This window comes from Vipera ursinii, assembly GCF_947247035.1.
Source record: "Vipera ursinii genome assembly, chromosome: 3".
NCBI lineage: Eukaryota > Metazoa > Chordata > Lepidosauria > Squamata > Viperidae > Vipera > Vipera ursinii.
The window spans coordinates 184288827-184423361 of NC_139516.1; the positions used below are offsets into that span (position 1 = coordinate 184288827).

General features: G+C 37.9%; 1 protein-coding gene across 1 annotated transcript; it reads left to right on the top strand.

Annotated features, from left to right (window-relative positions):
- Positions 1 to 21787: 21787 nt before the first annotated feature.
- RALYL (RALY RNA binding protein like) lies at positions 21788 to 114144 on the top strand (the record flags this gene model as incomplete). The annotated part of the gene is made up of 9 exons (XM_083360327.1): positions 21788 to 22079; positions 85075 to 85088; positions 95071 to 95162; positions 98613 to 98645; positions 105473 to 105520; positions 106754 to 106917; positions 107111 to 107224; positions 109906 to 110083; positions 114060 to 114144. Exons 1-9 carry the CDS (start codon positions 21824 to 21826, stop codon positions 114142 to 114144), a joined length of 984 nt encoding a protein of 327 aa, XP_083216453.1. The 5' UTR covers positions 21788 to 21823.
- Between the last annotated feature and the right edge of the window lie 20391 nt (positions 114145 to 134535).

The following is a 134535-nucleotide window of genomic DNA, read 5'->3' on the forward strand; positions in this document are numbered from 1 at the left end:
ATGATGACACAACGGGTGCCATCTGGTCAAGCACAATTCACTTCAAACAACATAATGAAATAAAATTCAGATGCTATTAAGAAACATGCATATGCTACTTCTCAATATTAATTTGAAATATAGTTCACAAACCAAAAATATCAAAATAATACCATATCATTTCACTGAAGAACAAACTGAAAACATGTTCATGCATGCTTAGAAAAGTGAAGTAATGTGGAAATCCAATCTTTATGCAAGAAAGTATGTAGTTTATTTTCAGAAAGTTAGCAAGAGGGACAGAGTAACATGCTCAAATAATAACAATCAGAATTGCTGCATTCCTGTTCATGTCTGCTTGTTGGGTGAAATAAATAATATGGTGTTATCATAAGAAAAGACTAAAGTTCAGGTTTGTGTGAGAAAAGATGTTAGCTAAGTGTATTAAGAATTGACAAATATAGCCAGCTATTCTTTGGGCACATACGCAAGTCACTTCTCTTCTCTGAGGGTGGGATTGCTGGGGTTTTTATTATCATTTTATTGGGGGTTTTATTAATGTATTTATCGTTTTTATGGGCATGTATTTAATTACTTTTTAATTTTTGTAACTTATGTTTTATTCTTGCCCTGTACACCGCCCTGAGTCCTTCGGGAGAAGGGCGGTATAGAAATATTAATAAATTAAATTAAATTAAATTAAATTTATATAAAGAGTGATTTTGTTCCTGGAGCCTAAGAGATAATTGTACCTCGAACCATCCTCTGTTTAAATAGTGAAGGTACTGAATGTAATGACACTTTTTTTCAGCATACTAGCATAGCATTTATGATACAAAGAGGTTCTCTTTGATTGTCTTTAAGAATGTATATGTGACCAAAAACTAACTATTGTCCAGAATTATAGGGTTATGCAGTGGTTTATTAGAAGGCCTCAAAATGCAAGAGAAGATAAATAAAATATATGGGCACAAACTCTACACTTCTTTTCCCCCCTGCTTCCAAATAAACCTAAAAAAAGACATGGTTGATTTAATGAGTCACATTAAAAGCACATATCTTTTAATGAATTGACTCATTTAAAGCAGCTGCATCTTTTATAAGGCTTGATTAGAAGCCTAGTAAATTGTAAACATAATTTGTGTGATAGGTATGAAAACAAATTGCCTTGATTAAAAACACATTACAATATACATGTGTGACTCAGGTCTTCCAACTATGATTAATTAAATGAAAGGATTCCAGTATTACTACTGAAAGATGAACAGCAGTTCATGCTAAATGAAATAAGTAGCTCTTGCCTTTCTGTGTAACCCTCCTAAATAAAAGCAGCCTTTTGTATGTTAAATGCATCAGCATGAAGCCTTTGGAAAAAGGTATGAGGAAATATACAGTACTTCACTATAATCTGTAATTTTGCACATTAGGAAAAGAGAAATATATATGGATGGATTGCTGCATCTAAAGATGAATTTTATACACACAAACACAGAGAGACACACACAGACACACACACACCATTGTTGTTTGGAAATAATTTGAGTTCTGATCCTAGAATTGTCAGAGTGTGGTCCACAGCCTAGTTCTGAGATTTCTATACTTTTCACGTATACCATTTTTTTTAATTTAGCCTTTGTTTGCTTAGGAAGGCTGTCATGCTAAGTATTTTTAATTTGTGCTGACCTTTTTCATCCCTTGTGGATAGGTGGCCAATTTCATTAATACCAAATATAAGGCTTGTACCCATAAGGCCATGAGTGGAATTCTTCTTACAGGTATAAAACTTTCATTTTGTCATTAGGCAGCAGCAAAACATTCCTTTTACACTAATTTTTGCATTTATCCCAAGCTGGAACAGAGACAGATCTGGTAATTATAGTTGTAAAATAAAAACATCTACCGGTATTCTAACATTGATCCAGTTTTTAAAGTATAATCTCTTTTTTTTATTGAAAAGTTTTACAGTACATTTTATTTATAACAAAACAAAACAAAACCCCTCCCAACCCCCTCCCGCCTTCCCAACCCTCCCCAACACCTCCCTCCCTCCCCCTCCCCCCTCCCCGACTTCCCAGAGCTAAATACAAGGTATAAAAGTAGAAACAATCATAATCTACCATATGCAAACAACAATAAACTATTAAATCTATCGCACTTTAACTCTTATAAAATGACTACAAGCAATGTAAATATCACATCAGTACTTATTCAAATGCTAAATGAAACTTTTTAGTCCCATATTTATTCTGGATGTAATCAATCCACTTTTTCCACTCCACAATATATCTCTGTTGCGAATGGTCTTTCAAATACGCTGAGATCTTTGCCATTTCCGCCAGGTTGGAAACTTTTAAAGTCCATTCTTCTATAGTCGGCAGTTCTTCCTTCTTCCAATATTGCCCTACTAAAAGTCTTGCTGCCGTAATTAAATTCAACATCAACTTAGTGTCCACAACAGTAGTGTCAGTAATAATGCCCAGTAAAAACAATTGCGGACAAAACTTTATCCTTTTCTTAAATATCTTCTGCATATTCTACCAAATTTTAATCCAAAATGCTTTAACCTTCTTACAGGTCCACCATATATGAAAATACGTTGCATCTTTACCACCACACCTCCAACATTTAGGCTGGCAGTTCGGATACATACTTGCTAATTTTTTAGGATCTAAATGCCACCTATAAAACATTTTATAACAGTTCTCTCTTAAATTTTGAGCTTGCGTAAATTTTACATTTCTCACCCAAATCTTTTCCCAAGTAGCCATTGTAATGACTTCTTGAAAATTCTGAGCCCACTTTATCATACAAGTTCTGTCTCTGAATCAATTTCTATCAGTGCAAGATATATCCGTTTGATATGTGCTTGACCTTGATTTCTAATTTGCTTTACCAAATTTTCATCAGTCATTGAAAAACCAATTTTCTGATCTTCTTTCCACCTGGCCTGTAATTGCCCATACTGAAACCAAGTTTGAACAATCTTTCCTTCTCGTAAGATATTATACGGCTTCAAATACCATGCATTCCTTTCCAAACTTAAAATTTCCTTATATGTAGTCACATCATGTTTAAACCCAACACTTATGTTTTCTATTGCATGTTTCGGTATTGCCCATAAAGGTATCTTATAATTTAGCTTATGTCTATACTTTTTCCAAACTCGCAACAGGGCATGTCTTAAAATATGCACCTTGAACACATTATCCACCTTCTTATCATACAATAGGTATGCATGCCAACCAAATAGCAAATCATGACCTTCAAGATTTAATAATCTCACTTGTGTTAAATTAATCCAATCACTTATCGCTGACAAAGCAGCAGCTTCATAGTATAGTTTAAGATTGGGCATTTTAAGACCACCTCTCTCACGCGTGTCCTGCATAATCTTAAATTTAACTCATGGCCTTTTCCCTGCCCAGACAAATTTATACCCTTTTGCCATTCCTCCAAGTTTGAATCCTTTTTAAGAATAGGTATCATTTGAAATAAAAATAGAAATTTCGGCAAAACATTCATTTTCACTGCTGCAATTCTTCCCAATAAAGACAATTGTAGTTTTTTCCAACTATCCAATTCTTTTTGAACTTTTCCCCATAGCTTTTCATAATTATTTTTATATAGCTTTGCATTTGAGGGTGACAAATATACCCCCAAATATTTAACCCTTTTGACAATTTCAAATCCCGTTAACCCTTCTAAAGCAGCCTTTTGTGATACTGTCATATTCTTAGACAACATTTTAGTTTTTTGTATGTTAACCTTGAATCCAGATACTTTCCCATATTGCATTATTATCTCCATCATTTCTACAACAGAATTTTCTGGCTGGGTCACCGTAACAACCAGATTGTCTGCAAACGCCCTCAGTCTATAATCCTGATCTCTTATTTGAATTCCCTTAATTTTTTCCGAATTCCGTATTTTAATCAGTAATATCTCCAATGTTAAAACAAATAGTAAAGGTGACAACGGGCACCCCTGCCTTGTGCCCTTTTCAATGTTACATACTTCAGTCAGACTATTATTTACTATTATACGGGCTGTTTGTAAGTATAATCTCCAAGTAGGTGTCATTCACAAGTAAAAAAAAATCAGGACTTGCACTAGTTTTGTAATACCAAAGGCTTAATGTAATGAAATGATCACCATTAATATGTTATAAAAGTTATAAAGGGGAAAAGTTATGAAAAGTTATAAAGGGGAAACGTAATATTTCAGATCCTAGATAGTGTGCTCTATTCTGCCCAGAATGGAAGATAATTCATGGCTTTTGTTTCTTTTAAAGAAGACATAGATATGGGGTTATTTCTAAAGATCTAATTGAACAGTATGGATATAACTAGATAACAAGAAGGGGAAGGATAAATTTGAATAATTCTCTCTCCCCACCCTACCCATTTTACCCTCTCCAAAATCATTAGGAGACTAGATCGATTTTCTAAACAGTGTGGAAAAAATAGCAAAGGAGGCTATAGATTGGAGGTTGACTCCATGAAAAAGAAAATGAATTTCAGATGTACGTAGGTTACAGCCATACTCAGTTTTAAAGCGAACAATGAATCATATTAAACATAATAATTTCTCTTATGAGATTTCAGTGGATCTTCTCTAAGCATCATGAAATCTAGACTCTAGTTCTTCTTTAAATGAAATAGTTCTTTGATAATAATTTTAAATTACTAATAAAATAAACAGCACTAAAATAGGTTAATTTTTCTAGTGACTTTTATAGTTTTTAATGTTTTAAATTATAATTAATGTTTTTAAGTATTGATTGTTTTAGCTTTATTATACACTGTCAAGAATCACTTGTTTGGTAAGATGGGTAGCTATATAAAATTGACAAACACCTAAATAAAAAAAGTAAAATGCTTTGAACTGTAGCATATGAAAGGATGTGTGATTTCAAATGCAGATTAGATTAGTTTACTTCTTTCTTATAATTGGTCTTTTTTGAATTAATTTCCATACCTCACATGTTTGCTTTCTGTTAAATTGATTTATTCATGATATTCTTTTCTCTTGTGTTTAAGATATTCTGTTTATTCAAGTATTTTCAGTGAGATAAAACTAAGTTTTAATGAAGCTTCTGCTTCATTATTTTTTTAATGATTTGTTATTAAACAGAAGGGTGTGAAATCCCTAGGGTATTTTAGAATTTTAGGGAAATATATCTCTACCAAAATGTCATTAGTTGAAAGGCCCAGAAGATTCTGAACATATCATTTCAATATACAAAGTTTACAGCAAGTGCTTTGTTTACTACCAATGCTGGTTTGTCTATTTTGATATTTATTATAAATTTCAAATTATCCAGATAATCTTTACATTAGCCCTCCCACCTAAATTTCTATTTTAATAGTTTTTATTTGTATTAAGCTAAAAAATTAATGCCAGGGCAGAGTACCAATAACATTAAACAAAATTGAATTTTATCTTAAAGAATTCTTATGTCTTGTCATTACATGTGAGGCACATCAACAAGAATATAGTTTATTGTGAGTTACTTGGAACAGAATAAAGAATACCTCTGTTTTCCAAGTTTTTTTTTTCATTATTTAATACAGCAAAAGAAAAAAAATAACAAAAAATGCAGTTATAACAAAATATACTATATATACAGTTCTCACACACAAATATATGTGTATGTGTTTTGTGTGTTTATATGAATTTTTAACAGCAATTTCAATAAAATATAATATCTAACTGTAATTGTCCTTGAATGAACTATGTCTGTTCACAGATGTATTCATAGGGTACAAATAACATTGGGTCTTTACTGGTAATTAAACCTATACATTTGTCTTTCCAGTTATTCTGTTAGTAATAATAAGGACATGGGGAATTCATTTATGTTTTTTGACTATCACTTTACATGATAGTTAGACCAACTATCATTTTAAAGTAGTTCAAAAGAATGTGTGCTTCTAAAAATACTAATCATTGCTTCAAAGTCAGACTAATGTATACAATTACTTATTCCAAGAACATTAGGACACTGCAAAACCATATGTTTTGATGAAAAATTATTCTAGTTGAATCTGCAACCAGAATGATATATTCATTCCTTTTCTTTACAAATGTCACGGAGTCCAATAAGTCTGAAATATTATTTCTTGTTTTTAAGTTTTAATAGTAGTTTTGGTATATAGGATAAAGCGTTTTTCCATTCTTTAGAAAAAATAGGAGTCTCTGCTTCCTTATTCCATTCAGCCTTTAAAGACTGCATATCACATTCATGTATTGATAACAGGCATTTATAGAAATTAATTACGATCTATTTGATCCCAAGGATTTAATGATCCCATTTGTAACTCAGGCATCTATGAGGCTGAAAATGCTGTTGATCCAAATACCATTAAATACTATAATGGCAAATGGGTGACAATTGATACGTTTTATTTATTAACATATGAAATAATTTAAAAATGTATTGTTACCATCCTCTAGTTAATCTGATGTGACATTCTAACATCCATCCAGTTGTTCCATATTTTTTTTATCAAGTATGACATCTGAATTTCCAATATTAGCAATTTAGCATAGGAAAATTTATGGGAGCACATTTTCTCAGAAATAATACAATATAATAGGGTAAAGAGTAGATTAAAACGATAACAGTAGGTTAACCCCCCCCCCCAAATCCTTCACTTTGGATGCAGAGGCTTCATAAAGAATCCAATTCATTTTTTAAAATCAGTGGAAATCCACTTTTGGCTAAAATTATACATATATTGCTTGCACATTTTATTGAAGGTTTTTTTCTGCAACTGGCAATATAAATATAGCTTTATTATCTTTATTCATACTATCAAATGTAGCACCATCCATGTGCAGTTGTGATAAAGCCCACTCAATCATTCTTAATCACTGAAAGAATTACTTGTTGATGAAGCCTGTTAGCTAAAACAGCAGATAAAATATACATTATTAAATGAACCAGTGATTTTGCTGTTAATTATTTAATTACATTATTCCTCACAATGAAACTGCAAAATTTAGAAATACTAAACTGGTTAAAATGCTAATTTTTTGTAAAATAACATTGTAACATATTATTGTATTTCAGGGTGAAAGGTTAAGTTATCTGGGAACAGAAAATACAGCTTCAGTAATTTTGCCCCTATTTAGTACCTTTAAAGAATAATTAAAAATTTAAAATTTGGGGTAGAAGTAGCCACAAAATAATATTAACTGGTGATAAAAAATTGCAAGGTTACATGTGTTTTGGGGGATACTCATACTGTATAGGAGTATAGGAAGAATGTTTGGATTAAATTTTATATTTTGAAGTATTTTCTTTGCTTTCATTTTTATACTTATAATGTAATTGTACCTCTTGCTTTTTACATCTAGATATCTGCATGCTCCTTTTTAAGTGCAACCCAAGTACAATCAGGAAGTTAATAGAACAGATTAAATTATATTTGTAAATTAATATTATTTAAACTATGAAATCAGAAATTTGTAGAAGTTCAAACATTACATACCAATACAGAATGTCCTAAACCTGTTGTCAACGCTGCTAACATAGGAAGTTCTTGCTGTGACAACAGATGGAACTGCAGCCATTTTCTTTATTGCTTTTAGAATTAGTTGCTGCTGGGAGGGGGAATAGGGATGAGAGTCCAGCTAGTCATAACAATAATAACTTATTCGTGGAAACCAAGGACATTGGGCCCAGAGCTGATAGTGTTTTGGCGGGCTGGAGAGCTGGGGAGAAAGCCCACACTTCAAGCTAATTGGGGAAAGTGATTTATGACTGTTTATTGGAGGAAGGAATTGTACTTTGTTACTTTGCATCCAGGGGAGAGAAATTTAGTTTCTGGTTTCAACTATGTAGTGCCAATACTATGTTTCTCGAATAAAAGATTCTTTAAGATAAACAATTGCTTGAAGTTCTTTTGAAGACTTTCATCTGTCGGAACCATGACACCTGCATTGTACTTTATGTGATCTAATCTACTTGTAAAAGCAGCTCTGTAAGAACTGTATTTTGGCCACTTTTCTACATTGTTTTTGTAAAAGTTCTCCGAGTGCACATGGAATGACCTTTCATGTCACTTGCAAACTGGAGATCAGTGAAATTAAGCTAAAGATCTTTTCCATGCTAACAAATTCAGAGCACATATTTTATCTTAAATATTAAAACATGGGAATAAATCTCTGTACTGCTAAAATTATTGTGTCTGTAACATTTATCTGAAAAAAGAGTGCGTCATATAACAAACAATTTTTAGCTAATGTACTTCAAATGAACTGACTTACAGAATGCGCCAGTATCCATGGCTCCCATGGGATTGAAATTTGGTAAATTTGTGGCTGCTGCTGTGCTACCATGCAGCCAGCCACCCAATTCTTAGACTGGTTCTATCCTAATCCTCTGGAGATTGGGCAGACTGACCTCTCCTTAAGTTGCTGGAGATCAGGTAAACTAGTCCCATTCTATGCCTGTGGGAGCCAGATAGACCAGTCCCACCATTGGGTTCCAGAGGGTCGTCAGCTGCAGTCAAACCATCAGGATGTTGGAAGTAGCTCCCACTCCTATTGCTTCTTTGCCCCTGGTCTTTCTGTTTCTCTGTTTAGGTATGCAAATATCTCTTCAACAATGACCCAACAGGTCACAGGAGTTCTGGTAGTAGTAATATATTCCTATGATGGTATTTTCCCATCTAGTGCTGTCTTATATAGCACTATTAGTAACTATTTGCTATTTCTTCCTCTTTCTTTTAATTGGAAATACGAAGAATTGAATCTGTGTCTTGCTGCATGAAAACATCTGCTTTGACAGTAATAATATATCATAAATGATTGTGACTTTGGAACAGCAGTCTATTACATGAAATTCAGTAAAAAGACAAAATAGAATGTAGCAAATTATTAGAAAGCAGAAGTAAAACAATATATCATATTGCCACTAATTAAACCAATGAAGCATCCATATTTTGAGTAATGATGGCCAAGCACCTGTCAGCTTAGTTTAGTAATTATGTGCTGTGTTGGCAACTATTCAGGAAAAAAGACTTTTTAAAGTTCTATTCTTGTTCGTAATGCTAAGCAAAATCATTTTAATGATACTGGGGTTTTTTTTTAACAATCACCTCTTGGTAATTGTAATTCCCAACACAAGTAGATTTTATACCAAATGAGAGGTAACTTTATATCTGTATGTAAGATTGCAATCATAAAATACTTGACTAATAAACTATGTACAGTATGAAAATATGTTTTAAAATGATTTCAGTTGTATATATACAGTATTGATATCATTCACAACATTCAGTGAAAGCTCAAAAGCAAAAAGTAGAAGTTGAGAAGTAGAAAGAAGTGGAGTCAATGTGTGGTTTGCCTAGACAACACTGGAATGTGAACAAAAATCTAATTTATACATCTAGGCAGAGAATCTGTGGGAGATAATACAGTTAAGTTCTGAAAGCTGCAGAAATTCATATTCTCAATGAGAATCTCCAATTTTGGCAACAGTATTAGCATTGCTAAAACTATTATATTTTTTTATCAAACCCAAATATTTTCTGCTGTTTATGAATCCAATAAATACACTTAAACAAGACATCCATTTTTAATTGTAGATCCAATGATTACCAAACAATTACTTCAGAATAACAGAATTGGAAGGGACCTTGGAGATCTTCTACTCCAATCTCCTGCTCAAGCAGGAAACCCTAGAACATTCAGACAAATGGTCTTTTCCTAAACCTCCAGTGTTGGAGCACCCACACGTTCTGGAAGCAAGTCATTCCACTGATTAATTGTTCTAACTGTCAGGAAAATTATCCTTCGTTCTACATTGGTTCTCTCCTTTATTAATTTCTTATTCTGAGTTTTTTATGGAATATATTCATTGGATTGGTTTTCAAAGTAACAGTCCAGTATTCGGCTGGGATCGCCATATTTTAGATGTAATGATTGGTAGGAGGATTTAGTTTTCACTTTGTTCAGTATGGTGGATATTACATTAGACTACCCTCAGATGGCATTTGTGTGATTCATTAGTCTGGCCTTGATCATTTTGGATTGCTTTTTGTTTACTTTTCTAATGCTGTGTAACTTAATGAAATTTCTGCAGGCTTATATGTATTTTTCTGACAGACTTTGTTAATCAACTGAAAATGATTTCAACTTGAAGAAAATTATTTTAGCTTACAGAATTGTTTTGTCTTTCAACTGACTTTTTTGGTAGAAGCAAGGCTTAGTGCAGTGGTGGTGAATCTATGGCACATGTGCCAGAGGCGGCACTCAGAGCCCTTTCTGTGGGTACGTGTGCCATGGCCCAGAGATGGAAACTATCCCTCTTCAACCAGCCACCTGCTAACTCGCCAAGGCCCCATGTGGCCGGATGCATCCCGGCACAGCTGATTTCCCTCCCCCTGTCCCTCCTGGCCTTGCATGCTCTCCTTTTCCCGGGCACAACCCACTGCATCGCTTCCTCAGCTGTCGACTGGCCATCCAGCTTAGATGTGGCTTCTTTGAACTTCTGGCGGTGGGCTGTGGAGCCCCAGAGTGCGCCGGTTGAGGGGCCAGCAGGCTGTGGCTGCTGATGGACACCATCGGCCCCCATGTACTTGCTGGCCTCTGTGTGCGGGGCCGATGGTGTCAGGCAGCCGCCACCCCGGCCCTTGCCTTCCCCCATGGCAATGGCACCCCCACCCTGCCTCGCTTCACCCTGCAGAAGGAGCCTCCTGCCTACCACGCTACCTGCCAGAGACCCCCTGGATCTCCCCCAACCCTGCCCACCCCCACAAGCGTTCCTCCTCTTGAACAACATTGAGGTGAGCACACCCACCCAATTTGCCATGACCACCACAACCACGCCCACCCAGTGGGCCATGCCCATCTGGCACCCGGCAATAAATAAGGGGTTTTGGGGTTGCACTTTGGGCACTCGGTCTCTAAAATGTTTGCCATCACTGGCTTAGTGTGTATTTCGATTATAGTTGTACTTCTGCTTGTGCTATAATTAACTTGATACTTGTAGTTCTTGCTACTAGCAATTATGACGAGCAAACTTATTAATCATTGTGTTGTTTTCTAAAGGGAGAGAGAGATACTGTGTGTGATCAGTCGATGATCAGCAATATATACATATGCCTGTACACACACAAACACACACACACACACACACACACACACACACACACACACACACACACACACACACACACACATATATATATATATATATATATATATATATATATATATATATATATATATATATATATATATATATATGCATGCATGCCAAAAAATTTACACAAATATGAGCTGCCACTGCTGTGGCTACTGCCTGTAGATGGCCTTCGGCTAGGCTGAAAGAGAAAATAAGATTTGTCCCGTGTCTGGGACCAAGCAAGTGTATTCTGAATGCTTAACAAACATTTAACATACGTATATGTGTGTTTGTGTGTATGTGTATGTATATGTATATACACACACATACATACATATACGTATGTATATGTATATATATGTATATATGTATGTATATATGTATGCATATATGTATGTATATGTATATGTATGTATATATGTACGTATATGTATATATATCTATATGTGTGTGTGTATATATATCTGTGTGTATATGTCTGTGTGTGTGAGTGTGTGTGTGTGTGTGTATTCCCGTGTAGGATTGAGGGTGTCTTGGCGATGTTTTGACGAGGTCCCACTCATCATCTTTAGGCTGGTGTCTTCGGTTTCGTGCTTGTGCGAGCAAAACGTGATCGGAGCTGCCGTGTCTCTATAAATACTGGTTGGGATGTGTGGGGTGCTGGCTTTGTTGCTGTAAGCGGATTGATTGGCTGTGATGTTACATCATGATTGGTTGATGGGGTCATTGTTAGGGGATTAGTTGGCTGATTTGTAACATCCTGTGTGGCTGAGGTGCTGGATGTGTGCTCGTTAGTCCTTTGTGTTGTAACAACCTGGGTAATGGGCTGTGTGATGACATCCTGAGCTCTATTGTAGTGATTTCCCGAGTTCTGTGTTGAAATATCATGGGTGGATTGCTGTGTTGTGATATCCCGGGTTTTAGCATTGTAACCTCCTGAATTCTGTGATGTAATGTCCCGAGCAGAAAGCTGTGGTGTAACATCCCAGGCTTTGGTTTGGCTTCGAGTTTGCAGTCTGGCCCTGTGTTCATGGCGTATGTCAGTTTGTTCTGTGTGGGGGTCGGGGGGTGCAACAGCTGGAGATGCCGCCGAGGTTTGGCTTCTGGATGGTGGTTGCATTTCGTCTATGGGGTGGGTTTGGGTTTGAGTCTGGTGAGGGTGATTGGTAGTGGTGTCCTGTGTTGTTGTGGGTCCGGTGTCGGTTTTCGTGGCTGAGACTCATTTGTTGACTAGGGCTAGTTTCCAGATGTCTGGTAGGCGGGAGGTATCATCACGTTTATTCATGTTGTGGGGGTGTTTCTCTATTTTGATGGCTTCCATAATTATTCTCTTGTTGTAGTGTTCAGTTTTGGAGATTAATTTCATTCCTTCAAAGTCAATTTCATGTCCTGTTGCTTTAAGGTGCTGGAAAAGGGAGGAAGTTTTTTCTTCTTTTCTGACTGTGTTCTTGTGTTCTGTGATGCGTGCATTTATTCTCCTATTAGTTTGTCCAATGTATGTGGCTGGGCAGCTTTTGCATGGTATTTCATAGACTCCTTGGTTTTCTAGCTGGATCTTGTCTTTGGGGTTTCTTAAGATGTTGGCTATTTTTTTGTCAGGGCCGAAGGCTGTCTTGATATTGTGTTTGTGGAGAATTTTGCTGATTTTATCTGTGGTGCCTTTGATGTAGGGGAGGAGGGCGATGCCGTTGTCCTGTTCTGTGTCTCGGTTCTTGGGGGGTCTCTCTCTTTGGATTAGTTTGGTAATTGTGTTTCTTTGGAATCCGTTGGAAATTAATACGTTAGAGTGTATAATTCGGTTTTCAGGTGGCCTTTGTCGGCTAGGCGTTTGGTTCTGGAGATGAGGGTCTTGGCTACAGAGTTGATCTGTGCCGGGTGGTGATGGGATTGTGCATTTAAGTAGCGGTTGGTGTGTGTTTTTTTCTGGTAGATGGTGTGTCCTAGGGAACCATTGGGTTTTTTGTAGATTAGGATGTCCAGAAAGGGGAGTTGGTTATTAGCTTCTATTTCCATAGTAAATTGTATTTTGGGGTGTAGGCTGTTGAGATGTGTGAGGAAGTTGTCCAGTTTTTCTTTCCCGTGTGGCCATATTACGAAAGTGTCATCTACATATCTGAGCCAGAGTTTGGGTTTGTGTTCAGATTTGTCTAAGGCGTTGGTTTCGAAGTGTTCCATGTATAGGTTTGCGATGACAGGTGAGAGAGGTGATCCCATAGGTGCTCCTTCTATCTGTTTGTGTCTTTGTCCATTGTGGCTGAAGTATATGTTGGTTAGGCAGTGGTTGGTCAGATCTAGGATGTACTTAGGGGGGTTGTATTTGTTTTGGATAGCTGTCAAGGCTTCTTTAATAGGCACTTAGGTGAAGAGGGATATAACAGATATGTAGATGACACTTTCGTAATATGGCCACATGGGAAAGAAAAACTGGCATTAAAACAAAATTTGAACAGTGTATGAAAAATAAAGGTTCTCTAAATGTCTGCAGGCTATATCTATACATTTTATATCTATATCTATACATTTTCCTTGATAGCACTTTATTGCCTTTTTAGCATTTTTTTCAACTTCCCGCCTTAAAAAAAGCAAGGCGTCCCGCACCAGGAGCTGAAAGTTTGTTTAAGCAGGTTGCTAACCTGCTTAAACTTTTGAATTAGCCTGTACGGATCACATTTCCTTCAATTTGAGCCATCTGAAGGTCCGTTACTGTGATGCATTCTGGTGCTCTGCAACCTGGCTGCCTGAGGAGAATGGGGGAAAAAGCCCTGTATATGTGTGTGTTTGTGTGTGTGTGTGTATATATATCCGTCATCATCAGGCTGGTGGCTTCTGCTTCCTTCTTCTGGGAGAAGCATGTGGCTGTTTGTTCCTCTTTTTTAAACTGCCAGAGGGGGTGTATTCTGTAGGTGGAGGTGAGACCAGCCCATCCACTCAAAACACACCCCCACCCAATCAGAACACACCCACCATTCAAAACACACTCCCACCCAATCAGAACATACTTACTCCCCCACCCAATCAGAGCACACCCCCTCTGGCAGTTTAAAAAAGAGGAACAAACAGCCACATGCTTCTCCCAGAAGAAGGAAGCAGAAGCCACTAGCCTGATGATGACGGATGGGATTCCGTCGAAACGTCGCCCCTACATCTTTAGTTCTACGCGGGGAAAAAACCCGAATAACCAAAGATATATATATATATATATATATATATATATATATATATATATATATATATATATATATATATATATATATATATATATATATATATATATATAAATTAAGTGCTGTCCACAGTACACACTACACACAAGTAAAAACTACAAGTAAAAACATACATTATAGACACACATCCTTCAAATTCTATTCACCATTGCTTTGTCTCTAATATTGCATTTCAGTGTTGCACTATACAGTAGTATTTAAGATTGTTACAGCTCTGGAATAAAAGCTATTTTTCAGCCTATTTGTCTTTGTTTTTATTACCCTGTACTGTCTGCCAGATGGTAATAGTTCAAAAAAAGAAGGTCCAGGATGAGTTGAGTCTTTAAGAATGTTTTGAGCTTTCCTTAAAGAACGGGAACTGTACAGTTTGTACAGTGGGGAGTTTAGGGCAGCCAATAATCCTCTGGGCGATGTAATGACCCTCTGGAGCACTTCCTATCTGCTACTGTGCAGTTGGCAAACCACACACAAATGCAATAGATTAGTGGAACAGATAATTCAGTGAAATATAATTAGTGCTCTTTCTTTTAAGCTAGAACAAAGTGTAAAATGTGGTATGGTCATATGCACTGAACATAATATTAGATAATGAAAATAAAAACTTTAAACTCTTTTGTTTTAAACCAAATTAAGTACAAGAATCTTAGCCCATTCTATTACTATATTGCATCTTCATCAGTAAATACATATAGAACAATAAAGCAAATTAAAGAGTAAAGAGAAAGCAAAATACATTAAATGAAGCACAGCATACTAGTCAATGTTACCCAAATATAGTTAGGATATGAGGCTAAATTTAACATTGCTAGATTTGGAATAAGGATATATTATGTATTTAGCTGCTGTTCACAGGAATAATATGAAAATTTAATTTTATTTGCAAATTCAGTAAAACTTGTATGTATTGGTACAGTTGCTAGATATAAAACACATTAAATATTTTTTTAAAAATGCAATTTAACCCATTGGTCCTCTTGGTATAGATGTACATTGTATTTATTGGCACTGTACTGATGTAATATGGGTTCACTGCTATGCACTCATTCTTACAAACTCAAAAACAGGAATTCCTATAGGGAAAAAAACACCCAGGAAATTTAACAATATGGGAAGGATAGAACATCCATTCCTATCATTATACCCTCAGTGTTGTATTTGTCACCATGGCTACTGGCCTTATCAGAAATGCTGTGGTTGCAAGCAGCTATATGGCCAGCATACTTGGGGCATAGTTACTGTCATTCAATACATCGAATATCAGTAGTAGTCCTTTTGGAAGAGTGCTTGCTTATGATTGGATATTATTTTTAAGAAATAAAGAAGGATGCCTGTTCCACATTCTATCATATTTATTTATATTTCATACTTCTTAACTACCCATCTCTCTCCCTTGCTAAATGTTCACCTTCCACTGCTTACTACTGTTGTGGCCATGATAACTAACAGAATAACAGAGTTGGAAGGGAACTTTATTGGCTGTCCAGTCATCCTTAAAAGCCTCCAGTGATAGACCACCCACAACTTCTGAAGGAATTTCTGAAGCTTCACTGGTTAAATTCTCATTTTTAGGAAATTTCTCCTTAGTTCTAGGTTGCTTCTCTTCTTGATTAGTTTGTATCTATAGTTTCTTCTCTTGCCTTCTGGTGCTTTGGAAAATAATTGACCCTCCTCTTCTTTGTGGCAGCCCCTCTAAAATTGGAATGTTTCTATCATATCTCCCCTAGTCCCTTTCACTAGACTAGGTAAATCGAATTCCTGCAGCCATTCTTCATATGTTTTAGCCTCCAGTCCCCTAATCATCTACTAATCATCTAACCAACTATCAAGGAGGTAAGTACATTTTGGAAGATAAATATGTCAGCAATTGACAACCCCATATTATAATAATACTTCAACCTAATTCCAACAATAGCATGATGTTAATAAATAATTAGGATATAAGGTAAAGGTAAAGGTTCCCCCGCACATCTGTGCTAGTCGTTTCCAACTCTAGGGGCCGGTGTTCATCTCCGTTTCAAAGCCAAAGAGCCAGCGCTTGTCCGAGGACATCTCCATGGTCATGTGGCCGGTATGACTAGACACCAAAGGCGCACGGAAGGCTGTTACCTTCCCACCATAGTGGCCCCTATTTTTCTACTTGCATTTTTACATTCTTTCGAACTGCTAGGTTGGCAGAAGCTGGGACGAGTAACAGGCGCTCACTCTGTTACGTGGCACTCGGGATTCAACCCGCCAAAGTGCCGACCTTCTGATTGACAAGCTCAGCATCTTAACCCACTGAGCCACCACATCCCTTAATTAGGATATACTTATTTGCAAATTATATGGATTTATGAGAGATCTCTTGTCCTGTTAATATATGCCCAGTTTCTTGCTTTGACTCTGATTTTGCCACGTGCTTGCAGGCAAATGGAATAATGAAATCTGCAGTATTGTAACATCTTTATACAGTATTTCAGTTGTTTTCCTTATTGATGTCGTTAATGTTGATAGCTTATTAATATTTGAGAGTTCCCCTTAATAAAAATATAAAGTTCAGAAATAATATGTTATTCTATGCTGGGTAATGAAAAAATAAGGCCAGGGTTGTTGCCTTCTGAAGTTACTAGAACTTACTAGAAGCACCTTTTGCTCAGTAGAAATTAAGATTCTGAATTAGATCAACATCTAGCTTTATGTTAGAGATAGTGAAGGCAGAAAACTTACAAGTTCCCAATTTAAAAACAGTAACATGACGACATTGATATGCTGACTTCATCCAGGCCTAACAGCATTGGTACTTTCCCTTAGCTCTCACCCTGAAACCTTACTTGAATTGCATTATGTGCAAGTGACTATGTTTTCACTGAATTGATTATGTGCTGATTGCAGATGTTCAGAGAAGCGTACTTTTGATTATAACTAACATTTGCCAGATGTTGTAAAGTTAGAAAAAAAGATTGTTGGAACCAAGTGTCGATACCACGCATTTCAAACAAATTGAAATGCACCCACTTACTAATTTCAGAAATTAAGTCTTTTATGTTGCTAAGCATTCCATTAATACTAGAGGATTATTCTACTCATCTTTGCTGCTCTTGTTTTGCAGCTTACAAAATACTAGGCTCTTTTCTACCTCTGTGCACTTATTAAATCAAACACATGCTTCCTTAATTTAATTCTTTGTCATTAGTCCATGAACAAAGACAAGTTGACTTGTTTCTTTTAAAATCAGCAAGTATAACCTCATTTGATATTTTAAAATAATGAATAATGTAATGATCTTATTCATTGTTAATTAGGATGTTATTTATGAAAATTAAGAAAGTTTCCTTAAAAAAATCACTGGAGACTGACATTTGTGACTCAGTGAACAGAAAATTCAGGAATATTTCATTTGAACTAAGTGATCAGACCTTTCAGTTAGTTATGACGAATAAACATAAGTAAAACCAACTGTAGAGTTATTTGTTTTAAACCAGACATGTCAAACTCAAGGCTTGCAGGCCCGTGATGTTTTTAGATCTGGCAACATAGGGCTGCCCTGGAGACAGCAAGGGCCGGCTGCCACTGCCACAGCCCATCCCAGCTGGCTGGGCGCTCTGCCTGTGTGCATGCAAAGGAGGTGGCGAGCACACGGGGGCTGGCGGTGCCCAGCTAAAGCTCAGTAGTCCTTCGGCTTCTCATTGGCCGGCAGCGACAACCAGCTGGATGTGAGCCTAGGGCATCCAATAAGCCACGCTTGGCCCCGGCCCACCTGTACCGCACTTGCATCCCTCAGGGCCCCACAGCCAGACTACACCCACTCCTGCCTCACCTCACCCCCCCCAGCAGCAGCAGCAGCCCTATCCAGCAGGAGCAATGCTGCCCCTTCACTCTCCTCCAGCTCAGAAGCTCGCAGGCACGGAGAGGAAGCCGCTGTTGCAGCCCGCTGGGCAAAGCAGCCACCTTGGAGCAGCACCCATGAGCCTCACCTCCCCTGCTGCCCTTCCACACCCACATGAACAACCTGGCCAAGAAGAGCGAACACAGCAGCAGCAGCCTTGAGGAGGAGGTAAGTGAGGTTGGGCATCTCAGGGAAATGGGGCTGAGCTGGTTGCACCTACCCAGCCATGCCCACCTCACAGTGACCTGGCCATGTCCTCCCAGATACACCTACCCAGCCATGCCTATCTGGCTCTTTGAGAGCAACCATAAAGCTGATGTGGCCCTCAGTGAAATTGAGTTTAACATCCCTGTTTTAAACAATACTCTCCTATCTCCTAAAAATATTGAGTCTCTTTTCAAAAAATTGGTACTATACTGTACCCTATTAAAAGGACTCAAGGACCTGCCTTATATTTTTACCTTATCTGATTTTTTAAAAAATACATACAGTTGTAGTTATCAGGTCAGTATAATTCTGTCTCCTTGAACTTAGCTATTTTTTATAATGTCTACAATTAAGAAAAGTTTGATTGCCACTCATGAACCTACCACTAACTAATATTTTTGTTTTGTTCCGGTGTTACATTACTTTTATTTTTAATGTTTTTTCCTTTGCAATTCCAGTCAGAAACAGTAATAAAAATATTCATTCTTTCATTCTTTGGACTTGAATTTTCCTTTGTAAAGCAAAAGTATAAACATAAACAATTAAATTTTTCTATCCTTATGTGCCTACTTCAGATTTACCCTTTTTAAAGGTTTGTCCCTTATCGTCCAAATAAAAATGATTACCACACTTGTAATTTATGTCGTAGAGAGGATGAGCATAGAAGATGAGCCATTATCTGTAAAAGTAAATCATCACAGCCACATTAACCATCAGTTTGACACTTAATACACGTTTGAGATCACTCTTTCCCATAGTTTCTGAACTTGATTGAACTAACAATACTTTTTCCTGTCCTTTAAATTATGAATGAAAGTTTAAACTAATTTCCTCTGAATTAATAGAGCAAAGAATTCTCTTGCAAGGAAAAAAAAATCTATGCAAGTCCATTGCCTAAGTAGACACTTCATTTTGGGTGGAAATGACACATGTATACAAATTTGCATAAACCTAGAAATGTCTGACAACAGAATATCCACCAATTTCCATTGCTCCCAAACCCAATAGAAGACTGGGGAATACCGTTGAGCATTTTTGTACTTAAGTCTCTTAAAAGTTTTTTTAAAATGCTCTTATCTTTTGGCCCTGTTCATGATCCTATCTACAGAAATTAGGCTTCCTGATCTTTCAAATGAGCTTTGAAACCATGTTTTTGGTGTCTCCTCTGCGATTGTAATGCGGTACATTGGTTCCAGGATTTGACAACAGGCAAGACCACACAGTTTTTTCATTTTAGTCCCTTCTCTTGGGTGACAGTGTTTAAATGAGACAAAAGCTGTTTGGGTATCTTATCAGAGCAGATGAACACTTTCACTTTTTCAGTATTGGCATTGCCATTTGCATTCTCTGGTGGGATCAATTTCTTCCTGATCATTTCTAACCGAACACAAACTAGCTTGTGCTTCTCTGTTTTCTTCTGTATGCTAGCTTTGGACGCCAGTTAGGAAATGCATGCCGTACCCCAGATGCCTGGGGAAGAAATGATTGAAAAAGCAGAAGGAAAATAGTTGAAGGCTAAAAAAGGAAAACATCTTGCAAAATTCCATGAATACAGTAGGGTAATTGGCTACAGAAAAAAGCTTCATTGGAAAGCATTCTAAAAGAGAGTGATCAGAAGCAATTGCCACAGATGTTTATTGAGAGAACTGTTACATTCAAGGGCATTTCACTATCAGTTTTCATTTCTTGCTGTTCCTTTGAACTGCATATATGTGGTTTAAGCAAATTTAGATTTCTGCACTTGTGTTTGAATTCACATTTGGTTTTGTATTTTGCGTATTTTAAAGTTGTTTCGAAGAAGTGCCTGTTTTGGCCAATGGTAAATCAGTAAAATAAACTGACTTGGATAATTTTTGCTTTCGATATTCATACTTAGAGAAAATCAATTTGAAACAGTAACTCTATGTAACCTTTCTAAGGTTACATGTAATAAAATACATTTCTTTTTCAAAGCTGAATGTGGTTGCCTTTATTTCAGCCGTTTTTACTAGGTCATATCTTGTTCTCATTTTAGCTGAGGTGAAATTATATCAAATGCTTAATTGTTAAGTGACTTAATGTGCATATTGAAATTATGCATTGAAACCATAAATCTGTCTTTGGCAAGGGCCAAAAGGCACAGCCAGATAACTGAAAATCTATCATAGTATCTTTTCCATATGTACTACCAAAGTTCTTAAATAGATAAATTTGATATTTTTGGAACATAATTCAACACCACCATGGCATCTTTAAGTCGTAGTTAGACAAATAGCTAGGGAAAGACATAGAAGCCATCAGCCAGGACTAGCCATTTTCAAAGCCTTTGCCAGAGTTACTTACTCACATGCGTACATCAGCCCAGCCATTTAACATTCTGTGTCAAGGGAAGGTCAATGATCCAAGAAGAAATTACAATAAAAAGCAAGCGTAAGATCTTTAATAGATAGGCTGGTGCCAAATGATAGTATGTTCAGGATCTGGAAGTCTTATCCCAGCTCCATGCACATTTCTCAGCTCTCAGGAAAGCAATTTGCTTCTTTGTCCATAAAAGTAAAAGTAAAAAACTGAAAAAAGCTCTGTCTTAGCAAGTTGAGCCAAACTCATTTCTGCAGTAAAAGCAATCTAATCGCTGAGATTTATGTAACTTTAATCCATTTGTTGTCAAGTCTTGTTGAAGGAAATTGGGAAAACCTTGTTTTCAGTTGAAATTTACTCCATGGAACTCAGCATACTGAAATTGGCATGGGGTATAGCTTTGTTTGAATTATTTTTTAAAAAAAGATGTTTTATTGATTTTTAATATAGTCACCTTAATATTTGGCAAGCAGTGTGTTGTCTGGGTTTACATTTAAAAAACATTCACTAACAGTTGGCTTCTATAATCCACATAATAGCTTTACTTGATTTCCTCTTTTTCCCATAATGTTCTCTTTTACAAACCTTAAGTTAATACAATTCTTGTTGTTTTAGTAAATAACAATTGAGTATATTTTTTTCTAATATTTCTACAGATAATCACATCAATATAATATTTCTTTTCTATCTAATCCAGTGATGGTGAACCTTTTAGAGATTGAGTGCCCCAAAACTGGCCCCTGTCTGCCACCCCTGCCCGTGCCTGTTCCGCCCCCCACCCCTGCCCACTCCACCCCTGCTCCGCCCCCACCTGCAGGGCCTTTGTAATAATGCCGCTTGGTGTGTGTGTGTGAAAGCCCTAATAAGCAGGCATATACATAGAATGAAGGCTACTGCTAAGCTTGTAAGCCGCGCCCTGAGTCTTCGAAGAAAGGCGGGATATAAATGGAATTTTTTAAAAAATAAATAAATAAATAAATAAATAATTCTTACATTAATTTATACATGTTTTTAGGCAACTAAATCAAATCCTTTGTCATCTTTTTTCTAGGGCTGAAATCAAGTGAGCCAACCATGACCGGCAAAACACAGACCAGTAATGTCACCAATAAGAATGATCCCAAATCCATCAACTCCAGAGTCTTCATTGGTAATCTTAATACAGCCATTGTCAAAAAAGGAGATATAGAAGCAATCTTTGCAAAGTATGGAAAAATAGTCGGCTGTTCAGTGCACAAAGGTTATGCATTTGTACAATACATGAGTGAGAGGCACGCGAGAGCTGCTGTGGCAGGGGAAAATGCCAGGATCATTGCAGGACAACCACTGGGTGAGTGTCTCCATGGCCCCTCATTTATTCATTTTATTACAGTTTTTTTAACATTCTTCATTTGTAGATTCATTTTTTACAGTATATCCAGCCTGAATTCACATGAATTAAATTAACTGTATTTTGTATGCATTCTAGTAGTAAGCAAAAATTACAGTGCGCTTAGAATTCTTACACGATCAAGGAAATTTAGGACTGCATAAATAGACATGTGCATATAACTCTTGTGGAGGAACACAACATGTGCATTTTCAACTGTGGGTATTTCTTAGACCCACAAATCCAAAGGTCAGCCCTTCGGCATGAATTATAACCTTGTTTAAATGTACCATACTTAACATGAACCAGTGTTTATGATTTAGACAGCAAGTGTAACTGCTTTAATTGGAATGAAAACGTCCACATTCCTTATGTCTCTAAAAAAGAAGAGTGTGAGTCCAATGTTCATTGTGTTTGATTCATGAAATTCTAAATAATGGCATCATGAAAATACAGATAGGAACTTCTCATTAATTATAACGAAATTTGGCTTTTGAGAGTTGTACCAGTAGACTGGAGGTCATACTCATTATAGACTTTCCTAACTTATAAGTTGCTGATACAACTTTCATCTTAATATTTAAGGGGGTATTCAGTAGCTAGCAAATAATATATAAGATATGGTATAATTATGGAAAATGAAATAAGGGCAGCAATAGGTTGATTCAGGAAAAGCTTTATCCAGTCTGCTGCCCTGCAGAAGTTATTGAAGAATTTTCAGGTACTACAGTCATTAGTGAGTTGGTATACTACTCAGAAGCCGTCATTTTTATGGAATGTCTGTATTGTATAGAAGCCAATAAGATATGTTTTGTTATTTGTATTTAGATGTATAGAAACCTGTTTGGAGTAATCTTTAAAATAAATGGGAGAAAACCACAAGCCAACATAGTTCAATTAGATTTTCTGGAGAAAGATTATGAACATGCACTAAACATTCTTCTCCTTTAAAAATGTACTGCCACGTTACTTAAGCCATTTGTTCTCTGATGCTGTGCTATACATTCATAAATAAACATTTGTATATCTCTATTCTGCTTCAAAAGACTCAGAGTGGTTTATTAAAAAATATAAACATAAATAACAAGCATCATTTTCAGGAAGAAAACATTTTAACTGTAGCCCGAGTCCACCATCTGCACTGATAGTTTATTAAAACAGAAAAAGGTTTCACCGTCTTACAAAATTTCTGGCAATAATTCTGAAGATAAAATTTGCAGGATAATTGTATCATACACAATAAAGAGTTAAAATATTCTGTACGATTTATTCCAGAGATTTCGTCAAATCAAGTTTAAGTTTATAATTTTATAATTAATTGTTCTTATTAAAATGCTCATTTTTACTCTGTTCTTCTGAAATTTCCCTTTATTCTCTTTTTCTTTCCTTTCCCTGACATGAGCTGTTTTTTTTTTCAGAATATGCATTTATTTCCATGATATGTCTATATTGGCTTTTTTCTATTGAAATTATTGGGAGGTTGCTCTTTGGATACATTAATACATAGTTTTTAATAAGAGCTTAGGTTATTACACCCATTCAAACAAAACAGCCATTCAAACAAAATTTGATCTACCTCTTGAGCTGAACAACTATTAGATTTTTGTTAGCAAAAAAATTCCTTCCTCCCTTCCTTTGTGGGGAACTAATGCGGCATAATGGTTGGATTGGGTATCGAAAAACTCATGTTCTAATCCACCTAGGGCCATTGACTGAAAACAGTGACACAAGGTTCTACTTCTAATTTATCCTTGGCCATGGAAGTTGACTAGGTAACTTGAGGCTAGTCATACTTTCACCCCCAATCTACCTCACAGGGATACTGTTGTGCAGAAAAATAGGAGGGAGGAATATCTATGCTGCCTTCAGCTCCTGAATGAAAGGCAGGCTATAACTCTAATTAAAAATAAAATTAACATGTGTATTTATAATAATTGCTAGAAGAATCAAATGATTAAACAAAGATTAGGAAATATCACACAAAGGGTATATGTTTAGTGGGTTTAACAAAAGGTTAAGTACAGCTTCTTTGATAAGTAAATTTCGTTCTATGTAGTCCCTTTAAATATTATTAAAAAGTTGTCTCTCTTCAGATATAAATTAGACACTGTCTCCACCAAGAAAATGCACAGATTTCCTGGCACAGAGCGACATATAGCTTGAAGTAAAGTGGACACAGATTATTATTTTGGACAACATGTTCTCTTACTTGTCTTTGAAAGTATAGTTGCCCTCCAGGAGGTTTTTAAATCACAACAACCTTAAAAACAATACAACGTATGATATAGGTAATAAATAATGTCTTTATCAAAACAGATTGTTTATATATATATCTGTTCTATATTAGATTGATGTGGCAATTGGCAATAGAGTCATTTTTATTCTTTTCATCACATATGCCCTGGCCATCAAATCTCTTTTGAGTCTCACTGCTTGTCATGACTTATAGATATGTAACATTCCAACTTTCAGAGCTTGTAAACTTCAGGGCGAATGAATTAATCACAACAAATGGAGTCTTCTAGACTATGAGTGATGTTACCTTTTATGACTACTCTTTCTCATTTCTAAAAGATAACCCTTTAATGTAAAACAGTTTCCATTCTATCAAGAGGGCCGAGTATTTGTATTTTATTTTTTAGATAATGCAGAACATGGTTACAGAATTTGAGAAAACAATCCTAGATGCTTTATATAAAGACATTGTAGCTAATGATTATTATTATATTATATTATAATATTATATTATATTATATTATATTATATTATATTATATTATATTATATTATATTATATTATATTATATTATATTATATTATATTATATTATATTATATTATATTATTATTATTTATTATTATTATTATTATTCAGTAGTTTGTTGGTCTGTTTCCCAGCATCAAAATTCCACCTATCTCTAGAAATTCTGCTCCTGTAACATCCAAATAAAACTGATTAAAAAGCCACACCATCGTAGCATAAATATAAAGAAAGAATAACTCTATAAATAATTCATTGTAATTCTTCAAATGGTCTCTTAAAGATCCAGAATTTCATTGTTCTATGGAAAGGTACAACTGAGAAACACATTCTATAGTGATGGGGTAGCCTTGAAAAGGCCTCCTTTTGAGTTCAACCCCTCCTCAGTTTGTTAAGTGGAAGTATATATGATTAATTGAATGGGGTGGCAAGATTCCCTATGGAAGAGATGGTTTTATATGTATCCTGAACCTAAGCCATGTTGATTGAATTTCACTGAAAATAAAAGTATAGTTCCAATAATATTTTTACAGCATTCCTCACCCTTTGAGTCACTACATTTTTCATCAGGTAGTCTTCAAGGGTAGCTCCAAGTATAACATGTTACAGTAGTCCAACTTCAAAGTAATAGCAGTGAGTGTCAATAAAGCCTTCCATTAAAAAAAGTTGCTATTGGTGCATCACTTAAAACTGGGCAGAATCTTCATAGCCATGGTTCCTATCTGCTGCTCTAGCAGGAAACATTAAGCTAGGAGACCCAAGTCATGGACCTCTCTTTAGAAGTACAACCCTGTCCAGAGTACATAGAGTACACAAAGACTGCTGATTTGAGGACAAAGGGCATGTTGTCTTACTGGGGCTCAGTTCAGCCATTTCATCTAGATACTTACAACATCCAGGTAACAGATCAGATTAGAGATGGTGGCCATATTTTGTTGCTTTATTGTGTTCTCCTTGCGCTCCTTAATTTAAATGCTTACTTTCCTAGGTCATGCCAGTATATCAGTATACATAGAATAAAGGCTATTGCTAAGCTTGTAAGCCGCCCTGAGTCTTCGGAGAAGGGCGGGATATAAATGGAATTAAAATAAAAAATAAAAAAATATCACTATATCTCAGAAAAAGTGTAAGTCTTACAAGGCTAACAATGAGAACAAGATTGCCTCTTTTCAATCCAAATCCCATTTGCCTATTTTGGATCTGAACGCAGCCTTCATCTACTCTTGAGATCTACTCCATTTATAGTAATTAATCATAATGTTGCCTATATAGTTGCTAATATCACCACATTTCCAGTATGACATCATATCCCACTTTTTATCTAATACCTGTTTTCAGCTCTGCTTTGGAGCTACTAGAGTTGTGTTTTTTTACCTTTCTTACCTTGAGCTTTATTTCTTTGTTTATTTCACAATGCATCTTAGCCAGCACTTAGGATAGCGTAAAAATTATCTATGATCTGAAACTGAGAGCCAGTATAATCCCACAGTCTGTATGGAAAGAATTACGTGAAGTGTAATTTACAATGCCTTGGTAATACTGCATCCATTTTTGTCACCATGATGTAAAAAAGATGTTGAGACTCTAGAACAGGGGTGTCAAACTCGCAACGTCACATGATGTGTCATGATGTATCATGACTTTTTCCATTGCCGGCAATGGGGTGGGTGCATTTTTGCCATGACGCATCCGGCCGTGGGCCAGCAGTTTGACACCTCTGCTCTAGAAAGAGTACAGAGAAGAGCAACAAAGATGATTAAGGGACTGGAGGCTAAAACATATAAAGAAAGGCTGCTGAAATTGGGTATGTCTAGTTTAATGAAGAGAAGGACAAGGGGTGACGTGATAGCAGTGTTGTAATATCTCAGGGGCTGCCACATAGAAGAGGGAGTCAAGCTATTCTCCAAAGCACCTGAAGGCAGGAAAAGAAGCAACAAATGGAAACTAACCAAAGAGAGAAGCAACCTAGAATTAAGGAGAAATTTCCTGACAGAACAATTAATCAGTGGAACAGCCTGCCTCCAGAAGCTGTGAATACTCCCAACACTGAAGGTTTTTAAGAAGAGACTGGACAGCCATTTGTCTGAAATGGTACAGGGTTTCCTGCCTGTGTGGGGGGGTTGGACTAGATGACTTCCAAGGTCCCTTACAACAAAAACCATCATCATCATCATCATCATCATCATCATCATCATCATCATTATTATTATTATTATTATTATTATTATTACATTAGGTAAATCCCCTACATATGAGCTAACCATGCAAACATTGCTGTGTAAAATATTTTAGAATAGTTTGCCCTAAATAAAAATAAATTTAGTTTCCATTATAAAGTGGTTTACTCTTTATCCTCTGACAAACATTTCTGATTCTAGCAAAGAGAGGTGTGTAGATTTAAGCTTACTTTGAAGTTTACCATCTGCTCTACTTTCCTCCAAGCCTCATTAGTTGGCCTTGGTCTCATCACAGAAAAATACTACTGCTCTAGCTGCATCACAGGAATATGGTGTAGATTTCATCTGCTTATGTTTTGGTCTTCAGAATGCTATTTAAGCTTCCTGCTATTTACAGAAAAGGGATATCCAAGATAACATAATACTGTCATAGCTTCAGTAAAGAGTTGCAGAAAGGAACTTTATGGTTAGGTAATCTTTTTAAATCACTATATTGATTAATGGTTGCTTACATATTATTATGTTAATAAAACATTTGATAGTTAATCAAATATTAAAAAACAGCAAAAGTTCAGCAAAACAAAATGGCAAAAATAAACCTGAAATATTGAATGATGAACTAAATAGCTGTGCAATAGCTCAGGGGTCTCCAAAACCCGGGCCATGGCCCACTACTGGGCTGTGGCTTATTTGCAACTGGGCCACGTGAGCAGTGGACCGGTCTGCACATGCAGCTTGATTCACATGAGCAATGGGCTGATGCATGCACAGCTGGATTCAAGTAACCAGCGAACTGGTGCACGCACATACTGCTCGACTTGCACAAGTCAAGGGCTGGTGTGGACCCACATGCAGTGCAGCTCAACTAGTCAAACTCTGTGTGCATGCAAGTGCATGCTGGCTTGCTGCTTGTGCACCAGCCCACCACTCATGCAGCCCAGTTCCCCTCCTCCCTGCTAGCCAGGCCGCCAAGCTGCAAAGGATGGTTGACTGCTGCAGTAGCTCTAAAAACATCTCTTTCTATCCCTGTCCTTTTAGCCCAATTCTCCATCTCTAAAAATGGGCCTTGAGAACGTAAGACTATATAACTAAGTGGGGCAGACTACGTTGCGGGAAGTGCAAAAGGAATTTGTGGAAAGTCTAATAGACCATTTATTTCCTTAATTTCTCCTTCATTTGATTGTTATACCACCAACCTTGAGCAGATCTGTTTCCTATTGAAAATAAATATTGCATAAATTATAGCAGTAATTCTGATGAATATTTATTTCCAGAGTTTATATGCTACAGTTGTTACTGCTCTGTGCAGGGGTGTCTGCAGAAGCCAAGATGGTAGGCATAAAGGTGCAATCACAACTTTAATGTGGCTTGCACTTCAAAAACAGGCCAGTGTTTGATCACAAAGTCATAGTCACCACGTTGACTTTTTGATCAACTACTGCAGACAACCCGAATTCAGTATATATCTCGTGCTCAACATTATCCCAAAATCTTCTCTGGTGTGCAGTGTTTTCAGGGTAAACAGTTGGTGTGGAACATGTTTCCTGAGATTAGGAGGTTTAAAAGTCACAGCTCTTCTTTTTAAAAAACAAAAACAATCCTAGCCTATAATATAAAAGATAAGTCAGTCCAGTTGTGACTGACTCAAGGGGATGGTGCACATCTCTGATTCTCAGTTGAGGGAGCTTGCATTGCCTGAGAGACATTTCTATTATGCAGGTGGCCAGCATGAAAATATGGAATGCAAGTAACCTTTCCTGCTGAGGCGGTGCCTATTCATCTACTAGCAGTTGCATGCTTTCGAACTGCTGGGTTGGGATATAAACATTCAAATAAATAATGTGGAAAAGGAAAGGTTAAATAGTATTCAAATATTGAACAATAAATGGTGACATATGGATCAATTTATTACTGCTACATAGTACTGAAAGAAAAACAAGCAGGGTAAAAACGCCTTTTATTTAACTTCAAATTTTGAAGTTTCCTTTTTAAGATCAAAAGGCTTATTTGAATTTACTTGAGCATATTCTGTCATAACTGGGTGAAGTGCAAGCTATTTTGAGAACATTTTACTGATAGACAGGACTTAAAAAAACGTAACTCCTACATAATTTTATTCAGGTAAACATCCCATTGACGTCAGTAAGACTTTCACAGAAATTAAAGTGCTGGCTTCAACTGACTGTTTAGCTCTTGATCTGGCATTTTATATTTGTATTCCTTACCACACTGTGCAATTTCAGAGGGAACAAGCATGAAATTACAATAAAAAATGATGCTGCATTTTCCTAAACTTCGGCACTGCTCCAATTAATTGAATGTGAGTTATAACAGAAATAGACTCTTCAATTTAAGCTCTGTGCTAAGTATAGCTTCTCCATGAATGTGATTTCCAAGTCTTCTTCCAACACAATCATTAATTTAGTTAACCCTCTGGCATTATGAAGTCATTCCTCTTCTAATATGCTTTTGGTACTGAGTTTCATTACGGTCTTTCATTTGGTGTTGCAAGGATGGCAGAGAACATGGAGGCATCTGGAAAAACATTTAATTAACTTTCATCCCCACCTGTCAAAAATAAAACCCAAAAACTCTTTAAGTTAACATTATACATGTATATTATACCATATTGGATGGTTGTCAAATACTTTAGAAATTTTAAAGTACCCAATCTGGATCATTCTAAAAACTGGCTATGAATTATTGTTGTGCTCACTGAAGAAGTATTACACTTGCTCATAGGTCTATAATCTTGAATTAAATGGCAGTATAACCCTATATCGCTTGTTATATCTATGAGCAAGAGCAGAGTAGAAGTAAAAATGGTAGAACAGAACCAACAAAGATACTATAGACTGAATGTTGTTTCGGGTAACTACTCTAATATTCACAAAAATAGTAATAAACTGAAAGAGAAAAACTAGTCCAAGCAAGATTCATAATCAATAAATGTGCCAGCTGTACCCAATCCAGGATTGAGAGGCACTGGTCCTGATCATTGATGCCCTGCTTGGACTATTGCAGTCTTTCTAGATGGGGCTGTCCTTGAAAAGTATTGAGAAATTTCAGGTGCTCCAGAAAGTAATGATTCATGTAGCTTGAGACATACCATAGTATGCCCATATCACAGCACTACCATGTGATATACACTGGTTCCCAGTAGGCATCTTGGTTTTATCTGTCATCTTTAAAACCTACATGGCATGAGATCAAACTAAATGTGAGACCTCTCAAAACAGTGAACATGCTTTGGGTCTCCTCCATGATGCAGTGCCACCTAGTGGGCACTAGGAAGTATGCCTTCTCTGTTATGGTACTTGACCGTTGGATTAGCCTCTCCCAGAGATATACCGTAGTTTCCAGCGTATAAGACTACTTTTTAACCCATGAAAATCTTCTCAAAAGTCAGGGGTCGTCTTATACGCCGGTGCTGAAAATTTAGGGACAGGGCTGGCTGGAAAACCTGGAGCGGATCTCCCATTTAGTCTGCGCAGGGAAAGCGGGACCAATTGGAGAAGAAGCTGCAGTCTGATTTTTTACAGGCTGGGGTCTGGGCGTCTTCTAAAGTTGAAGAACAGCTGTAGTATATCCCAACTTGAAAGGCAGGTGGGGAAGGCAGCAGCCAGAGCAGCGGCTTAGCTCTAAGGACACATTTGACTCAGGAACTAGGCGGGCTGGCTGGAAAACCTGGAGCGGATCTCCCATTTGGTCTTTTTTTTTTAATCCCATTTATATCCTGCCCTTCTCCGAAGACTCAGGGTGGCTTACAATTTAAAGCACAAATCAATGTGCTTAGCAATAGCCTTCATTCTGTGTATATGCCTGTTTATTAGGGCTTTCACCCCCCCCCCCCAAGCAGCATTATTACAAAGTCAGCTTATTGCCCCCAACAATCTGGGTCCTCATTTTACCTACCTTGGAAGGATGGAAAGCTGAGTCAACCTTGAGCCTGGTGGGATGCGAACCTGCACTAATTGCAGGCAGCTGGTGTTACTTAAGGCTCTGCGCAGGGAAAGCTTTAGAGTGAATTAGGAAAAGTGAAAAAGTGAATTAGGAAAATAGGGAACGGTTGCTGGAATTGGGTATGTGTAGCTTAACGAAGAGAAGGGTGAGGGGTGACATGATAGCAGTGATCCAATATCTCAGGGCTGCCACAAAGCAGTGGGAGCCAAGCTATTCTCCAAAGCACCTGAAAGCAGGACAAGAAGCAACGGATGGAAACTAGTCAAGGAGAGAAGCAACCTAGAACTAAGGAGAAACTTCCTGACAGTTAGAACAATTAACCAGTGGAACAACCTGCCTCCAGAAGTGGTGAATGCTCCAACACTGAAAGTTTTTAAGAAGAGACTGGACAGCCATTTGTCTGAAATGGTATAGGGTTTCCTGCCTTAGCAGGGGGTTGGACTAGATGACCTCCAAGGTCCCCTCCAACAACTACTACTACTTCTTCTTCTTCTTCTTCTTCTTCTTATTATTATTATTATTATTATTATTATTATTGTTGTTGTTGTTGTTGTTGTTGTTGTTTAATCCACTTGCACTGTTTTATGTTTACATGTTTGATGACAAACAGCCTTATGTTTATAAGTGACAGTTTTCCTACTAAGCACCTGCATGTCATAAGAATTTGAATTAAAATTACCATATTAAAATCAAATCTGATGTTTTTTAATTTTTATTTGGTGTGCGTTGGAAGAGGGGTAGTCTTATACGGCAAGTATAGCCCAAACCCTATAATTTAACAGGAAATGTAGGGGGTCGTCTTTTACGCCCAGTCGTCTTATACACCGGAAAATACGGTAGATGGCCCACATTATGTTTGTTTTTTAGAAGGCTGTGACTCTTCCCCCAGGTATTGGAGCAGGATATTAATTTATTGGAGCACTTATGTGTATATAGGCTATATGGGAAGACTGATATCCAAGTTACTCTTGGAATGTACACCTTATCTCACTTCCATGGGAAAGCTATCTTCAAGGCCTCTAAAAAGTAAGAAGGCCAGCTAAATCTTAGAAAATAGAATAAATTATGATATAATATAAATACTATAATAAAATATCGTGATACTATATTCTCAAAAAAATTATAATGATTCATTGGAAGGATAATTATGAGATCAAAATATTAAATTCCAATCTTCTATGTAATTTTTATGATCAAAATCACTGAAATCTGTTTCCAAAATGCTACAGTATATTACATCTGGAAGGATTCAGCTTATTTCATGTTAAATTTCTGTCTGAATTATAGTCAGCTTTTAGTTGAAGTTAATATTTGTGTATATGACTAAACAAATAAACAAATAAATTTATCTTCCAAAATTTAGCCTGATTTACAATTTGGACTGATGTTCCTGACTAATCAAGTTAGTTGAAATCTACTATTGTTGTCTTAGTGACTTGTATGGATTAGACATTTATACCACCAAAGCTAGTATAATATTATAAAAAATGAATTTGTTGTAAAGCCATAATCTGTTTCAAAGAATAATAATTCAGAGTTACCTTTTCTTATAGAATAATAAATAAGGTAAAACCTGTTGTTTGCAAAGGTGCTTTTTCAAGACACAACTGGACTTTCTTGTTTTTCTTTGACGATGTTTCACTTGTCATCCAAGAAGCTTCTTCAGCTCTGACTGGATGGTAGGGAATTGAAGGGCTGAAGATAGAAGTCAGAGCTGAAGAAGCTTCTTGGATCAACAGCAAAACGTCTTCAAAGAAAAACAAGAAAGTCCAGTTGCCACTTGAAAAAGCATCTTTGAAACAAACATGATCTGAACGACTGAGAATCTGTATAGATCATTGATGGCGAACCTTTTAGAGACCGAGTGCCCAAAAACTGGCCCCTCCCCGCCACCCCTGCCCGCGCCTGCTCCGCCTGTGCCAACTCCACCCCTGCTCCGCCCCCGCCCACACGGCCACCCACTCCCTTTACGGCCTGCCGCAGATCACCCAGGTGGCCCAGCAGTCCTATGGCAGCCACGCCTTCCACCTACACCCCACAGCATCAACTGCGCGCGACAGGGTGGGAGGGCAGAGTCATGTCCCTGCTGCCTGGCTGCCATGTTCTTGGCTGCACTCCTCCACGTGGGCCATGCTCGGGGTGACAATCTTCCATGGGGACTGCTAGTGAGGAGGGGGCTGTGGGGGGAGGCGGGGCTGGGGCAATGGTGCGCATGCCCACAGAGAGGGCTCTGAGCACCGCCTCTGGCACGCCTGCCATAGGTTCACCACCATTGGCATAGATTGTTATTTGCAAAATTTGCACTGAGTCATGCTGTCTAATGCCATGTTTCCCTGAAAATAAGACCGGACCTTATATTAATTTTTGCTCCAAAAGACGCATTAGGGCTTATTTTCTGGTTAAGTCTTATTTGGGGGGAAAATATGGTAATAATTGCGTCTGTCTAGCTGATGGTCTTAACTGTGACTTATTTTGGGGGTGGGGCTTATATTACAGACATCCTGAAAAATCATGGTAGGGCTTATTTTCTGGTTGGGTCTTATTTATGGGGAAACACGGTATAGACATCCCTCAGTTTGTCCTGCCTGTGTTGAAGCAACTATGGAATTTACTATTCTCTTATTGAATAACACCAGGAACTTCATAAACTTTGTGGGTCAGGAGAGACCTGATTTTACAAGAAAATAATGATAATCTTTAGAGTTCCAGGAGATAATATTCTAGCATGATTCTTCCAGAAAATCCTTTATCCAAACGGAATAACCATACAACATGTCCCTTGATTGTGGTTGATTCAGATTTTTATTTATTTAAATACAGCAGCTTTACTATTTTCCCATTTCTCATGACCTTTCTGTCTCATTTAGTCTGGAAATTGATTGCTGTTCAGCATTTCCCTTCCATGCTAAAAGCTGTTACTCTGCAGGGCTTACATTTAAAGCATGCCAAGCAGCTATTTGCCAGGCGAGATGGAGAAAAATGCTTCCTGAAATGCCACTTATGGGCTTTATTTATTTCTTGTATTTGCTTTGGAAACAGTAATTGTTTGATTTCAATACTGTGAGCAAGGGAAAATGGCTTCACGCACACACGAGCAAACTGCCCCCAGTCAAGACTTAAGGTTTTACATTTAAAGTATTGGTTATACTTTGCAACTTCTACATTGTAGTTCCAACTCAGAGACGTCCCAGAGGGCTAGGCAGTAAAGATGAACCCAGATAACTGTTGAATCAGAAGCAGAGGGGATGAAAGTGCTGTGTAGGATCTTCCCTTGCAACCAATTCTGCAGAATTTTCTCAATAAACTCATCTAAGTTAATGACAAGGGATTCAAAACTTCAGTCCTCATTACTGTATATAAACTTAAATCAAATTGGCTTCTCAGGGCTTGCTTCAGAATAGACACCAGTATAATTGCATAGTTACTCTGTAATTTTAAGAAGTAATTTTGTTACTTTTACAAGGACATATACTTCCATAAACGGTTTTACATGGTGGTACTTGGTATATTTTGTGCTGAGAAAAACATTTTATATGGGCATATTATTCATACTTTATGCATGGGCAGAAGCACTCGGTACATGGACACTTATGTCTTTTGTCCCAAAGCCTGCAAGTCTAAGGTCTATTAAATTGAGATTTACAGTACTGTACTTGAATAGTTCTGAAAACTTTTCAAAGACAGACTTTTATAAAATGTATTATAATATTCAAAGTAGAATGGAATGAAATTTTGTATCAGCCTGGACAGATACGTTATATCTAGAAGAGACATGCTATTTTTCACAGTACAAACAGCCACTGCCAAAACCTAGACATCTTGTTTTGTGGATAAATCTGATAATTTCAATCCACGAATCTGATTTTTCAATTGGTATATAACTAACTTTTTAAAAACCTGTCACTTACCTTTGTCAGAAGAGCATAAGATGAGCACTACTAGATTTAATGTCTATCAAGTCCAGAATACTGAGCTATACATTGGGCAATTAACAACTAGGTGCCTTTTTTGTATTACATTTTTCAGTTTTGTGCAACCTTGGTACAGACTAATATGTCTTTTTTTTATTTTTTTATTTTAATAATATTTCTATACCGCCCTTCTCCCGAAGGACTCAGGGCGGTGAACAGGGCAAAAATAAAAATACAAATTACAAAAGTTAAAACAAGATTAAATAAATGCCCACATACTAAAATACATCTTTAAAACCTGATAAAATAACAATAACAACCCCCCCCCCAATCCCCTCATCAGGCCAGGCCAGCTTGTTCAAAAAAGTATGTTTTTAGCTCGCAGCCATCCGGAGCTCAACCGGTAGCTGATTCCATAGCTCCGGGGCGCCCACAGAGAAGGATCTCCCCCTGGGGGCCACCAGTCGACATTCTCTGACCGGTGGCACCCTGAGGAGGCCCTCTCTATGGGAACGCACAAGGCGGAGGGAAGTCGATGCCGGCAGCAGGTGTTCCCTCAGGTACTCCGGACCCCTGCCATGTAGGGCTTTGAATACCATTACTAGTACCTTGAATCTCACCCGGAAGACAACTGGTAACCAATGCAGCTCACGGAGCAGAGGTGTAACGTGGGAGTATCGGGAGACTCCCAACACAACTCTCGCAGCTGCATTCTGCACCAGTTGGAGCTTCCAGGTGGTCCTCAAGGGCAGCCCCATGTAGAGAGCGTTGCAGTAGTCTAGTCGAGAGGTCACGAGCACATGAGTGACCGTGCATAGATCATCCCGGCTTAGATAGGGCCGCAACTGGCGCACCAGGCGAACCTGGGCGAAAGCCCCCCTGGTCACAGCTCCTATGTGGTCTTCTAAGGTGAGCCGTGAATCTAGGAGGACTCCCAAGTTGCGAGCCCTATCTACGGGAGGTAATAGTTCACCCCCCATAGCAAGAGGTGGAATGTCCGAATAAATCCGGGATGAAGGTATGCAAAGCCACTCAGTCTTGTCGGGGTTGAGTTGAAGTCTGTTCCTCCCCATCCAGACCCGAACTGCCTCCAGGCAACGGGACATCACGTTGAGGGCATCACTGGGGTGGTTTGGGGTTGAAAGGAAAAGCTGGGTATCATCAGCATACTGATGATACCCAACTCCAAAACCTCGAATGATCTCACCCAGCGGTTTCATATAGATGTTGAACAGGAGAGGCGAGAGGACCGACCCCTGAGGAACTCCACAAACGAGAGACCTCGCGGTCGACCTCTGCCCTCCTGCCAACACCGACTGCGAACGTCCCTGGAGATAGGAGGAGAACCACTGTAAAACCGTGCCTCCCACTCCCAATCCCCTGAGACGCCGCAGCAAGATACCATGGTCGATGGTATCGAAAGCCGCTGAGAGGTCTAATAGGACCAGAACAGAGGAATGCCCCCTGTCCCGAGCCCTCCAGAGATCATTCACTAGCGCGACCAATGCCGTCTCCGTGCTGTGCCCGGGCCTGAAACCCGATTGGTACGGGTCTAGATAATCCGCTTCATCCAGGACCAGAGGGAGCTGATGTGCCACCACACTCTCAACAACCTTCGCAAGAAAGCGAAGGTTGGAGACAGGACGAAAGTTGTTCAATACAGCTGGGTCCAAGGCAGGCTTCTTGAGGAGAGGCCTCACCACCGCCTCTTTCAAGACGGCGGGGAAGCTACCCTCGCTCAGAGAAGCCGATATAACTGCCTGTAACCAGCTGCGTGTCCTCTCCCGGGCTGCATAGACCAGCCAGGAAGGGCACGGGTCCAATAAACATGTGGTGGTGCTCAGCCTCCCCATGATCCTGTCCACTTCCTCCGGAGTCACAGAATCAAACTCCTCCCAGGTGATATTGACAAGACCGCCCGCATCCTGCTCGACAGACTCTGCCCAGTCAGAGTCCAGACCGGTCCGAATCCGAGCGATTTTGTCCGACAGATGCTGGTTAAACTCCTCGGCACGACCCTGCAAGGGTTCCTCCCTCACTTCCTGATTCAGGAGGGAGCGAGTCACCCTAAACAGGGTGGCCGGGCGATTATCTGCGGACGCGATAAGGGTGGCGAAGTGGTTAGACCTCGCCTCCCTTATCGCAGCGAGATAAGACCTAGTATAGGTTCTTAGTCGCAATCGGTCGGATTCGGATCGGCTGGATCTCCAACCGCTCTCTAGGCCCCGTCTCTGACGCTTCATCTCCCGGAGCTCCGCGGAGAACCATGGAGCTCGACGGGATCTGCACCGGGTCAGGGGCCGCAGGGGTACAACTCGGTCAAGAGCCTCAGTGGCTGCCCTTTCCCAGGCTTCCACTAAGGCATCTGCCGAGCTGTGAGCAAGGGAGGCAGGTGGGGACCCCAGCGCCGCCTGGAACCTCTGGGGATCCATTAAGCGTCTGGGGCGGTACCATTTAATTGGTTCCACACACCCATGGCGGGGGGTGGCAAAATGGAAGACCAGCCGCAGGAGATGATGATCGGTCCATGACAGGGGCATAATAATTGGGGAGCCCCCACCAAGATCATCTAACCACCGTCCAGATAAGAAAACTAAGTCAAGAGTGTGGCCTCCCTCATGAGTCGGTCCCGAAATTACTTGCGTCAGGTCCATGGCCATCATGGAAGCCATGAACTCCCGAGCCAACTCAGATGATCCTCCCAGCGATGGTAGATTGAAGTCCCCCAAAACTATAAGTTTCGGGAACTCAATCACCAACCCAGAGAGGACATCAAGCAGCTCAGGCAGGACTGCTGCTATGTGACTAGGCGAAAGGTACACCAGCAGCAAGCCCAACTGTGCACCAGGGCCGCATCTCAAAAAGAGAGACTCACACCCGACTATCTGGGGAACGGTGGCCTCCCGCGGACACAAGGTCTCCCTCATGACAACAGCCACACCCCCACCCCTACCCTGAGCCCGAGGCCGGTGTAGCACCCGGAAACCTGGTGGGCAAAGGTCAACCAGAGGAATCCCTCCCTCTGGGCCCAACCAAGTCTCTGTGATGCAAGCCAGGTCCGCCTGCTCACCCTCGACCAAGTCACGGACGAGAGGAGCTTTATTAGCGACAGACCTGGCATTCAAGTACACCAGCTGGAGCTCAGGAGGCTGCACATCCTCACTCCCAGAGCCTTGGGGCGGTGCCAGAGGGTCGGAGTGCCCCACCGCTTTTAAGCAGCGGAGAGGCCTTCCCTGAGGACGATACGGCCCTCTGCTCCTGCACCTGCTGCCATTCCCTAACGTCGTGGGAATAGGTATTCCCACGACCAGCCCTGGAGCCCCGGAGGCAACCGACCCCCGCGAACTACCTTGGCCCTGGCCTGAACAGAGGCTGTTGCACTGCCCCCCTTGTCCAAACAACCAAAAAGAGTACCCTCCCCCCTCCCTAGCCCCCTAAAAAATTTAGAAAGAAAACTAATCAGGGGCCTCCTATTGGGTTTCCGTCGAAGGCCCCTACCCGTGCCCAGCCATCTCTCGGGGTCCCAATAGATGGGCCCTTCCTCGAGATCGTAAGCGGCTAGAAAGGCGGGTCGCACCCAGGAAGGGGAAGCACCCCTGAGGGCGAGCAAGTCCGTGCAAGAATATTTAAGGGAAGGCATAAGGAGTAGTCCAAGTAGAAGGCAGTCCATAGTTGATAATCAGTCAGTAAGGAGGATCTAACAGAGGGTAAATAGGTGTCCCAGATCTCCGCCCAGCTGCTGCCACTCAGCTGGGTAAACCCCCCGAGCAGGCCGACCACCGTCCTCTCACGACGGCTGCCGAGCCAATTCCCAGGGGGGAGGTGGTGGTCTGAAACAGCCACTCCAGATATGGCATGCCTCCTAGAGCTCTCACCTCTAGGGGCAGCAGATGTAAGTTCAAGCCACCCTCTCACGGCGGCTAATACCCAGGATCCTCTGAGTCCTTTGGGGATGATGTGTAAAAGGCAAGCCATCATAGTTATCATAGTCTGGTCCGCTAACGGCGAGGTCCCCCGCTCCTCCGCCATTCCAGAAGGCTGTACCTGACCACAACTCCATGGGCCCTCAGTTCTATAGTCATTGGGGCCTTCCAGAGTGTGATCAATAGAGTCTGATTCCCCCACGTCTACTGATTTCCCTGGAGCCCCCTCAAAATCCAGCAGCACCAACCAGATCCCAACAGGTGCGATGGTGAGCATAGATCTTCCAGGATCCTCCAGACTAACCAGGATCCACTGGGCTCCACTGGGCTCCACCGGGGTTAACCGGCTAACCCGGAGCTTTCGGGGCCACCAGGGACGATGGGGATGCCAGGCCATCTGGAGCATGAGGAACAGACAGAGGAGAAGGCAGGTCGACCAGCACCCCCGCCGAGCCATCGGGGCCGCTGCCGTTGCCAGAGCGCCATTACAGACGCCACCGCCGCCATCACCGCTACCACCAGGGCGCCGCCAAGCCACAAACGATCCAGAAGAGGCCATCGCCGCCGCGGATGGAAAACGGGACGAAAAGGCCCAGGCGGCCGCTGGACAAACGGCCCGAGCAAAGCCGGCCAGACCGCAACAGTCGATGACGAAGTGGCCCAGAACGGCCCAGGAGCAATGCTGCCGCCGCCGGCATCGCCGTCGCCATTGAAATGGGCCAAAGCGCCGTCGTCGACAAAGTCAGGAGCAGAGCCAGGCCGGTCCAAGGAACGGCCCAAAGCCACCCGCAGATGCCTCCATCGAAGCCAGCAACAGTCGGGAGCCATCCAAAGACGACAGGTCCGTCGCCGCCGAAAAACACCGCCGCCGGCTGCCGAAAGCGCCAAACGCCGCTGAAAGAAGCTCGGAGGCCGCCGACACAGCGGAGAAACGCCGCGAGTATCCAGCCCGGCTAGTAGCAGGCCAGCAGCCCAGCGGAACGCCGACCAGGTTAGTAGGCAGCAAAAAGCTTTTGTCCAGCTGCCCGAATCGCTGCCGAAGCACTTCACCCCAACCCAGAGGGTATAAAACACCCCTGAGGGGCTCCTAGGACGCCTCTCTCTTTAGACTTACAGAGCTCAGCCTAACACGACCGCCTGTACGTCCGCCATTTTAAGAACATTGATTTATATCCAACCTATAGGAATGTGTAAACAGTTTCCATGTGTTCCATTATATATATTCTGGCAGTGTAACTTGCAAATATTAAGTATCGGAAGAAAAAATGCCAGTAATTTTATCTAATGTTCCATAAAATATGGATTTTTGTTAGCCCTTTCTTTTGTATAGCAGCAGCCCCCAACCATTTTGGCACCAAGGGATAGTTCCATGCAGATCGCAGTGGCTGTTTCATGCACTGCCTGGATCCCACGCATACACAGATGGGGCTTTGCTCACTTCTGTCGCCCAGTTCCTGGCAGGCAGCAGACTGGTGGTGGTCTGCAGCCTGGGTGTTGGGGACCCCTGATGTAGAGTGTAGATGATGTGGCTCACTGGGTTTCTCTATGCTCCCCTCCCCCACCTGCTTTTCCTGCTTTTCCTTTCCCAATGAATCTAAATCTAACAAAACCAAATAAATGCTATGTAGAATACTGCTGAAATTTTAAGAGACAATGACTGTGATGGAAGTCACCAACAGAGTGAGGGAAGTGGAAATTTTGTTAGGTGACAAGGTAATTCTGTTTTGCTCACTTTTAATATTAGTTTAGCGCACTACAGTTTGTCATCCAAAAGTAGAAGTATTGGCTGAAGGTTTTAGAGCATGAACAAAAGAAACAGTTCTGTAAGTGAAGTACACTCTTGTTTGTGCTAAAATTGAAACCATGGAACAAAAAGAACTGTATCTTGGCAGAATCCAGCTTGCTACTGTTATCTTCATTACCCACTGTGGATTGTTGCAAAACTTGGACGGACTGTGTCCTTATAATGTAACCGCCAGTGCAAGGCTCATTACTCTCACTCATGTAATTTTACAAGACCACATCTACTTTTGAGAAACAGTTTGGGTGATTATACAAAGTAGAATGTCACCCACCTAGAGGACATTGTCTCCTAAATAATCTCTTTTTCCCTGCAGTCTTTGTAATGTTGGTGATCAAACACTGATTGCTTCCTTTTGAATTTGACTTTTGAGCTTCTCCATATGGAGTCTTTCTATTTCTTATATGATACTTGAATAGATTGCCTTTGGGATTTCAATAAGTCATACACAATGTAAAACCAATGAAGATAAAATTGTGAAACTAAAATGTTTGAAGATAGACAGCTCCAGCTTTTACAATATATTCAGTTTATGTAACATTTGGACAAATTATACAAGGCTTTTTATTTCTGTTGTAGAATTTCTAGAACATCAGAAATGTTGCCGTACTTTATTCAGCTTTGCTGAAATGATATAAAATCTACCTCTTCCGAATCTTTTGTCTTTACAACTGTTAGTTACGTATATGCAGTTGAAATAAGAAGTAGTTTGTTTCAGATGTCAGCAGCCTAATTATTCATCTTTAAGGTTTTCATACTTACATATATTCATAGCCTAGAAAATCTGATACAAATTGTACTGATATAACATTGTTGCTTATGACGGCAAGCTATGTACAGAACAAAACAGATTTCCAATTGTGTGGCATTAGTGAACAATTCATGTTTTCACAATGAGCAACAGCTCTTTAGAGATCTCTTTGACATTCTGTGTGGGAGAACTTTGCTTCATTGAAAAGATCTTGATCACAATCTCAAGTTTCTTTCAACAGATTTATTCTTAAGGTTGTGCTTTGCAGTTCACTCTTTATTTCATTGTTATTTTATCAGACCAAATGTTTTACAATAATTACTCACAGATTGCCTGATATTGTAGAAAAATTATTTGCATTCATGCAGTAGCTGACAAATAAGTGCCTTATGGTAAAAAAGAACAATATGTACTCTAGCTTTGGAAATAGGTCTTAGTCTACCCCCTTGACAAGATATGCACAGAGATATGGGAGTTTACATTACTTGAATCAGCCTCTTTGTTTAGTCCAATTTTGTCAATTCTAACTAACATGGCTTCAGGCAAGACCTTTTCCAGCTGAAAGTTGAAATGCCAGGGACTTATCTCTATATTTTGCATGCAGACATGTGCTTTACTAATGTAACAACTTTAATGTTCATAAAATTTTACATACAAAATAAAACGTGTGACACAATAGGACCATATTTTAATAGGAGAACACAAATTTTGAATATAAAAGATTCCCGGTTCATTTACTGGGATTCAGATAGCAGGAGTTATGACAAACATCTCCAGAAAAATTGCTATCAAACACAATGGAAAGTAAATAAATTCCTATATTCCTTGAGAGTTAGAGCTGGCCCTAAGACATTTGCATCTTGGTGCAGCCTTTAATATGGAAACTCATTCATTCATTTCAATAGTAAATTTATACAATCTATAGAGTTTACCTTTTCTAGTGAAGATAATTTTATATAGTATCCTATCCAACAAAAGCCAGTCATATACACTGAGAATGAAGAATGTGAAAACATTAAATAATTCATTCTGAAGGGAGTCCAAATCTGCCATTAGACTTCCCATTCCAACCAAAAATTTAGATTGCTGTTCTTACTGCTTACTACAATACTGATACAAGTTGGTTTGAATTTTTTATATAATATGTAGTTTCCTAGAAACTAATTAACATTTATTTATACTTCTACTTACATAGTGTTTTTGAGCTAAGAAAGTTGCAAATCTCTATAATTTATGCTAAAATGACATGTAATGGAAAGTAGAGAGATGGTTAGGATAATTTTAAGATAATTGTATTTTAATTGCTAAATTAGAAAGTAATTCCCATAAATTGCACATCATACCCACTAACTATAATGTGGATTAATTCATTACAATTAATGTTAACTGTAAAAATCACATGAGTATATTATGATTGTCCACTTATTTCATAGGATTTCTAGATGAGATTGCAATTCTTTTATTTTATCAATGAATTATCAGAATATTTTATTAACTGATGAAAATCTGTAAAACAAATTCTCATAAATGGAACCTGCCTGCAGTTCATGTTTATTTATTTTTATTTTATTTATTTTATTTTATTTTAATTCCATTTATATCCCGCCCTTCTCCGAAGACTCAGGGCGGCTTACAAGCTTAGCAGTAGCCTTCATGTTGTTTCAAACTTTTTATAAATGGGTAAAGATTATTGGGGGGTTATCATGGCAGATAAAATTTTGGCAAAGAGCTGGCAGAGCGGGGAGGGGAGTTAAATGTGTCATCAGTTTAGAGTCCTTGCATTGCCACAAGAGATCCACATCCAGCTCCCTGTGAATACGTTTAACCTGTTGACTATAAGTTGACTAGATTCTTGTGTATAGGTTTCAATAAATTGTCTGTCCTGCAATCTTACAAATAGTCCTGACTCATTGTGCCAAACATAAATGCAAATATCTGTGTTCTCCTACATTACTGTCATGGTTGCTTCTTTAGATTAGAGTTCACTATTTCAGTTTACAGAACACCTCACATAGCAAAAGGGAGGAAGAGAAAGTGTGCTTGTGTGTGTGTGTGTGTGTGTGTGAGTGTGTGTGTGTGAGAGAGAGAGACAGACAGACAGAGAGCATGAGAGAGACATTTGAAAACAATAGAAAAGAGAACATGATTAAATACAGGGAATAAGCTATTAACAATATTTAGTATATGTAAATATAGTCTTTTAAAACACTCCTGCAGCTGCTATTTTTAAAACTATAGCCCTGGCTTGCCACTCAAAGACCAAATGCAATTCTTGGCCTAGGAAAAGGTAATTGGGCAGAAAATGTGCCATTGCTAAAACAAATTATAGGTTCTGCCTTGTAGCACAGATATATTACATGTCCTACAATTCTAATTCTGTGGCTTCTTTGGCCAGGCTAATAATCAACCCATCACTAATGGAAGCTCCATATTTCCAATTGGGGATTGAAATAAGTAAAATGGAAAGTCAGTGGCATCCTTTACCAGTTAAATGGCTATGTATTTACAAATTTCTGAAAAATATGTCTTGAACCAGAGAAGATCTTGATTGGCATAGATGAGTCAGGTACTATTTAGAACATTTGTACTCTCATTTTCCGCTGCCTGTGAAATGACCATAGCTATAGGAAACTGAGCGTGAAAAAAGAATGTTTCACAACTATAGTGATAATTTTATGATGAAAATGTATCAGTATTTGAACCAGAATAATAGTTGGATATTTAAATATGCATTACAGTTTTTGTAAGCTTCTTTCAACATACTTTCAAAATGGCAAGCTCTAACTAAACAAGAAACAATTGCATTAGCCCTGCATATTTAATGGTTTTACTTATCTGGAGACATCTGTTGCTGTTGCTGTTAGTAAAACAAGAGAAAACATTTCAGAGAAAAGCTACTTAACCTTTCTACCCAATAGGAGAATGTTTTGTTTAACAACTTAATTCCTTTTCTTCTATCCCTAGTTAGTATTTTTGCATTCTACATGAAGGTCAAACTCATGTGAGAAAGTAAAGCATGTGTTGCTGTGATGTAGATCAGGGTTATTATTTCCAATCTTGGCTGTCTAACACAAGAAGGCCTGCTTATAACATGCAGGTAAATTACAATGGGACTACTCTGCCATGGCAAATGTGGTAAGTATCCATCCCAAGGATCAATGGGACTATCCATTATTGTTGTTACTATTATTCACAGGACCATTAGTTAATATTAAATTGTTTTAATATAATGTTTGGGCATCAATGAATAAATCTGAAACTTAGTGCAAATAATATGAGCTGAAGAGATTGGAGACCCCTCTCTTAGATAGTTGGCTTACTATTAAATTCACCTGAATTGTGTTGTTCAATTCATCTCTTCATTTATTTTCCATCTCTCTGTGCTACTCCTTTTACTTTGTAAATGCAAATATAGCCCCTCCCGACATTCAGCATTCACCATCTTTTCATATTTATAGACATCTGATCTTAATGAATTTTCCAACTGCTTACATTTTCAGACCAGTATCAATATATCAGTAGATTCTAAATCACATCTGTTATTCTGATGCTGCACTGCCTGGACACAGATGTTGATGGGCAGGTTTAATCAATAAAGAGCCATTATTTCCAATCTTGGCTGCCCATAGCATGCAGGTAAACTACAATGGGAATACTCTGACATGGCAAATATGGCAGAGATCTTCAAACTTGCAGGTTTAGGGAAGGGGGGGGGGAAATCTGTAGTTGTTACGTTTTAGATAAGGAAAAGTTAAATGACCTCTGCATATTATTTTAAAAGCCTTGGTTCTCTCTGAGATGGATTGTTTGCTTGAATATGTTTCATTACCTCTCTAGGTATCAGTTTGGAAGCATGCAAATGCAAGTAGATTAATAGCTACCGCTTCAGTGGGAAGGTAACAGCATTCTGTGAGCCTTTGGCATATAGCCATGCTAGCCACATGACCACAGATTTTATGTTCGGACAACACTGGCTTCCTCAGCCAAGAAACGGAGATGAGCATTGTGCCCTAGAATCAGACACAACTGGACAGTGGAACCTTTAGCTTTTAGTCTCTGTTCTTCTATTTCACTCTAAAATGAGTCTTTATAATTCTTTGATTTTTTTAAAAAAGGGTTATTTGGTTATTCATCTTCCTTAAGAACAGTATTTGGTGTATTATAAGGTACTGGGTAGGTTATATTATTCTATCATAACAGTTTCTAAAAGTTACAGAGTCTGACTAGAGTTTAGTTTTTCAGATAGACTAGGATGACAAAGATACATATTTACACTAGTTTTACATAATGATTAATTCTCATTTGGAAAATTCAAGGTGCTACTCATTGCAAAATAACACTGAAACTAAGGCTAGGAGATGTGTTTGCTTGTTGGTTCAATCTGTTCTTCTTCATTGCTAGTGGGCAACTGAAAACAAAGCTCTATTCTTACACAGGAAATTATCACAAAGTGACAGGAAAAATGCTTGGGTGAGAATACATCTAAAGATAACAATATCTACTTCCAGGTACCAACTCACTTCTCTCTGTCTCTGTCTTTCTCTCTCACACACACACACACACACGCACAGACGCACACACTCACACTCACATACAAGGATTGCAGGAAGTTGCGGGGACAGTTTTAGGAACTTATATCAACAAGAAGACTTCAAATTGGTAAAAAAAAACAGTTTCAAAAAGCCAATACTGCCTCCTTCCCCCAGTTTGGAACAGGATGAATATCAAGGACTCAGGTGCAAGATTTTGATGTGCTTTCATTTTAAACTATAACTCTGCTTCAGACATTTATTGATATTTATCAGAGCTTTACAGGGGAAGAAGTGGAAGTGGTTTACAGGTTCAATTTTCAAAGCTAGTCAGTTCAGTATTGCTTCTTGTCCAATTTTCTGACGTTCATACTGCCAGTTTTTCTTGCTTGTGATTCTACTGCCTCAGTTTTCATTGTGAAATCTTTAGAAAATGTTGTTATGGAAAATTTGTTCCCCAATAAAAATATAACATTTTGGAGATAGAGCATTAATACACTTATTTTATTTTGTTATGTTTTACATTGCAAAAATGCATTTTTTAGGTCAGGTAACCGCATCTGATTCTTAAGGACAAATTCACTAAATTTACTTTTTAGAGTTGTTCAACAGCAGTTTTCTGAATGCGTTTCTGACTACAATTATATTCTGCAATTGGTTTGATGCTTCAATGCCAAACTGTTCATTTAAGAGAGGTCCTCGAAAAAGCAAGGTGGGTGTAAATACCGTAATGTGTACTTCTGTTTTCTTATGTGTTTGCCCATTCCAAAATGTAGATTAGAACAAATGGTCTCTGATTTTCTTACCCAGAAGAACAATCATTTCCTTTGCCCTAAAATTGTTGTACATCCATTAGAAAAATAGGAGCGCTATATAGGATGTATGTTTTAAATTGACTCTGGAGTCTTTGGTTTCTTAATGGCGTTTGTACAAAATAGCCTTTGTAGATAAACATTTTTCTTTAAATTTGCATTGTTTACAGATGAAATTCAATATTCTAACATAGGTCTACATGCTATCTTCTATTTTGGAAAAAAAATAACGCCATATTTAAAATATGCCTGTTCTCATATGAAGACCACCTTATACATGTCTTTTGCTTTTTTTGCTTTATTAACTTAAAAAGGTAAAGGTAAAGATTCCCCCGCACATGTGTGCTAGTCGTTTCCAACTCTAGGGGCCGGTGCTCATCTCCGTTTCAAAGCCAAAGAGCCAGCGCTTGTCTGAGGACGTCTCCGTGGTCATGTGGCTGGCATGACTAGACGCCAAAGGCGCATGGAACACTGTTACCTTCCCACCGTAGTGGTCCCTATTTTTCTACTTGCATTTTTACGTGCTTTCAAACTGCTAGGTTGGCAGAAGCTGGGATGAGTAACAGGCGCTCACTCTGCTACGCGGCACTCGGGATTCGACCCGCCAAACTGCCGACCTTCTGATCAACAAGCTCAGCGTCCTAACCCACTGAGCCACCGCGTCCCTTTTTATTAACTTACTTTGCAATATTCTCTCATGCACTCTTTTAAATAATGATTGTTTTTTTCTAATATGCTAGAAAAAATATTATCCTGATATTTTTAGGATAATTTCTGTTAAGAAGGGAAATCTGCCAGGTTGTCATCTATGTGATTCTTTAATATTCATTACTGCATATCTGCCTGCTATTCTCCATAGAGCAGACCAAAAAATCAGATCAAGGCACTAGGCTAAAAGTGGAAGATCTTGAGTTTAAGCCAGCTAGGTGACTTTGGGCCAGTCACTCTCTATCAGCCCAACTCATTTCACTGGAATGTTGTTGTGGGGAAAATAGAAGGAGGAAGGTATGTTGCACATGTTCACTGCTTTGAGTTATATGTAAAAATAAAGGAATGAATGAATGAATAAAATCATTCATTCATTCATTCATTCATTCATTCATTCATTCATGTACACAGGACTGCTAAGACTACTTTAACACAACTCAGGTGGCTAGAAAGACCCAACAGAGGCTTCACTTTCTTAGGGTCTTGCGGAAGAACAGGGTAGAACAACAGCTAATGACCCTCTTTTACCGGTCTACTATAGAGAGCATCCTCTCGTATGGTATTGTGGTTTGGTATGCTGGTCTGACAGCCGCGGATAGGAAAGTATTACAGAGGGTAGTGAGCACAGCACAAGACATTGTGGGCTGTCCCCTGACACCACTGGATGACATCGCCAGGGCTCGTTGCCTTGGAAGAGTGAGGAAGATTCTCAGGGATGACTCACACCCTGGACGGTATCTCTTTACTCTCCTACCATCTGGTAGGAGATATAGGAATATAGCCAGCCGTACCAACAGGCTGAAAAATAGCTTTTATCTGTGGGCTGTTAGGCTTTTAAATGGGACATAATCTTATGCAGAATTGACTTGGAAGGCCGGTGTGTCGTGTAGTTGGTGTGGTGGGATGGAGGGTTTGTTGTCACTGTGTGTTGGGGGGAGAGAGCACGGGGGGAGGCTCAGCTAATCTCAATGTACACATGTTGTACTTTGACAATAAAGGTTTATTTATTTATTTTATTGAGATTGGCTATAATAATAGCATCTTGTAGCTCCTCCCTTTTCTTATATTCTTGTGAATTAGGGATGTGTCTGTCTAAGGCCTTTACAAATACTATCTCCCTGTTGTGAACCTATGTTTTAACCCCTTTTTGTTTTGGGAACAAAACTTGCATATCTCTGTCTAGGTAATCTTTCTTACTGTCTACAGCAGGGGTGTCAAACTCGCAACATCATGTGACGTGTCGCGACGTATCGTGACTTTTTTGCCATTGCCAGCAATGGGGTGGGTGCGGTTTCTCTATGATGCATCTGGCCCATGGGCCAGCAGTTTGACACCCCTGGTTTACAATATCCATCAGAATCAAGAAGCATCCATGCATTGACATAGAGACTAAATATGAATCCTGGATAACTAGTGATAGCTGAAGGATTTGGCTCTAGTCAGTCCAAACATAGGTGTTTAAAGTTAGTACTCCTTGGTGTTGCATTGTTTAATTTCACAGGATTCTTATAAACACATAATTTCCAAATGCTTATTTTAAAATGTATTTATTTATTTAATTGATTCCTATAGCCATCCATCTTAACAAAGTGATAAAATGTTACTAATGGTAAATTATGGTATGCTAAGAAAGCAATATTCCCTTACTTGATTTACATGTTTTAATGACATCCATGCCATGATTGGTTAGATGAATTAACTGCTTATCATATAAGTTAATATGGCACATCACTCTTAATCATAAAGGATGAACCACTCTGAAAACATCTAGAATTGAGTCTTAATTTAGTAATATTTAGAATCATCAAATCATTCAGTACTAGATAAAGTAAAACTAGACTGGTCATTGGAAGCCACAATGAATTTGAAACTTAAATATATGAAAGTGTGAGTCATTGAAAAAGACCCTGATGGGTGGAAAAAAATGAAGGCAAACAAAAAACCTCCCCAATAATTAATCTCCCTAGGATTTTATAACACATGGTGCATAGCCATGTTGCATAATAGAGAGCACTCACAACTTCATTTCAAATGAAGTTGCAGGCTTTTTTTCCTAATCAGCAAGATAGCAAAGCATCACCAAGCCGTAGGCAGGCCTTTATGTAACTAAATCAGGGGTTCCCAACTTGGGATGCTCGCATCCCCTGAGGTGTGAGATATTCCAGGGAGTGTGAAAACATGGGTTTAGAAGTTTCACTTTCATCATCTTCAAACCAGGTATTACTTTTGTAAGGGATGCGAGAATATATCAGAAGTGTTCTACGGGTACGGGGTACAGAAAAAGTTGAGAACCCCTGAACTAAATGGTCCTGCGGAGAATGTGTCCCTGACCTGTTTTGGGATCTTAAACAAATCATTAGCAACATTTTGAAAATGGCTCAATTTTCATAAGTTAGAATAATGCATATATTGACCAAAGACATGCCATTCTATAAAAACTTACCAGAGCATGTCAAGATTTATTTGAACAATGCAGAATCAATGTTGCCAATCAACTAAGATACTGATAGACACAAAGTGAATATACTTTACCAGTCATCTTCAAAATAGTCAAAATGCAGTTATCTTCTTTGAATTCTTTCCCTTTAGTTATACTTTTTACATTTTTATTTTGGGGTTGTTCCTGGTAGTGACAAGTATTTTTCTTGAAGGAGGTACAAACTCCATCACACATAACTATTATCTGATAGTGTTAAGGTTCCCCCCCTACAGAGCTTATGATGGAAAGGCTGTCAGACAAGCCAGCAAAACAACTTGCCACATTACTTCATTTCCTAGAGAGAAAAGGGAAAAGGAGCAATTTTTAAACAGGATTCTGACTGACACTATCCAACTATTTTGCAAAATGTACTCAAAAGTTCAGACAGGAAACTGTTGATTGACTACAGCTAAGGAAAGGCTAAATGTCAGCCTTTCAGATCTAAACTTGTGTCCTCTGCCATAGGCTGACAGATGAAGTAGCGTCTGGAATGAAGACTGACATAAGAACTAAAGGTGGAGAAAATGAATGGTTGCTTTACATATTTAACAGGGTTATTTTTTGTATCCATAATATTTATAATTATGGTGTCTCCTGGTGACTAATCTCTGAAATTTTCTTGGCAAGATTTCAGAAGTGGTTTGCCATTGTCTCCTCCCTAGGGCTATGAACTGGCTTCATGCCTAAGGTAGGACTAGAACTCACTGTCTTGCAGTTTCTAATCTGGTGCCTTAGCCACTGCAAGTAGACTTCACTTAACAACTGCCCCATTTAGTGACTGTTTGAAGTTACCATAGTAACTTTACAACCAGTCCCCACATTCTTTAATATTCATTACTGCATAGCTGTCAGCTCCTCTACATAGAGAAGACGAAGAAATAAGACCAAGACACCAGGCTAGAAAGTGGAAGATGTTGAGTTCGAGTCCAGCCTTTGCCATTAAAGCCAGATGTGTAACCTTGGAGCAGTTACAATTGTAGTCACTAAGTGAGGACTAACTGTACACCAAACTAGAGCATAATTAGATTATGCATAGATTGTGTACAGTATTCCACTTGCTGCTTAACTAGGCATATCTGAATAACCATTCCAGTTTCATTTATTTTTGTGCTTTTGAAAGGTGTAAACATGAAACTTATAACTACTGTATGTAGAATTCAGAGCACCAGATTATGTTCATTATGCAGTAGAATGGACTCTGGTGAAAAACATGTGATATTTCTACCATGTATTAGATAAACACCTATAGGCTTTGTACTCTTTCAGAGTCCAAAGACGGTGAATAGTTTTGATGTGTTTCCAGAATGAGGGTTAACAATAAGTTTATTGTTCTTACAAGCATTTACTTGCTTAAAAAATGAGAATATTTGACAAAAAATGCCCTCTAAATTAATGCATTTGAACAAAGAGATTTTTTTTCAATATGTATTACACCAAATCTTTTCCCTCCTATTGTGCTAAGCATAATGTAATTGTGCATTGTGACTGGTTTTTATAAAGTCATGCTAAGTTTGTAAAATAAGACATGATAAAATCTAAGGAAGCCTCCCGGCTACTTAGAGCAGGCCTCTGTGGATTGGGGAAGGTCATTATCAAGAACAGCACCTGCTGGCTTTTCTTCTGGTTGTATGGTCTCAAATTGTGGGGTCTTAATTTATTCACACTAACAGTCCCTGGGAACAAAAACATAGTAACGTTTTCATTCCATCAGACTTTTCTTATTTGTAAAATATGGTGTTGTTGCATAGAACAAGGCAAGGCCCATCATATTAGCTGTACCTTTTCTCATTCCATAATTCCTCTAAACACTTTCTATTGGAAGAGGATAACAGTCTGTAGAGGAGTGCCCAATCTATCTCTGGTGTTTCTCCAAACTGGACTTCTAAATTGGTCATCCCCACTCCCATCCCCTGTATATACTTTCCCAAAGCCTGAAAAAGGCTTCAGATGCTTTCAGTTTTCAGTGTTTCACTTATAAATGAAGGCAAGATTTCTATTCAGATAGCTTTAGAAAGCCAAATGATTTCCTTGGTGCATAAATTTAATATGGAAATGCTAGCTCAGCTTAATAGCTATTAAATCATATTTTTTGTTGTGTAAGGGGTAGGTCAAAAGGAGTTCAAGTCCTGTAATATCCTATTCCATAAGAAATTTAACGTATTGATTTTTAAGGGGATTTAAAAACGAAAGAATAATGTTCTGCTAAAGAAAAAGAAGGCTATATTTGCATATTATACAGTTGGATGCAAAGCCATCAATCATCATATTATCTGTACATTGAGAATGATAAATGGCCTTCATTGTAATGAGAGAATTTAATCACACAGAGAATTGAAGAGGGCAAATAATACAAATGCTTCATCTGCAGAAGCAACTTAGTCATTATAAATACATCTAACCACCTTTCTAGAACAACACCATTCATTTGCATGTACACAGGTATCTTAAGCAAAGGTCAAAACCAAGACAATTTTTCTGAAAGCCATCAAGTTTAATAAAGGGGCTACATTTTAGGAATGTATTTTAAAAAGGCAATCCATAATAAAACTCTGAACTGCTTATCTTCCCCTGTATAAAAACTCCTCCCAATTGACTGAAATCACCATTCAATTTTGTGCCACATATTAGACATATCCCAGCAGCATGTCTTTGAAAGTGTGGAAGATTATTTTACAGGAAGACTATTGCTTCCTAACTTATTCTTGCCTATTTAGGTAAATTCTAAATTTACTTAGGTAAATTCTACTAATATTTACCCAGTTTGTGGTTCTGCCTATCAGTGAAGTCACCACAAACAAACATCCAAATAATCCTAATTATTTCTGATATTAGTCCTGGTGTTCCTTACTTACTTATTCAAAATGCATTTATCACAGTAAAACCAAAATACAATGTGCTATTGAAAAAACTTGAGTAAATCTATTGAGCTAGAATAGCTTGTTTCAATCCATAGATATAGCTGTGTTAATCCTTTATTGTGCAGCCTACTTCTCTGTCCCGTTAAAGAATTTTGTTCGCTAAATCTTTACTATAATTGGACTGGCAGACTAATACGGATTTTTCTGCACCATTAAGTGTTCCTCCCACATGCAAAGTCATTCAGATACACAAGGTTTATCTAGTAAGCCTAAGGTATAATGTTTTTTTAGTATGATCAAGAAGGTATAGATTAAATTACCAGCCTTAATTGTGCATGTGATACACGTAGCATTCCCTGCTAATGACAAGGACAACAAAGGTCACTTTTGGCACTTTTCATACAACCAAAGCCCAGTTTTATCCCAGTCATACTTACATTATTCTATGCAGTTTAGGGTCTTTCATCTGGAGACTCTTATGCAAGCCAACATACAGTTCCACATCCCACCAACTAGGAGATGTAAGCATCTGCACATAAATTCTAAAAAAACTACATGAAGCAGAGGAATTTATATACCTTGACAGTGTTTACTAAGGGTGAGGAAATGAAATAATTTAACATGCAAATGTTCATAAAAATATAGTGGCTACTATGTTGTTTATTGCAATGAATGTATGTTTACTCAAGAAAGCAAAAATTGCTGAATATAAGAGCATGTTTCTGTCCGCTTCATTTTATGGTAATAAAAATTGAGTAATCATGTACTGGAAATGTGTAAAATTAAGAATGAAGTGCTGGAAAAATATCGATTGTATACAAAATAAATATGTTGAGGGGGATTAGTATATGAAGAAAAGTATATAAAGGAAAAATAAATGGGTTATGGAATGGGAAGGTATGGAAGAACTGAGAATATTTTACTTGGATAGTTAATCAAATCCTCAAAAAAGATAAACATTAGATGTTATGAAAAGAAATTTGTGAAGCAGTTTTAGCCGTGGAAGGAAGATCTCTTGTTAATCATCATATACAATATGTTCTAACACTGCCATATTTTATCAGCATATACTGGAAGTAATAATCTATTTTACAATTACTATTTCTATAAACAAAAAGGTATATTATTTAGTAAAATAATAATAAATAAACATTTGAATTATGGCTAACTAGTACTTGCATAGTAGTCACTAAAATATCCTATGCAGCTTGAAATATTCCTGAAAATAGCACTAATAATTTGTTATGGCAATATACTGTATGAACTCTGAATTTTTCAGACATTGGTACAGTAAAATATTTGGAAACATTTTACTTCCTGGTCTGCATGTTGCAGAAAGCAAAATGATTATTTCAATAATGTAGTTGTTATGTTGAATGCTATATTACTAATTTTCTAGCATAATTTACTTCATCTCTCCCTCACTGGGAATTGGAACCAGTTGATCAAGACAGTGATGTCAGTTATGTCAACAACCAAAGTATCCCAGACCACCTTTAAGATATAGTAATGTGGGCAAAAAAAATTACGGAAAGGATGGGAGAAAGTAGCACTGGACTTAAATTATACTGGATAGAAAGAGGGAATTGTAATCTCCTGTTGTCAGAGGACAGTCAACTATTTTCATGTTTTCTTCTTAGCATGTCATAAAGATTCTTACCTAATGGTGTTATGTCATGTGTTGGAAAGCTTAAAGTGAAATACAAGCCAGAGTCTTAGTCGAGCTGTGTAAAGATAAATGACATAGAAATTCTTCTGTCAAGAGTAACAGCAAAGCAGCCGGACTGATAATAAGTGACAGACTGATAATTTGTCAGAGTTTGAAGGTAAAAATAATAATATTGTGAACTAAAGCCACAGGTCTCTAGTGTTGCCATTTATAGTAATTCAATTATGGGAATGTGACATTAATGAGATGTTCAGGTCACTAGGAAGAATTAACCTTGTGACTTGTCTTAGTTGCCTGCACAACGTTTTTATGCAAATGTTGACCTTTAGATTCAACCTCATTCAAATAAATCAGTATTTCAAACTGAAGTGTAGATTGCCTAAATTAGCCTTCCATGTCCATCCATTCCAATATAGCTTGTAACAATTCCCAATATAAAGTTTTCTCAAGAAACAAAATTGTTGAATGCTTTAGGTAGTGACTCATAAGTACAGATACGTTCTAAAATCCGTACATCCTTTCCTCAGCCAGCATTTCCATGAGTTTTGCGAGTCAGACTATCTGTAGTTGAACATTATTTGATACAGTTCCCACTGGCCTCGAATTAGAAAGAAAGTTTTGCATACTCAAGAACAAATAGATCTTTCCATTCCTATCAAATCACTTAGGTATTGATTCTGTAGTAATGATGAATGGGCTTAGAAACAAGTCATTCAGTTTTCACCAGATGACTTTTCTTGAAATCCTTAACTATATTTTTACAAAAGGAAATATTTTTCTCTACTCCCTTTGTTTCTTTTGAGTTGCAGTTGGTTCTTACCTGTTGTCTGCAAAACCCTTGAGATAGACAAATAATTAATATTCTAATAAATCTGTAGTCAAATTTAATAATTGTTTTACTCTTGCAAAATTTTGCAGATTTCTCTCTCACGCATACACCCTCTGTGTGTATATCTTTGCTTATCTCCCTTTCTCTCTAGAGTGATCACATCATACAGCAAACATCTCAAAAAAATAAAACTTAAGCTTCTAAGTAAAATCCTTACCTACCGTACAGCATGTATAGTAGTTTTATTTAAGTTTACAGAGTTCCGGCACCTTTGTTTGATGGATTTTCCAGAGTTACGTTCTTTTCCTATTGTTTCCTTTCCTATCCTCGTTTGTTTTTGAAAATGCCCTGCTGGTGGTATGGTGCGAGTGGAGTCCCCTCTGGCGCTGTCTGCCTCCTCTAGGAGGAGCCATGAGGCGCTGGAGCATCACAGCTAGAGCGTGGCTTGATTGGCTGGGTCGGACCATGTGGTGTGGAAGCCGATGGTGGCGGTGGGAGACACATAAACATGGAGGCCATCTTTCATGAGAGGGTGAGTGAGCCTTCCCTTACAGAAGGTGGGGTGTGAGGCTAAAAAGAGGCAAAGTGAGAAGAGGGAAGAAAGGTGGCTGGCGTGGAAGCTTGCCCGACAGCAAAACTTTGCTGTTTCAGTTCCTTGGATAGTTCAAAGACTGAGATGTCTACGAAAATCTCTTTTTAGTCCTTTATACTTTATATTCAAACTGCAGAGGGGAAGAATAAGAATAAAGCCAATGTCTTGTGGTTTGGAGGTATTATTAGTAGTAATATATATTAATTATGTATTGGTCAGATGTAAAGATAGACCTATAAGGTTTAATCAGATCTAATTATTAAATTGGGTTTAACTTAAAGGTAAATTAAAAGTAATCTGTTCACTGACAAAGTTTCAACTTTAATTTGTTTCAAGTCAATATCCCTATTAAACTCCAAATGTAGATTTTTCCACCTTGTTTGACAATTTCTTAAAAATAATTAAATGTCTTGTAATTTAAAGCCACAAAGTACATGGTGACATTAATAGTACCTTGAACAGAATCCTAGTCTTTTAGATATAGTAAAAATTGAAGGTTTTTTTTTCCAACTACAAAGGTAAACCTTGTAGGGTAGGCAAGGTGGTTGTCTTCAGATTTGCTCCTTAGATTAAATTAAACATTAAAATAAACATTTAAACAGTGAACATTTATAACTTCTTGAGTACTGTATACTTTTAACATTTCTATAGTTGATGTTTATATGTGTTTTTTCTTCAGGCAGTTTGCCAAGATCTGGTTAGATATTTCACAATTTTCTCAGTATTTTTGACATAAGTATGTCAATGCAAAATTGCATCATTGTGATCAAATTCAACTCAGATTTAATTTATTGTCTCTCCTTGGTATTGGTAGGCTGGTAATAAGATATCTTCTAATCATCCTTGAGTTTTCTTTCTTTTTTAAAAAAAATTGTGTCTTATATAAGTTTCTTCTTATATGATTCTTATGTAGTTATGTGAGCATGGATATAAGCTTTATAAGCCTCCCATTCAAAGATTAAAAAACTAGCTGTTCCTGCATTTAAGTCAAAGTATTGGAGTGTTTCAGAATTTATCTGCTTTATGGATTAATTATAATTCAATGTAGAGGCATTAAAATACCAAGTTCCAGATAACGTAGTGGCTGTTGAAATTGTAAATTAAAACTGATTGGGCTTTGATCTGATATATATGAAATGTCTATCATGCATAATGCATATGTTGAGATAACGTTAAGGAGATCAAAAAAATATATAAAAAGTTGTGATGCACAGCTGAGTAAAATGTGTGATCTCTATTTTTAGAATGTAACATATAGTAAAGATCAATCAAGTTTAATTCATTTCAGTAATAGTTCTCACTTAAATTTTACAGGTGGGATTATTCCTATCTATTTCAGAATCTAAAGCCTCATAGGCATCTCTTTCATAATAATATAATTACAGGATGTGTAATCTAAACAAGAAGAACTTTTCTTCTTAACTATTGATATGGATTCTCTCTTAGTTATGTATGTTTTCAGCACAATTATTTGGATCATTCTGTGATGAATATGTTTTAAAAGATCAGAGATGTCAACTATACCACTTGTTTCTTGCTGCCAAAAAAAACCAGACTATGTTAATCTTGGTTTTATGTTTTAAAGGAAAACATGCCCTGACTGGTAAAATCTGAAAGAACCTTCAACAAAATCCTTTGGCGCCACCATGTGACATAAGAAATGTACTGCCTTAGATTTTGTATACAAGCGATAATTATATCAATCTTTTTTCCTTTGAAAAAAAGTCCACTGAGTTCAGTGAAACTTATTTATATCAAGCAGAAATTTCATAAAAACAAGATTTCAGAAAACAATTATTGGTATCATTAATATACTGGCTGGGGAATTCTGGAAGTTGAAGTCCACAAGTCGTAAAAAGTTGCCAAGGTTGGAGACCCCTGTTCTAGAGTATTGATTGATATTCTCCATCATAAGAAGATGTATTGCTATTGATTTCTTTATGTGTTCTTTCACTTCCACCTTATGACCAGTTATGTCATTGTAATTGAATTGGTCAAAAATGAAGGAAACTTGGAAGATCTAGAAGTCCTGTTCACTTTTAAGAAGTCTTATCAACAGGGGCTTTTTTTTTTATTCTCAAGGGAACTAAATATTGGAGTAACAAGAAAAAGGCAAAAATTACAATCTCTAATTCATATCTTGAAATGAGATCTGTAACTTCTTGTTGAACACTAAATGGCATGGGCCCGGATTATCTGAGGGAGCACCTACTGCCAGCGTCAATTTCCCATTGTCCTGTGCGCTCCCACAGGGAGGGCCTCCTCAGGGTACCGCCGGTCAAGTATTGCCGACAGGCGATCCCCAGGGGGAGGGCGTTCTGTGTGGGCGCGCCTGCCCTATGGAATCAACTGCCAACGGAACTCCGGACTGCCCCCGACCTTCGTTCATTTCGCCAGGACCTAAAAACCTGGCTCTTTGAGCTATCTGGTCTGGACTGAGGGGTTTTAATGTTTTTAAATTGTGATTTTAATTTTTTGGGGGTTAGACTTAATTTTATTTTATTTTAATTTTATATTGTATTGTTTTTAAATTTTGCCTTGTAAACTGCCCTGAGTCCTTCGGGAGTAGGGTGGTATATAAACCAAATAAATAAATACATACATACATACATACATACATACATACATACATACATACATACAGACTGAGGCTGCAACTTCCAGCCCCAGATAACTTTGATAAAATTGTAAACAATATTCTGGGAGCCCACAGCATCAGATGTCTGTTCTTCTTCATATACGTAATGTCTAGTAATGCAGAAAGAGGAAGCTGGAAAATTTACATGTTAATATATTTCATGGAATTGACCTATTAAAATACACAACAGAGTGATCCAATCATAAGTGAAAATGCCAGACAAGGTATGACTGCTGTAACAAAGTTGAATTGCATGCTAAGGGTTTGATAGTAGAAATGTACACACTTTAAAAATTATAGATGAAATACTGCAGAGTAGGATGATCATAACAAGCTAGAAAAATTGCACTATGAGGCAAATCTGCAGCTTTGGGTGCTTTTTTGGTTCAGAAATAGAGCAGATAAAATCATGACATGGCTTTGTTTATTTATTTGCTTATTTATTTTCTAAATTTTTATCCACCACACCCCAGAGACTTCTAAGGCTTCTACAAAGTAAAAAACCTGGTAAAACATGTACAGTATAACTGATATATCAACAGTAAAACAACACCTAAACAGAGAAAATTAAGACAGCGTAGTACAACCAGGACAACATGATACACCCCTTGTATCATTAAAATCTTCCAAAATAGGAAGGAGGTTCCATGGTGTTGATGGTGCTGTAAAGTACATGAAACATTGCTATTGGGGTTGCCCCCCTCACTTAAATGTGGGATCAGTAATATTAAAATGTAGAACATAGAATTACATAGTTGGAAGAGATCTTGGAGGTCTTCTAGTCCAACCTCCTAATCAAGGCAGGAGACTTTATACCCTCCTGGTCAAATGTGTCCAATGTATTCTTGAAAACCTCCAGTGATAGAGCATCCACAACTTGGAAGCAAGCCCTTCCACTGATTAATTGTTTTTATTGTCAAAACATTTCTCCTTAGTTACAGGTTGGAGCTCCCTTTAATGTTCTATCCATTACTTTTCATCCTGCTCTCTGGTGCTTTGGAGAATAGGTTGACCCTCTGTAGTCCTTTTCTTTGTTAGACTAGCATACAAAGTTCCCTCAGTCGTTCATCTTATGGTTTAATGCCCAGACTGCTTGCTCTTCTCTGCACTCTTTCTAGGGTCTCAATATGTTTTTGTATGATGGATGCAGTATTCCAAGTGTGGTCTCATCATTGCAGAATAAAACAGTAGATGTCTTCCAAGTTTAGCCTTCATCTGAAGTCCACATGGAAACAAAGGCCTGCTGTTTTCTTGGAACTAGTACAGAAGCAGTTTGCTATACTTTCTTCCTCAATGTTTTTATGATTTTCAAGTCTAAACTGCATCCCTGGAATTTCTAATGGTCTCCCATCAGGTCTGACACTGTTTAAATTTTTGAGATCTACTGTGGTCACTTATGTGCTGATAGGCAGAGTAAAGGCTAAGTTATTTAGGAATACAATTTAGCATTTCCATGTTCTATATAGCTGTTGAAACAGATTGTTGGTTCAGAGGAATTTGTGTACCCAACCTTCTGCTTTGCTTCCTCAGTGCTAAAGTTAACATGCTTTCATTTGTTTTGTCTACATATTGGGTTCTTGCTGAGAAAACAAATGTACATTCAAACAATAATTTTTGCCTTGTTGTATAGTAGGGCAGGGCTTTTCAACCAGTGGTATGGGTACCACCTGTAGTACATTGGCACCTGGCAGGTGGTACGCGACCATCCTAGAAAAGTGGTAGCGGGGGAGGGGAATGAACTGAACCGGTGGCAGCACCGCACAAGCCTGAGCAAGAGTTGGCTGGAGCTGCAGGGCTGTCAGGGCTCAGCGGAAGCACCAGGATCAGCTTCAGCTGGAGCTCAGCACTGATCTCGGTGCTTCTGCTGAGCCCAGAAGCGCCGATCAGCTGGAATGTTGTAGCATCTCCAGGGTCTTGTTATTTACATTCAGATGCTTGGCAACTGATTCATATTTATGACGGTCACAGTGTCCCAGGGTCATATGAAGTGACCAAAACCTACTGCAACCACCCAGCAGACGGGGAATAAAAATCAAACTCCCCCCACCCCATCCCCGCTTGCAATCCTCAACAGAAATGCTCACAACAATGAAAACCTCGGAGAAGAGGAAGAGCGCTGCTGGGCGAGCAGACAGGTGTGTTGCTCAGCTGTGGCTTAGGGGGCACTTTTTTTCAGTACCATTGTAATTTTAAAGAGTCACTAAGTGAACTTTTGTAAGTTGAGGACTACCTGTACTTCATCACTTTTTTCATATTTTTTTTCTCATCAAGTTTTTGACACCTTGCTAGGCAACTGGTGGTACTCGGATGTCGCCATATGCTAAAAGTGGTACAATGGGTGAAAAGGTTGAAAAGCCCTGTAGTAGGGTCCTTACCATCAGCCCCTATCTCTAGTCCCCCTACACACTTTATATCCATACTCTTGCAATGAACTTGCCTAACTGATGCAGTAGATTGCTGACGGACTGGGCAGCTGTATGCTTACTGGGGGAAGCCATAATTACCTAAATAAACATTTGATTGATTTGGTGGAGAAGTAAAAGTTACCTTATCTTAGCACCCGTTTCCATTCTCCTCCCTTAGTTAGCACAGCTAAGTTGTGTTATATTTCTAACAGGTCAGGCACTAAAGGAGAGAGACATTTTTCAAAAGTCTAATTTCAAATTATAAGGAGATATCTAAGAGACATGATGAGAGAAAAGAGGTAAAGCTAGATAGATACAAAGAAAATAGACATGTCCATTTGGTCTACATGAAAGATAAGCCTTATGGTGTTATGAGCAACAGTATAGCCACAGGTACATCCCTTGAAGCCTGGCAAGTTCCTTCCTATTTTCCAAGTTCTTTTAAAAATATAATGGGAAATTGCCAAAGGACCAAGACTGTTCTGTCTGAAATGCCAGTAGGTGTCTTATGAAAAATCCTGTAATATCTCAAGATTTGACTTTTTATAAATGTTTGCTTTGTGTTATTTTTTTTTGGGGGGGGGAGGCTATACATTTTGCTAGACCAAAAGTGGCTGCTCACAGTCACCCATGCCCTAGTCACCTCCCATCTTGTCTATTGCAATGCATTGTATGTGTAACTGCGCTTGAAAGCTTCAATTGGGTTCAAATGGTTCAAAATGCAGCAACCATGGTTTTGTGCAGGCCTCAATGCATAGATGGGACACCTCTCCTTCCAGAAGCTGCATTGGCTGCCAGTTTGCTTCCAGGTCTAATTCAAGGTGCTGGTTAAGCTTACGTGGGTTGGAGCCAGGTTATTTGAAAAGCTGTCTTTTCCTAGTCACATTTACCTGACCCATCAAGAGCAGAGAGGCAGGGAACGTTATGGATCCCTTCTTCTAAGGAAGCCCATCTAATGGGACCAAGAAGTGTTTCCCTCCCTATGGAACATCATCCCCACAAAAATATGATTGGTCCCCACATTGACAGTCTTTCTCAAGACCTGGTTTTGCCAATGAGCCCGGGGATTCCAGAGTGAGATGGAGCCCATAAAATGGATTAACTGATCATTGTCACCAGGGAGTAGTATGGCTTTTTATTGTTTTAAATTGGATTTTTATCTTTGTACGCCACCCAGAATCACTGAGAGTGAATTGGGTGGCCACATAAATTATCTTAAATAAAGAAATACAATTATCAATGGTAATTGGGTTGCTTAGAGGCCACAAGCTAGGCCAATGTCTGCTTCAGTATCACATAACAATTCCTAGAAATTTATAAACACAGCCATTCCTAGAAAATAAAATAGTGGGTGGATGCAACCCAGAGCTTCTATAACAGGGGTGTCAAGCTCAATTTCATTGAGGGCTGCATCAGCATTGCGGTTGCCCTCAGGGGGCTGGGTGGGCGTGGCCTACTGGGTGGGCGTGGCTAGAGTGCATATGGCCTACCGGGTGGGCGTGGCCAGCTCTACATCGTTCGCATCAAGGGTGCCTATGGGGGCCTGGGAAGGAGTGGGACAGATCTGAGGGTCTCTGGCAGAAGGAGGGTCTCTGGGCCAGGGCCAAGGCAGTGGGGGCCGTTCCCTCACTGTTTCCAGGATGGCTTCGCGGGCCACATGAAACCACTTTGTGGGCCAGATCTGGCCCCCGGGCCTTGTGTTTGACATGTCTGTTCTATAAGAAAAGGCTTGATAGTCAGCTGATGAAAAAATAAGGTGATAGAAAACATTCTGCACTCCCAGAAAAAGAGATTGTGTGCTTGTAGAAAAAACTTCCAGAAGGTACCATATTGTCTATTTCTATCATAAACCATAGGAATCCTGGCTTAATATCAATCAACTAATCAAAATAATAAGCCAGGATATATTTCTGGCTTTTTGTCACAGTTGATTAATGGATATTAAGTCAAACATTCATACCTATTATAAGGCAATTTTATTTCAGAAATAAGGTTTGATTGTTCTATATTCCAGATGAAACCATTAGAAATGCAAAAAATGGATACAGCGATTCCATTTGTTCACTTTTCAAGCTAAATATGGTGTTCAAGACATGCAGATGAGTACTGATATATTTTACATTTGGTTTACCAAATGGATAATGGACTATATCTCACATTTAAATTTAAATTCTTAAAGCTATTAAAATACACATCAGGATATTTCACATGGGAATGTTTATTATTCATCCAGATTTATTCAAAGGCTGCAACTTCATAATGGTGCTTTCAAGAATGTGACATAACTCTTTAACTAACAGAGTGATAAACAAAGATTCATCTGGTTCTAAAAGTTGCAGTCACAATAGTTAGAAGCCCCAAACATGTTAGGAATTCAAAAGCAGTGTGAACTATTCTTGTCATCCATTTCTCATCTGACTGTACATTAAAACTTGAGCTGGGAAGTGACATGTTTTCTAGGTTGAAACCCTTTAGAATTGGGATTGCTCATTCTGAATGGGCTGCAGATTCTCAGGAAGAAAAGGGAGATGGAGGATGCTCCTACAGTCGTCACTGCCATTGGAGAGACCAGTGACTCTGCGGTCAAGAGTACTAATTAGCAGCCTCAGTTGATATTATACCATAATTAATATACCAATTATGCTGTTTCCTGGATAGAGACAGCCTAACTACAGCTTCTCAGATATTTCTCTACAATATCTTAAATGTTGTATAATGTTTGTATAGCTATTCTTGCATTGAATCCAGAATCTGGTCCAGATTGCAGCAGCTAGCTTGTTGAGTAGGCATCTGGCCATGCAAGTCTTTAATTTGGCAAAACAACTATATCGGTTATCCAATTAATACCAAATATGATTCAAGGCTACGCTTGCCACATGTAGGCCCTAAATAACTTAGAATATCTGAAAAACCACATTGGCTAATTGCTGTGATACAATTGCCAAACACAATTCCTACTGCATATGTCAAAAAGCACAGGTCATCTGGAGGCTTCTTTTGAAGAGGCTTTCTCTATAATGCTGCCTGTGCTGTGCAGCACTGCTCCCCCTAAAATTCATAAACCCTTGCATTTTAGGCACCTGTTAAAGATCTATCTTTTAACCCAGCCTTCCTGAATAAATCTCAGATGAATGGCTCTATTTTGTCCTATTTTATTCTCCTCCAACCTTTTAACTTATTTTTAAATGTTTTCTATCTATTATAAATTGCCTGCGTAGATAAATTTAATAAGTGGAGTAAATAAGTGAAACAAAATAAAACTATCAGGAAACTCTGTCTTGTTAATGCAATCTTAGGTGACTTTGGGGACCACAAAAACATTTGGGGGGCCACATGGCATATTAGCTGTGATTTGCTCACAGCTGTTATAAAGCAATCTTATAACATGATAAGTATTATAATAAACATTCCTTTGTTCCTTTCTTATAGAATTGCATGAGCAAGACAGAACCATTTCTCAGAATTGTATTCAAGAGCTGAGTAAAATGAAACCAGTCTCTTTTTTCTTTTTCATTTCTTTGAATATCTCTACTGCATATTGCTTTTTCTGTCAAACAAAATCCCACCTACTTTATTGGGATCCAGGTTGTCGTGACTATTATCAGCATTTTGTTGGCTTGGAACCAAAAATACCTAAATGACAACATACTAAAAAAGTGTTTATTTTACAATATAGCTGGAAAATAATAGGATCATTGCAAGTTGCAAATTTTAATGTATTCCTCTCTTAATGAGATCAGTTGGTCAATTAAATCTTTGTCCCAGTTTTCATGATCTCCAGTATTATATAAGCAAAATTCTACCCATCTATTTTCAGAAGAAAACTCAACTGAATTAAGTGACACTGACATGAGCAGGATATAAGCTTACTTATTCTGCCCTTGTTCTTTATGTTCAGCTCTGGCTTGCATCTTTCTGAAGCAGACTTTTGCCTGTAAAACTAAACAAATAAGATCAGAGAGAATAACATCAAAAATATCTTCGAAGAATGAATTTACCATTGGCTTAACCATATTTATAACTGTGTTTGAACCAGTTCCCTATGACTTGCTCAGTAAATCCAGATTTGCATAAACTATGGCTTTGTAAATTTGTAAAGCAACCACTCAAACAATTCAGTATTGGAATAAATATATTACATAAGTACAATTTGGGATGATAACATTTAATATGTTCATAAATTAAATATATCAATTTATGGATATATGTAGCTTAAAGTAAATACTTTTCATAGTAATTTGATTAAAAATTACAATCAACAATAAGAAACAAAGTAAAACTAAAAGAAAATAAAAAGAGAAAAGAGAAAAATAAGACTATAGCTATTAAAAAGGAAATACATATATAATGCAATGACCTTCCCCTTCACAATAAGTATAGGGTTTTTTTAATAACCTTGGGTTTGAAACATTGCTGGAAATTATATATTGATCCTGATGTCTTGTGGAGCTATTTCATTAGCTGAAATAATTTGGAGATGGGAGATGGATTCCTGTATTTGAACAGGAAGAGTCTCTGATAAATTCCATCTATCTTTATAAAGGGCCATTCTTATGGCATGCTTCTGGTTGATTGAAAGACAAGGGCAGAGGTATATAGTATTAGATACAACTACATTTGGGGAACAGAAAAATATGTCACTGCTAGATTCCTGGCTAAATAAACCCTGGAGATACAGCCAGAGAAATTGATCACCCAAGGTCATTTAAAAAAAAGAAGTTTCATCCTTATGATTTAGAATAAATTACTGCTCAACCACAACTTGAACTCAGATTAAATTGTTTAAAAGCCTAAAGTAAAAGTGGACGTTCTCGGCGTGATTACAGAAGAGGTAACATTATTAGTAATGTTTAAATCATTTTGAAAATAAATCAGATTCCTGACTTGTAATGTAACATCTGCATTGGCCCACTAGATGGCAGTTTCTTTCACAAGTAGCTTTATTTTAGAGAAAATTGTGTATATGGAGAATAATCCATAAATCAACAATGAAATTTAGGTGTAGTAATTTTGACATTTACAGTTATCTTATAGATAAGTTTCAGTGGCTCATTATGGTTGTGCAAGTCCTACAGGAACATCTGTCTGTGAGAAACTAATTCCTAATCTCATTTTTTCTTTATAAGCTAGCTAGTATAAAGACCATATATGTGGATATGTGAACATCCAGGAGGAAGCCAGGAGAACTGCAGACACATACACGTACACACACACCACACACACACACATACCACTGTGGTGGTATGTGTCTTCCTCAGTTGGATTGTATAACAAAGCCTGGGGATTTGAGGGTTCTGCGCAGATTCTTAGCTATTCTTAATACTGTACTCTTCTGAACACAAAGAAACCTCTGATGTTGTTCCTGCGATCTTTTTGAGCCACTGTCCCAGGTTAAGAGTCATGACCCAGAGGGCTCACTTTGGCCTTAATTTCCACATCCTCTCTCACTCTCCCTTTAGGTCCTGCTACTTCTCTAGCTTCTCATAATCCTCATTCCAAAAGTTGTCATTTGCATGGCTACATCTGTCACCTTCTAGTTCATGTTTACTACCATGATGTCTGGTTGATTGGCTAATACCTGCCTGTTCATCTGAATCTGGAAGTTATTCTTCACAACCTACTGTGGAATCTTCCATCTGGACATGAGAGGCTGGCCATACACTGTGCAAATAAATGTTGCTATAAAACAAATCAGTGTTTATTATTGACCTTATGCACTGATGGTTTTTGTTTTTTGTTTTCAGAGATCAGTTTAGCATTGCTGCATTTTTCATTTCATTTTTTTATCTCAGATTTCATTGTAGTTAAAAAACAACAACACATAAATAAAATAGATAATAGTCACGTGTCAAGAAATTTGCCCTAGAAAGCCCCAGGAAGATGACAATGGCAAACAACTTCTAAAAATCTTTACCAAGAAAACTTGAGGAACTTGTCTACACAATCTCCGAGAATCAGACGTGATTGAACACAAGAAAAAAAAAGTTCTAGAAACATTCCTCAGGGATTAGATAAGACAAAAAACATCATATTTAAAATGTGTTCAAATGTGACGTGTTAACATCTGGTGCTGAAATGAGAAGCAGTCTGCAGAAATGAAAGCTTCCTTCCCCACACACCCACCCACCCAACAAAACTATCCATTTACAAATGCTTTACGCTTTTGCAATGATTTGAATATGGGAGAATATCCCCACTAGATGGCAGAAAAGTTACATGGTAAAAAACATTTTGGATTTTGAACATAATCATTTAGAATAGTTACTAGCACATAACAGAACTTCATGCAAAGTTGGCATGTCATGGTTGCTACCCTCAAACATAATTCTTTGTATTTAGTGTAAAAGTGATATATAAGCACTAGAAAGACCAGTTCAGGTCTGGAGGAAACATACTTAAGCTGGCTGGTCTTCATGCATTACAGTAGATCATTATTTGTTTAACCATGGTCAATTGAGTAAGCTGCAAGGGTTATATGTATTGATCCTATCAACTATAAATCATTAGGATAAGAGTTCCTGGATTTGGACATTGCACGAAACAAAAATTAAGCAAATAAAACTATTTTTTTTTAACCACAGGGCTGCTGTAGAAATAGAAGAGAGGAAAGAAAATCAGATGTTATCAGCTTGAATGGTGAAAAACCAGGATAATAATGTAATAAAGTATAATAATGGCATTTACACGGTGACATCCCAAACCCTGCCTTTTCATACTTCTGTCCCAATGACAGATGCAAGAAATCGGGTTGCCCTATTTTCCCTTTTTGTTACCAAATGGACACATATATGATAACAATATGGAAGTGGTCTTTCCTGTTGGGAATCTATCCAAATACTGGATCTTGGTGTTTCACATGGTGAAAGGCATCAAATGCTTAAAATGATCGCTACAATATCAGATTTACTAAACAATTATTTATAAGTGTCTTCTCTGAAACAGAAACATCACAATAAGCATCTCTAAAATAATTGAAAAGTCCTTTCCCAATGAAAGTGTGGTAAGAATTAAGAGACACTTAATTTAAAATGCCGATTAAAGTGTGCAATCTGAGCATGTAGGCAAAGTACATGAAAGCAATTGAACAGAAAATAGGGTAAATCAGAAGATGAAATTTATAAACTCCTGGTGAGGACTAGAAGAATAGTTTATAAAAAGTTTTGTTTCTTCTAACAGTCACTTGGAAAGCATAGGAACTTTTGAAATGCAGTTTTAATGAGGTAGCTTCAGTATCACGCAGTGTAATTCTTGTGACTCTGGAGATTTAGACTCAGTCATACGGTAGTATCATACTTGATATAAACTAACCCTATTTCTATCAATTCAAGCCTCAATTGCCCTTTTCATTCTGTTTTTCATAACTTCCTGGTCAAACTCATTCCTTCTTGTTAAAGAAGACTGCACAAAAGTAATTAAGTAGCTCTTCATTTTCTTACCAGCTAGCATTTTTCCCATCTTACTGAATAGCTGATCTAAATCTTTTCTTTTCTCTTCAAGGATTCAGTTACAGAGGTAGTAAAACAAATTCCTCTTTCAATACTGGTACCATTTGACCAGAGTTTCTTGCAACTTTGGTGTTAACCATATTATCACAGTCTAAAGACAGACTCGTGTAACTTATTAACTATAGAGATGCTCTTCCAACTCAAGTTTTCATCATCTATTCAAGAATATCATACAAATGACAAAGGCAACCTTGGTTGATCTCAGTAAAGCTAAGAAAGGTTTAGAAATCGGATAATAAACCTTCAGGAAACCTTATGGCTAATTTTGGAAGTAGAAAAAGAAACAAAAAACCTAAGAAACAGCAGTGCCAAATTATTTTACAAGTCATGTCAAGAAAATGACCTGGATATTCATGTAGTCTCAGAAGTCATGCCTAAGTTGTTAGGCTTTATTCTGTACTTTAGTTGGTGCATACAGTTTATTGCATGGCAGTATTTTACATGACAGTAAGGAAAACATGACCAAGGTTTGACAGCATTACATGTAACAAGATTGTATAAATTAGGAATTCAGTATCATTCTAATACTGCTTGAAAGATAATTCCTTATAAAATTTGATGTGGAAATCTGGCTGTCAGATAAAAGCCATATTGTTGTTTCAACAAATACATATAAGACACAGAGAAAGAAACTAAGACTATATAAGCTCAGTCATGCGGGCATGAGTGTATATTACAAGGAACCAGCATCTAATATTTGGAGTAATGCCTAAATTGGTACTATCCCCATGTTTTGTGGAAAAAATATGTAGGTTATTTATACTTCATGTAAAGGTTTATTTAAAAGTACTTTTTTATCAGATCCTCACTGGCTGTGAAGCCTAAGTTCTGATACTAACAGAGAAAAGCATATCTTTTTATTTATACAGTGCATAATTTTATTAATATGATGATATATCTGTTGTTTATTAATTTCAATATTTATTTAATTTGAAAATCACTTTCTTTGATACATAGTGGAATGATAAAATGAATAGAATTGTCCTGAAAAAGAGTTGTGTTTTGTTTTGCTTTTTGAATTTTAAGCAGCATTATATTTTCATAGTATTGGTTACATATGAAGCCTATTTGATTTTATGAGCCCATGCTGTAATTGATAAGTATAGTTAGTTTAAATAATTGGGGGAAGTAATTTAACACATGTTAATATTATATCCTTCCTGGCTGCAAAGATGTAATGTTAATTTTTTATGTGTAAGCAATGAAATATCTGTTCAAATGTACTATAGTAATTAGAGGGCAAGAGGGCAAAAAACTGCTTACATCATAGTGAATTTTAACATTGTTAAACAAAATACCACATTCTATGGCCTAAGTTTGGACCTCCTTTAAACACTTGATCCATAAAGTTGCTGTATAATAGGGCTTTTTAACCAGTGGTATGGGTACCACCTGTGGTACATTGGCACTTGGCAGGTGGTACACGACCATCCTATAAAAGTGGTAGCGGGGGAGGGGAATGAGCTGAACTGGTGGCAGCACCGCACAAGCCTGAGCGAGAGATGGCTGGAGCTAGGCAACTGGTGGTACTTGGATGTTGCCATATCCTAAAAGTGGTACAATGGGTGAAAAGGTTGAAAAGCCCTGCTGTATAAGAGACAACTGATGATACTACTATACCTCGAAGACCCATGTAGTTAGACTTTATGAATCTTGTATGAAAAGTATAGCATCAGAGAAGAACATAGAACCAGGCTCTCCATTTAAAGAAATATTTTCCAGGAAGCAAACCAGTCAGGAACAAGGAGAAAATCAAAATGTTTTGCATACTGAGCCTATGTTAAGCTCTTTAACATTGCTTCATAATTTCTCCATCACTCATGTAAAACAAAATTGCTCACTTTTCTAATTAGAAGCCAACTGCAGAATTGGTCATTAATTCTAAGTGTCAGAATCAGGCTCTTGAAAATGGTACATTTGATTGGCCTTCATGCTTTCGTTGTCAAGTAGAGGATATTTGGAGTTTCTCATGTATATATGCATTATGGGCTCTCTAGGAAACCTCAGTTGATGAAAAGTGCATATTTTTATTTCATAAGCTTGTGAGAGAAAATTAGTGCAGGCAGGGCTCTGCATACCATCTTGAGCTCTTGGAGGAAAGATAAAATATACTGTAAATTTAATAAATTAATTGTTAACAGATTTAGTAGTCTTGATGTGGAGCACTGAAAAAATATATTCTTGCATGCCATATAATGTCTCCTACTTCCATTATTGCCTCCACTCCCTGAACTTGTTTTTATATTGTTAAAACACTTTTCTGACTTGTTCTCTTTTTTTTCTACTTCTTTTGAACATAAAATACCTCTTTCTGGTCAATTATTGAAAAGTTGAGCTTGAATTTCAAATTAGGCAAGTGTCATGGTTCCAACAGACAGAGACAAATAAAGCAGAACTCTGAGGCTTGCAAGTTCCTCAAAGAACATGTTTATTGATACAAAGTATCGGCATGTCAAAAGTAAAACCAAGTCTGAATAGACATGTAACAATCCCCAATACAAAGTTAATAAATCCCAACCCTAAAGCTATGCAAGCTACTACATTCCCCAATACATCTTCTTGGTGGGCTTTTCATGAAATGCCCAGTCTTCAGTCCCAGGAGCCACCGATGACCTTGGTTCCCACGGGAGAAAATCAGTTTAGTCTAGTGAAACACCTGGTAAGCCCCCCCTCCCTCCGTGCTATGTGTGAACCAAAAATGAATAGGGAAAATGCCTGTAGCCACGTTCATTTTCAAAGTTGACAGTCAGCTCGTCTTCAGAAAGAAAGAGTCTCCTGCAGGGGAAACAAAAATCAGGTTAGGTGTCTCCTCGTGGCTTGTGCGGGTATTTATCATAAAACTTTTTTATTAATGTATCCACCTTCACATTTGTACATTTCACCCATGTAGCCTATGAAAGGGGGTAACCTTTCCACTGGACAAGGTATTGTAACTTTCCCTTATACAGTCTAGAATCGAGAATACATTTTATCTCATAATGCGTCTCTCCCTCTACCACCATTGGACCAAGGCGCTCTTTTGGAATAGGTCTTGAAATGGATCTTGACACAGGTTTCAAAAGACTGTATTGAAACACTGGGTGAACTTTCCCCAACAATCGTGAAAGTTTTAATTCCACCATCACAGGGTTTATGACCCTGATAATAGGGAAAGAACCAAGGAATTTGGGACCCAATTTTTTGCTGGGCAACTTTAACCATAGATATTTAGTTGAAAGATAAACTAATTGTCCAACATAAAAAGGTTTTTGAGGGGAACGTCCTTTTTATGCTTGCTCCTTGTAGCTTTGATCAATGTCTTCTTCACGTTCACCCAGACCCCCTGGAAAGATGTCACCCATTGGTCCAAAGTCTGGGAATAGGAGGCTCCTGTGGGAACTCAGGCATGGCCACAAAATCTCGACCCGTCATTTTGAATGGGTTGAGACCAGTGCCACTGTGCACAGTATTATTGTAGGCTACTTTGCAAAAGGTAAAAGGTCAGCCCAATTAGACAGCTGGTAATTTACATAACATCTGAGGTACTGTTTCACCATTGCATTAGCTTTCACAGCAGCTCCATTAGTATTCGGATGAAATGCAGATGAAAGCCCCTGGAAGGACCCAATCAGTTTAACAAACTGCCTCCAGAAGTTTGCAGACCCCTCTGTCAGAAATAATTCTCTTTGGGGCACCATGGAGTTGGTATATGTGCTTCAAAAACAGTTTGGTTAGCTTCTGGGCAGAAGGAAGTCCTGAACAAGCAGTGAAATGCAGCTGTTTGGAAAATAGATCAATCACAGTTCATATCACAGTGTTTCCCTTGCTCTCAGGTAATTCTACTATAAAATCCATGGCTATCTCCTCCCAAGGCTGAGAGGTGTCGGCCACTTGCTGCAATAAATCTGGTGGTTTTCCAGCACACTTCTTCATGGTAGCACAAGTGGCACAACTTTTTACATAACTCTCAATGTCCTTTCTCATTCTCAGCCACCAGAACTGCCTGCGCACTAGATGCAATGTTTTTAAAATCCAAAGTGACCACTTGCTTAGCATTATGACTCCATTGCAACACCTGGAGTCTGAGCCCTTCTGGGAGGTATAACTTAGAACCTTTCCAAGCTAACCCCCCCCCCTTAAAGTCAGTATAGATTTGTTATATATAAGGCATCAGTCTCTAACTTCTCCTTCAATTCCTTTAGTGATTGATCGTCAGGACCAGCAAGGGGTCTCTGTGTGCGATCTGGTTATTTGGGAAGCAGATTGCAGCAGAAGAACAATGGAGTTAATTACTTCCTCTTGGTTGCTCTTGAACTGGGGCATTCTAGACAAGGCATCACGGACCAATTTGGGAGGGAGACATCTGATCTCAGGAAGATGTATGGTTCACATTGAGGGAGATAGTATATTTGTAGGATGTGCATTAGATTTATCAGGGAGTATTCATTCAGAAACACTGGGTCGTTTAGATTCTGTCCCCCTGCTGGCCTGGCTAATTTATTGTCTGAGTTAAACTGGGTTTCTCTTTGAGTGTAATATTGCAGCAAGACTTAAGCAACTTGGTCAATGATTAGTGAATTGGTAGTGGTATGTAGGCAAAGGTGCCTTCCTGTAGCAATGGACATAGGAGGGTAGAATCAAACTGTCAGGCTTCATACCAGTATTCTGGAGTAAATCATATCTCCAAATACATAAACCCTTATTCACCACTTGGCTTGACTTGGGTAGATCAGAATGTTTATTACAAACAAAAATGAAGTCTCAAACTCAACCATTGATTACCTGATGTAGTGGTAGGAAGTCAGAGTCTTTATATACAGTATTTATATTCCAGAGTTTGAGCTTTAGAGTTTTTCTTCTTACTTTTCCAGATTAAAAAAGTACCTGCTGGTTTGCTTGATGGCCTTGGGCAGCTGCAATATGTTTATTTAATCATTCTATGTACCCTGGAAATCACCACCTTGTCAACTCCATCCTCTACTGATAGGACTGATAGCTTTAATAGAATGTAGTGCATGAAGATTGACCTATAAAGCTGTGATACAGATAGCCAGCAGCTAAGCTTCCAATTCAGTTTAGAAATTGAAATGCAGTGAAGTAAATTAATTTCTCTCAGCTTAACTCGGCAGTATGTGGAAAATAAGACCACACTGTTTCCTAAATTTATTGTAAGAATTTCTAAGAATAATCTGTCTTGATTATTCTGAACATGCTAAACTTATGTGTTTATAGGAGGCTAACCTTTTAAAAATTGGTTTTAAAAATTCTGCAAAAGTGATTATCTGAATCTTCTCAAAGAAAATATCTATGTAGATCCTTATCTAACTTTAATAATCTAATAATTACTATTATTTTTATGTTAAGGAAACATATAATGGCAATAGCATATAGAAGACTCTAGGTTCAACCTCCATTATATTCAAGAAGGACAGTGAAAGTCAAGTTACTATATTCCAACTTTTCTTGCATCACATTTTCTGATTTGATTAACCTCGAAATTACTTGCTGTTTCAGTATCACCTAAATATTCTGTTTAAATGCCTGGGATTTCATTATAAGCTTAAATATCTTTTAAAGGATTAATTTAAAAATTAATGAACTTAGAGGAGAAAATAATCTTTCACTGGGCCAATTGATGGTTCAACACTGTTAGTAAAGCCAAAAACTTTAAATATGCAAGTGAATAAAAAGATAAAACACAAATTAAATCAAATAAACAAACATAAACTCTTAAATGTCAATAGTGCTATATGCTACTTAAAGTGCTGGGTGAAGATTGAGTAAATTAGCAGATGTGAGAAATGCGAGGTAAGTAAGGACACTATACTCCAAATCATTTTAAATCTGGTTCCCTCTTTCAAATAGCTGTGCAAAACAACTGTTTCAATTTACAACAGTTTCCCCCCCCCAATTTTTTTAGTTTAAAAGTGTTCTAAATTTGAAGCAACTATTGTAGCTAAAAAGAGGTTATTTTAAATTCAAAAATAGTGGCTAAAGTATAGGTAGTTCTCCACTTATGACTAGTGGTTTACCAACAGTTCAAAGTTTTTACAGACTTTTTAAAGCTAATTATGACCCATCCTCAAAGTTACAATGGCCACCACCACCCCTGGTCACATGATCAATTTTCAGGTACTTGGTAACAGTCTTGTATTTACAACTGGTTATAGCTTCACTCTCATGTGATCACAATTTGTGATGTTTTTTGCCAGTTTCCAGTGTCAGAAGAATGGATTCACTTAATGAATTCTGAAAAACTATGAAGCTCCATTAATTAATCAATTTGGAAACGGTAACTTGGAAAAAATGAACAAATTGCCTTTCAGGGATTATACCATGTATGGAACAAATCACTTGTGGAAGATGCTGAAGATACTGGATATTTCAGATATTTCAAAAATATTCAGATCCTTCAGACATATGTAATCAGTCTTATGAAAAAGTTATAAACCAAATTCTGTCTTCTGGTACAATACTTGTTAATTTTTCTAAAGCCATCAAAAAGGAGAAAATTCTAAAAAAAAACCAACACACTGTATTCTGTGGGTTTAGAATTTATCAACATCCTTAAAGATATATTTATAAAAACTACAATTTTTCCAAATTGTTAAGAGTGAGCCAAAGAGTTAAAGAATAACATCCAGATCATTACTCACAGAAGGAAGATTTGATCCATTATTACATTTCAAATTATATCAAGAACCTAGAGCTAGATTCATCATGTTTGTGTTAATCCAACTGAATCAGTTAGTTTAGAAGAAAAAATCTATTTTCTTTTGACTGATGTAGCTGAACATGTAACAAAACAAGCTACATTGTTTTCAATGACTGCAAGGAAAATATGAAAGCACTTGCTGACAAATAGTGCTGTTAATACTAGAAGGGATGTATTGAAATGACATGGATTGTTGTAATTTTGTATGAATTTTGCTACAATCTATGGTTGCAAATAAATGTAATATATACGTCTTGATCATAGATTGATTTTGCTCTGGTGTAGACAATACTGAATGTCTGTTGAAGAGAAATATGAAAGAACAGTTGAGATTCAGTCTGTTTGGCAACAGAGAAAACCACATCTGTCCTCCAGTGCTACAAGATGGAAGTTACTTTCTTTTTTTTTTCAAGATTTCAAACAGTCCAAAACGAATTTGGCTTACTGAAGTGTTAAAACTACTGCAGGTCTGTGCTCAACCACATTAGATATTGTAATTCAGGGAAAGTCTGTGACAGAATAAATTGAGTTTTTTTACTTTATCCTCTTTGGCTAGCAGATATTTGTTCATAAGGTACTATAATCAACAGAAGAAACCAAGGCCATCTACAAATTGAGCTTATGTAGATAAAAAGCTGCATAGCTTTGCATTTTGTGTGTCAGTGTTAGGAACAAAAAGTTAAGCCAATTTCCAAAACTGGGTAAAGTCTCAGTTTTGAAAACAGTAAAGAATGCAATTGTTAACTCTAGCTTGCAGAGCAATAACAAGTTCATATGAACATCCACTGGGTAGCAAAGGGTACAAGGGGAGAGGATATATGTTGCAATGCAAATTATACTCCTTATGTATTTGCTACAGTATCACAGTGTATGTTCAAAAGGGTGGAGCTTGTGTCATGATGACCCATTTTGGCATTATCACTAGCTGCAAACTCCTCATTAAGTCTATCAAAGCCTCTGATGTTGATTCTTGCTGTATTGTTTTTGATACAAGCAATAAGAAATGTCTTTGTTGGCATTAGCACCTCTGCCTTCATAGTACCAAGGGGAAAAACTTTGAGTGGCCTTTAAAAAAAATTCTACTTCACTGTATTTGGAGGATACAATAAAATGTACATGGTTTTCTCAAATTACTATTAACATTCTTGAGAAATTTTCTCCATTTAAGTTTAAGACACTGCTTCAGGTACCAAATGCATACTATCCCTTTGTAGACAATCAAATATTTTGATTTGGTTGGAGATTTAATTAAAAAAAGTGAACAAGAGCAAAGCGAAAAGTTACTGAGATGCTCGTGTCAGCTTTAAAAATGAATATGGCTATATATATCTTATTCATTTTCAGTTGACATATTTAAAGGAGGGAGGGGGGATTGCCAGGTGCTTCACTAGTCTAAATAAACTTTTATCCTGTAGGAACCAAGGTCATCGGCTGCTCCCAAGACTGCAGCCTGGGCGTTTCATGAAAAGCCCACCAAGAAGATGTATTGGGGAACGTAGTTGCTTGCATAGCTTTAGAGATGGGATTTCTTAACTTTGTATTGGGGAATTGTTACATGCGTCTTCAGACTTGGTTTCGCTTTTGACGTGTTGATGCTTTGTAACTAATAAACATGTTCTTTGAGGAATTTGCAAGCCTTGGAGTTCTGCTTTATTTGTCTCTGTCTGTCAGAACCACGACAGCGCAACTGTCTGGTAAAAAAAGAGACTTTCTGGGCAATCAGATAAAATCAGTGTTAGCTGCTGGCTCTTTACAACTGTAAACAGGCAAAATGGAGTTATAAAGACAATATTGCCACCGTAGACTTAAGTAATCAGCTGAAGACCTAGCTAAAGGCACAAAATGTACACTCATAGTTCTCAAGAACTATTGACTCTTTCACAATTAATTAGCTGATATCAAGACCAGAAGTTGAAACTCAAATACTTTGGCCACCTAATGAGAAGGAAGGACTCACTGGAGAAGAGCCTAATGCTGGGAAAGATTTTAAGGGCAATAGAAGAAGGGGATGACAAGAGAATGAGGTGGCTGGATGGAGTCACTGAAGCAATGAAAGTATGTTTAATAACAGCGGAAATAGCAGAGAAAGGGCCAAGGAAGATCAAGACTTGACCAGCACCATATGATGATGAGCTGCATGGTTTTTGGTTGAAGCATCTCATTGGTCTGCACTGCCAAGCAGTTTAACAACATACTACAAGGGAGTGAAACTGAAGATTGGTTAACATTTAGCAAAATCTATATGATAATGAAAGATCCAACAGAAGGGAAAGAACCAGGCAAGTACAGGCCATTGCCTGCTCACCAGCAACTTTCAAATTCCTACCTTGGTGTGGTGACTGATGCAGTCCAACAGCATCAAGTTGAAAACAAGCTCCTTCCATTTGAGTAGGAAAAAAGCCACCCAACAGCAGAGGGCTAAAAAAATCAGCCACTAATTAATAAGATGATTTGGAAAACTGTAAGAGGAGAAAGACCAGCTTAAATATAGTTTGGATTGATTAATTTAATTTAATTTAATTTATTGAGATTTCTATACCGCCCTTCTCCCTAAGGGACTCAGGGCGGTTCACAGGGCATATATAAATAACAATACAAAAATTAAAAGAAAATTAAGCCAATGCCCAATTAAAACAAGAATGATAAAATAATAACAAGCCTATAAAAACCCATATACCCCCATCAGGCCAGACCCGCTAGTTCAAATAAATGGGTCTTCAACCCGCGATGGAAGGATCGGAGGTCCGATGCCGTCCGGAGCTCAACCGGCAGTTGGTTCCATAATGCCGGAGCACCCACAGAGAAGGCCCTCCCCCTGGGGGCCACCAGTCGACATTCCTTGACCGTAGGCACCCTGAGGAGGCCCTCTCTGTGGGCACGCACAGGGCGGAGGGGAGTCGACGCCGGCAGCAGGTGGTCCTCGAGGTATCGCGGACCCATGCCATGTAGGGACTTAAAGATCATAACCAAAACCTTGAACCTTACCCGGAAGACAACTGGTAACCAATGCAACTCACGGAGCAAAGGTGTAACATGAGAGTACCGGGAAACTCCCAAGACAACTCTCGCGGCTGCATTCTGTACCAGTTGGAGCCTCCGAGTAGTCTTCAAGGGAAGCCCCATGTAGAGAGCATTACAGTAGTCAAGGCGAGAGGTCACGAGCGCATGAGTGACCGTACATAAGGCCTCCCGGTCCAGATAGGGCCGCAACTGGCGCACCAGGCGAACCTGGGCAAAAGCCCCCCTAGTCACGGCCACTATATGATCCTCCAAAGTGAGTCGTGAATCTAGGAGGACTCCCAAGTTGCGAGCCCTATCCACAGAAAGAGATGGAACATCCCAGGTGTCCCGGGATGCCGGAATGTACAGCCACTCAGTCTTGTCAGGGTTGAGTTGAAGTCTGTTCCTCCCCATCCAGACCCGAACCGCCTCCAGGCAACGGGACATCACAGCGAGAGCATCACTGGGGTGGTTTGGGGTCGAAATAAAAAGTTGGGTATCATCAGCATATTGATGATACCCAATTCCAAAACCACGAATGATCTTACCCAGCGGTTTCATATAGATGTTGAACAGGAGAGGCGAGAGGACCGACCCCTGAGGAACTCCACAAGCGAGAGTCCTAGGGGTCGACCTCTGCCCCCCTGCCAACACCGACTGCGAGCGTCCCAGGAGATAGGAGGAGAACCACTGAAAAATCGTGCCTCCCACTCCCAGTCCCCTGAGACGCCGCAGCAGGATACCATGGTCGATGGTATCGAAAGCCGCCGAGAGGTCTAATAGGACTAGGACAGAGGAATATCCCCTATCCCGAGCCCTCCAGAGATCATTCACCAGAGCGACCAATGCCGTCTCCGTGCTGTACCCGGGCCTGAAACCCGATTGGTAAGGGTCCAGATAATCCGCTTCATCCAGGACCAGAGGGAGCTTATGCGCCACCACACTCTCAACAACCTTCGCAAGAAAGCGAAGGTTGGAGACTGGACGAAAGTTGTTCAATACAGCTGGGTCCAAGGCAGGCTTCTTGAGGAGAGGTCTCACCACCGCCTCCTTCAAGACGGTGGGGAAATAACCCTCGCTCAAAGAAGCAGATATAACCACCTGGAGCCAGCCTCGTGTCCTCTCCCTAGCTGCATAAACCAGCCAAGAAGGGCACGGATCCAATAAACATGTGGTGGAACTCAGCTTCCCCATAATCCTGTCCACTTCATCAGGGGTCACAGAATCAAACTCCTCCCAGATAACATTGACAGGACCGCCCGTGTCCTGATCGCCAGACTCTGCCCAGCTGGAGTCCAAACCGGTCCGAATCCGAGCGATTTTATCCGACAGATGTTGACTAAACTCCTCGGCACGACCCTGCAAGGGATCCTCCCTCACCTCCTGATTAAGAAGGGAGCGAGTCACCCTAAACAAGGCGGCCGGGCGATTATCTGCGGACGCGATGAGGGTAGAGAAGTAATTACACCTCGCCTCCCTCATCGCAGCGAGATAAGACCTAATGTAGGTTCTTAACCGCAATCGGTCGGATTCAGATCGGCTGGACCTCCAGCAGCTCTCTAGGCCCCGTTTCCGACACTTCATCTCCCGGAGCTCCGCGGATCTGCACCGTGTCAGGGGCCGCAAGGGTACAACCCGGTCAAGTGCCTCAGTGGCTGCCCTTTCCCAGGCTTCCACTAAGGCATCCGCCAAGTTGTGAGCAATGGAGGCAGGTGGGGACCCCAGCGCCGCTTGGAATCTATCAGGATCCATTAGGCGTCTGGGGCGGTACCATCTAATTGGCTCCGTACCCCCACGGCGGGGGGTGGCAAAATGGAAGACCAGCCGCAGGAGGTGATGATCGGTCCATGACAGGGGCATAATAAATGGAAAGCCCCCACCAAGATCATCCAACCACCGTCCAGATAAGAAAATCAGGTCAAGGGTGTGGCCTCCCTCATGAGTTGGTTCAGAAATTACCTGCGTCAGGTCCATGGCCGTCATGGAAGCCATGAACTCCCGAGCGAGCTCAGATGAGCCTCCCAGGGATGGTAGATTGAAGTCTCCCAAAACTATAAGTTTGGGGAACTCAACCACCAACCCCGAGAGGATATCGAGCAGCTCAGGCAGGGCTGCCGCTGCGCGACTAGGCGAAATGTACACGAGCAGCAAGCCCAACTGCGCCCCAGAACCAAATCTCACAAAGAGAGACTCACACCCGACTATCTGAGGAACGGTGGTCTCCCGCGGACATAAGGTCTCCCTAATGATCACCGCCACACCCCCACCCCTACCTTGAGCTCGAGGCTGGTGTAGCACCTGGAAGCCTGGTGGGCAAAGGTCAACCAAAGGGACCCCACCCTCTGGGCCCAACCAAGTCTCCGTGATGCAAGCCAGGTCCGCATGCTCACCCTCAACTAAATCCCTAACAAGGGGAGCTTTTTTAACCACTGACCTGGCATTCAGGTACACCAGCCGGAGCTCAGGAGGCTGCACATCCTCGCTCCCGGAACCTCGGGAAAGAAGCAGAGGGTCGGAGCGCCTCACCGCTTGCAGATAGCGGAGACGGCCCTCCCGGTAACGATATGGCCCCCTGTCTATCCGCCTGCTGCCATTCCCCGTCGTGGGAATTGGTAATCCCACGACCCGCTCATGAGCCCCGGAGACAACGACACCCTGTTCTCCCCCCGCGCGGTCAGACCCAAGTCTGGCCTGAGCTATGGTTGATTGGCCACCCCCCATAGCCAGACAACCCCCATCTCCCACCCCTCTCCCCAACCCCATAAATTTTTTTGATAAAAACGTAATCAGGGGCCTCTTATTAAATTTATGTTGACGGCCCCTGCCCCTGCCCAGCCATCTCTCAGAGACCCAAAACTCGGGCCCTTCATCGAGGTTAGGATTTAAAGAGGCGGGTCGCACCCAGGCGAGGGGGGCACCCTTGAGGGCGAGCAAGTCCGTGCTAGTATATTGTCGCATGTTAGTCCAGCAAGTCCAGAATAGGCAGTCCCGGAGGTGATCATGTCCATAGGAGGGTCGAAGGCCGGAAAAGAAAATATCTGGATCCACACCCAACTGCACTGCCACTTAGTTGGGTGCCCCAGTAAACAGGCCTCCCCCGCCCTCTCACGGCAGGTTGCAACTCTGTTCCTGGGGGTGGTCAAAGATATACTCTGGGTAGGCATGCCCCATAGAGCTCCCACCTTTATGGGGCTGCAGATTACAAAAAGGTATTTAACTCCCTTGCACATGACTGGAAAATCAAGTGCCTAGAAATAACAAGAGAAACTTTAGAAGCTCTGTGCAAAGATTAGTGACATAATGAATGGAAGACAAAATTCCCGGGCAGTGTTGACAGACTAGGAGAGGTTAATATCAAGAGAGAAATCTTTCAAGGAGACTCTTTCCAAAAACAATAATGAACAATTTGGGCCATAGCTATAAATATCAAAAATATCTGCAAACCTATCCCACCTTTACATGGACAATCTGAAACTGTATGGAAAAACACCATTATTTTCAAATAGAATCACTACTCAATAGTGTAGCCAAGATATTGCAATAGAGTTTGAAATGTGCGACCCTTACCAACAACAGCAGAAAAACAGGGAAACTGAAAGAATAATATGTCCTATAGTCTGAATAATGGATGTGGCAGTACCTGGAGTTAGCAGAATAGAAGAGAAAGAACTGGGTAAAATCACAAAACACAAAGACCTGCAAATAAAATGAAAGTCTGTGGCAAAGGAAAACAAAGATAGTACCAATAGTAATGGGTGCCTTGTGTGCAATCCCAAAATGTCTGGAACACCATTGGCATTGACAAATTCACATCAGTCAGTTGCAAAAGATAGCTTTACTGGGAACAGCTTATCTCCTGTGATGGTACTTTTAACACCATCAAACAATAATATTTACCTATTCCAGCTCCTTGGGAAGGACGAAATAGGTGGATAAAAATGTCAAATCCAGTATAAGCATCAGGTTCACAGTGCCACCAACCATATAATAATAATATTTTAACTTCAGGAATGAAGAGTAAGAAAATAAATCAAGGACAAAAATGAGTAGGAATAATTAACATATGTTCCTGATTCTGTATATTCAGTCATATGGCCCTGGGGTTTTATTTTCTTTGATTTCGTATGAGCAGTGATATTTTACATTAGCATCCTGTCTTACTGATATTTCAAGAAAAAACTGTTTTTGAAAATCCAATTGTGAGACAATAGTCTTTCCAAGGTAGATACTTTGTTAATCTTAGTTGTTTTTGTTTTGAGAGCTATGTTTTTCTCCTGTGGGGAAAAAAAACTCTCCATGACCAAATCAGCTATTAATTAGATGTGCATTTATTGACTCTGTTATCTCTTCCTTTTTCAAATATGACTTCCAAGAAAAAACACTGAAGTCATCCTATGCGATGCCAGTGTTGCATTATTAAAGGCATACAGTTTAATATGTGTTTCTTTACATTACATGGGTTTTCAAATGAAAGCACTAAATTTACAGGAACAGGGGTGGGTGGAAGAAGGTTCCTTTTACCCCCGAGTTTCATGCAAGGTAGCAGAGCAGCATATCTCCCCAAGCTTTGAGGAAAATGGTATTACCCTGGCATTCAGTAAGAGATGCTGGTTACCTTGTCTGAATGAGCAACTGCTTCACTGCAAAGCACAGCGTGTCTCTTTTGTCTCAGTGTTGGAGATAATTGCTTCTTGAATAGCAGCTTTTTTTTCAGAATGACTATGTGCAAGAGCAAGCGAAGACACCAAAGATGTAAGTAGCCTGGATCTCTCTCTCTCTCTCTCTCTCTCTCTCTCTCTCTCTCTCTGTGTGTGTGTGTGTGTGTGTGTGTGTGTGTGTGTGTGTGAGAGAGAGAGAGAGAGAGAGAGAGAGAGAGAGAGAGAGAGCGCACACGAACAGAAGGTAAATGTTTCCTAATTTAAAAACTATGCACTGAGATAAGTAGGATTTCCAGAGCTTAGACACTATAGTGCCAATATTGTTAAGTGAAGGAGAAATCCTAAGAGGAGTAACAATAAAAATAAAAAAAATGCTCCCTTGTTACTATGGAAACCATCACCAAGTGATTGCTTTATAAAAGCCACAAGGAAATAGAGATCAAATGCAAGTTCATACTAGTTCAGTGTTCATTATTCAGAACATAATGATTTGGTGGGAGTTTTGCCCTTTTAAAAAGGCGGGATAATTTTTTCTTCCATCTGTTATCTTAAACCAAATTGACTTAAGGGTCCTGGAAATGGTAGAAGTTCAAGTGTCCTCATTTTTATGTATTACTTCTGAAGGAAACACACTGAGGCAACAGAAAAAAAGAACTGGATGTACAAATGTAAAGAGAGATTGATGTAAATAATTCATTTCATTATCAGTTTGTCTTGGCTGGAGATTTTCTTAAGAAAATAATGCCACAACTAAAAGAGTAGGCTGTATCCGGTTACTTTTGTATATCTGAATCAAATTCAAGACTGAATCTAATTTTGTGGAAATTAAAGTCAGCAGTGCTATCAATCAATCAAGTTTTGCCATTGACTTCAAAGGGGATGTCCCTTCATCTACTCTCACAGAAATGATGTAACTGAAGTGGGATTGCTTTGTAAATGGTTAAAAAGTAAACAGAAATTTTAGACTGAAAGACAAATACATGCCAGTGCATTATTAATATGTGAGCATCTTCAGTCTAAGAATTGTCTACCATTTTTAATTGTTTATTTTTATAAATGCTTTTCCGAGTAGCAGAAAGTGCTTCTGATCATAAAAAAAAATGCATGTTCTGCTCCATTCAACGACAACAAAAGGGGAAATTATGCACTTTTGAAGACAATTAATCTTCCACATTGCCAGCAGCAGCTTAAACTTTGAGGCTGGCCACACTGCTGATTCCTGTCTGCTTTGCACTGAATAATACCAAGCTTTTTCTGCAGTATTTATCTTAAAATGTTATGGTACGTATGAAGAGAACCTAGATGCTGAAAGTTGAATAAAATGAAAACCCTGCAAAGACAATTTTGACTTACTTAAATGTTTATTTGGTACCAGAGCTTGATTTTTTTCATTTGTTCACTCTTAAGAGCTAGTTTATTTTGTAAAGAAATAATGGGACCATTGGAAGAAAGCCATTTAAGACTCATTTGGTATCATTGAATCATAATGTTAGATCAATCTTGACAGAAACATGGCTAATAAAATAGAAACTTTAATAGGGTTCTGTATATGTTCTTGATTTCTGGTTCAAATTTTCTTTCATCTTTCTGGTTGATATTCCTGCTAAACGCACACAACACAAGCTCAAAATTATTTATTTCTTGCTCTTATCATATATTTTGATACCCACAGATGTTTTGGACTGAAATTCATACAATACTTGACAATGGTGGCTATTATTTGTAGGTTTATTGGAGTTATATTCTAAAATAACTGGACAGCTATGCTTGGGCAATGAGTGTCTGTACCTGTGAGAATGGAAGGCATTTAGGAACTTTTACTAATCACTGGATTCCTTAAATATCTTTTAATGTTGGTTGATAACTTCCTGTTTTGTTTTTTTAATGACTATTAAGTCTAACTTTTTAATATTTCTTGAGATACTTTCTGCATATATGATAAGATGTGCTTAACATAAAATAATGTTTGTCTGTCATAGTTATTATCAAAGATGCATTTTATTCACAGCACGTAATAAGAAAGATTATGGGAAATGTAGCACTATCTGTTATAGTAAATAATCTAAAGAGATTTGCACAGGTAGCCCTTAAATAACTGGAAATTAGTCCATTTAAAAATACTTAACTAATTTAATTCAATTAAAAAATAGTTAATTAATTAAGAAAATTTAAAATGTGGTGATATAATTTTGTCAAGCCAATCCTTTAATTTTCAATGCCACCCACCAATGTAAATGTTCTCACTAGTTTGTTCAATAAAAATATCAAATATAACAACATGCTGAAATTTAACAGTTAAAATAGTTGGAGTAATAGCAATAAAATTATCACCATTTAAGTATTTCTTTCTGGCGTGAAAAAACAGTGCAGACTCCAGGAAGATATTCATGAAAATAGAATTAAATTTTGTCATTGATAAAATTATTCTCGTAGCCATCTTTCAAATTAATTAGGCGATCTGTTTTAAGTATGAATAAGTCTGGATCTCACAGTTTACAAGGGAAATGTTCTTTAATATAGTTTTTATTCAAATAGTCTGCCCTGTGGATATTCTTAGCATTTTTCACATTATTGGAAGATAGTAGCTTTCTTACAGTAATTGTAAGAATTCAGAGGTAACAGCACTGAAAATAGTAAGATATAACCTATTTGTACACCTGCCACAATAAGGGGGAGATAAAATTATGATCAGACTATTCTTTGTCATTGAAAATGACCCTCTGAAATTTAGTCTTAGTCTTCTTTTTATATTTTAAAAAAATACAAAAAGATGTAGGCATCTCTGTTTCTGGAAGATTTATAGCTTTATACAGTAGAAGATTTTTCTTTACAACTCCAGATTATACTTCATGAACATGAGATTATATTTTTATTAAAAACATTATCTAAACTTGTGCTCAAACAAATGTTGGTAAATATAAGTATCAAAGTGAGAGAGAGAGAGAGAGAGAGAGAGAGAGAGAGAGAGAGAGAGAGATTAAGATAAAATTTGTTTGTGCCAGAATTTTCTAGCTAATCATCCTCCTGCCATTTTCTTAATCAAGGCAGCATATGTATGATTGTGGAAGGATAGTCTGTTGATGTCCACTTTTCTCTTTTACTCTTTTCCCTCTCCTTATGAGTTTTCTTGTCTTCAGGTAATAGTAGTAGTCAACTTTCTCTTCCACAATTCATCTGAAATTTGGGTGTGGCCACTTTGACAAATCCAAGTATCCTGCTTGGAAGAGCAATGGATTACAGCTACATGCCGGTTATTTTGTGCTCAATCAATTTCTATTTCCATGAGTTTATTTGCAAGTAGGATGTAGGATCAAATTTTCCTATACTTTCATAGTATTTAATATTACGTTGGGCCAGATGCTTCCCATTATTTGCAAATTCTATGAAATGGTCTCCTGCATTTATTGTTTTGAATTGTATAGTTTCATTAAAGAACTCTTTCCCTGTTCATTTATCCTAACTTGAATCATAAATCCTGGATTGCCAAGCCTTTTTTTGCCTAAAACATTAAAATATTCTGATTCTAAGCATTAAGAACATTCTGCCAGTTTTCTTTACATGTCACAATTTGTGTTTTGCCAAAGATGAAAATGATGCAGCTGATTTCCTTTTTTAATTTGCTTGCATAGTGCTATTCCATGGAGGAGTGGGGAGAGGACTATCTGTTATTTATTTTCATATAAAACGGTTTACCTTTGGGGAATTATTTGCTTCACTTTCAGGACATTGTATGGTATGGTACTGTAATAATAAATATATGTTCCCCTTATCTCACCACAGTTATCCATGAAGGGTAGTTTTGGTATAGTTTTTACCATGCTGACTAAGTTCCTGATAGATGAATTTTGGTTTCTAGAATTCCTCAAGTCAGCATGGCCATGTCTGTTAATTCTGAGAGTTGCCCATGTTTAGAAGAATTTCTCTAGACAGCTGTGCCAAGAAACAGGTAATGAAGCTTCTGTCCTAAAACTCAACCAAGGTTAGGCTGATAAACCATTCTTAAATTCTCCGAGGATATTAAAATTTATGTTGTAGATTGGAACTTCTTTGTCAGTTGGAGATTCAAAAGAATTAAAAAAGGAAGTGAAAGAGTAAGGTGGCAATTAGTCAACAGAAGGGCAGAAATCAAAATTTTGTTTTCTTTCTTTTTTCACTTCTTTTTCCCTATATTTTTCTCTTCATTTTTTATAATTTTTACTGTATTAGAAATGCAGTTCTAACAATATTTTTAAAATGAACTTGTCAAAGATGCAATACTTACAGTAGACATTATGCAAGCTGCTTTAAGTCCCGGACATCAGAACCAAAATTGTAATGCAGTTATCCAAAAGAAATGAGGAAGCTGTTGACATCTTACATGTTTCCTGTATTTTGTATTTCTGATGGTTATCTTTCTTGAAGAAAAGGTAACCAGTAGTAAGAGATAAGCAGTATAACCAGTTACGGTTAGATTTAAGTGCCAAGGAAGGAGGTAGAAAATGGCATTTGATATGATTTGACACCTCCTGCAGTTATTCCCCAATTTGCTACCCTATTTCCCATTTCATAAAAGACAATTGCAATCATTTATGCAAATTGGAACTCAACACTTTCAGATTTCACTTATAACAAAAAAAAACCCGAATATCAGAAAGAGCTAAAATTTTCCAAGATATTTACAAGATATGAGAAATTCCAGAAGCTGTCATTGTGCTTTATGTATTACATTAATTACAATTGCTATTTTTTAAAGAATTAACATTTTAAAGCTATTTCAGGAAATAAAGTCCCATTTTAACCATCCAAAAGTAGAGAATTATGAAAGCAGTCAATCATTAGGAATAAGAGTTTTAGTACCAACTTTTCATTTATATCAAATAGTATCTACTAGTCATTTTTATAGCATTAACCCACTTAATCATGAAAACCCAAAATTAAATTTTCATTTTTCCCTTTCATGCAGAAAGTCCAGAAGTTGATCTAATTGTACTGAAAGAGTTGGAAGTTGCTGCCTCTTACTCTTCTCTCACTTTATTCCTCTTATCCCTTTTTCTTACTCTTTTTTCCATTGTCTTTATTTCTATTTCTATTTTATTTTTAGAAAAATAATTTAGTAACATATTTTTAAAAAAGAATTAAGACTTTCAACATTTCTTTCTCATGTGAAATCAGGCCACTTTATGTTTTCGTACTGTATCAGATTTCAGCCCAACTCAAGAATTTTTACCAACTGCATTATGTTGAATTTTTCATCAAATCATATACGGCAGGAATAGTAAAAGTGTGGACCTCCAGATACTCAGAGGGCCCATCAGTAAATAATAGTGAAGGATAATATCCATAGGATAATATAGTGTCATTTCCAGTGTTGGATTTTAGGATCATCTAAACAAATTCTGGTTTAGCATTCTTTATACATAGCTTAATATTTATTCATAATAGTGCATTGTGCAATACTGAATATTAATTTACTGCCCACTATGTGTTTTGGGCTATTGTTCCTTATTCATTAGAGTCATAGCTCACCATATCTCAAGAAGTCTGGTGCATAAAGCAGCTTATACAGATCTTCATTTTGCTTCCACCTTGTGAGCTAGGATGCATGAGTGCGAGTGATTTAGTCAAGTATTTTTTTTCCATGGGTAAAGATAAATTTGAGCCTGAGGTTCCTTATTCTTAATTCAACATCTTAACCACTACATTACATTGTGAGTCATGCTCTATAGGCTCTGAAGACTATTATACCCAGTTAGCTTTTTAGGAATTAAAATTCAACTCATTTGTAGGGTTAACAATACAAAGTTCATTTGAACTCATCATGTTTGATTGTATCTTATGTCCATTTTTCATAGATAAGTAGATAGATTCCAATGAAATCAATAGCTTCATAAATTGGAAAGAGTAAGAAAACCAAAACTATTTTAAAAATTCTTGGATTGAACATCATATTGTGCAAAGGAGTTATTTAGGTTCAAATCACTGCTACTACAGGAATTAATTAAATCTATATTTTGATAAGTATACTCATTTCAGAAACGGAATCATAATTTGAATGGAGGCCTCTTCTTGTGTAGCCCCATTGCTGTCTTCTGAAAAAAATATGCTGGGCCAGGCTTGATCTGCTTTATTTGCAAGACCATGTGCTTTTTCCTGAAGCTGAGTTAATACAGTAGGATAATTCGGATTACTGAAATAATCCAATAGCTGAAATAACATGATTTCTTAAACAGAAATTGTTGCCTCCTTCAACAGAACAAATTAAGTTGTATTTAGTCCATTGATAAATATTTCATGTAATCTGGTTTAAAGCTATCTTGGCAGTAATCAGAGAAAAAAAACATCCTTAAATTTCAGCTAAGTATGAATTATTGCAGCTGTATGCAAATAGATAGTGAGAGCTAAAATATAAAGCACTCAAAAAAATTGGCTTTTCCAAAACAATTGCCTTTAATAAACTGACACCTGTGTGGCTGAAAATGGCTGAGCTTTGAATCTAAATCCCTAAGCGCTGTTCTTTGCAGTATGCTTCTAAATAATTTCCCATATTTGAATAATGTTTCCCATGTAAGTGGCACCTGAAAGAGGAAGAGTTATAGTTGCTAATTGATGGAAATAGAAAATATACATGATTATTTTTAACTTCGGCTGTAAAACTCCGCTGTTTAAATTAGCTGTAAAAATATATTTCTTGAACATCTCTCAAAAAAAGGGGATGTTGGGAAGGGTATTGGATTTAGTGATGAACTACTTTGTACTTTTATAGTTTACATGATTTAATATTGCCTATCTGTTTACTGTTTTATCCAAAATAGAAATATAGAATAGAATAAATTTACTTGATATAGTACCAGTAAATGCATTTCAGCACTATCTATATCCAGTCACTATATATCTTTGCTGCCTGGAAGACTAAGATGATGTTTATTCATTTATTAAATTTATATGGCATCTATCTCACAGTTGAGTGATAGGTCATTAAGAATAGAGAAGACAGGATATTGGCAGTAGGGAAAAAAATGGTTGATGGCAGTAACGGTGGATTAGTGCCATCCAAATTTAGTTACAGAAGCTATAGCATTATTGGGCTGCATTTGAACCCCATCAAGCAATGGGATTTTTAAAATAAATAAACATGTTTAAAATAAGTTACAAACATGTTTATATAACATGGTATAACTGACAGAACTTTATATAATTCATAAGGTAAAGGTTCCCCCACACGTGCGTGCTAGTCGTTTCCAACTCTAGGGGCCGGTGCTAATCTCCGTTTCAAAGCCGAAGAGCCAGCGCTTGTCCAAGGACGTCTCCGTGGTCATGTGGCCGGCATGACTAGACGCCAAAGGCTCACGGAACACTGTTACCTTCCCACCGTAGTGGTCCCTATTTTTCTACTTGCATTTTTATGTGCTTTCGAACTGCTAGGTTGGCGGAAGCTCGGACAAGTAACAGGCGCTTACTCTGTTACACGGCACTCAGGATTCGACCTGCCAAACTGCTGACCTTCTGATCAACAAGCTCAGCGTCCTAACCCACTGAGCCACCGCATCCCTCATATAATTCATAATAGCACATAAATTATAAACTTTCAAATATGTAACCTTATCAAGTAAGGAAATTGGAATTCTTCAATAATAGAGACCATAATATCTCTCAGAGGTTTTTTTTTCCATCAGAAATTGTTCCTGAATTGCTTCTTAGAGAGATAAAATAACTTTAGCAGTTGCAGAAAAGGATAATTGTACTTAAATCCTGCTATAATTTTGGAGGGTAATGGTCAAGTGCTTCTAAGTTTAGAATATGAGTAAGGCTACCTAACTACAGAGAAATGTAACTTTAGGATTAATAGTGCGGTATTCTTCAAACAATGCCCTAAAGACTTTGATTGACAGGATTGTAAATTACTTTGGGCAGAGATGTATCATTACAAGACTTGGGTAAGATTGCCGCCTCCTTCACACATAAGCACTTTTTTTTTACTCTACCATCCTTTCATTTTCCTTGCATAATGTACCGTATTTTCCGGCGTATAAGACGACTTTTTAACCCACGAAAATCTTCTCAAAAGTTGGGGGTCGTCTTATACGCCCAGTCGTCTTATACGCCGGAAAATACTATTCACCTCTCTGATCTTTTCTCTTTTCTGCTGGACGGCGGGATCGCTGGGTGTTTTATATCTGTGTTGCACCAAGTCATATCTGCCAATTAAATGAGGAATTACTTGATGTTTGCATTGTTTGTTTAATTTTTTTATTACTGGAATATATTTTAATGTTCTTTCTGATAGGAGTTGGAAGGTTATCAATAATTACATAAATATTTGGCCAAATAGTCTAATAGTATTCTTTTAAATACAGATAATAAAAATCCACAAAAATATCAGCACAACAAAGCAGTTAAAAACCAATTATTTTGAAGTATTTGGGAATAAAAGGATTACATATATTGTTTTATTTCATATCATGCAGAAACACACACTCCAGTCCACGATGCAAACTGTAGAAGATTTCCTTCTTAGAAAGAATTTAACACCACAGTGGTAGGCCAACACCCAGGTTATTCCAAACTCAGGTGTTAGTAGCATTGTCAAAACAGAAAAAAAAACCAGGAGTTAAATACATTAGAGAACAAAGATGAGAGGCTCTCAAGAAATCAGTATGACTAAAGCTTTGTTGTGCCATATGCCCAAATTTTGTGAAAGTTGAAAGAAAGACACAAAAAGAAGGCATTGTCATTGACCAAAACTCCAGGCATCAATTATATGTTCCATATTTTTTGTGGAGATGTACCATACGTCTTGTTGGCCTTCTACACTTCAAAAGGGTGGTAGTGGTGTTGATAAAATAGTTTCAATTTTAAACATCTCTAAAAACAGTTCTCGATATTCAGCCTCATTATATTTTGTAAAATGTTCTCAATGGCAGTGTTCTCAACCCCTCATCTGGTGAGGTCAATTGTTAAATTTTATTTGACTAATTCAGGAATAAAGTCAAAATTATTATGAAATCTATTAGCAGTTTGCCTTGTACTGAGCATCAAAAGTAGAGGGGAAATGAAGTTTTCATGTTTTCCGGAACAATTCGAACACTGGGCACTATCTAACAAAATGAAATTCAATTGTGAAAAAAGTAAGGTTCTACATTTAGGCAGGAAAAATCAAATGCACAGGTATAGTATAGGTGTTACCTTGCTCGATAGTAGTAACTGTGAGAGAGATCTTGGAGTCCTAGTGGACAATCACTTAAATATGAGCCAGCAGTGTGCTGCAGCTGCCAAAAAAGCCAACACAGTGCTAGGCTGCATTAACAGAGGGATAGAATCAAGATCACGTGAAGTACTAATACCACTTTACAATGCCTTGGTAAGGCCACACCTGGAATACTGCTTCCAGTTTTGGTCACCACAATGTAAAAAAGATGTTGAGACTCTAGAAAGAGTACAGAGAAGAGCAACAAAGATGATTGGAGGACTGGAGGCTAAAACATATAGGGAACGGTTGCTGGAATTGGATATGTGTAGTTTAATGAAGAGTAGGGTGAGGGGTGACATGATAGCAGTGTTCCAATATCTCAGGGGCCGCCACAAAGAAGAGGGAGACAAGAAAGAGCCTTGGTGGAGCAGTGGGCTAATGCCTCCTTAAGTAACACCAGCTGCCTGCAATTAGTGCAGGTTCGCATCCCACCAGGCTCAAGGTTGACTCAGCCTTCCATCCTTCCAAGGTAGGTAAAATGAGGACCCAGATTGTTGGGGGCAATAAGCTGACTTTGTAATAATGCCGCTTGGGGTGTGTGTGTGAAAGCCCTAATAAGCAGGCATATACATAGAATGAAGGCTACTGCTAAGCTTGTAAGCCGCCCTGAGTCTTCGGAGAAGGGCAGGATATAAATGGAATTTTTTAAAAAAAGCTATTCTCCCAAGCATCTGAAAGCAGGGCAAGAAGCAATGGATGGAAACTAGTCAAGGAGAGAAGCAGCCTAGAACTAAGGAGAAACTTCCTGACAGTTAGAACAACTAACCAGTGGAACAACCTGCCTCCAGAAGTGGTGAATGCTCCAACACTGGAAGTTTTTAAGAAGAGACTGGACAGCCATTTGTCTGAAATGGTGTACGGTTTTCTGCCTTAGCAGAAAACTGCCATCTTAAAAATATGTGGAAGGGCCCAACTATAATAAAAGGTCACTGGATGAAATTTCCATTGTAATTATGGTACACAAATTCCATATATATATGACTTGCACAGGTAAAAACATTCCGCTATCATTTCTTGTAATACTGAGAGAATTGTGAGATTTTTTTATTTTTTTAAAAGACATAGTTTTAAAACCCACTCAGATGTATCTGAGAAGAACCTTTAAGGTAACAAAATTATTTTTAAAATGTAGTGTATCATATGGCTAATTAAAATTACCCTGCAAAAATCTCATAATTGTGTGGCCATAGTCAAACAAATCCCCCACATAATTTTTAAAAAACATATTTTGATGAGGCAAAATGTCTTTTAGAAATGAAATGTTAGTTCTCAAGTTGTATGCCCACCCAACTCACAAATGACTTTTGGCAGTTTGCAATCAAATTAAAACAATCTAAACCGGACATATCAAAGACAAACAAACTGGCAACTGAGGATGTCAATCAGTAGATAATATCATAAAGCAATATCTTATGTAGTGCAAATTAGGACATTGGTCCAATCTAACAGAAGAAGACTAAGCCTCTTATTTCAGAGATAACAATAACTAATACGTAAAGTAGTTTTGTATCTTAACAATGACTTGCATAGAAATGTGAAGAATCCAAATCAGATAAATTGAAGTAGATAAATGAAAAATGAAGAAGTTCAGAAGGAGAAAATTCAAATTATATATTTTCTTTTAGGACAATGAGTGCAAGAACAAATTTAAATATAGCAATCTCTTACTGTCCGTCAATGTTTTCTAGTGACTTGTAATGAGAATAAAAAGTTGAATAAAGACTCAGATTCATATGTTTGTCGGAGGATATAAATGAAGTCTCAGTCTTCTAAGGTCTACAAACTGCAGCAAATGAGATTGAGAAGGTTTTATCACTATTAAGATGTTATCTACCTTTTCCTGACTTGGCCTAAACTGTGCTGATTTAAATCATCTACTTAAATCTTTTCCAAGTTATTGTTGCATAGGAATGTGACATTCTTAATAGCCAAGGAAACTAATTGTTTTGTTCATCTAGTACTCCCTTTGTCTCTTTCTTCATATCACCAGCCAGTAGAGGAAAACTCACTAATCTGGGTACTTCTGCATGGATGAAAAAGATTTCTTAGAGTTCTTTGTAACAATTACTGTTGTAACAAGAGTAAATATAAACAACTAATTTAAATTCTTCAGATGGCAATATACCGTATATGGATATTATAACTTATTAACTAGGCTCATGTGAAATCATATACTGTCCCAAGTTATAAAGGAACCTGAAAATGCAGCCACAAACTCAACAAATATTAGTTGAAAGGAATGTTTCTAATATTTATTTATTTTTGTGCTGTCCATCTCACTATTCAAAATGACATAGAAGGAAATTATGCATCATCTCATTTTCTTTATTTTTTTATTCTTCCCCCCTTTTTAAAAAAATAATAAATAATTATAGAAACTTATGGTTAAAATAATATCAGAGAAACTAATATTATAGTCCATTTGTTAATTTTGGGAAGATAGTTAAGAGAACTCCCTTTAAAGGTTCCTGCTTGTAAGAAAATTATTATGGGTGATTTATTATGCTGTGACTTTTTATAAGCAAGTGGACAGTGCTTATTCTCCCACGTGTGATTCTCTATCTTCCTCCCCATTTGAGGATAATATCTTCTCTTTGTCAAAAATATTTGCCTGAACAAAGCAAAATAATAATCATACAATTATAGGTCAAAATTATTGACAGGTAAAGTTACAATTTTATGATATAAAGTTTATATCATTGTTTATAAAGTGAAAAATAGAGACTCTTATCTATTAGGTTTCTTCTGAATGTTTTATCAAAGACATTTTTGTCTCTAGCAGTGAATTTTGTGTGTGTGCTTTTGAGAAAAATGACAATGTTGGTAGTCAGATGAAATATCTGTAGCACCACTTTCTCCTGGAAACTAAAAATCATGTTGTTTTTTTACACCTGAAGGTCTAGCTCTTAAGATCTGATCTATGCATAAATCAGAATATAGAGTGTGAGAGACTGAAGTGATAATCTGCAGGCAAAGAGCCAATTTGTCCCTATAATACTCCCGCCAATGTTATACATTATTACATATGATCTCCCTATCTCTCTCGATGCTGCATTTTAATTCAGGTGTGCTTATTTTCAGACATTAATATGGCAGGGGAGCCAAAACCATACAGACCTAAGCTGGGAACTAAGCGACCACTTTCTGCTCTCTACAGGTAAGATGTCCGATTGAGTAAAGAACCTATGAAGTGTTTTTGAAGTTTTTGGGTGTTTCTGAAGTTTTTAGTGAATGTTTCTTGGTAAAATATTCTCCCTTGCTTGAATATCTGACCATTTGGCTGCCCCTTGGCAGAGAAGTCTTGCTAGAAATAAACTCTTAGCATTCTTTTTTTTTTAGAATTTGCAGCTTGGTTTCAATCCAAAGCCTCTCTTGCCATGTCTCTTTCAGCCCTTTTCAGGACTTCTCCACCTAGATCATATATACAGGATACCCACTGGCACCATTCCCTTAGCCCCTTATTAAGCAATAAGATTGATATTTCTGCAAATTGCCTAGAGTTTGGCTGGTTTCAGGCATTAAAGATACGTTTTACAAATTAAATAATAGCAATAGCACTTAGAGTTATATATTGCTTCATAGTGATTTAGAGCTCTCTCTAAGCAGTTTATAAAGTCAGCATATTGCCCTCAACAATCTGGGTCACCATTTTACTGACCTCAGAAGAAGGGAAGGCTGAGTAAAACCTTGAGCCAGACAGGATCGAATTTCTGGCAGTGGACATAGTTAGCCTGCAATGCTGCATTCTAACCACTGTGGCAACATGGGTCTTATCTAAAGCTTCAGCTTCTTGTCACCTGCGTGAAATCTCTATGTGTGATAAGGGATCTTGTTTTATCAGAGCTGTGGCCACACATAGAGTTCTTCAGATATTTGAGGCAAGGCAAATTCAGTTAATTACTCTGCACTCCAAACATTTCCTGAGATAGGAGGCTATTATTTATCTTACCTACTCATGAGTAAGAGTGGCATAGACATGTTAGACAACTTGCTGACTAGGCAAGAAATATTGACCAACTGCCAGTAGCTACCTCTTTCACCTTCTAGACCTCTCTTTTGCACTTTTCATTTTAGAAGAAAGAATATTTGAGAGCTCATATGAATTATTTGGGTCTCTAGGCAACTGCTTTTAGTATAAGTACTGTTTGTTAAATCTCCCAGGGTTACTGAGTCTCAGAAACAATTTATTTTGATGCAATTTTACATTTAAAAAATTCCACAGTTTAGAACACGGGTGTCAAACTGCCAGCCCACGGGCTGGATGCATCATCCCAAAACCGCGCCCACCCCATTGCCGGCAATGGAGAAAAAGCTCCGATACATTGCGCAACGTCACGGGTTTTACATGTCTGGTTTAGAACAATATATAAAGACCTTTGCTGACCAATGGGCCTCTGTGGCCAGGGGTATTTCAAAAGAGTTTTACAAGCTGCTATTCTATTAAACTTTCAGGAATGCAAGACAATAAATATCCTAGGTCAGATCATTTCATCACCTCTCACATGATTTTGTATTCTAAGTAACCCCTCCAATCTTTTGCAGTAAAATAATAATAAAGGTACTTGAGCAGATGTTCACCATATTACTCCAGATACATTGAATATCTGGATCCATTTCCATCTGATTTACAGATTGGATTTGGCACTGATAATTTTGACACCCTAATTCATTCAGTGGAGGGAAAAATAAAATAAGACTTTTGTATAATTCTCCTGATATTTTTTCAATACAGTCTTCTCATATACCCTAAATAACAACAAGGATGCTGGCCAGTATAACTATGTTTATGGTTATTACTGAAATGTTTATTAAATCAGTTATTATTGTTCCAAACTGAAGGAATGGCAGATAATTGCTTGATAAAGATGATCATTTACATAGCTAAAGGAGAGGACAACAAAACAGGGAAGGGACTGATGGTTAAATTCTAGCTCACCAGTTTCTGCCCAATTCTGCTGTGCTACAGATCATCCTGTGATGTTGCCAGAGCCCTGCAAGTTCAGGTCTGAAGATGGTTAATTTAAAAAGTCAGAGGCCAGATCTGAATCAAGCCAAGCTAAAACAACAAATGAATGTATTTCTCTCCTCCAGAAGAGGAGAGGCAAACGTCTTTTGAGGCCAGAAGCAACTGTAGATCAGGTTCTAAAAGAAACAGTAAAAGAAATCTGTAGTGGGATCTAGCAATTAATGCTTTAGTGCAGTGTTTCTCAATCCAACTTTAATGCTTACTTGGGAATTCTGGGAGTTGAAGACCACACAGCTTAAAATTGCTGAGGTTGAGAAACACTGGTCTAGATTAAAAAGGGGATGGGTAACAATAGCATGAAAATTATGTAGTATTACTGTTCATGAAGACTGCTGAGAAGGTTGAGTTGCTGAATTACCATGGATACTGCATGCATAAATATCATCCTAAGAGTATACTCTCATATACCAATTTGACTTCAACATTTTTATTTTAGCTTCATAACACTGAGTTATTAATTTAAAGATCAGTTTAAATGAAATGCCAGTAGATAACTGTGTCTCTCTCCTGCCTAAGATTTTTTAAAAATAATTTACTGTATCACTACAAATCTCTTGAAACCATTTACACTCAAAAAGGATCAAACTAAGGGCAGCCATATTTTGAGCAAATTGATTCTCAGTTCATAAGGATGGGTTTCAACAGTTTTTAATTATAGTGTTTTATCCATAGGCCATCACACATAAACTATCTCTTCTTTTTTCCCCAAGGAAATGCATACCCAGTTGCATTTATTAGCAACCTAGTGAAATCTTATCATTTATCATTATATATCTTGAAATGTGTTGGTTTGATTATCTTCTGGAACAGTTATTTGTTTATATTTCATTTTCCTCCAAAGAGTTCAAGATCTCTTTGACACTCACAATAGCCCAAAGAGATATATTAGAATATTAGACTATTTCAAAGTATCTTTCAAAATTAATGACAGGATCTTGGATTTTCTTGGTCATAGGGAACAAGTCAACAGAAATAAGTTATTTCTACCTCTGCTAGCAAGCAGATAGAGCTTTTAAATTGTAATTCCATGGAAGAAACCAGTGTCCTTCAGGGGAGGGAGGGAGAAAGGAAGGACTGCATAAGCTGCAACTAAGATGGCACCATGGAAAAGCCAAGGCTAGCAGAGTGTGCTGGAGAACACCTATCTGCTGATTGGATAAGCTGATCTGGGAAATGACAGATCTAGCAATGGTAATGAGAAAATAATGTTATGGAAAAAAATTTCAGTGAAGAGATTGTAAGGAAGAGGGGAGATTGAAAGAATGAGGAGAAGCTCTGTAGTCATAGTCAAGGTCTCCAGGCTCCAAGACCTCTATGCGGTGCAAAAAAAACCATTATATCTTGTGAGGGGACTAGACACAAGCTGCTCCTTTCAAAATCATGGTTCTGAAATCAGGAAAGGCACTCACACATTCCAGAATGTTAACTTGGATTGTTGGGATACTGGGCCTTTGTGAGAACTTGAATCCTGGAAAATATAAGGTCTTCATCTTGTATAGCTACAGCATACAATGTAAGCCTTGTGCCATGCATTATTATTTTTTCAGCAAATTTAACTGTTTTTGTTATTTTATTTAACAGACTTGAATCAAAAGAACCTTTCCTTTCTGTTGGGTGAGTAAGAACATTTTGATTTAATTTTAGAAAAAATAGCTATAATTATATATTTCAGTAGCATTCAACTACTCAAAGGAATAGTTGTAGCATTTCATTTACTTTGGGAGATCTTCAGTAATGACTAGAAAAATATAATTTAGGCAGACTATCTTTTTCAAAAGTGTTCAGTTACAAGTAGTCCTTGACTTATGACCAGTCCATAAAACACGTATACAGCAATTGTAAAATGTGCACAACCCCCCCTCCCCAGTCAGATGTCCGTATTTTGGAAGCTTGGCAACCATCCCACATTTATGACTGGTTGCAGCATACCATGGTCATGGGACAACAAATTGCAGTTGCTGCAACTGATCCACTTAATGACCACCGCAAAAACAGTCATAAAATTGGGTCTAGTCAAGGGCCTTGACTTATAACCACCATGATTTATGATCAAAATTCCAGTCCCAATTGCAGTGCCTGTATATATAATAATAATAATATAGTATCATTTCCAATTGCTTTCATGTCTAAAGAATAACCCTATCAAAGAATCAACAGAGATCCTGATTATTTATCAGTATTGTTATCACAACCTAAATAACATAAATACCAGATAGTCCTCAACTTATTATCATAATTAGGACTGGAACTTCCATCTGTAAGCAATGCAGTTGTTAAGTTCAGCACCATTGTTAACTTTGAACAGTCACTAAATGACTGGCCTTAAGTTGAGGCCTACCTGTGGTGGTTTTATATAGATAATCTATGGATATGGAATATGGTTCTTTGTGAAACTGCATTCTCATCATTCCTTGGACAGAAATCGTAATACATATAACAGCTCTTTTCTTGCAGATGATCTTCTGAACAATAAACCTTTCAATGAAAAGTTGAACCAAACTCACTAAATATAATCATCCAATATAGTTTTGTAAAAAGCAGATTGTCAAATCTGTCAGTGGTATGGGAAGTCTGTAATTACCAGTAGAGGTGGAGTGGGTGGTTTCTAGGGTTTTCATTTGTACATATATTTTAACTGCTTCTGATGTGGATCTCAAAATAACTATGCTTAAGAATGAACAAACAACAGCCAGACAGATAAAAATACACTAACAGATGCCGTGGAAAAATGTTAGATTGAAGTGAGCTAACATACAAGTTAAAAACATTTTCCCCACTTCCAATTTTATTCTTTCCTTTCCTTCCTTAGCAAGATAATTGTGATCAAATGGACACTTCAGTTTTTGGAATGAAATGGTTCTAGAAGAATCTGCAACTTAGATGTTTATACCGCTTAATTTTGATTATGTAAATCAGCCTTCTCCAAGTTGACATCTTTACCTTCTTGTGGGTAAAAAAAAATCTTGTTAAGGATTCAATTATAAAGGGTACATCGTCAGGATGAAACTAGTCCACTTTTGTGTATTTGAAAATCAGTGTTCCTTTTGAATGGGTTTTAGCTTTAATCCTATACCACTAAGAGAATTGAATTGTCATTTTAGAGTAATCTTTTGTAATCAAGTGCTATCCAGATGTAATGGATTTCAGTTCCCAAAGGTCATGCTTGCTAAACTAAGATTTATGTGAAATTCAACACATCTGGAGGACACATCGTTGGAAGGCTCTAACAGGAAAGAATATGACAAGTTTTCAGAAGAGAATCGTGCCTCTATCTTGCTTAAAAGACTTGTCTAGTACTGTAATGCGCTAAACTGCAGATTTTCAGACAATGCTCAGATTCTGTTGATTAGGAGTTTCAGCAAATTCATTGTATAATATCTCGATCAGTTCTCCCAGCTGAGTGCAGACCTAGTATAATTTTTTCTTTGATCATGTTGGCTGGAGAGATGATTAATTGTATTGGGAGAACTGTCCAATACATCAGGAAGATACCATTTGGAGAAACAGTAATATTGCCATCAATATGAAATAAAATTATACTATGCCAGCTTTTAGCAACATTGGCATATTTCTTGGGAAACTGCTGCTACTTTGAAGCACCCTTTATGTAATTTTGTTATAAATATGTTCATTTACCTTTTATGTAAAGGTAGCACCCCTCCAGTTGATCTGACACTTTAATTTTCCAATTTGATTGGGAATTTCCAGAAACTGCATCTCCAAGTGATTAAACTTTACCAAGGATCAAAGGCAATAGCAAATAGCTATTTTTTTCAGAATAATGTTTGCTTTCCTGTAACATGAAATTCCTTTTCAGATGTTACAGTCTCCATGATCTTAAGCCTTTGAAGACCTTCAGGGCTTCTCTACTGGAGGCAAAGCTTTTCTGATATCTACTAACCTCCCATCATGCCTATATTTCCCAGAAACCGAATCCTTAAAACCAGTTAGAAGCAAAGAGTGACAAACAAGCTGCCAAACTGTATACTTTGCCTCAAGAACCCTTGGACATGCTGAAAAGCCTGTTGATGTTCCCACACACAGCAGCACATTTTAGGCCTATAGAAAATGAAAAGAAAAACCTCAAAGACCCAGAGGTCAAGAGGATGGAAATCCTGCAGTGCAAACCTTTTCTGAAATCTTTATGCTTTGAAAGAAGAAGCTGATTTATCTGTCTGGTGTAGAGCAGGGGTGTCAAACTGCTGGCCCGCGGGCTGGATGCATCATGCGGAAGCCGCACCCAACCCATTGTCAGCAATGGCAAAATCGTCCTGATACATTACGCAACATCACATGATGTTGCAAGTTTGACATGTCTGGTATAGAGGAAAGAACCTCTGCAATAGCAGTCTCCATTCACAAAATCCTAAATTTCCTGTGGCTGGATGTTCAAAAGTTGTAACCAAGCATCTTTCACAGATAGGTGCCAGCCTCTCTTCAGTCCTAGCCCTATGAAGCTCCAACTTTACTCAAGGAGCCAGACCCTAAAGTATAACAGAAAAATTTGGGATGCCAGGTACATACTTTTTACACCAGGAATAAAAAGCTTCATAAATTATTGTAGTCAATGTTGACCATTTCTATTTTCTCTTTCTCTCAATTGTAACAAGTCATGCATTAGAGGTCCTTAGGCTTTATTTTGACTTCAGATTCAAAACTTCTAGTTATAATCCCTGCTTGAAATAGAAATGTACAATTCTATCTGATATAATTGCAGCTCTTCACCATGAGCAAAATAATACAGTGAGCAGTACATTGAATGATTGTAGATGAATTAATAGTTTTCATGTCTCTGATCTTCATGGAATCCTTTGTGTGAATATTTAATCATGTACAACAGGGGTCCCCAACCCCTGGTCCATGGACCAGCACCGGTCCGTGACATGCCAGCAACAGTGCTGCGCAAATAAGTGAAGCCCCATCTGCAAGTTACAGGCAGCATGCAAAACCACACCCCCTCTGGTCCACTGAAAAGCCTCTCTAGACGGAACTGTTCCCTGGTGCCCAAAAGGCTGGGTGCTACTGATGTACAAGAACTAAATAGTGCAGAAAAAATGAGACTTTACTTAGATTTGGAAATTATTTATTTATTTATTATTTAGATTTATATACTGCCCTTTCCTGAAGAACTCAGGGTGGTTTACAGGATATTTAAAAGAAAAATCAATACAAAAGTTAAAAACAATTTAAAAAGATTAAATCAATCCCTGAGAGGAAAATAAAAACCCCAGTTAAAGTTAAAAATTCTCAGCCTGGGCCATAGAGCTCGAAGAGCCAGGTCTTCAGGTCCCGGCAGAATGAATGGAGGTCGGGGGCAGTCCTAAGCTCCGCGGGCAGCTGGTTCCAAAGGGTAGGCGCGCCCACTGAGAAGGTCCTACCCCTGGGTGTTACCTGCCAGCAATCTTTAACCAGCGACACCCTGAGAAGACCCTCCCTGTGGGAGCGCACTGGACGAAGGGAGCTTGATGCTGGCAGCAGGTGTTCCCTCAGATATCCCGGACCCTCGCCATTTAGGGCTTTATAGGTCATCAGCAGCACCTTGAATCTCACCCGAAGGGCAACCGGAAGCCAATGCAGCTCGCGGAGTAGAGGTGTTACATGGGAGTATTGGGAAACCCCCATCACAACTCTCGTGGCCGCATTCTGCACCAGCTGAAGCCTCCGGGTGGTCCTCAAGGGCAGCCCCATGTATAGAGCGTTGCAGTAGTCTAAACGGGAGGTCACGAGCGCATGAGTGACTGTGCGTAGGGCATCTCGTTATGTTTTGCTTTATATTGTGTCAATTAATTACAATTGTGTCAATTAATTACAATTACTGTTAGCTTGTTGCAGATTAAGTGCTGTTTATCATTGCCAGCAAAAATAATCAAGACTTTTAACAAATTCATGAAAAATATATATTTTGGTTGAGTTATGTAGCACTGTATCCAATTACCGTAACTTTTCCCCCTAAGAGAATATTTTTCATTAAGATTGCTAGCCCTTTTACATGCAAAGTAGGAAATTGGGGACTATCCAGAGCAGATAGAGTAGGGACTGGAAATGGCATAGGGAAAGAAAGAAAAGAAAAGTTCTATTATATAAAAGGAAGACTGATTGCACATTGTTGGATTTTATTTGTTGCATTTCTCCCTTCCTCCATTGCAGCTCCAAGCCAACTGTCTTCTTTCTAACCCAAAGTTATGAGGGTAGAACTCCACCAATATACAGAGTCTGGGAGTTACCACTTGGCCCAGCACAAGTTTGAAAAGCTCAGAAAAGGAGCTAGCTAAGCAACAGGAGATTGCTACACCAGCAAAATCCCTAACTTGCTTGTATGTCCCAACTCCACATACAACACCTCACATCCGGCCACCTTTGGAAAAACAGATGTAGACACCATCCATTTTTCGCCAAATTGTCTATGAATTTTGTCCACAGCTAAGAAAAATCATTCAGAAGAGTTCAGTAAAATATAAAACAATATTTTCTAAGATACACAGTTTTGTGTCAGTTTTGTGTATTTATTGATAATAGAGAGAAGCTTGTCATCCTAGTGCAACAAAAGAAGTTTGGGCTGCAATGGTACCTGACTGCGTCCATGCACAGATGGTGAACTGGGTCAGGACTAGTTAACATTTGGGTGGAAATCCAAGAAATCAAAGAGTATAAGTTAGACTAGGAAGACAGGAAACATCCTAGAAGAAGGCAGTGACAAAGCACTTTGGTGCATGGATGCGTTTCTGAACTCACCAGGAGCTGAGCCCAACCTAAAGGAGACTTTCCTGAATATTATTAGATTACCTTGCTTTATAGTAATAATAGGAGAAAAGATTCATGTTAGCCAGTTGCTGGCTGTATTCGAACCTTTTTTCCCATCCTTGTTTGCCTATGCTTACGTTATTTCTCATTTTATCATTTTAAGGTTGCCAGAGTTTAGGACAGGAAAATTAATTAAAAAGGTATGACTGCTGTGGATGAGGTGGGATAAATACCGTTTTCTGGTACAATGGAAAAGAGAAAATATTGTCATTATATTTGTGAATTTACAGACTTATTCTAAGTAACCTTTTCTGTATCCAAGGAAGCTTCCTCTTGAATCTCTATAAAATGAATGTATTTTAAAAAATATTATTCCATATTTTAAAAAATAACAATAGTCAGTCAAATCAGAAAAAAACATTTTAATTCAATTAAGTCATTCTTCTACAAGTTTTCTACTTGGGCAAAATTGGTATGGAAGAGAACAGATAAAAATTCTAATTTCTGCTGCATGAATGGATTAAGGCTGAAACAAAATGTATGGAAAATTTAGCAACCAATTTGTTTGGAACTAAAGCACGGACATTTGTAGGGCTTGGGAAGTGTGAAGACAGAAGACAAATACTGTGATTTGCATACTTGTGTCTGACATCAAGTTGTAAGCATATAATTGTGGCATTTGTGTGCTGATGTCATCAGGTGCACATCATTTTGGCAACATTTGCTGTAAATGTTGCTGCTGTGAAGCTTGTCTACAAATAAACGGGACAATTCCACATAGTAATAATCTGAGGAGCTCAACATTTTGAAATTTAAAAGAATTCAATGCAGTAATCACGCCATACAAAATAAGGAGGTTGCATGTGTCTATTATTATATATAATAACTGTAGACTGTAAATTGCATACGGATGTGAATTAGGCAAATAATGCATCATATTATGCTCTTCAGTTACTGCTAATGGGACAGTCATTTTCTATTATGATTCAGAAAAATTACCATCTTGGTTTTCAACTTTATGTTTTTACCTACTTCGTCCTTATTTTTCCTATTTTCTATTTTCATTATCATAGAAAGAGAGGAAAGGGGATGTGTTATTCAATAGGATTTTTCAAAAGAAAAACAATGATTCATTTTGGAAGTTTATACAATTAGCTTGGGGGGGTTTTTTAGAGAAAAGGAAGACTAGCGGGGACATGATAGCAGTATTCTATTATTTGAGAGGCTGCCACAAAGAGGAGGGGGGGTCTATTATCCAAAGCACCAATGGGCAGGACGAGAAACAATGGATGGAAACTAATCAAGGAGAGAAGCAACCTGGAATTAAGAAGAAACCTCCTAACAGCAAGAGCAATTAAAAGTGGAACAGCTTGCCTGTAGATGTTTCATCACTGGAGGTTTTTAAGAAGAGACTGGACAGTCACTTGTCTGAAATGGCTGGACTAGAAGACTTCCAAGGTCCTTTCCAACTCTATTCTGATTCTGAGTTGAGAGGAAATGACTGGGCCAAAGTCACCCAGCAAGCTTTAATGACTGGGATGGGATTAGAACTCATAGTCTCATGGTTTCTAGCCTGGTGCCTTAACCATTAGACCAAACTGAGATATAAGTCCTTATTGTGATTCATGTCTTACAAATTATTATTAACTAATATAATTTGCCTCATCTCTTCATGGGACTTTTCTTTGCTCTTCTTGCAGTGGTTATGTCTTTGATTATGATTATTACAGAGATGATTTCTACAATCGGTATGTGTATCTTTGTTCCTGCCTTTGGATATATGAACTGCATTTTTTATTTATTATAAAAGATTGGGAAGAGAGCATTAATTTTCTCAGGAAGTCATCAGGAATTGTGAGAAAGTTGACCTGGGTCTATGAGAAAGGCCTTTTAGATGACAGGATAAGCTTGCTTCAACGTATATGCTGATGTACATTTTTAATAATCTTAACTATAGTTAAGTTTAAATATCCTTAAATCAATTAAATATTTATAATTAGTTATTTATATGTAAAACAGTTTTTCTCAATTTAATAAGCTGTCAGTTGTTGTTGTTGTTGTTTTACCATTTGGACAAGGTTTTCACTCAGCCAAACTCTCCTAGCCATGAACAGAGCTTTGCTGGTAGTTGTGCTGGGAACTCTGTGTGTATATAAATATCAGTACAAAATATTAGTATCATTATGGAAAAATATAAGCCAGGCTACTTAGATGCATTTCAAAATTTTCCAAACACATAAACTACAAATCAGAAATACAGTATTCCTGTATTGGCATCTCTGGTTGATTTATCATATATATGTAGATCATTTGGGGGCATGTTTATCCATAAGCAAATCCAACTTGTTCCAAGAAGATATGCACAGAATTGTAATAGTTATCTAAGGACAACCATATATTTAAAACTAAGATGATTTGAAGTTGGTGGTACAATATCAGTGCAAGGAAAGCTTTTCATTCCTATAAATAGTTAACATTTAGCTAGAAGTTAATGGGACTGTATCAAGGAAAGACTTTTATCATTCTCCCAAATACCGTACTTGAAGTTCTTATCATTCTTTTAATGAATTAGAAGTCCTTCTGTTTATTTGTGAAGATGTTTCAGTTCAGCTATGTGGTCTTTATATGTATATGATATCTGAGAATACTGGGAATTGCAATCCAAACACATCTGCAAGGGAAGGTGCAGTTGCTTTTAAGAGTTTCATAATTAGTTGGCTGAAATAAAATTAAGTAGAGAAAAATGTCCACATTACAGTAAAGACAGTTTAGTAATGATGTTCTTCGTGAAAAAAAAAACCAGCAACACATTGACTGTAATGAAATATAAATATGCTTATTGATGAACTCTTGAAATCTAATATAACTCTGATTAAACCTTTTGAGATATTAAAGGTCAGTTTGCTCATAAGAAAGAGCAGAATTTAATATGCAAAATCCTACCTAACATAAAGTTCAAAACTATTTCTATTTCTCTTAAGGTTATTTGATTACCACAGCCGGGTTCCTGCCCCACCTCGTGCTGTGATTCCATTAAAACGCCCACGAGTAACAGTCACAGCAACTCGCAGAGGAAAAGGTGTCTTCTCCATGAAAGGGACATCAAGGTCTACATCAAGTGGAGCTTCTTCATCAGGATCAAAATGTAAGTTCATACATACATTGTGAACTAACTTCTTTAGTTTTAAAAATAACCAAGGGTAATTAGTTGTATAGGTGACAATTCTCCCTCCCAAAAATGTTTGTGGATTCTTTAATTAATAAAAGATGTGTTCCTCCTAAAAGAAATAATATTATATCATTTTATTTTTGCTGTTCTATTCTTTTTTCACTTTCAGTGAAATCAGATGAATTGCAGACAATCAAGAAGGAATTAACGCAAATCAAAACAAAAATTGATTCTTTGTTAGGAAGACTGGAGAAGATTGAAAAGCAGCAGAAAGCTCAATCAGGTAGAAGAAAATTGTCTATAACTCTTAGTAAGACATTAAAACATGAATTAATCCACTGTAAAATCAATTATATTGTTATTCAAGATTGGGGGTGGGTACTAGTGAAAACTAAGGTGTTTAAGTTTTAAAATTTTGAGCTTAAATTAAGGTGTTGTTTTCCTCAATTTTAGGATTAGATGTAAACCTGAAATTAAAGAAAACCTTAAAAAGTCTTATTGTGATCCACTAAGTTAAAGTTAAATTCAGAAGGCAATTTATTTTGAAACTTGGCTATCTGAAAATTTCTGGCATGCTTTAAAGTTTGTAAAGAATATGCCAATGAAATGGAAGAAAGGACAGACATACCATTCGTATTGTGTAATAATGTAAATATACGGATGAATCCAGTCTGAATCAGTCACTGGAACCAAAGAACTTGTGTTGGAGTCCATCCTCAATGAACTTCTATAATATGTACAGTACATCCAATCTGAGTTGGTCACCAGGACCAGAGGTTTAGCCTTCCAAGCTGGAGTCTTTGGATTTGTGTCAGAGCCCACCCTCAGGGAACTTCTTTCTCACCAGAATGTTCTGATGAGAATGGGCTCCAGCACAAGTCCAAAGACTCCAGCTTGGAAGGCTAAAGCTCTGTGTCAACGCTACTAACATCAAATGTTATTGCTTGACAAGAGATGAAGAAGTAGCTATTTCATATGTTAAACTTATGTATTGCTTTAAGACTTGTGTATTGCTTTAGTTTAAAAGTTGGGAGGAGGGAAGAGTAGGAATGCACTTTCAAGGCCATTTGTCTCTCTAAAGAAGATAAGGTTTTGGTGGTTCTTCTAACGGAAGGGAAACTGATTCTTTAAATTAATTGGACAATATGATTAATGACAAAATTAGAAAGGTGGAGAATTGTGTTTTAATATATTGTGCAAGGGGAGGAGATTTCAGATTCCAGCTTCTTTCGAGCAAGCATTTGCCAGTGTATTAGGCTAATAAAGGACTTTTAAGGTAAACAATGCCTCAGAGTCACTTGAAAAGCCCATACGTTGGAAACTTGACACTCTGGTCCTGGCGACCAGCCCAGATTGGATGTATTTATAATCTACGGTCATAGGAAGACTGTGCTTTTATTGAGTGTTACTGCTGAATAGAGGAGACAATATTTAAACTGATTCATGAAACTGACAGAGTCAAGAAGAAAAGATTTCATGACAGGCCAGTCCTTCAATAAAGTTTCTCCAAAACATTTGGCTGTTTCTTCCGCTTATTTGAGATTAAATTTTGATTCACTGGAGTTCACATCTAGTTAGACACACATGTAATGTTAATGTGATTCCTTCTTTACCAAAGAAAAAAAGAAAGCATATGATTTTCTTGTACATTTTTGAATTAATGCCTGTTGGACTTTTTGCAAGACAGTGTAAAAAGAAATGTTCTGTAATCCAGTTGAATAAAAAAAATGGGAACAAATTGGTTAAATAATTCAGCAGAATAAAATAAAGGGGAGGAGATTTCAGATTCCAGCTTCTTTCGAGCAAGCATTTGCCAGTGTATTAGGCTAATAAAGGACTTTTAAGGTAAACAATGCCTCAGAGTCACTTGAAAAGCCCATACGTTGGAAACTTGACACTCTGGTCCTGGCGACCAGCCCAGATTGGATGTATTTATAATCTACGGTCATAGGAAGACTGTGCTTTCTTGTACATTTTTGAATTAATGCCTGTTGGACTTTTTGCAAGACAGTGTAAAAAGAAATGTTCTGTAATCCAGTTGAATAAAAAAAATGGGAACAAATTGGTTAAATAATTCAGCAGAATAAAATAAAATGGAAATAGAGAAGGAATGAAAGAAATATCCAAAAGTGAAACAGTTCACAATTAAAACTAAATAAAATACCTTTATGCATCCTTTACTAAAATCTTTAACTCAGTATCTCTTAAAAAATCAATGCAACTATTAGCAACAGGAACAGTTGTAATGGATAACAAGAAGGCTTTATTTTTACTTTTTATGTTTGCAATGGCTATTCAAAGTTTTTGAATTACTCCAAAATAAAAAAGTAATTTTAAAACAAAAATTTCAGAGCAAATAAAATGTCAACTTTTCCAATCCTATCTCCCAAAATAAAAACAAATTGCTCTAAGGTATAACTGTAAATATGTGAAAATGAAACTGGGATTATATCCCTTTATTATTTATACAAATGAATAAGTCTACTTATAGAACATATTTAAAATAGACCTTTACTAAGAAGTTACTCTTTTGACACCATTGTCATTCCTGAGGTCACCAAATTGTTCAATAACATTTGTACTTGACATATGTACTATTTCATTTTCTTTCCAACCATTTACTCATGGCAGTTAACAGAATTATTTCCTCTTGGACTGCATTTAACTAGAATATTATACATTTTTTCTCCAAAGCTCATCTCTGCTTGTCTGCTATCACTATTCATTAGAGCATAATATGCGACTATGTTATCTCAACTTTCATTGTCTCCAGATCATAGCAAATGGACCCCTATGCTAACATATTGTCTACTCCTTTCTATTTAATCAGTGTCTATTAAACTAATTAGCTCTGTGGTTTAATTGATAAATGTGCTCTAAATTATATGAGTAGTCCTTTATTCTGATAGTTTTTAATAATCCGTAAATGTTGTGAAAATGCCATGATAATTTTGTATATTCCAGAAATCCAAAAGAAACAGATAGAAGACAGTATAGAGTTGATCCAAGAAGAATGCATATCAGAGAATGCTGACAACTCCACAGAAGAGCCTATTGAAGGAGGGCTGGATGGAGATGGAGAAGAAATGACAGATGGGATAGATGAAGATTTCGATGAGGAGGGTAGTAATGAGCTGGTAAGGTATTACAAATGTCCAATGTACAGTAAAGAAAAGGGAAAACAGAATACCAAGAGGTGGCTATCGTGTTCCATCTTCCAATTTAATCTGTAGTAATAGAGTGATTATAACCACTGTTAACAAACATTGTCTGGAATATCCAGAATACATATTATTGCTTTATAATCTCCATTTTAAGATAATAGGAAATGAATTTTATACTTTTAATGCAACTCTTTACTTCCTACGAGGATAGGGTTTTCAAGCATTATTCCAAAGGTTAAGTAAATAATATCATCTTCCTTCAAAAAAGGTTACTGGTTTCATAGCTATGGATAATTCCTTTAAAACCTCTAACCTAACCCAGCAATTGTATCTCTACTGAATAAATCGAATAACGAGCTTACGTTGACTATAATGCCAATAAGTACTTTGAGATAAATCAAACTAATTTTTAAATTCTGTGTATTAAAATGACTTCCTTAGATGTAAGTTGATCCAAAGTAACCTCGTATCAGGTCTAGTTTACACATGTTTAAAGTTTATTTTTAAACTGAGATTATCCCATTGCATGAGCTTTTCACAAGTAACCATGAACACATGTTTTATATACTGCGTGTGTCCTGCAAAATTAAAAATGAGTGTTCAACCTGATCCCTGTGCAAACAGCCATTCAAATAGCCAGGATTTCAATGGGGTGAATAATATCTGCTAAACTGAGGAGCTAAGAGGAGTTAAGATCTAAAATTCTTATTCCAAAACTGACGAAAGTTAGCATGAACCACCCAGAGTCACTGAGACTTGGGCAGCATATTAATTTAAAATATTATTATTAGTGATAAATCTGAAAAATGTGGAAAATTAAATGCAGATTTCTCAGCTGATACTTATAATGTATACAATCTACTGTCAAGATGTGTTGTCAAACCTGAAAATTAATTTAAAAATATAATGATGGAATAAATTTGGTGAATCTCCCAAAATATGTATCAGCTTTCAAAATATATTCATTGCAATCACATATTTCTTATCCCAGATGCTCAGAGGAATTCTGAGCCATCTGTCTATCTGCAAGAAAAAGATAAGTATAGAGTTTTCCAATAAAGAGTTTTTTAAGTAGAAGAAAGATTTACAGTTACAAATCGTTGGATTCTTCTGCCACCTCCTAGTTTGTTATTTGCAGCACCCTGATACACTAAATCATTCACAAAGCACTGAGGTCCGATTTTATGCTATTTCCTGGGGATCCTGCTTTGCCTCATTAAACTACAGATTTGCTTTTACTCAAATTTAGAGTTGAGCCAAAATCCAGCACACTTTGCCAAAATAGTATTGGCTCATCTCTTATTGATGGCCAAAAAAAATCTACAGTCTAATCAGCATCTAGGAATAAAGGAAACTTCATACAGAGATTTGGGAGTTATGGGTGCATGTATGTGTGAGAATAATGTGTTTAGTCACATCATGCTTATTACTTCCCTTCATGTCTGCATTTTTTCCTTTAAACTGTCTTCTCCCATAAAGTAGTTTTATGGAGCTCTCCAAAGTTGCAAGCCTCTTTAACAAGAGAAGAAGGCAAGTTGGCCAAAAGGAAAGGATAAAGGGGATGATACTTTTTTATCATACTGATCTTTGCCAAAAGTTGGAGCAGGGTCATGAGAGGAATTAGTAGAGTGAGCTGGACAAAGGGAGCATCTCACACCTGTCCTAAACAATCTTATTTATTTATATAATGTGATTTAGTGTCACATGGAGTGTCATCAACAATATTTGAGGAGGTACAAAAGCACAGAAGGAGATGGTGAAATCTGGTCTCTGTTTGTGAATCTTGAATGTATAAGGCTGTCATAGGTGGAACTGCAATTAGCCTTGTGGAATACAGTCGTATAGCTTCTGCTTCTGAATAAGGATAGGGTTATGATCCTTTTCTCTTGTGAATTGCTGCTGATAGCAAAAATCAGGAGTTTAAAAGAGTTCGGCAAGGTCATCTCTTACCTCCATGAGTAGCTTGAACTATTTTATAGCTGTAGGAGAAGTAAAACACAAAGTCATCAGATTTTGTAATTGTAACCTATGATGAGCACTATGCCTATGCATTGTTAATGTGATTCTGAAAAAAAGCAAAAAAATCCTCTTTAAAGAGTTTTTCAGGAGCTAATTGTTACATGGAAAAAGATTTAAAGATCAACTGAACAGATACAAACAACTAGGCAAAGCGGTTGTGTCAAGAGAATTTTTCCAGGGGAGCTGAGTCAATCTGCTGCAATTATGAAAGAACCTAAGCCTTGGGAAGCATTCAAATTGCCCTGCAAAATGTGAAGATGGTATGGGGGATGGATGTACTTTCTGCTCCTGTTTAGCTATCAATGACAGAATCTATAGCAAGAGACTTCTGCTATTGACATCACTATCCTACTAATTGGTCTTCTACACCAATAGTGCCTTTTCTTTACCCTGCGCCCTTTTTGTTGACTTGTTAGAGAGGGCCAATATTTTATGGATACTACTATTTCCATGCTCGCAGTAACCTTAATAAGAAATTTAATATCCATCATATCTCCCCTACTGAAACTAGCAAATTAAAGCATAATGACTTCTTTGTTGAGTTATTAATGACAAAGCAATAGACTTGGGCATAGCTCTTCTGATTGTGATGGAATTCGCTTTCAATTAATGTGTTACACTGACAGTTGCTGCAAGGGTTTATAGCCAGCTGGAATGTATTGCAGATTATTTCCTGAAGATGGTAGATAAAATTTGAAATCAGTGTAATGTTTGATTTAATATATAAAACTATATAGCTACTGTGGTTTCAAATTTTAAGTGTCCCCATGTTTATTAAGGTAACCTTGAAGAAAATATGTGTAACCTTATTGTTATTTCTTTTATCTTGCAGCCATTCTGAATTAAAATATAGATATCTTCCTTCTCACTCCACTCTATCTAGTACATAGCTATACTAGCTATACACAAAAATGCTGGAGGGGGAAGAACTGACACTAATGCAATACTGATTCCACTCCCTAGGAAGGGATGAAAACAGAAGTGACATCCTCATTTTTCAGCATCTGATTTATTTATTTTTAAAGTGAGAGAGCTGAACTTCTCTGCTTCAGCAAAATATTGCACTGCCTGAAAAGATTTCTGTTCTTATACTTATAAAATAAGAGGGCTAACTCTATGAAATTAAGAAACAAAGCTGTAAAAGAGATTGCCATGCAAGTACTTAATCTTTTTTTTAAAAAGGAGGGGAACTATCTGTTTCCTTAGAATTGTTTTCTTCTCATTATTTAATTAAAACATTTCAACAGATGTGCTCCCTATCTCCAACACAAATCTCCTCTATACTGTTTTTTTAACAGAGGCATATAACAAGCTTAATTATTTCTTTTTCTCTCAGGAGTCACTTTTTTCACTCTTGTTTCCATCCCTTCCTAGGGAATGGAATCAGTATTGTGTAGTGATAGTTCTGTTCATAGCTTGACATCTTCCAGATGTATCTTAACTTTAGTGGCCTACTGGCTGGGAAATTGAGTCCCAACCCATTTGAAAATGCTGGTTGTTAAAGATAAAGTGAGCTATTTGGCCTTCAAAAAAAGATTTTTTAAAAATACATAACTTAGATGGAGACCCTTGGATAGTAAAACAGGTGTTTCAAAATTCAGTATTCATAAGTATAATTTCAGTAAGACACTCTGAGCTTCCTGTTGTCTAGCTACCCCAAGTAGATTATGTGTCATAGACACACTGTGTCAGTAACATATTAGAAGATATTTAGGAATAAGGCATATTCATGGTGATAATAAAACTCAAATGCAAGTACTTTCTTTAAAAGGTGCACTGCAATGAGTAGGAAACCTTACAAAGCACTTTTCTTTGAATCAGTAAAGCAGCTGGGTTTTTCCCCCCAAAATTTCTATGGCTTATTTGCAAACAACTGCTCTTAGCTGCGTCTCATCTGTGCATGTGCATCATTATTTAGGTTCATTTTTCTTGCAGGCAGAATCAGAAAATAGAGCTTGCAAAGCAGCTGGGTGAACCAGGGAAAAGAGGTGACTGCTTGATATGCCCTGTGTCTTCCTGAATATTGCAAAGCACCTCCTTCAAAAGATTTGCACAGTCATAATAATTTCCTAGCATATTGGATTTCTGTTTAGTTGACCTCTTCAGAGTATAGAGGTTTGGGGCAACCTTAGATTGGAGTCACAAAGCATTTAAAGGTCAAATGTCAAGGTTTTTAACAGCCTTATATTAATATTGCAAACTGCATTACACCCTACAAAATTCAAGAAACATGGAAAAGGTAAAGGCTTCTGTAACACAAGTTATTTCTTTGAACTATTGAAAAATGTTTTAGCTAAACTGTAATTTGTACAATTTAGATTTTATACTGCAATTCCTTAGTTGTTTTGTCCTCTCTCTAAAAAAGGAGCTTCCTTTCATCGATGTCTTATGCTGATTATTAGCCTTTCCTTAGCCTAAGTTACCCCGAAAAAAAGCATTTCTCCAATTTCTATCTTGCCCCGAGCTAAATAATGATTGAAGCAAATGAGACGAATTCTTCATGGAATTCAGACATTTGCCTTTGTGACTATAGAGGGCAAGAATATATCCTAGGTACCCAACATGAACACAATTTAGAAGGCAGTGCAGTTCAGCTATAATAGTAGCACTTTCTAAAGTACTGTTTTTTTTAATTGAAAAGTTTTATCATACATTTTATCTTTAACAATCCCCCCTAACCCTCCCTCCCTACCCTTCCTCCCCTCCCCCCCCCGACTTCCCAGAGCTAAGTACAAGGTATAAAGAACAAAAAAAAAACAATCGTAAACATTCATATGCTAACAACCATAAACTCTGAAATCCATCTCTCTCTAGCTCATATAGGGTAATTACAAACACTATTAATATAAGATATATAAAAAAAGGAAAAAAGAAAAAAAAGAGGAGAAAAAAAAGGAAGACTTATTCAAATGCTACATGAAACTTCTTAGTCCCATATTTGTTCTGGATATACTCAATCCATTTTCTCCACTCCATAACATAACGTTCTTGCGAGTGATCTTTCAAATAAGCCGAGATCTTTGCCATCTCTGCCAGGTCAGAAACCTTTAAAGTCCATTCTTCTACAGTCGGCAGTTCCTCCTTCTTCCAATATTGGCCTATTAAGAGTCTTGCTGCCGTAATTAAATTCAACATCAGCTTAGTGTCCACAACCGTAGCATCTGTAATTATACCCAACAAAAAAAGTTGCGGACAAAACTTTATCCTTTGCTTGAAAATCTTCTGCATGTTCCACCAAATTTTTATCCAAAAGGCCTTAACCTTTTTACAAGTCCACCATATATGAAAATATGTTGCATCTTCTTCACCACACCTCCAGCACTTAGGCTGATAGTTCGGATACATACTTGCCAGCTTTTTAGGATCTAAATGCCATCTGTAAAACATTTTATAAAAATTTTCTCTTAAATTTTGAGCTTGTGTAAATTTTACGTTCCTCACCCAAATCCTTTCCCATGTATCCATTGTAATAACTTCTTGGATATTTTGGGCCCATTTAATCATACAATCCTTAACAAGTTCTGTTTCTGAGTCAATTTCTATCAAGGCAAGATATATCCGTTTAATATGTGCTGGACCCTGGTTTCTGATTTGCTTTATCAGATTTTCATCAGTCCTTGTAAAACCATTTTTCTGATCTTCTTTCCACCTGGCCCGTAGCTGAATATATTGAAACCAAGTCTGAACAATCTTCTCATCTCGCAAGAGACTATATGGTTTCAAACACCAGACATTTCTTTCCAAGCTTAGAATCTCCTTGTACGTAGTCACATCATGTTTGAAACCAGCATGTATATTTTCTATTGCGTGTTTTGGGATTGCCCACAATGGTATCTTACAATCTAATTTATGTCTGTACTTCTTCCAAACCCTCAACAATGCCTGTCTTAAAATATGCACTCTAAAAACATTATCTACCTTCTTATCATACAACAAATATGCATGCCAGCCAAACAACAAGTCATGGCCCTCAAGATTTAATAATCTCTCTTGTGTCAAATTAATCCAATCACTTATTCCTGCTAAAGCAGCAGCTTCATAATATAATTTAAAATTAGGCATTTTAAGACCACCTCTTTCACGAGTATCCTGTATTATCTTTAGTTTAACTCGTGGCCTTTTCCCTGCCCATACAAATTTATTGATACCTCGCTGCCATTCCTCCAAATTAGAGTCTTTCTTAAGAACCGGTATCATTTGAAATAAAAATAAGAATTTAGGCAGGACATTCATTTTCACTGCTGCGATTCGCCCCAACAAAGACAATTGCAATTTTTCCCAACTCTCCATTTCTTTTTGAATTTTCCCCCATAATTTTTCATAATTATTTTTATATAACTTTGTATTAGAGGGCGACAAAAGCACCCCCAAATATTTAACCCTTTTAACAATCTCAAATCCAGTTAATCCTTCTAAGAGAGCCTTTTGCGAAGCTGTCATATTTTTGGCCAGAATTTTAGTTTTTTGTGTATTAACTTTAAATCCAGAAACCTTCCCATATTGTATTATTATCTCCATCAGGTCCACAACAGAGTTCTCCGGCTGGGTCACTGTAACAACCAGATCGTCTGCGAACGCTCTCAATCTATAATCCTGATCTCTAATTTGTATACCCTTAATTTTTTCCGAATTCCGTATTTTAACCAACAATATCTCCAATGTTAGTACAAATAACAAGGGCGATAACGGACACCCTTGCCTTGTGCCCTTCTCAATATTACATACTTCTGTCAGGCTATTATTAACTATTATTCGGGCCGTTTGTTTTTGATATAATGCCCTAATTGGTTGCAAAAAATTATCCCCAAAATTCATTTTATCCAAGACTTTCATCAAAAATTGCCAATTCAATTGATCAAAAGCTTTTTCAGCGCCGCAGGGATCTGGTTATTCCTTTCCAAAAACTCTAACACATCAACTATATGCCTCACACTATTTTTCATTTGCCTACCACTAATAAACCCCGTTTGGTCCCCATGAATCGCCTGTTGCAGAACCCTCATCAATCTATTAGCCAACACCTTAGCAAATATCTTGTAGTCTGTATTTAAAAGCGATATTGGTCTGTAATTTTTAACTTGAGTAGCATCTTGGTCTTCCTTCTGAATCAAAGAAATAAAAGCAATTCTCCAAGACGGAGGCACCTTTCCCCCCCTCTGAATTGTCTGGAACAGTTCCTTTAACGGTTTTACCATCTCTAATTGTAGATTTTTGTAATAAGCCGCAGTCAAACCATCCGTACCTGGCGCTTTGTCCACCTTCAGTTCCTTAATTGCTATAAGAATTTCTTCTTCTGTTATCAATTGATTAATCCCCTCTTTTTGTTCTTGCGTAAGAACCGGGATGCTAGCATTCTCCAAATATATATCAATGTCTTTTTCATTAATCTTCTCCTTAGCATATAATTTAGAATAAAAATCCACAAAAGCATCCTTAATAAGATCCTGTTGAAACACAACCCTTCCCTTATGCTCAATTTTATCTATATTAGAAGCCCTTTGCTTTTTCCTCAGTCTATAAGCTAACCATCTACCTGGTTTATTAGCATTGCAAAAGGTGTTATGCCTGGAAAACCACAAATTGGTTGCCACTTGGTCAGCCATTAATTTGTCAAATTGTCCTTTTAATAGCTTAATAACCTCCTTAGTCTTCACATCCGCTGGATTCAAAATCAAAGCCTTTTCTTTTTCCTTAATTTCATTCTCCAATTCTTTCCTCCTGGCTTCCAAAATACGTCTATGTTTATTGTTCATATATATCAACACCCCTCTCATATAGGCCTTGCTAGCATCCCAAACCATGTCCATAGAAGTGTCTTTGTTCATATTAATTTCAAAAAAATCCTTCATCCGCTGTTTACATTCTTCCACATTTTTCTGATTTCTAAACAAATTCTCATTTACGCGCCACGAGCGCCTATCTCTATTCTCCTTATTAATCTCTAGCCAGACTGGGCTGTGATCAGAAATAGTTCTTGCACATATCTTCACCTTTTTAATCCTTGAAAAAAAGTCATTAGTCAGCAAAATAAAATCGATCCTGGAAAAAGATTGATGTCTGTCAGAAAAAAAAGTATAATCCTTTTCATGCAAATGTATTTCACGCCAAATATCTCGCAGTTCCAAGTCATCCTTCATTTCAAAAAAGTATTTAGGCAGTCTAGCATGACTTGGAACGTGTTTAAAAGAACCAGCCTTATCCATCTGTACATCCAAAACACCATTCCAGTCCCCCATAAAAATAAACGATTTATAATCCAACTGAGTAAGCTTTGTGTGAAGTAAACTAAAAAAATCAGCTTGTTGTTGATTAGGAGCATATAATCCAACTAAAAGCGTCTTTTTACCTTCTAACAGCAACTCTATCATAACGTATCTTCCATGCTTATCTGCTTCAATTAAGTCCGCTGTTAAGGCACTTTTAACATAAACAACCACTCCATTTTTCTTATTCATTGCAGAAGCAACAAATTGCGTGCCCAACCTTAAGTTCAGTAAATACTTTTGGTCCATAGCCCTAATATGCGTTTCTTGCAAACATATAACATCTATCTTGAATTGTTTTAAATATTGAAAAACTTTCTTCCTCTTCTGTGGTGAATTTAGTCCATTAACGTTCCAAGTTAAAAATTTAGTCGCCATGCATGTCATCCCAAAGCTGTTGGAGCACTTCTTTAATAGGCTCTCCTTTAGGCCGTGCTCCTCCCACTGCTTGGCTGTAAGTACGTTTTGGAAGTTCCATAGACTTCTGCTGATCTTGTTCTTTTATTTTTTTTTGCTCGTTTTAAAGCAGCACGCGTCACCCTCTGCTCTCCAGGATCAGCCAAAGAAGTTGTAGCTTGATCTCCTCCAGCACCATTCTCCTCTGTCTGTCCAGCTTCAGCCTCTTGAAGTTTTCCTTCTCCAGATCCCTTTGCAGCTTCCAGAAGTGATAGTGGGGTTGCTTTTAAAACATTATTATAAAAATCCCGCGCCTGTGTCACAGTGACCAGACGGTACCTTTTGCCTTCATGCATCGCCACCAGTCCAACTGGAATCTCCCATCTGAACCTTATATCACGTTGTTTGAGCTCCTGCACAAGAAATGCATAATCTTTTCTTCTCCTTAAGATCTTTGGAGGAATTTCTTTTAAGACCAAAACTTCTTGGTCAGCAATCACAACTTTAGTATCATAGGCAGCTTGAATAACTTCATCTCTAATTTCCCTCTTTGCAAAATACACCACCACATCTCTAGGTAACTTTTTCTGTCTAGCAATCCATGAATTAACACGGAACACTTTATTTATTTATTTATTTATTTATTTATTTATTTATTTATTTATTTATTTTATATACCGCCCTTCTCTCAAGAGACTCAGGGCGGTTAACAGGGCAATACGTAAAAGACAGATACAAAAGTTAAAATTATTAAAACATGATTAAACAATGCCCATAGTACAAATTTAAAATTAAAGTCATAATAACAAACCCACCCCATCCCATCAGGCCAGGCCCGCTTCCTTAAAGAGATGGGTTTTAAGGTCGCGCCGGAAGGAGCGGAGGTCGGGCGCCATCCGGAGCTCTACCGGAAGATGGTTCCATAAGTCCGGTGCACCCACAGAGAACGCTCTCCCCCTGGGGGCCACCAGTCGGCATTCTTTGACCGGCGGCACCCTGAGGAGGCCCTCTCTGTGGGAGCGTACTGGGCGGAGGGAAGTTGACGCCGGCTGCAGGTGCTCCCCAAGGTATTCTGGACCCATGCCATGGAGGGCTTTGTAGGTCATTACCAACACCTTGAACCTCACCCGGAAGACAACTGGCAACCAATGCAGTTCGCGGAGCAAAGGTGTAACACGGGAGTATCGGGAGACCCCCGACACAACTCTCGCGGCTGCATTCTGTGCCAGCTGGAGCCTCCGAGTGGTCTTCAAGGGTAGCCCCATGTAGAGAGCGTTGCAGTAATCAAGACGAGAGGTCACGAGCGCATGAGTGACCGTGCGCAAGGCATCCCGGTCTAGATAGGGCCGCAACTGGCGCACCAGGCGAACCTGGGCGAACGCCCCCCTAGTTACAGCTACAATATGGTCTTCTAAAGAGAGCTGTGAATCTAGGAGGACTCCCAAGTTGCGAGCCCTATCTACAGGAGGTAATGACTCACCCCCCATAATGAGGGGTGGGATATCCTGAATATCCCGGGATGCCGGTACGCACAGCCACTCCGTCTTGTCGGGGTTGAGACGAAGCCTGTTCCTCCCCATCCAGACCCGGACCGCCTCCAGGCACCGGGACATCACGTCGAGGGCATCACTGGGGTGGTTTGGGGTCGAAATGAAAAGTTGGGTATCATCAGCATACTGATGATACCCAACTCCAAAACCACGAATGATCTCACCCAGCGGTTTCATGTAGATGTTGAACAGAAGGGGCGAGAGGACCGACCCCTGAGGGACTCCACAAGCGAGAGGCCTCGCGGTCGACCTCTGCCCCCCCATCAACACCGACTGCGAACGTCCCAGGAGATAGGAGGAGAACCACTGAAGAACCGTGCCTCCCACTCCCAGTCCCCTGAGACGCCGCAGACGCTTTATCCATGCCTCCCTTTATTTCAGATGCCGGCTGACCCAATACTGCTTCCAGGGCTTCAGAAATCAGCTGCTTTAGATCTTCCTTAACATTTTCTTTTAAACCTCTGATTCTAACAGCATATTGCATCTGATAATATTGAACTAGACACAGTTCTCTGTCCATTTTGTCTCTTAAATCTTCATTCTCCAATACCTTTGCTTCTAATATGGCATTCTTTTGAGCCAGGTCCTCCATTTTTCATCCAGATCTTGCACACATTCAGCCACATTACGCACTGTAGACAAAATGTCTACCCTCATCGCACTGAACTTCTCCTCCATCCTCTCCTCCAATTTCTCCTCCATCTTTGCCAATTTATCACCCATTGATTCCAAAATTACCTGAGCATGTTTTTCAAGAGCATCTTGTAAGTCCTTTGATGTCAGTGCAGCAGGAGGAAGCAAAGCTTGCAATGATGTCTGTTGCACCGGAGAAGTTCCAGCACTCCGAAGAGTTTTTGGGGGAGGTTTAGCCGCCATCTTTTTACTTTCACTTGTGACGCACTTTCACTTTAAGTTTATAAAGTCCATTAAGCTGGAGAGCAAAAATAAAAGTCCTCTTCACCTTATCCTCCTGTACCGCTCTGCCTGCTCTTTTGATTCCATAGTCTTTCCTTCTGGCAGGGGTGGTCGCAAACGCCTGGCTCCGCTCCAGAAATCACGGAGCAGAGACGCTGAACAGCTGGGAGTAACCCAGGCTACGGGGGAGTTCAATCCTTCAGCCGCCCAAGCTTTAAGCTCAGGCGGCCCCGGAGAACTCAACCCCTACCTGGGGCATCTCCCCCTCCTCTTCTCCCGAGGAGGGAGCTTCAAATTCACCCGAACAGCTGATCGGTGCTGTTTCGGGTGAAAACAACACAGCTGAGCCGCGGGCAGCCCGAAAAGGCTGTCTCCGGCGCTGCGCCGCCACCGGAAGTCCTAAAGTACTGTTTTATATTTTTTAATAAATAAAAATGGTGTCAACAAAAAAGGTTTTAGGATTTTTAAATTATTCTTTGGAATGATTATTAATACTGTAATAATAATTCTTATTAGGTGTGATTGTAATCTTGTCTATCATGGATTTTCTTTTCAGAGACTATTGTGCCTGACAATTAGTCACTGCAGATAATTGATGCGTTTTTGCAATAGAAAAAGGACATCTGATGAATTATTTGACATCAGGATATTTTCAATTAGAGCCACAATCATATTGAATTGATTAGCATAATAGGTAATATCCATGTATTATTGCAATAATTATGATTTACATCTTAGTGGATATCAGTGCCTGGTGAAATGTTTATTAATTTACATATAAATTCTACAGAGAACCTCATAAGATGCGAAATGTAGTTCATCCCAATGTAGTTCTTCCATTTCAGATTCAGTGTGTTTCACACTGAATTTCCAGCACTCTGGATAGTACCTTTTAATGATGAAGTAAACACTAAAAGCTTGAGAGAACTTTTTGATAATTCCATTTGCAGGGTCCTGTTGCAGGATTGTGTGCTCCAGGTTTAAAAACAAATATAAATAACATATAAGATGAAAAGTTTATAATTTTGTTTGAAAAATGAAAAAATACGCTCGATCTCCCATAAATGCCTGAAGATAGTTCAGTTCCAAAGAAATATTTATCATATAACTATTCAAAAGTCTTTAGGTTGGCTGAGGCTTGTGATCACACTAGTATTTTGGATATGTTGTTGAGGAATTTGAGAACTATAGGTGTATCTGTCACTTTGAATCCAAAACTGAATTTTAAAAATTGTTGAAAAAAATAGCACAACAAAGATAAAATACTACCTAGGGGGTAACACCTATAGAATTCAGTCAGATATATGCCTAAATTCATAGAAATCCAGATGACTGTGTTTTTCTCAGTTTTTTTATTATTGCTTTTTACAAATATGCCAATTTCAGTTTCTAATGTTTGCAATAGAATAAATGTTTTTCAAACTGAGAATTATTTCAGAAATTTCAAATTATTTTTATTGAGCACAATGCCCCAATATTAGTAATACATATGCAGCTTTTTGACAAATCCTTTTTTTCATGAAAATCTTTTTGTACAGACTTTTGACATAAGATAGAGATAGAGAGTGAGAAGAGAGATTAGATAGGTAGGTAGGTAAGTAGATAAATGGATAGATGATAGATAGATAGATAGATAGATAGATAGATAGATAGATAGATAGATAGATAGATAGATGATAGAATGTAAAAGCGTATCTTTTCCCAGAATTGTATTTTTTAAAATAAGCATTTGATCACTTGGAAAGCATTGTGGTGTCAGACTTTCTGAAGGTATTATATTTCTAATAAATTTTAAATTATAAGTCTTAAAAATTATGTTACAAAAAGTGAAAAACAGACTTTATGTGCTTAATATAGACAGCATTGCACTCAATTAGGTTACTGCGCCATTCTGTATAAATGAACTGACAAATGAATTTTCAACTCATTTATTTCAGCTATCCATTACTCTGGAAAAAAAACTTCTTAGGCAAAATCCCAGGACATGAATTACCAAAAACTCCTAGTTAGATTCCAGGGGGCCAGCATTTGTACAATAGTCTACAACTACAATATTGGTCAAATTTCATTGCTAACTAAAACTGTTGTTCTTTATGGGTTAAAATCACAAGGCAACTGTCCAACTGTCAACTACATCCTGGAAAGAAATGGTTTGAACCTTTCAAGCCAGCTATGAACTTTCATCATAACCAGAATCTCAAAGGAAAACTAGTATTAGTTCAATGAGGCCATGTTCAGTCATTCATTCTTCTTACATGAATTGCATGAGAAAGGATAGCATGTTTTCCGCAAGCAAGTAAGCTGGGCAGGAGCCCAGGATCAGCACCGGGCTACAGCTGATACAGCCGCCCTTCCATCCTTCCCTCTTTGTCCCTTCCTTCCCTCCCTCCCATTATCCTGCGCTACGCCGCCCAAACCCCAGCCTGGTTTTAGCAGGCAGTGGTGCATTCTCACCACACGGAGTGGCCAGGTGAAGTAAACCGGCGACATCACAGCCCTGCCTGTGCACACGCAGAAGCAGAGGAGAGCGCATGCTTGAAGGTGGCCATGCACGTGCCCCTACTTTGCCCGTGGTTGCCGCTTGACCCGCCGTGGCTGGGCATGTCACGTGGCTGGCAGCTTTGCAGTATGTGAGCAAGCCAGCAAGTGGCGTTTGGAAGCAACGGGGCAGTAAGTGAGCAAGTGAATGAGCAAGTGGCATTTGGAAGCGACAGAGCAGTAAGTGAGCAAGCGAGCAAGAGGCCTTTGAAAGAGATGGAATGAGTGGGAGAGAGACCAAGCGAGGTGCCTTTGAAAGAGACGGAGGAGAGAGTGAGAGCAAGTGGAGGCTTTTGTGAGCAAAGTGTGAATGAGTGAGGGGGGGCTTTTGCGAGCGAAGGGTGAGAGAAAAAGGGAAAAGTGAGGGGGAGAAGGGAAAAAGAAAAGGCACTGACTTCTGACTTCCTCTGTTGCAGGAGTAGAAGGAAGCATTAATTTAATTTAATTTAATTTAATTTAATAATATTTCTATACCGCCCTTCTCCCTGAGGACTCAGGGCGGTTTACAGGGCAAGAATAAAATACAAAGTTACAAATATTAAAAGAAAATTAAATAATTGCCCGATTTTAAAACAATTGATATATTACAATTATAAAACCCCAAAAATAGTATTAAGAATACAGAAATAAAAAACCCCACCAATCCCCCATCAGGCTAGGCCGGCTTGTACAAACAAAAACATCTTGAGATCGCGACGAAAGGAGCGAAGATCGGGCGCCATCCGGAGCTCTACCGGTAACTGATTCCATAGTTCCGGAGCGCCCACAGAGAAGGATCTCCCCCTGGGGGCCACCAATCGACATTCTCTGATCGGTGGCACCCTGAGGAGGCCCTCTCTGTGGGAACGCACAGGGCGCAGGGAGATTGATGCCGGCAGCAGATGTTCCCTGAGGTACTCCGGCCCCCTGCCATGTAGGGCTTTGAACACCATTACTAGTACCTTGAATCTCACCCGGAAGGCAACTGGTAACCAATGCAGCTCACGGAGCAAAGGTATAACGTGGGAGTATCGGGAGACTCCCAACACAACTCTCGCGGCTGCATTCTATACCAGTTGGAGCTTCCGGGTGGTCCTCAAGGGAAGCCCCATGTAGAGAGCGTTGCAGTAGTCCAGACGAGAGGCCACGAGCGCATGAGTGACCGTGCATAAATCATCCCGGCTTAGATAGGGCCGCAACTGGCGCACCAGGCGGACCTATTAGCATTGAACCTCAACTTTTTGCTTTTCCATAATATTATAAACTAGCCATTTCTATAACAACAAATGAATCTAACCAATAAAACCCAAAATACCCCCCCTTTTTTTTTTTAGTCATCAAGTTTTTGACACCTTGTTAAGCACTGGTGGTACTCGAATATTGTCATGTCCCTAAAAGTGGTACAATTTCTGAAAAGGTTGAAAAGCCCTGCTCTAGATTGAGAATATAGGTAATAATGACATTACCTGTTTGTGATCTTTTGATATGAACTTCCTTTCCATTTCATTAAAATAAGTCTGAGAATGTTGCAGATATCCCTATGTCCTTTCTGCTAGTTATTGAAATTGCCAGTGCCCTTCTCAGTTCTTAAGCAACAGCAAAGCAGATTTTTTTTCAAATATAGATTATTTACAATGCTCTTAATCATAAGGAAGCTTTTTAGTACTTATAATGAGCTAAGAATATATCTTCAGTAATGTCTGGCTTTTGACTTTTATATAATAGAAAAAGACAAGCAAGAAAACAAAGAAAAACAAAACAAAAAACCTGCAAGGTGAGAAAGTACACTACTTTTATTCTCAGAAGAGCAACAGAGTTATTAATTATCTTCAGGGCTGCCTCTGATACAGGAGAGGAACTGAAGGAGGAGAAAATAGACCTCTTCTAAGCTAATTTGGTACTACCAATAATGGAAAGAGCTTGCAGATAAGAGTTTTCAAAGTGACCTCATTAATAGGAATTGTGTAATAGTAACTCTACAGACTTGTTAATCTTTATACAATATGTGGAATATGTTAATGCAGACATGTCAAACACAAGGCCCGGGGGCCGGATCCGGCCCGCAAAGTGGTTTCATGTGGCCCGCGAAGCCATCCTGGAAACAGTGAGGGAATGGCCCCCACTGCCTTGGCCCTGGCCCAGAGACCCTACTCCTGCCAGAGACCCTCAGATCTGTCCCACTCCTGCCCAGGCCCCCATAGGCACCCTTGATGCGAACGATGTAGAGCTGGCCACGCCCACCCAGTAGGCCATACGCACTCTAGCCACGCCCACCCAGTAGGCCACGCCCATCCTGGCCACGCCCACCCGGCCCCCTGAGGGCAACCACAATGCTGATGCGGCCCTCAGTGAAATTGAGTTTGACACCCCTGTGTTAATGCCTATAATTTCTCAACCCTATCACTATCCTTGAAAGATTACTTGATCAATCTGTTCCATGATTTCACAGGAACCTAATTTCAGTACTTCTATTTTGGTGTTTCATACAGTAAATTACTTTGAGAAGCAGAAAGTTTTTGTATAGCTATCAAAGTTAAAGTCCTTTGGCATTATTAATTAATGGTCAAGTGTTTTTTACCCAAATAAGCCATTAATGCCATTGTGTGGATGAACCAAATTAGGAATATGGGTCAAATTTTTATTTATTTGTAACTTGGAACAAGAATAAGAAACTTCAAAATTACTTTTGCCTCATTAACAGCACTTGGTTAGGTAGTCAATGCTGAAAACTAGAGAATTGTAGGTTCTTATACGTCTCATATCATTTCAGGTGAGTAAATTTGAATTGGAAAAAAGATTAATATTTATCATTCCACAAAACTGATCCAAATCAATTGCTTTCTGTAAAATAAAAATTCTGTTAGTTTCATCTGTTATTATCTATTCTTCAAAATGTTTTCAAACACAACTATATTTTATGTTATAGTTTCTACAGATCAAATGAATTGGGACCCTTACACAACCCTTTTGGAAGCTGAGAAGATAATTCATAGACTTCCCTCTGTGAAAATGTAAACTACGGTTTCTTGTCAGCTCATAGCATATTTGACTCAATTTGTATGAAGAACTGAATTTACTTTCGGAATTGGAGACCGCCATTCAAAATTTTAAAACATATGTTTAAAACTACGCAATTGTCATATTTTTATGGTTTGGACTATAAATGTGTTTCTCCTGGCTAATCATTGGTATTTTTTTTAGTTTGATGTCAGATAGCCAATGACTTGTATGATAATATGAAGGACATATTTAAAGCAAAAGAAATACTGTATACAAATGTATATTTGTAAAAGCTATTTTTATGATTAGCATGTTTTATGGTTCATCATATTTACAGTCAGGTGATATTGAACTTAAATGTTTACAGCATAATGAAGAGATCATCAAAAATTTATGAGCCAATATATATTTTAATTATTTTTTATTCCTACTTTAAGGCAAATACACACACTAGCGGGTTATCGAAAAGAACAAATCAATATTTGTCTTTGAAGATTTTCAGTGCATCATTACACTAAAATGGATATAATTTGAATACTTCTGTAACAATTTCCTGTGATATCAGTAGAAAATTATTATTAATGTCAATATGCCCCAACCTCTATGGTGCTACTCTTAGCTCCAGATAAGGACATTCTGGGTAGAGTATAGATCAGTATGGTTCAGAAATCTCTAATACTTTTATGAGAGTTGCCATGTTGTAAATTTGGCATGTTTGATGCCTGTCTGCTTTCTATTCCACTGAATTGTCTTTTTTGAGGTCTTCAGGTAACTGGAGGCTCCAGTTTAACCTATTTTAGCCAGACAGGTAGACAGATACCTTGGTTTCTCTGGGGTTAAATGGCAAAATGAGAGGAGTGCATCATACAGTATATAGACCATATCACACACTATGCAGTATATATACATATATACTATATGTGTATGACATACCATAGAAACATCATCTCTGTCTTCTCAATAACATACAGAATTTGTTAATTAATGCCGTAGGCCTGTTTTTTCAGTCTTGCTTAGAGAACGAGGCTTGAAACGACTGTTTCCACGATCATAATTCATATTAATCTGGATAAGGGTAGAATAAGAGTAGTTTTTGTCAACTTACTTAGTAGGACATCATTACCAAATGCAAGCACGTTTCTGAGGGCCCAAAGGAACCATCACAATTCAATCATGTCTACATTTAATAGAAGATCCATTTGATTTTGGTAAGTGTTCACTGTATGGCTGTATTGCTTAGTATTTTCACAAATATTTCTTCAGTCTACATTTTTGGAAATTCAGCTTCCATGAATTCATTGCTATATCATTTTACACATGCAATTCATGAATTATCCAGATCTATATATCAATTGTAAAGTGCCTCAGCTGGCCATTATAGATTTCACAATGCTTAAATATGACTCTTTCAATGTCCATACATAAGGATTCAGGCAGGAATATGCAGTATGTTATCTATAAAGCATCTCTAAATGCAGCATTGTCTCCCCAGATTAAAGGCTGTGGGAAAAGAACAGCCTGTAGCTCAATTAAACCTGTGAATAAAATGTGAAGCCACCATCTGCTAAATCTAGCATTAGTTCAGATGCCAGACACTCAAGCTGGAATTTTTTGTAGGCAGAACACATGTTTTACTTGAACTGATAGCTCCTTCACCCTGACCTTCTGTCTCTTGCATTGTAAAAGCTATCTATTTTCTGTATAATTTTTTTTTCTCAGTCCATGAAGTGTTTATAAAAGTACCAAGAGAAAGAGGATATAAATGGATTCTGACACAGGGTTTGTTTCTACATCATTTGTTGGAAGTCTGTACCCAAATACCTTTGCACGCAAGACAAATGAATCCAGAAAAAGAGTTGGAATGTTGATTCTATTATCATAGGAACATTTCCCCCTCTGTTTTAAACATATGTATTAAATTGTGTTGCACTTTGGTTTACAACAATTCTATGAAATGGGAAAATAATGTTAAGACCATGGAAAATATTATTACTTGAATAAAATATAGGGTTGAACAATACAATTTGGAAGGAGTTTTTCAGAACATGAAGCAACACAAAACACAGCTGCTTTAATGAGTTGCAGAACGGAAATAGTTTCAGCTCCCACAAATACCAGAACACTTCATTTGAATTAAATCCAAAACATGGCACATCAATAAGGGAACTCTACAGCCATTTTTAAAAGCTATGGAGGTTTTCAATAATGGGACAGAATGTTTATTTTCATTCATCTTCTGAAGATTTTGGTTTTGTGTCAACATTCAACACAATTTTTTTTCAAATGCTGTAACATAAATTTTACATTCCTGTAAATAAATATTTTCCTCTGATTAATGGATTAATTCTCTTCAATAGTTCTTCTGAAAATACTAATGACGGAAATTAACAGCAGCTCAAAAAAAATCAGCCTGACATCCAATACTGTAAATTCAAAGCTTTATTCCTAAGTAAACATCTCTTAAGTTAGATAATTATCAGTTAGATAATTAAAACAATTTAAAAGGCTTTATTATTTAAGAGGCATGAGCTGTAATCCTAAATTCTAGCCAAATTCTACTAGAATTACAAAATACCAGGAAAATCACAGCTGCTTTTAGAAGTTGTGGATACAACATTCATGTTTTGTGATCTGATAGCTGCAAAATATCTTTTAGCCACTGAGCCAAAATGCTGCACAGTTGCAGCGGTAATTTCTCACTGTGATATAATGCTTCAGATTGATTACATATTTTTCACATTCTGCATAAGAAACAAATTATATATAGATATAGATATTCCAGATTAATGAATCTAACATCAGTGCACCATATCAAGAAGATGGTAGGTCCAGCATTGTTATTTAAGGAATAAATAAATAAACATTGTTATTTAAGGAAGCATTTTGGAGAATATTGGAAATCCAGGTTAGGTTTTGAAAGCAAACTTGATAAAATCGGTTACACTGATTTCAAGTATGGATCACCTTTTAGACTAGCTCCTGATTTTCTGCACATTTATGTCAAATTTTTGATTTCTTTTTAAATACAAAATCCACCATGCAGAAAAGTAGCATACCTCCCTTGTCACCAGTTTGATTCTGGTCTTGTGGGCAAATTTATTAGGAGTTTTGCGTTTGGTGACCCTGGATTTTTAACATGGTATATAAGAGCAGCAGATCAATAACTCTAGAAGAAATTAGATGGAAGAAAAGTAGCCATGTAATTGTACATGGATGGTTTCGACAAGAAAATTCTATCCAATAGTTTGTCAGATGGAAAGTTCACCAGCTCTTGAACAGCAATTTCTTTAAAAATGCAATCCATTCAGGCAGAATGAGTCATTCTAATGCCAAAGTGAAACAAAAAAAATGAAATGTACAGTATATAGTTGCTATCTCTTACCTAGAGCAGAGGTGGAGGACAGATTTGTGGAGTTATTTTCACAATATAAAGAATTGTTGCATATTAATTATTTGCTTTATTTCATTTAGCAAACTCTTGACATCAGTAAAAATTTGAGCTAGCACAGTATCACTATAGCAGCTGGGGTTGCAATTATTTGGTGCTGATCTGAGCAAAACTTAACTGAAATATTGGAGCAATAAAATATCCAGTGTAGTATTTCAGTAGAAGAGACTGATTAAAGAAAAAAATGGCTAGGTTTACATACTGTGCAAAGCTTGTACTCTAAATATCTCCACTGATCTGGGGATGGTGGGGAGGGTTAATATTGCATATTTCTAGCACGGGTGCTTCTTTTTTTTAATGTTAAACATTTTGATCCCTTGCAAATTTTCAGTTGGTAATATTATAATCTTGTGATATTTGACCATTTTCTATTATTCCAGCCCACTAAATATGTTATTGGTACATTATTATTTTTAAATTAAAAAAATCATCTATGTTAGGGCTCATATGAGCACTGCAATGTTCATTTATGGCTTATCTGAGAATCTTAAGTTTTTCATGATTATGTAATGGTCTGTATAAAAGAAAGAAATGCACTAACTTTGCTAAACTGCTTTATTATAAGCATGCATAATTGAATTAACTATAATTTCCTTGATATACACATCCCATCATATCCCTATTGTGTAAGCCTAGGTACTTAGGATGGCCTATCTCCTATACTGCACCTTCCAACAAAGTTGGTTTGCTTTAGGTCCCATCATCATCATCATCATTCAAGAAGCCCTTGGAGGTAGACATCTCTATTGTTCCACCTGTCACTGTGGAAATTCACCTTGGCCACCAAAACCTGGCTCATCCCCAGGATTTGGATTAAGATGAATTGCCTCTTTAAATTGGAGTCAGGTATGGATGAATGCTTCTTTTTCTTTGAAAGGTTATTGTTTTATAGATGTGTGTTGGTTTGCTTTTATAAAATTGCTGTTCTTTTGCATTTGGGGAGCTGTTCAGAGTGATTTAATAATTAATAAACTATGGTTTGCAAAACAATGGGCCTTGTTTAACACAACACAGTAGGGCAATGTTAAAAAAAAAATATTGTGACATAGTGAAATCTGCAAACCCAGTCAAGAAATACTATGGTATGAATTTAGAGTGCCTTCTCCCGTTAGTGCTCTCAAAGTAGGCCGTGACTCCTCTGATTTCTTGCTAGCATGACCTTTCTTGTGATAGGCATTTGTGGAAGACTGGTTTATTGCTGTCAGAGGCAAGAGAAGATCCAAGTCTGTTGACAGTTATTTGAAATGATGTGCCATACCAATTACCATACCAAGGCTTACCAATTCCCAAGGGTTTAACAACTGAAAACAAAGAGGGGTGGCAGAGGAAATCTAGTGCTGTTGTTTATTTGTCAATGTGTACTCCTTATCTCTTAAAAAATGATTATTAGATGATTTCTTTCTTTAGGTTATTGTACAGCTCTGCAGAGCTTCATAGAAAATGTAAAATCATCAAGGACCATTTGCATTTAAGAGGGTGGTTGTTCCAAGTGTGGCTCACAGTGCAATAGGTAATAAAACCATTTTCTCTTTAGACACTGAGCCTGGCTTAAGGCATGATTTGTTATGACTTTTAATTGTGTTAGGATCTCAAAATTTAACTTTCTGTTCACCAAAAAAATACACCTCCGAAATATTGAAGAGATTGGGTAACTTATTTCAAATAAAAATGTTAAAGACGTAGAGACCATTCTATTACCTAAGCCATACTAGACTTCAACATCTTCGTACTATGTAGTCTTTTTGGCTCATCTCTTGGCATGAACTCATCATGATGAATTAAGTTTCCATGAAAGCACAATTTAAGAAAAAGAGTGAAACCTATGATGAAGACAAGCAAGTTAAATAAGGGATTGACTTTACAGCATATGAGCTCAGGGCCTTCCCTTTTTTTTTTAGAATTCTGCCTTTGTATCTACAATGTCTTTTTAACTAAAAAGAAACATTTGAAAATTAAGCAGTAGTGACTTTAGATCCACTCAAGTTCAGACTATGTATCCTAAGTAGTGCTAATTCTTGAAGATCAGTTTTTGAAGCGGGCCATGATTTTTAGTATTCTTGTTCAAAGAAATAATACTACTTCACTTAATTTCACAATGGAAGACATTCCAAAAGATGAAAAATTAAAGCAGACTGGTTAGGAGCTTCAGTCAGTAACAGCTGAGCTTCTGGCAATTATTATTATCAAACAGGCTGAGAAAATTAAGTGTCACTAATCGAATATTTGATGTTCTGATCAAAGGTGTTAAATTAGGGCTGACATGCATTAAATTATATCTCACTTTCATTTGTGAAAAGTCTTGGGCTTTAAATATTACCAGTTCTGAATGGTTTGAGGTACCAAGCGAAATTAATTAACTACAGCTCTCTTCTGAAATGGTAATCCACATCGAAACTCCACCTTCAACAATACTTTTCTGCCCTGCAGCAATTTTAAAAAGTTTAAAAAGGCATCTTAAGTTTAGGCCCAATTTTTAGGTTTAACAATTCAAATCCCAGAAAATGTTTGTGTTACATAAAGAATTGTGAAATCTAAAATGTGAGTCCCTAAACTAATCTTTTGTACCAGTTCTTCTCACTCTAGGAATGTTAAGAATGCAACTCGGAACATTTCTAGTCATTAATAACTAAGCTAGCTATAAAAGATATGCATTATAGTCCCAGTGCTGTTGGTACCAATCGGTGAATGCACAATCTACTTTTTTATACTGTTGAAATTGTGTTCATGTTCCATAACAAAAACTTGAATTTTATGCTCCCATTTCTCCACTGCTTTTGTAGCTGAAAATTAAGAGACCCTAAATTAAATCCCTGAAGCATGACATTAATGCAACCACTTTGCATAAGGTATTTTTAACTAAACTGTTGAAAGTAAATTAATAAAGCAAGTAAGCATGCTTGCTTCAAGGCATTTCAGCATAAACCTAGACCTGCTAGTGGCCTGCTTCAAACAGGATTAAGTTCACCATAACCCCATAAGTCACTTGGGCCTGCTATCAATTCTTTTACTGTGTCTTTTTTATTGAGCAATCAAAAGACATTTGAGTAGGAGCATATTTTTCTGCTGTTTATTAAAACCAGGAACTCTAATGAGCCTGCAGGAATTGTAACAAGTATAGGCAAGCCAGGATAATCAATTAACAATACAAAATCAGAAACATGCTTAATAAATTACTAATAACAACTTATATGTAAGAATTATATAAAATTATGGACAGGAAGTGGGGTGAGTAGGGCAGCCATGAATATTTTTTATTATTTATTTATTTGTTTGTTTATTTTATATACCGCCCTATTCCCGAAGGACTCAGGGCGGTTCACAGGACAAGTTAAAACAATACAAAAAGGAAAGATAAAATAGAATTAAATTAATACTAGCCCACAGGATTAAGACAAAGTTAAAATTTAAAATTAATTTAATTTAAAACCCCTCAGTCCAGGCCAGACAGTTCAAACAACCAGGTTTTTAGGTCCTGGTGAAACGAGCAAAGGTCGGGGGCAGTCCGAAGTTCCATCGGCAGTTCGTTCCAAAGGGTGGGCGTGCCCACAGAGAATGCCCTCCCCCTGGGAATCACCCGCCGCCAATCCCTAACCAGCAGAACCCTAAGGAGGCCCTCCCTGTGAGAGCGCACAGGATGATGGGAAGCTGATGCTGGCAGCAGGTGCTCCCTAAGGTAATCCGGAGCCATGCCATTTAGGGCTTTATAGGTCATCACCAGCACCTTGAATCTAACCCGGAGGGCAACTGGAAGCCAATGCAGCTCGCGGAGAAGAGGTGTTACATGAGAGTATCGGGAAACTCCCATTACTACTCGTGCGGCTGCATTCTGCACCAGCTGAAGCCTCCGAGTGGTCCTCAAGGGCAGCCCCATGTAGAGAGCGTTGCAGTAGTCTAACTGGGAGGTTACGAGCACATGAGTGACTGTGCGTAGGGCATCTCGGTCCAGATAGGGCCGTAACTGGCACACCAGGCAAACCTGGGCAAAAGACCCCCTGGTCACGGCTCCTATGTGATCTTCCAAACTGAGCCGTGAATCCAGGAGGACGCCCAAGATACGGGCCCTACCAACGGGGGGTAACACCTCACCCCCCATCGTTAATGATGGAGAAAAATGGTTCACTCGAGATGCCAGTATGCACAGCCACTCAGTCTTGGCAGGATTGAGTCGAAGCCTGTTTCTCCCCATCCAAACCTGGACCGCCTCCAGGCAATGGGACTTCACGTTGAGGGCATCACTGAGTTGGTTCGGGGTGGAAAGAAAAAGCTGTGTATCATCAGCGTACTGATGATACCCCACCCCGAAACCATGAATGATCTTACCC